Source organism: Rattus norvegicus, chromosome 6, assembly GCF_036323735.1.
Source record: "Rattus norvegicus strain BN/NHsdMcwi chromosome 6, GRCr8, whole genome shotgun sequence".
Lineage (NCBI taxonomy): Eukaryota > Metazoa > Chordata > Mammalia > Rodentia > Muridae > Rattus > Rattus norvegicus.
In genome coordinates, this window is record NC_086024.1 from 15,461,173 (window position 1) to 15,605,351 (window position 144,179).

At 45.4% G+C, this 144,179-nt stretch overlaps 1 protein-coding gene and 2 long non-coding RNA genes across 6 annotated transcripts; 2 read left to right on the forward strand and 1 right to left on the reverse strand.

Moving 5' to 3' along the window:
• Positions 1-16,426: 16,426 nt before the first annotated feature.
• Positions 16,427-55,714, forward strand: LOC134479312 (cilia- and flagella-associated protein 251-like). Of its 2 annotated transcripts, XM_063262735.1 has the most exons (4): positions 16,427-16,753; positions 42,265-42,402; positions 44,103-44,224; positions 49,732-55,714. In XM_063262735.1, the coding sequence occupies exon 4, from the start codon at positions 51,561-51,563 to the stop codon at positions 52,452-52,454; it is 894 nt and encodes a 297-aa protein (XP_063118805.1). In that variant the 5' UTR covers positions 16,427-16,753; positions 42,265-42,402; positions 44,103-44,224; positions 49,732-51,560; the 3' UTR covers positions 52,455-55,714. The 2 variants fall into 2 exon arrangements, with proteins under 2 accessions (XP_063118805.1, XP_063118804.1); XM_063262734.1 differs by lacking the exon at positions 42,265-42,402 and having other exon boundaries at positions 16,467-16,753.
• Positions 55,715-60,216: 4,502 nt separating this feature from the next.
• On the reverse strand, positions 60,217-64,418 carry LOC100910809 (uncharacterized). The gene is made up of 4 exons (XR_005505668.2): positions 64,283-64,418; positions 63,373-63,539; positions 62,036-62,310; positions 60,217-60,349 (listed from the first exon to the last, which is right to left on the reverse strand). It is a non-coding gene; the product is annotated as an uncharacterized LOC100910809 (long non-coding RNA).
• A 1,096-nt stretch (positions 64,419-65,514) lies between these two features.
• On the forward strand, positions 65,515-83,666 carry LOC134479313 (uncharacterized). 3 transcript variants are annotated; one of them, XR_010052469.1, is made up of 6 exons: positions 70,126-70,665; positions 74,004-74,043; positions 74,429-74,499; positions 77,141-77,186; positions 77,809-77,858; positions 82,246-83,663. It is a non-coding gene; the product is annotated as an uncharacterized LOC134479313 (long non-coding RNA). The 3 variants fall into 3 exon arrangements; XR_010052470.1 differs by adding an exon at positions 65,515-66,969 and having other exon boundaries at positions 67,770-74,499; positions 82,246-83,652; XR_010052468.1 differs by having other exon boundaries at positions 74,004-74,499; positions 82,246-83,666.
• The last annotated feature ends 60,513 nt before the right edge of the window (positions 83,667-144,179 follow it).

Genomic DNA, 144,179 nt, shown 5'->3' on the forward strand with positions numbered 1-144,179 from the left:
CGGATTTTTCTGGAACTTCAAGTTTAAAAACACTATCTTAAGGTTTCTGTTGAAACACCATGGCAACCAAAAACCAAAAAGCAAGTTGAGTAGAAAAGGGTTTATTGGACATACACATTTATGTTGTAATCCATCCCTGAAGGAAGCCAGAACAGGAACGCAGACAGCAGAAACCTGCAGCCAAGAGCTGCTGATAGAGAGGTATTGCTCACTTGGCCTTCTCAGCCCACTTACTGAATCTAGGACCACCAGCATAGCATCACGCACAACGGGCCGGGCACTCCCCCATCAATCACTAATTAAGAAAATGTTCTACAGGGTGACCCATAGCCAGATCTTAGGGAAGTATTTCCTCAATGAAAGTTTCCTCCCCTCAGATGTCTTTAGCCTGTGTCAAGTTGACGTTAAAATCTAGCCAGCACAGATGGTGTTTTCATGGGATAATGGGCAAACAGGTAGCTAAAATCAGAATCACCTGAGGTCCCAAGCCACATTCATACCTACAAAATCCAGAACTCTGGGGATAAAGCTCAGAACAGCAAAATTTTATTTTATTTACTGTGATTCTGGAGATTGACCTTTAAAGGTAATTTTTAAAAGTAATTCTTTGGATACTGGATTTTGGTTTTGCTTTGTTTTTTGTTTTGTGGGGGCTGGTTGTTATTATCATCATCATTATCATTTATTATTATTATTACTATTTTTGAGGGTTTTTTTGGTTTTAGTCTGGCACACCAATTCTTAGACCCCCATGGCAATGAGAATTGGAGACAGCCATAAAAATTTTTTCCTCTGATTTTGTATGCCATAGGTGAGCTTCAAAAAAAAAAGTAAGCCCAATTTAGTTCTGACTATTCCTTCAAGGATCTTCATTATGGGATCAAAAAGGTTTTAATTACATTTCCTGTTTGTTCCTGTGTGTGTGCGTGTTTGGAGTGGAGGTTGAGGACAATGAGTTCTTGCCATCACGTAGGCCCCAGAGTAGAACCAAGGCTATTAGGCTATTAGCCATCTTTGCCAGCTTGGACTTATTTAATTGATAATATATTTTCTTAAATTACACCTTTGCTTGGGACACCTTATATAAGAAGATTAAAATATGGGTCCTTGCCTTCCAAAATAGGGAACATGCTAAAGATTAACAATAAGGACCCTTGGGTACCCTTGCCTAGAGAACCCATGCAACCACAGACAGGCATCAGAGCACTTTCTTGCCCTGCTTGATTTCCTCTTGATTTCCTCTAGCAGACACTAAAAAGCGGTATGAGATGAGATCACAGACAAAAACTATTAGGTTAACTTTCTGAGTTACTAAAGCTTAACGCCAAATCCTTAAAGAAGACCCCAAAAGGTTTCTAAGTTTAAACAGTCGTGTGTATCTGTCTCACACAATCAGTACTGTCATGGCTCTGCAACAACTTAATATTGTGGGAACTACACTCTGAACCTTGGCTTGTCCAGTGATAATACCTTTCTTTAGAACCATATGAAGAGGCTGGGGATTTAGCTCAGTGGTAGAGCGCTTACCTAGGAAGCGCAAGGCCCTGGGTTCGGTCCCCAGCTCCAAAAAAAAAAAAAAAAAAAAAAACATATGAAGAGCAGTAGACACTCCTAATAAAAGACAATACTCTCCAATATGTTACTTAGAACTGAAATAATGCTAACTGTAAGATAGAAAATCATTCTGAGTTAGAGGTTTGTTTTGTTTTGTTTTGTTTTTATGTTGAGTGGGGGTCACTTTTGTTTGTTTTGAGGCAGGGTCTTTTTATGTAGCCCTGGCTGTCCTGGAACTTGCTATGTATACCATGCTGACCTCAAATTCACCAAGATCCCTGTTGAGTTCTAAACCCTGAAACAAACAGCTGAGGTACCTATTCGACATATCAAAACTGACCTGACCTCAGGTTCTCCCAGCATCCCTCAGTCCCTACCTGTTACAGGTATGACTGGTGTACCTGAGTGCATGGGCTTCCCTTCCCTCGGAACCTCTTCCCTGTGTGATCCTGACATTTGGTTACCTGCTCCCTTTTGTATCTTTGGCCCCTTTGGTCTCCTGGCTGCTGTCCTTGGTTCCTTTCTCTCCCTCCATCTCTCCCTCAAGGATCAGGGGCATGACCTCTCTCCAGACATGTCTGCTGGCTATGGTCTCCCACACATCTGTAATAAACTTTCTCCTCCACCTACCTGGGAGCAGTCATGTCCTCTCCTTTTATTTTTCTCTCTTCCCTTATTTCCCCATTCAATCCGCCTCCCAGGTGCTGTCATTAAAAGCATGTACCTCTGTTCCAGCTCTGGGGTTCTGTTCCAGCTTTGGGGTTCTTTTCACAGTAAGACATCGGGGCTGGGAAGACAGCTTCAGTCATAAAGAGCCTGCCTCGCAAGCACTACAGTCTGGTTTCCATTCCCAGCACTTACATAATAAAAAGCTCAGCTTGGTAGCATAGGACTGTATCCAAGCACTGGGAAGGGTGGGGGTGACCCAACCAGCCTAGCCTAGAGGAGGTGCTTCGGACCAGTGAAAGACCCAATTATTAACAATACCGTGATCCCCCACCTCATAAACCCATGCTTCTGCACACGCATGCAAAAAAAAAATCAGATAATCACATTTCCAACAGACCTGGATGGTCCGTAAGTCCACCCGGGACACGGTGCTTCCAATACCACCCTTAAATGGGGCATCATGCACAGCATCTAATACCTAATAGCAATGGGCATCTTCATACGTTTCACATTAAGAACCTCTTATCTATTTGCTACGTCCATTTGTGTCCCTGCTCCACAATAATTACCAAGCTTCCTTGATTACTTTAGTGTCAGACTTCCAGTACCGTGATTGGAGTTACACTGAGATATCGTGTTAAACTTAAATCCTCACAGATGATAGGTCAGCACTTTATCACAGGGACTGGATATATTCCTCTACTGTCTGTTTTCTTCCCTGCATACACACACACATGTAGATGGCTGTCTCTAAGCAGGTGAGGGCCGGTGAAAGACAAAGCTAGAGCCTGTGATTGGACAGTAGAAAAGGAGGGCAGACTCGGAGTTTTTGAGAGGTGGGAGAAATAGAGAGAAGGAAGGAAGACGGAAGAAGAGAAGGACGACCCAGATCTGTGTGGTTTTGAATAGCCATAGGTAGCTATGAATATTATATAAGGGATGGATTATTTCAGGATAATTTGTCTAAGTGAGCATTTTATATCAATGTCCATTGACTCTGAGTTTATTGTGTGCATGTTTTGTGGGGTGAGAATTTACTGATATAAATCTGACTGATAAACTACAAGCCTCTAGAGTTTGGAGTTTGCCAGGTTACAGGGATTGGTGACAGCTAACCACAAGATGGGTGGTTGCTGCATGGGGATGGTGTGGCAGTGATCCACCACGGGAACTTATCGAGTCTGGTGGAGAGCTTTCAAAAAGCAAAGAATCAGAGAGTCTGCAGAGATGAGAACACCCCACTGGTGCCATGTGGCCCACTGTGGGGGATGGTGTCCTTTTTTTATTTAACTCAACACACACACACACACACACACACACACACACACACACAACTTGGTAGAATCTTTGCTTATTTATGCACAAAGGGATTGAGTTCAACAACACATAAGCCACGCAGTGGTACACATCTAACTTCTCAGCACCTGGGAATTAGTAGCAAGAGGATTAGTAGTTGAAGGCTAGCCTTGGCTTCACAGCAAGAATCCACTGAAGCCAGGCAGTAGTGATGCACACCTTTAATCGTAGCACCTGGGAGGAAAAGACAGGTAGGTCTCTATTCGTTCAAGGCCAGCCTGGTCTACAGGGTAAGTTCCAAGACGGCCAGAGCTACACAGAGCCGCAGAGAAACCTGTCACAAAAAAAAAAAAAAAAAAAAAAAAAAATCACTGAGATGGGTACTCTGACAGGCACTTCTTGCCTTCAGTCAGGGTATTTTTGTATAGCTCAGGTTGGAACTTGTTACATAGCCAAGGCTGGCCTCAAACTCATAGCAAACCCACTGCTTTGTCCCCCCAAGTGGTGGCTTCCGTGCATGACCCATGAGCCACCATGAGCAGAGGCTATTCTATTTTCTTAGCAATGTTCAACCCTCACTTTCCTAAAATGACTTTATTTTCCTTAAAAATAAAGCATTTCCAGGGAAACCACTTACGATGGAGGGATGTATGTCTAGGCCCACAGACATTCAGCAAGAGGCGAACTATACTGTCAAAACATTACCTTAAAATCACACGAGAGGAGGCTGGAGACAAGGCTCTTCCAATGAACCACGTTGGATTCCCAGCACCCACAAGGCAGCTTACATCTCCAGTTCCCAGGAATGCAACACCCTCTTCCTAGCCTCAGGGCAGAGCAGCAGGCAGGCAAAACACCCATACGCGTAAAATAAAATTTTTTTTTCAAACCATAAGAAGCTGGTTCTCTACCCCCACATACGTGTTTATTATATTATTAAAATCACATTTAAATTCTTGCCATCATGAAGAGAAATGTCCTTTTAAACTTTTAACCACACTATATTGGAAGTGTTTTAAATATTGGTGGAAATATCCACTGTATTTGATTATGAGTAACAGAAAACCTACACAGTGACAGTTTTAAAAAAAAACAAAATAAACCAAACAAACCCTCAAGAGCAGTGGTCCTCAGCCAGTGAGCTGCAACCCCTTTGGAGTATGGTGTCATATATCCTGCATGGTTACATTACAATTCATAACAGGAGCAAAATTACAGTTACGAAGTAGCAGCAAAATAATTGTATGACTGGGGGAATGCGTCACCATAACACGAGGAACTAAATTAAAGGGTCTCAGTGTTAGGAAGGTTGAGAAATGCTGCTGTACAAAAGAAATTGATCCAGGTCACCAGTGATGCCCCAAGCAGTAAAGACCCTGTAGGACGCACACTGAAGACGCAGGTAAGGCGCTCAGATTCAGAACATTGGGGTGAGAAACACATGACCATCTCTAACTCTCTAACTGCACGGTAGCTGAGGACATCTGGGACATGTTGGCTCGTACTCCTTACAGCAGAGTCTCTCAGGGATTTCAAAGTTTCAGTCACCTGGACGAGGCCCTGACTCCTACACTGCTCAAGCTTCACCTCTGGAGTTTCTAATTTTATAGCTCCAAGTTGGGAATCTAAGGATTTGTGTCTCCCAAGTGATCCCTTCGTTCACTGGCATGAGAACCTCCTCCTTCTGTATTCCAGCATATCACTGAAGACCATCTAGCCTCGTGGACTGAAAAGCTCATTTTAGGCACTTCTGGATTGAGCAGAGGATATAGTTCAACCTCAGAGAGTTTGTCTAGCACGCACTATCCCGTGGGTTTCATCTCCAGCATGGCACTGGCTTGGGCTACTCAGGATCCACGGCCTGCTACTGCTATGTCGGTACCAGGAAGCTGGCCCTACTGGCATCTATAAACACTTTTACAACTGTGCTTCTCTTCTGTACATTTATGCATAGATGAAAATAAGCCCAAACACAGGCAAGAATCAAGATGCCTGACCATACATACAGACATCAGTAGGTCATTGCTGCACCCAGCCCTCTCCATCCAGGGCTACTCAGAACCTCAGGCTAAGGCTCCATGCTGTCTAGCTTGCGTTAAAACTGAGTGGACCCAATGCAGCAGATTATGCTTTCAATAAATTGTATATAATTCATTCTCTCACCAAATGTATTAGATCCCAGCAGGAAATGAATGCTACAGTCAGGTTTGGAAGGTTGAGCAGGTTTTAATGAAGAACTATCTCTGAGCAAGGCAGAAGAGGTCAATCCTAAAGTCTAGTGTTAGTTCCCAAGCTACATGTTAGTGTTCATTCATGTGTCCAAAGGAAAGAGAGAGGAAGAGACTGCAGAAACACACGGACAGAAGGGACTTCGGTTGCCAAGAGGAGTGGCTCAGATCTCTGGGGGTTTGTTTGGGAGGCCAAAGTAGAAGGATTCGCCATGAGTTCAAGAAGTAAAAAAAGGGCAAGAGAAAGAGAGGAGGTGTGAGTACAGATGTTCTCCTCGCAGGAACTCCAATTTGTAGATGAGAGACAAAGGAACACTCTTCAACTATAAAGTAGGTTTCTCAGTCTCACCTCTTCCTTCCCTATCATCTTGGGCTAGACTTACCCACTGGCCCCAACTATCATGAGATCTTGGAGCATGTCTGTGACAGACTATCTCGATTAGGTCAAGTGAGGTGTGAAAACCCATTGTACTGCCTGGTTTTGTGTGTCAACTTACACAAGCGGAGTTATCACAGAGAAAGGAGCCTCCATGAGATCTAGCTGTAAGGCATTTTCTCAATAAGTAATCAAGGGGGAGGGCCCAGCCCATTGTTGGGTGGTGCCATCCCTGGGCTGGTAGTCCTAGGTTCTATAAGAGAGCAAGCTGAGCAAGCCAGGGCAAGCAAGTCAGTAAGCAGCACCCTCCATGGCCTCTGCATCAGCTCCTGGTTCCTGCCCTGCTTGAGTTTCTGTCCTGACTTCCTTTGGTGATGAACAGCAATGTGGAAGTGTAAGCTGAGTAACTGTTTCCACCTTGTCTTACCTACTCTCACTCCCCCATGCCTCCCCACCGCTCAGAGCTATATTCTCTGTAAGAGAAAAGAAACTGAGGAAAGAGACATTTACATTTTGCACATTTCTCTGACAGCTGGCTTAATAAAAAAAAATACTCAGGTATGTTTCTGCATTCACTTTGTTACAATAACCATGTTAGGAAGACCTAGGGTCCTAGACTTTCGTAGAGTCAGGACTGGAACTCACACAGAGTAGGAAGCAGGAGCTGATGCAGAGGCCATGGAGGGATGTTACTTACTGGCTTGCTTCCCCAGCTTGCTCGGCTTGCTTTCTTATAGAACCCAAGACTATCAGCTCGGGGATGGTACCACCCACAAGGGGTCCTCCCTCCCTTGATCACTAACTGAGAAAATGCCTTAGAGCTGGGTCTCATTTAGGTATTTCCTCAAGAGAAGCTCCTTTCTCTGTGATAACTCCAGCTTGTGTCAAGTTGATACACAAAACCAGACAGTACAGTCAGGGTTTGTATTCCTGCACAAAACATCAATACCAAGAAGCAAGTTGAGGAATGTACTGGCTAGTTTTGTGTGTCAACTTGACAAAAGCCGGAGTTATCACAGAAAAAGGAGCCTTAGTAGTGGAAATGCCTTCATGAGACCCAGCTGTAAGGCATTTTCTCAATTAGGATCAAGGGGACCCAGCCCCTTGTGGGTGGTGCCATCCCTGGGCTGGTGATCTTGGGTTCTATAAGAAAGCAAGCTGAGCAAGCCAGGGGAAGCAAGCCAGTAAGTTACATCCCTCCATGGCCTCTGCTTCAGCTGAATAAACCCTTTCCTCCCCAACTTTTTCTTGGTCATGATATTTGTGCAGGAATAGAAACCCTGACTAAAACACTGACTAAGATACCCACCCTACTTGTTGGCAATACCATTGCTGGGCTGAGGTCCTCAACTACATAGAAAGGAGAAAGGGGGGTGGTTCCCAGCTGCAGACAGAGTTAGCATCTGGAGGGGACAAGAAATAGCCAGCATAAACTTATTTACATTTTAAAAATATTTACTTCTATCAAATCGGTTCTTTTGTAGAGCCAAAGAATGCAAAAGTTGTAACAGCTACAAGTATTAGCTACAAGTATTAAATTAGAAGTCTCAGAAAATGGTCTAATGGCCTGGGTCACAAGGTTTTCAAATTCCCTGTCTCACAAGTATACTCTACAAAAGTCTAGGACCCTAGGGCTTCCTAACATGGTTATTGTAACAAAGTGAATGCAGAAACATACCTGAGTATTTTTTATTAAGCCAGCTGTCAGAGAAAGGTACAAAATTTAAATGTCTCTTTCCTCAGTTTCTTTTCTCTTACAGAGTATATGGTTCTGAGCGGTGGGGAGGCATGGGGGAGTGAGAGTAGGGGTGGCATGGGACATGAGGGTGTCTAATTCTCCACAGACACCAAGTTTTAATCAGTTAATCAACCTTCTCAGACTCGTTAACAAAGGTGTCATCCCCCCTCTCCCGAAACTTCAGTTCCAACGGATTTGAAATTGGAGGATTTGTTAGACTCACTGCTCGTTTTACTTACTGTGTTAATAGAGCTTAAGGCGGGGCTGTGCCTCACCATAGACCATTTACCTAGCTTGTGCAAGGTCATGGGTCTCAGTCACAGCCCTGGTAAGGCCATTACCACCAATAAAGGCTCAAGCATATACATTGTTATATCATAAATGTGTTCGTTTAATGCAGCCATTGGTTCCCTTGGTAATCTTACGACTTGGTGACTTGGTGTCGTAAAATACAACAGTTCTGAGAAGGAACCCAGTGAGGCTCAGGAGCAAAACAAAAGCGAAAAGCCTGGTTGAAGTAATGCCCCTGCCGCGCCCAGTCAGGCCTGGTAACCAGTTTCTTTTGTTTGCAAGACACTCGATAGGTGCACAGCAACTGTTGGCTGACTGAACTGCATCTGGAGGATTTCAAGAGTTTGCTTGGATGCTTTCCTTTTCCTCACAGCCACCATCCAAGTCTGGGTGCAACTCCCCCTACACCTTCCCACTTCCTCCTAAGACAGGAAATTGATCAAGCTATCTCCATCCTGCATGCAATCCACATAGCCTGAGAGGCCAGAACTGGTTGCCCCAGAGCCAGCCCCTCCTTGTGTTTCAGAGTTCATGTCGTGCACATGAGTTGATTGAGATTATGATCATAGCACTGTGGGTGGTATCAGAAAGACAGTCCTCACGGCACCCAACCGGACATGTTTCGAACTACAAAATGTTTAAATGTGCTTGGCAGTGGACGCTAATAACCCCAAATGTAAACAGCTGAACATTTATGCCCAAGAACATTTTCGTTATTCATTCCCTTTGATATATGTTGCTTTCCTTTACAGTAAATGCTTTCTCTCTGCCAACTCTCCACCCTTCCTATCTCAGTTCCCACACCAAACAGAGACCCTGAACCTACTTTCCCCTTGTTTTCCTCCTTTGTCTGCAATCTCTCTTTCCCCGTTTACTTGTCTTTCTCTCCCATCGAGACTGGACTTGAGTCCTAATTTTGAGAATCTAAGCAGACTGAGGGCACACAGACACAAAGGAGACAAACACAGACATCAGGTCCCAGGTAGACTCTTCTTGGACAAGCAAAGGGAAGGTTGTAGGAATAAAAAATTCATGGCAAGAGAGAAATGTGGGACTTGAATGCTATTGGTTGAAGAGGTTTCTTTACAAGGGCCACATCTCTGCTCCTTTCTATAACAGCCTAGTGTTTCTGGCAAATAGTAGAATCCCAGAAGTTAGGTAAATGGGTCACAATGGGGTCCCAGTGGGACCTAGCCACGGGATGGCTGGACATCACAGGTGATGAATTCAGGCTCTGGGGTGAAGTACATCTCCTGGAAGAGTCCCAGATAAACAGGCAGGGAAGATGGGTGGTAGGTACAGCTGGAAGATGAGTCTGTGACAGTAAGAATTCTCTGTCCCTTCCTGCCACAGACTAATTCATGGACATATCGGGGGTGGGGGCTGGGTCCATGTGGTATTAAAGAGTTAAGTTAGTGACTGTGCTGGTGTTTTAATTGTCAACCTGACCTAATCTAGAATCACCTGGGAAAGAAGTCTCAATGGGGGATAGTCTACGTTAGGTGGCCAGTGGGCAAGTCTGGGGTGGGATGTGGCTTGAGGACTTTAGTCAAGGTGGAAAGACATGGCCTATGGACAACACCACACTTTAAATTTGGATCTTGAACTATATAAAAAGGGGAAAGTGGGCTGAGAAAACGCAGGCTCTCTCTCTGCTCCTGTCTGGGGATATGACATGCCTAGCCACTTCAGCTCCTGTTGCCTTGGGTTGGTTCCTCACAATGGTTACTTGACAGCGTGAGCTTTAATTAACCCCTTTGCCCCTGAGTTTCTACGTCAAGGTATTTTATCACAGTAATAGAAACAAGGAAGAACGGAATGAAAGACTTTTCTTAGTGAGATTTTCTGAAGGCTTTTGTGAGGTTGGCTTGTTTGTCTGAAACTCCTTTTTGTTTTTGAAGTGAACAATTACTATGTTGCCCAATAAGTCTTAAACTCCTGCAGGCTATCATCTGTTGCTGTAAAATTAAATAAATAATGCTGTCTTTTACCCCCGTACCGCAGTGCCCCATGATATCTGGTAGATATCTTCATCTCGGTCAGCAAAGCCTCTCACCTGCTCTGCTCCATCCCGTATCACACTGCAGAAGGCTCTCTCTGAGCCTGGCAACAATCTCTCTACCCATCCAGTTCCCAAGGCAGGTTGCCACCATGCCAGACATACACATCCCAATTCCGTGGCAGCCCAGTGTCTCCAGCTGCCACATTCTCTCTTGAACTTAAATCACCACATGAAAGAACACACAACACGATAACCTCTGACCCAATTGATAAGATATAATCGCCCACCTAGACACACAAAGCCCTGTACACATCCATCCCTTAAGAATATTTACAACAACCTGTAAGTGTGCAGAGAGGAATCTTAACATCCGCCTCCATGTTTTCTCGGCTATCTCTCCCTCTTCCTGTTCCAGTCTCCTCCTCTTCCCCAAAACTATTCTCTACCCTTCCTTCTCGTCCAATGACAGGCCTCGTTCTATCTTGTACCTGCCTTCACCTGTGTAATGACATCAGCCTAGAGTCATCCTGCCTCAGTCTTTAAGTAAGTAGACATGGTAAGTTCACACCAGTTATGCCTGCCTCAAACATCTTTATTAGGAAAAGTTTAAATACACAAAAATAGAGTCACTAATATTATATAACGGGCCCTAGGCTTCTGTCACACGGATTATACAATCCATACATGACTGCTATGTTGCGCCAGTTCTCTCTCCTAGCCAGGATTGTCAAGGTTCCACTTCTAGCTCTACGGTCTTTACCAGAAATATTATTATTAGCCTGGTTAGCCTGGGCTACATAATGAGTTTCAGGCCTGCCTGGGCTACAGAATGAAACCTTATCTCAAATAAATAAATAAATAAATAAATAAATAAATAAATAAATAAATAAGAAAGAAAGAAAGAAAGAATATGTACTTTGAACAAACTTTATATCTGGTACTTCCGTTGCCTGATAAGTAAGTCCTCAGTATATTTTAATTCTAACTAGAAATTGAAGACATGCATAATATGTAACACTCTAATTTCTGAAAAAGTAATTAAAAGCTAATTGATTATCTTTGAAGTGAAAAGATCAAAGACACTAAAGATTAAAAGGAAATTATCCTCTTTCCAAGCACCATTTTAAAAGGCATGGAAAATTGCGAGGCTGTGTGTGAAAATCCTCCAGTCAGGCTTCTTTACTCTCCTCAGCACTTTAAGCCTGAATTTGGCACAGGAAACAGCTGACCTGGGGGAAGGGACCAGCCACCCTTTAAAGCACCGTTTACATTGTATTTTTCTGAACATAGTTGATAGCCAAACTCTGTTACAGTCACTGTGAATCCACAAACAACAACCACTTTGTGGCTTCTAATAAAAGTCTGTAGGGTCCATGGGAAACCAACACCAAATAAAGGTCCTTGCTCATAATTATATTGGTCAATTCTACATTTGCATGATAATTACAGAAACAAGCCGCAAGACAACACATATTGGGGCTGGGGATTTAGCTCAGTGGTAGAGCGCTTGCCTAGCAAGCGCAAGGCCCTGGATTCCGTCCTCAGCTCCGAAAAAAAAAAAAAAAAAGACAACACATATTTTTTTTATTTCATTCTTCCGGCTGTATTATGTGTGTTTTAGGAGGTTATATGAAACTACTATGATTTTTCTTCTACTGTAACCTTGAAAGATTACTTCTATTTGCTAAATAGAAGGTGACTAGGTTATAAAGTCAGTACACTGTTGTCCAGATTTCCACATGTGTTCATGTCTAGGTGATTTTTTTTCCTGTCAGGACACTATGCAGGATAGCACAGAAGAGTCAACAGTAGTTTCAAAGTACTCCGTGACTAGGACAAAGCGCTGATTGGACCCAGAACAACATAATCTCCCAACATCAAGCTACTATGAAAAAAGACTCTGTTGAAAATCTCTAAAGTTACAGAGAACACTTTCAGTCAAAGCATCTCTTGTTTTTCACCATTACAATAGGACCCAACACCAACTGGACTAGTAATCAGAGCCAAAGAACTAGTTTTAAGGCAATTCCTACCAACTGGCAACTGAACTTACTTGGTCTGTATTGATCGTCCTCACTCTGTCCATTCCTCTGTGTGTGTTTATGTGCATATATGTGTGTGTGTGTGTGCATGTGTGTATGTGTATGTATATGTGTCTATGTGTCTGTGTGTGTGTGTGTGTGTGTGTGTGTGTGTGTGTGTGTGTGTGTGTGTGTTTCAAGACAGAGTTTCTCTATGTAGCTTTGGCTGTCCTGGAACTTGCTCTGTAGGCCAGGCTGGCTTTGAACTCATAGAAATCCTCCTGCCTCTACCTCCCAAGTCTTTCTGTTCCATCCATTCTCAAGGATCTAATGTTCTTTCCGGAAACATGGTTGTAATGATTATGTGCTGTGCAATGATAAAGTTTGGTTTGTGGTAATTGTGTGGATGTATTCACATGTGTATGCATGTGTGTGTGTAGAGCCCCTCCCGAGAGGCTGGCATCAGGTATCTTCCTCCACAGTTCTCCATCCTATTGGTTGAGGCAAGAGCACACCCTGACCCCGGAGCTTGCTGTTACAGATAGTCCGTCAAGCCAGTTTGTTTCAGGGACTCCTTGGTTCTGCCCTCCTTGAGCTGCGATTACAGCCAGGGTCACCTGGCTCTTATGTGGTTCTGAGGATTCGAACTCCAGTGCAGCAAGTGCTTTACCCATCGAGCCATCACTCCAGCCCCTTGTTGTGTGCAGTTTAATACATTATTATAAATTGTTTTATACTGGTCTTTAAATTATTAGGAATGTTACATTTTTTTCTTTTCAACAGGACCATAGTCACAGACACTAAACCCATGTATAATATATCTGGTGTTATTTTTATGTTAAACATGACGGCACTGTCACGTCTTCTTGATTATTTATAGGAAAATCCAAATGAACAACTGTGTGTTTGTACAACTGTGGCCAGAAGTCAAGGTCAATGGCTTCGTGTATCGGGAGGAGAGTGAGAGGGACTCTCACCATGTTTTTAAATTCGCTCTGATCCTCTGACTACAGTGAATGCAAATCCAGTTAAATCAGTTTAGCTAGATGGCCATCCTTAGTTAACAGACAAGAGGCTTTTGTGGCTCCCAATCGCAGTCTTGCAACTCAAGCCACATGAGACTAAAGCTAGGGGCTGGAAAGTTAGAGATCGGCCGGTGTCTCTTTAGAAGGTGGCATAGTCTCTTTACCTCTGTTCGGCTGCTGTTTTCGTTATGGTAATGGGGCTGAGTTTAGTTCACCAGTCCTCATGCTTACCCTAGAAGAATGAACCTTCATGGCCTAGGATACACCCTCATGGGAAACTGATCCAGCCTTCGCCTCCCACTTTCAAATACCTAGGAGAAATATGTTGATTTATAATGGGTTTGTAATAGCAATACCTGGCCCGGGTGACTGTCACATGGATAGTCGAACAATGTGCCGTGGCACCATTCTGTGTAAGGCTGTAAACACAGAAGGCAAGCAATCAGATTGGTGCAGTTCCTAGCCCTGGGGAAGCAGAAACAGTAGACTCTCTATAAGTCCAAGAACATCTTGGTCTACCTGATGAGATCTGGGCCAGCCAGCGCTGTATAGTAAGACTCTAGCTCATCATTATTTCTTAGCTCCCACCTCCCATTCCCACAACAGCTATAATCATAGAATACTTGAATCCATGCATGCAGTACCAGCTACATGGGAAGCTGGGACAGAAATATCACCTGAGCTCAAGAGTTATGGGCTAGCCTGGGCTACATGGAGAACCTCTCAAAAGGAAGAGAAAAGGGTGTGAGGATGTAGCTCCATTGAGCACCTTATAAACTTGGCGCAATGGTGCGTGTGTATAATTCCAACACGTAGGAAGCAAAGACAGGAGGACTGGGAACCTGAGATCATCCTAGACTACACATTAAAGACAAGCCTGGGATGCATAGGCCTCATCTTTAAAAAATGAACAAAGAGGAAGAGGATAAAAGAAAAAATTAGGTTAAAATATATGTGCAAAATTGAATAATAGCTTTTTCGTGTGTCTTTCTAACTCATAGCCCATTTATTTACTTTATGTCTTATACCAGAGATTGAACCCATAATAAAATGCACTTTCTCTTTCTGCCCCTTTGATCCAGCCAGGGTGGCAGTCTTCCCAAGACAGGAATATTTGATTCCAGGCTGAGAAAATGCCCATCAGATTGGACTAGACTTTTAAGAGGAGAGGCTACAAGTTGGCTCTGTCTCAGAGCCACCAGACCCTGTAGTGTGCCCAGGGAAAGGGGGAGAGCCAGCCCATGGAGAGAAGGAAGCAGCAGAACCCTGGGAAGAACAGAAGGAGAGGAGGAAGCATGTCCTGGATTCTCCAAGGCTGAGATGTCTCTGATTCCTAGAGCCCTGCAACATGACTGCCTTGAATCCTGTAAGCCATCTCCACATTCTTTTTTGGCTTAAATTAGTTTGTGTTGGTTTCTATTTGCAACGAAAATAGTTGTAACTGAGACATTCAGATTAAAAGTAGGGGAAGAGCTTTCCTATAATTGTCCATTGAGACACAGAGGTTGTACTTAGATGCCAATATTGCATTGCCATGAAAGGCTTCTAAATTTATCTTGTAGACTCACATATCTGTGTGGCTATAGAGTACATCTGTTGGTGACTCATGAGGATTAAATAGTATGAGAGGCCTCTATTTCCTGACTAACACTTGGGAGTTCTCTCTCTCTCTCTCTCTCTCTCTCTCTCTCTCTCTCTCTCTCTCTCCCCCTCTCTCCCTCCCTCCCTCCCTCCCTCCCTCCCTCCCTCCCTCTCTCCTTCCTCCCTTCCCCACCACCTCTCTCTCTCTCTTACTAGGGAATGAAGCCAGGGCCTCATGAATGCTAGGCAAGCATTCTACCACTGTCCTCTTCTAAGTAATTTCCTGGAAAAAAAAAATCCAACAATTTCTACAATAACATTGTCCTTGACCTTTTTCCCCCAAATAGTATTTTTGTTATTATAACTTATATTTTCAAAACATTTATACATATTCTCCCACTTAACATTGCTAGGCAGTAGTCCAGCATGCTTGTTTATCAACCTAAACGCCCACCACACTGAAATAGAAGAGTCTGGCTTCTTCGTAATCTTATCAGTTTTCGCCACTCTGCGGTGTGTGCAGTGTCCGCTCACAGCGGACTTGCATACTTTCTCCTGATGACTAATGAGCCTGAACACATTTTCATTTTCATTGATTATTTGAACATCTCCTTTTATGAGGGGCCTGTCTAAGACTCCACCTCATTCCTCATTATTCTGATTTTTATTAATTCTTATAGATTCTGAATATAAGCCCTCGGGGTTGGGGATTTAGCTCAGTGGTAGAGCGCTTGCCTAGCAAGAGCAAGACCCTGGGTTCGGTCCCCAGCTCCGAAAAAAAGAAAAAAGAAAAAAAAAATAAGCCCTCGATACCATCCATTTAGAGTTTCCTGTCTCCCTATGTAAATGTTTAGATTTTCATCTTCGAGTTTTTAACAGAGAAGAAATTGTATTGTATCATTTCCCCACCCCTGTGCTTCTCTTAAGTTATCTGCTATAACATCAACAAAATAAGACACCCTAAATGGCACTACTGTGTCTGTCTTAGAAGGGGTCCCAAGGTGAAACACACACAGTGCGTGATCCAGATCTACTGTAAACACTGGCAAATATGAACCCCAGACTGACTTCAGAATATGGGGATCCTGTGGGAGAGAAGTGTGGGAGAGAAGACTGGGATTCTCTCTCTCTCTCTCTCTCTCTCTCTCTCTCTCTCTCTCTCTCTCTCTCTCTCCTTCCCTTTTCCATAGTACAGGGAGGGCACCCTTCAAAGGAAGTGAAAGGATCTTGAGGTGTGGTTCAGGTCACTAAACTGCTTGTCTACCATGCACAGGATGCTGGGTTGGATGCCCACCAGTTGGGGGGAGAGATTCTAGAAAATGCCTCTGGAGTTTGCACAATGACTCTGAGCCTGAAGTGTAGGCATGTGGCTAAATGCCTACATGCTAAATGCTAAATGCTAACTCCTGAATGTAGGGAGTGTTAGGTGTGAACAGGACTCTCATGACAATAGGTCAAGGTGATTATAGCTCAAGGAATGATGTAGAAGCCATGTGAAATGGTGCCCTGGGGTCACCTGGAAAGGAATCATGGGTAAAAGAACCTCAAAAGGCAGATAGCCAGTAAAGTGTTGTCTGCATGACATCTACTGAGAGCAGGTGAATGAGAAAGGCAGCCTGTGAGAGAACATCTTAGAGAAAGGCCTTCATACCCAGAACATACTCATGCCAGATGAGCCAGAAGCAGGCACACAAGCCTGTGTCCCTTTCTCTCTGGCCCTTTTTGACTAAAGTACTTCATGAAGCAGTCAGGATCAGAGGTCGGGGGAACAGAGAGGAGAGGAGGAGCCAACGAGATAACACCTCCAATCCCGTGGCTCCTAGACCAAAGCTGGCCTGAACTGGAGCTCTGACCAAGTTTGGAATTTAGAAACTGCCTGAACAAAACCACAGCTCTAGGATTGGAAGGGACCAGACTCTTCCTCAGCTGTATCTATTCTCACGTGTGATCCATCTCTTAGTCGTCAAGTATGGTGAGTATGGTGTTTCATGTTTTTATCTCTAAAATCTGTTTGATTTTTCATATCTTGGGGTGTGTGTGTGTGTGTGTGTGTGTGTGTGTGTGTGTGTGTGTACGTACATGTGTGTGTGTGTGTGTGTAGATGTGTATGAACAGGTAAACATACAGGCATATGAAGGTCCGAGGTCAACCTCAGGTACTTCTCTTTCTACTTTATTTTTTTTTGGAAACAGGGTCTCCCACTGATCCTGGAACTCAGCCTATTTGGCTAGACTGATTGGCCAGCAAGCCCCTCCAGATCCCCCTACCTCTACCCCCCAAAGCACTTCCCCACCACAACTGGCTTTTTACATGGGTGCTAGGAGTCCAAACTCAAGACTCCATGCTTGTAGAACAGGCAGTATCCAGTGAGCTGCCTCCCAAGTCCTCTTCATCCCGTTAGGATGCAGCTTTACAGCCTTTTGGGGTTTTGCTCATATTTTAAAGCATTTATTTATTATTTATTTATTTATTTATTTATTTATTTATTTATTTCAGTATGTTAAACACAGCAAGTTTTTTCTTTCTCCTTCCTCCCATCCCTCATAGTGGTGGGTTTAGAAAAGTAGATTTCAACACAGGACAGGCAAGCTTTCCGCCACTGAGCTACTGCAGGGGCCCTAAACTCAGATGACTCTAACTGCAACGTCTGTGATCTTCGTGGATCTGATCGCACTGTTTTAATTTTGCTGGACTTTGCCCTGGGTGCTTCATTTCTTTGTGTTGTTAGGTTTTTTGTTTACTCTCTGTCTGACAGACAGACAGATGACAGACAAATGGAGACAGAGCTGAATGGCTAACCTTGGTATTTGATCCATGTCATTTCCCTGAGGTCCAGGCTGAAGCTGTGGTCACCTTGCCTATTGCCTAAGGCAGTTACTAATCTGGGAGGAGGACTTCAAGTTCTCTGATCAGCTGAGGTTCAGACCTACAGGAAGCATGCTTTTCAGCTGAATGTGAGTCAAGAGACACCACTTGTGTAACAAACCTTCCAAGAGGTTTTCTTTTTGTCTGTTGGTTTGTTTGCTTGTTTGTTTGTTTGTTTGAGTTTTATTCTCCTTCTGGGTCAAGCTCAAGACAGGCAAGTTTTCGTTGCTGTTGTTTTGTTTGTTTTTCCACCGATTTCTGGGTGATGAGTTTATTTCCCTGTGGGGACTTCAGCAATCTCACTTCTGTGGGAGCCTCTGGTGGTTTGTATGTGTGTGGGCTGGCCCTGGGCATTATTTCACCTCCCTTACCTTCTGCCCTGAGGTTTTGACCATCCTCAGCCCCAGGCTGCCCCTATGACCCTTTCTCCCTTATGATTCTCTTTCTCTTCAGTTGAGCTCTTGTTGGTCTCTATGACACTTGCCAATCAACATGACAGTCAGAGATGTTTTTGCCATGACTCCCCAGTAGAAGTTTGCCAATGCTCCTACAGCCCTTTGGCTGCTCCTCAGAATTGTGTCCCTTTTCTTCCAGGCACATATGCCTCAGAACTCTGGACTCCTTCAGAGTAATGGAACTCAGTGAATTTTTGGTCATCTCAAAGGACCTGAATAGAATGTCTTTTTTTTTTTTTTTCCAGACAGGGTTTAACCACAGGACTCTAGCTGGCCTTGAACTCGACCTGTAGACCATGCTTAGATTAAAGATACCACCACATCCTGCACTGTTGTAAGACCCCATAGTGGCCTTACCTCAGGAGCGCAACCCACAGAGCACAGATTGACAAAGTGACCACTGCAATAGCATGAGGGTATAAGGTTTTTAATCCACATATGTGGGGTTGCTCATCCACACAGGGAGAGGCAACCCCGAACCCAAAAAGCACACAACTTTTATTCATTACGGAGGGCAGACTTCAGCAACAGGGTTAGCTGGCCTGTTCTCATTGGTGGTACACAGGACAAAGGATCTGGTCAGGTATTGGCTGGCCTGCTCAAGGGGCTGTTCTTGGCTCAGTTGATCCAGCCCTATGCCTGGCCTTGGAGAATCACTGGGAAAGGGCTAAGTTGGCACGTCTCTTAGAGTGGTGGTGGTGGGGGGGGTGTGAACTGGGTGGTTGGGCAGGGTCAGGATGACATCTTGCAGTTGTTCTCAGAATTTACCACAGGGAGGGGTAGGGGGTCTTTCTGAGAACAGTTGTTTTTGTTTTGTCTTAATCAGCTTAGTCAGAATTGCCTCAATATCTTGATCACCAAAACTTTATCATCTCACTGGGCATCCTGGTATCAGATGTATCTCTCAGAAAGGTCACAAGTTTGTCATAAGCATCCTGACCACCAGATGTGTTTTCAAAACCTTGTTTTTATAACTTTGCTTCTCACACCTATGAAACTTTATTTCTTCAGCAACACACACAAACACACACACACACACACACACACACACTTTTATGTGTGCATGCCTGAGTGATTATGTGAATGCCACATGCATGCAAGAAGAGAACCTTGGTGGTCAGAAAAAGGCGTTGGATCCTTTGGTACTGGTGGTACAGGCAGTCTGTGCAGCCATATGGGTGCTGGGAACCAAATTTATGTCCTTTTCAGGCTCGAGCAGTAAGTGCTCTTAACCACTGAGGTCACTTTCCAGCATCCATAATGTTTGATTTTTTACGTGAGCAGGGTCATTTAATCAAATCCAGTAAGGACGAATTCAGTTACCTTTGTCCTTGCCTGGCCCTAAGCTCACAGTCATCAAAAGACTGATCTCAGTACTCTCTGTCAGTGCTAAAGACAGAGCCCAAGGTCTCACTCACTCTAGACAAGGCTCTACCCCAAGGTCTCACTCACTCTAGACAAGGCTCTACCACTTAGCTGTCTCCGAGACCCAAGACGACATCTGAACGAAGTGATCCAGCAGAACGGATTGTGGGGCCACAGTAAGGTGACACACCCGTCAACATACAATCAAAAATCAGTGCAAGTTTGCAGCAGAGAAGCCTGAGACGACGTCTCAGTGGAGCGGAGGCAGGAGCTGTGAAAGACTGGAAACTCACAGCACATTCCTCCGGCCCTCCCCGTGGAGTGGGGGGAGGCTTTCTCAACCTTCGCCCAACTCTGAGAGAGTCATGAGAGTCACAGGCTGTTCCCAGGGACTACTGCACTTTGTGAGTCCGTGTATCCTAGACCGTTTTACAGCTCTATAGGTGTGATTTTTAGGAAACGGAATATGAGCTGAGCTGATAGCACTTTCAGTCCGGATCGGAAGAACCTCCTGCAGGACTTGCAGTGTCTGCCCAGGGCGTTCACAAAGTCGTTTGTTTAGGGCACGGCATCAGGTGACCCTGGCAGGCCCCTAACTCCTCATCCTCTTACCTTTGACTCTGGGGTGCTGGGGTTCCAGGCTGTGACCCCTGCTGTGACCAGGCTTATGGGTTTGTTTCTTTGTTTTGATGGGAAAGGTTGTTCTTGACTTGCATTTTGACTGGAATCAAACATATGTCCTCTGAAAGAGGATTTGGGGCTCTTACCCCTGGACCAGCTTCTAGTGCTCTGCTTTGGTTTTGGAGCTGGAGGTCTCATTGCATAGCCCTGGGTGGCCGTGAGCTTGTCAAGACCTGTTGCTGCTTACTGAGTACTAGGGAACACAGACATGCCTACCCCACAATGCTTTCTCGTAACCTTAAACTAACCAGAGAGAAACAAACTGATTTGAGATTGTGGGTCATTCTACAACAATTCTGCTTATAATATTAATTATATTATATATAATAAAACATTAATTATATTTTATAATATATTAATTAGAAATATGTGTGCATATGAAAATACGAGGCCATTATGTTGTGTACAGTAGCCATATTTCAGTCTTTTTAGAGCCCAAGGTCTTGCTCACACTAAACAAGGCCATAGCATAAAAAACATAGCCAAGCAGTAGTGGCACACACCTTTAATCCCAGCGTTCAGGAGGCAGAGGCAGGCAGATCTCTAAATCCAAGGCAAGCCTGGTCTACAGAGAGAGTTCCAGGACAGCTAGGGCTATACAGAGGAATGTGTCTCAGGCTAAACAAAAAACAGGGAAAAAAATTAGTGTGACAAAAAAGCAGAAAGCGGGGTTTGGGGATTTAGCTCAGTGGTAGAGCGCTTGCCTAGCAAGCGCAAGGCCCTGGGTTCGGTCCCCAGCTCTGAAAAAAAAAAAAGAAAAAAAAAGCAGAAAGGGTAAAACAAATGACATTTATAAATTAAGTAAGTCTAGATAGACATGAATGTCAATTACATTCTAAGTTAGAGGGGAAAAATAGTTTCAAAGGTCATCCAAGGAACAACTTTTGGTTGTGAGCCTAGCCTTTAACGGCTGAGCCACCTCTCCAGCCCTGCGAGGAACAACTTTTAAAGTTCGAATATGTATTAGAGAATTCTAACAGTCATTCTAATCTTAAGTTTCCTGTGGGGAGTCCATTCTGAAGTTTAATAATACAAAATGTCCTTGGTCTTAGGAGATGCCTATTAATGTTGAAGGATAAAGTTTCCTGATGCACAGAACTTGATATTTCAGTGCCTTAGTTAATCAGATAGAAGCAGAAAGAAAGGGAAAACACACTTACAGAAGTGAGGACAGGAAACTGGGTAAAAGGTGCACCTTAATGTTTTAATTTTCCAGGTTTTTTACATTTGATTCCCACCCACAAACCCCACTTTAAGGTTTCATGTAGCCCAGGCTGGCCCCAGAACTTATTATATAAGCAAGGATGCCCTTGATCTCCTACCTCTGCCTCCCAAGAACAGGAACTATAGACGTGCCACACTGTGCCCACTTAAGTTGGGTAATTTTCAAAGTAAACATATTAGAAGTTGGGATAGGAGAGCTCAGTGGTAGAGCTCTTACTAGGCACGAGAAGGTCCTGAGTTCAACTATATATATATATATATATATATATATATATATATATATATATAATCTCCTCAGAAAACCTTTTTAAATCTGTAATAGTTCTGAAGTGTGCCTAGGAACTCAGATCAAGTGTAGAGGCAATGAATTGCGTCTTCAGAGATGACTCAGGATTCCGAGCACGTGTTGCCCTTGAGATTGGAGTTCAGTTCCCAGTACTGCTATGGTAGCTCCAGTTCCAGGGCATCTGACACCTTCTGCTGGCCTCCCTGGGCACCGGCACACGCATGGTACACATATGCAGATACGGTCAAAATACCTATACTTAAAAAAAAGAAATAAAAAAAAATAAAAAATCATACTGCAGTAGGTGTATTAAATGTTTTTGTTAGGATCTCTGGCAAAATTCAGGTAGTTTTTCCGTAGCTGTTGTATAATTATTCTAGGGGAGTATTTTTACCCTTGAGCTCACCCCAAGCCTAAACTAAAAAATAAACAAATAAAAATGTATTTTAATGGGAGAAGGTCTCACGGCTCCTAGCTAGTGCTGAAACAAGGATGCAAACTCCCAGGCTCACGGGTGCGCGCACCCCTTTCTTCTGCTGAGAGAAAAACAGCCGCAGGCTCGCTGTGCTCTGGAATCCAATAACCTGCTTCCTGATTTCACAGAGGCCGACCTTGGCAATAATTTCTAAATAATTCCAAGGTGCTGGAGGTTGTCTGGGGAAGAAAGGAAGAGAATGTTCCAGAAATGCTGTTATCTGGAGTCAAGTCTGAGAATGTGTTTGGGACTTACAGGATTTAAGGATTTGATGAGGCAGAGATTTACCAACGAAAACAAAAGTCTCTTTGCAAAGGAGCTATTGAGAGTTTGAGCAGTTAGGAGAGATTTGAGTGCTCTAGTTAATAGGACGGAGCTGGGGGAGGAGGAATTGATGTCTAAAATGTGACAATACTCTGAAAAAAAAAATTGTACGATTTTACCAAAGTCACTCACTGTCTTACAGAAGCAGGCCTTCAACTCCTCTCTCAGCCTCTGAATATTTTCACAGCCCTCACCTGCTCTGCCTCTTCAGCAGCCTCATGCCTGCCCCTGTCCTCAGCCATTCGCTCTCTTCCCCCTCTCCCTTCCCCCTTCCTCCCCCTCCCCTGTACTCTCCCCTCTCTCCCTTCTGCAGTCCCTGCAAGCATATTTTATTTTTTACATGTAATTTTTTTTTTTTTTTTTTTTTTTTTTTTTGGAGCTGAGGACCGAACCCAGGGCCTTGCGTTTGCTAGGCAAGCGCTCTACCACTGAGCTAAATCCCCAACCCCTTGGCTTTGCTTAAGCGCTCTACCACTGAGCTAAATCCCCAACCCCTTGGCTTTGCTTTTTTTTTTTCTTTTCGGTTCTTTTTTTTGGAGCTGGGGACCGAACCCAGGGCCTTGCGCTTCCTAGGCAAGCGCTCTACCACTGAGCTAAATCCCCAACCTCCTTTTTTTTTTTTTTTAAAGATTTATTCATTTATTATATATAAGTACACTGTAACTGTCTTCAGACACCAGAAGACGGCATCGGATCTCTTTACAGATGGTTGCAAGCCACCATGTGGTTGCTGGGAATTGACCTCAGGACCTTTGGAAGAGTAGTCAGTGCTCTTAACCGCTGAGCCATCTCTCCAGCCTACATGTAATTTTTTTCAGTGCAGAATCTTGTAGCCCAGAAACTCACAATCTTTCCCTCTTACACTCTTGAGTGCTCACATTTAGAACCGAAAACACAATGCACCCACGCACGCACCCACGCACGCACCCACGCACGCACCCACGCACGCACCCACGCACGCACCCACGCACGCACCCACGCACGCACCCACGCACGCACCCACGCACGCACCCACGCACGCACACCGAAATGGGTTCATTTTTTCTTACTTCTGGAGCGGTATAAGGTATCCGGTTCACACCTCAGAATCAGAAGGACATCACCACGCCCTCTGACTTCTCTGTTCCTCATCCTGAGGCCTCGGAATGGCTCCATTTTAAGCCACGTGCTCCCCTGCCTATGTGGTTCCTTTCTCACGTGTTCTACTTCCCAGTGCTGCTTTGCCTCCTCCTGCTCTGCTCCAGTTCTCGAACCCTGGCTGCTCGCTCAGGCTACACTGACGTTTCAAATGGGATAATTCTTTGTGACAGGGACTGTCTTGTACATTGTATATTTTCCTAGGGTCTTTGTCCTCTACCCATTATTTAATTGTAGGCTAATCTTTTTATCTTTTTTTTTCTCTTGTGGCTAAATACCATAGAGAAGGAATGGAAGGGAGGGAGGGTTTATTTACTATCCTCAGACTTTAAGAGATGACATTTCTCTATGATGGAGAAAGCATAGAGTTCTGCCTGATGTTCGGAGTATATGTCTGAAATACATCGGGTTTGGGCAGGCCAGGAATCGGAGTGACTGGAGCTAGAAGCAGGGTTAGGTGAATCTCCTCAGGGCCCACCCTCTAGTGACCCACTTCTTCAGGCTAGTCCCTGCACCTCAGAGCAGCAACACCAAGTGGGGACTGGGTGTTCAAAGGCAGGAGCCCGTGGACCACAGTGATAACCAAACCACAGCAGGTGCTCTCAGTGTCAAAGGCAGGGTGTCCAGAAGTTACCAATTGTTACCAGAGGGTAAATGTATCCACGCTGGAGAGCTTCTGGTGGTTCCTCCACCCTGGCTGTTCACTCTCTTCAGTACTAGAGAACCCAAGCATGCCACGGAAGTGTAGAATTGAACCACTACCAGCCCCTCAGTTTTTTGATTAGAAAGAGTTTTCATATACACCATGGCTCAATGCTCCAAGAAGGTCAGAATCATCATAAACACAAGCCCACTACAGAACCTCTCTCCAGAAAACGGTGAAGAAAATGATTCAGTCAGCTCACCAAGTATGCTTGCTCCTCCCGGGGGAAACCAAGCTAAAGAGACTGTTGCCACTGACACTGACTAGGCCAGCCAGGTCTACATAGAGAAACCCTGTCTCAAAAAAACCCCAATGAGATTGTTGGGGAACTAGAATGAAGAAACACAGATGTCTAATAAACCACTGTGCTGGACCCACCTACAGTATTCCCTGTGTGGGGGCCTCTTTTGTCTTCCCGGGTTCTCCCAGCCCCACATGCCCTTTTCCACTGTATGTGACTCCTTTCCAGTCCTTAAGCTTGCCAGGGTCACTCTCAGGTGTCCTGCTTGCCCTCTCCTCAGCCTACAAACCTCTCAAATGAGGTTTGTTTCCTTGTTTTCTCATCATCAAACACCACTTTTTCATCAAAGCCTTCCCCAACAACCCTACTAAAATAGCACCTCCCTGCAGCTCTGTTCCTCCCTCTACTGACTGAGTTTTTTCATTACTGTGTTATCCTCTTCTGCCCTGCATGAGAGTGTAATCTCTCTCAGGCTCTCATCTGTGTTAGTCAGTATGGCCCCATTAGCACAGCATCTACAAGAAGCTTCCTGGTGCTCTGGGTCACAGCTAAGATGGCTTGCTCATGGGACCATCAGCTTTCTGGTCCCAGGTTCCCAAGTTATCAACGAGGTTGTTTGGCTCTGGAGTTGGAAGCTTGGAAATAGGCTCTTAACTTCCCAGCTTCATCTCTGAGTTTATTTCCAACAGATATCTGTTAAATCAGTAAGTAAATGGCTTTTTTGGAGCCCTTTAGACTTCTCTTAGCTTCATTCCATCGTAGTATTCTTTGATAGTTAAGATTTATATTTGCCTTGAGGCTGAAAGTGTAGCTCAGTAGTTGAGCTCTTACCTAGCATGCACAGGGCCCTGGATTGGGTCCCCAGCTAAAACTCAGAGGGGCAGAAATGCAGAGAGTTATAAGGAGTATATCAGATAGGCTAAGAGATGAAGCTGAGGAGGCCAGAGCCAGGTTGTACAGTCACGGAGAGAGCAGCTCCAACACTGCAGTAACTATGGTATAAATGATATCATTTATGGTATAAATGACTGGGAGTGGATAGAGAAGCCAGCTACATTGGCACAAACACTTACTGCTAGAATTCTGGAAGCAGAAGTATCATGAGCTAAAGGCCAGCCTCGGCTACAAAGAGAGTCCTAAGGAGGCTTTGGAGACTTTAGTGTCTCCAAAAAGAAAAAAAAAAAGGAGGAAGAAAAGGAAGAGAGACAGAAAAAGTGGGTGGGGGAGGAGGAAGAAGAGCAGGAGGGTCAATGAAAGGGTGTGAACAGACGACTAGCACAATAAATACGAATGCTCACAGAACACGTGAAAGGATTCTGAGTCATGGGGAGAGATAAATGCAGATTTAAAAACAGCACCCCGTTGGCAGTGATTACAATGAGAGATACTGAGTATTGGTGACGTTATACGGAAGCTGGCGTCTGTCAGCAGCTGTGGGTGTGTGAATTAGGCAGCCATTCTCAAGTGCTCCGTAGACACTAGGACAGGAGGATGATCCTCCAAGCTCAAGCGGGAATTCATTTCTAGATACTAAATAAGCATAAAAAGTGAGAAGTCATATTGTCTGACATGATGTGTCTTCTTAGCTCTGATGAGGCAAATGGATAAGCATATATAGAATGTGGACCTGACGAGAGAAAACCTAAGTTTATCTGTTCAGAAGGATATAGATTAAAGTTAACCTCTAGTGCTGGGTTAACAATAAGATCCCTCTAACTACTTTAGTAACAGGGTAGAAAGGAAGAAAAGCAAAAATAATAATGTCTATGTTGGTTTGAATAAGAATGGCCTCATAGGCTCATATATATTGAATGCCTTGTCATCAGGGAGTGGCACCATTTGAGAAGGATTAGGAGGCGTGGCCTTATTAGAGTGGGAGTGGCCTTGTTGGAGGAAGTGTGTCATTGAGGGTGGGCTTTGAAGTTTCAAAAGCCTAAGCCAGGTCCAGAGTCTCTCTCTTCCTGCTGCTATAGATCCAGATCTCAGCTGCTATTGATCTCAGCTCCTTCTCCAGCACCATGTCTGCCTGTATGCCACCATGCTTCCTGCCATGATGATAATGGTCTAAACCTCTGAAACTGTAAGCTAGCCCCAATTAAATGTTTTTCTTTGTAAGAGTTGCTGGTAGCCATGGTGTCTCTTCACAGTGATAGAACACTGACTGACGAAGACACCACCACACACATTCTCTGTTATTACTGGAACTGGAGAGGATAAATGGTTTTGTTGAAAAGTGCTTAGCATCACTGTGCCACCTTTGGAAAAGGATAGCCTACAGTAGTATTGGGAAAACACAATGAAAAACAAAATCTTCCAACCCAGGAAAATATTTCTCTGAAGAAGAGAAAGAAAATTGTTCTACCACTGACTAAGCATTAAATCAGAATGGGAGACAAACTGACAGCTCGCTTGAAAAGCTTGTAAAGACAGAAAGAAATCCAATGCTTTTTATGGCTAAGCAGATACAACCCAAGACCAACGTTGTAGGTTCCACGGTTCAGAGTCAGATGGCAAAGCAGGCAGGCCCAAGCGTCCCTCAGGAGCTGGTGGGTGGGACAGAGAGTCAGCATCCATGGTGATTACGTTTTAGAGAGACCTCTGGGTCCTCGGAAATCATTCCTGAGTGTGGGCACTGGTCAGAGGTTTGGTTAGCCATTAAGAAGATTCATGGCCTTCTGAAAAGCCCAGAGAAATAAATCACGCAGGAAGAGAGAAAAGTGAGTCTTTCTCCTTCTTTTCAATAGCTGGACCATTTGTTTACACTGGATCTAGTCTTACAGTCACTCAGCAGCCTCAAACTTATGTCATCCATTTACAATTTCATGTATTTGTTTTAATATCCTGGGTGTAGCTCTCTGATAGAATGCTTTTAAGGATGTGCGCACAGCTCTGGGTTTTATTATCTCTCCATGTGCTTATGGTTATGTAGTGCACAGATAGACTTAACTATATGGGTTTTCCCTGACTGTGGTGTTGCCCACAATTAGTTTCAGCACTCAGGAAGCAGAAGCAGGTAGACCTCAGTGAGTTCTAAACCAGCCATGTCTACCTAGAGTTCCAGACTAGTCAGGACTACATAGCAAAACTACATGTTTCATAAAATGAAGCAAATAACCCCCCCAAACCCAAGATATATTATTTTTATGTTTAACGTTGCAGCTATGGGATTTGTTATGTGGTCACATACCTGTGCATGGGCGTATGTATGTCCATACGCGCGTGTGTGCGTGCGTGCATGCGTGCGTGCATGCGTGCGTGCGTGCGTGCGTGCGTGCGTGTGTGTGTGTGTGTGTGTGTGTGTGTGTGTGTGTGCAACTTTCAGGAGTCAGTGTTTCACTTCCACTGTGTGGATCCCAGCTGGAACCAAACACAAGCTTGACAGCAAGAGCCTTAGCGCACTGAGTCATCTTGCCAGCCCTGATCCTATGGTTTTAAATCCTATCCCAAGGATTTGTGTCAGATGCTTATTCTTAGCACAGTAATGTCGAGTGGAGGAACCTTTATTTTGTTTATTGGTTGATTTCCTGGTTTTATTCTGAGACAGGGTCTCACTAAGTAGCCCTGGCTGACTTTGGACTCCCTGTCTTCCTCCCTTTGTCCTCTTGAATGCTGTGTGACGGGTGTGGTCTGGTCTAGAGGTAGATGGATCCTTTAAGAGATTATTAGGTGAGGGTCAAAGCAGAATTCCAATATTGCCCAGCCCACTGCCTCTGTGCAATGTGCTCTTTAAGCTTTTCTTCCTAAAACAGTAAAGAAATTACTAGGTCACAGAAGCACTGTACTAGGTCCTCTTAAAAGCAACACCATGTCCCAGTATTGTTGCCCCGAGCACCAGGCTCTCAACACACAAACCCTGGAAAGACAAATTGAAACCATTCCCAAAAGACTGCGGAGGCCCAGGGCAGAGGCCTGGGGCAGAGCCTTAATGTAGGATAATTTACAGGGTAATTATTGAGGTTGTGATGTGCACTTGTGCACAACCTTCTGAGTTTTTGGGACTCCTGTGTTAACGCAGATCTGAGACAGTGAGGTGGGCTAAGAGACTAGTAGAAACACAAACTCAGTTCATAGAGGCTCGTGCAACAGCAAAACTGTATGCAGGATGTCCTGTGACCATTCTAGGCCTCTCGAAACTGCTCTCTACGTATTCCTTTGCATCATTAAAAACACATCTCCCATCAACGCCTTGCGAAGCTGTGTGCTGCAATCATGCATATGATACCTGGGAAAACCTATATTAAAATAGAAAAGAGGCGCCAACTCCATTCAAGGAAAATCCCGACCCAGTCCCGGAACTTCCCGCTTTCTACCCCACCCCCAGTCCATCACCCACCCTGTACTCATGAATAATTCTCCCCTTATTTTTGCCTGTTCAATGGACTATCCTAAATCTCAGCCAGAAACCACTCTCTTGAGAAGCCCACACCCACCCTAGAATACCCAGTAATAAACCTTCCTCCACATTTCTTACTTTGCCTTTGTCTCATCCCTAAATTATTTCTCCATAGTGACAAGAATTTAGAAGCACAGGTAGCTAGGTCAACCTGGTCTATACGTGAGATTTTCCCAAGAGACACCACTGGCAACACTGGGAACTCATTGTAAGATTATTTTTGTTTTTGTTTTTGTTTTGTTTGTTTGGTTGGTTGGATGGATGGATGGATGGATGGATGGATGGATGGATTGATTGATTGATTGATTGATTGATTGTGACAGGGTCTCTCTATGCCCCCCTGGCTGGCTTGGAACTCATTGTATAGACAGGTTGGCCTGAAACGAACAGCGATATGACTATCCCTGCTGCTAGAGTCTAGGATTAAGGCCTGTGCTGCCAGGCCTAGCTATAAGCCTGGAGTAATTAGAGCTTTCTGACTCTTCGCTGTGACTAATGACTCTTCCCACATGATAGGAAACAGAGAGAAGTTGTGGTAAAACCCTCAATTCTGGAGGAAAAGGAACCAACAGAAACGAAAATTGGTCAGGACCATATCTCACTTGTCCTTAGCTCTTCAGCACTTAACATCCGGAGGCTGCCGGGGTAGTTTTAGACGGGTGCTGGTGTTGTAGAAACAATGTGGCTTCCCAGTGAGAAACCACTGCACACTTTGGGAAGAAAAACAAGCACTTTATTAGAGAGCACCTGGCACACTGTGGCTAACACCCACATAGAGTCAGCCCCTGATGCAAGCCGTTCCTTACACATTCCTTACACGTGCACATCTTAGACTTCTACAGCCACAAACACGGCCCTCCCTAACCCACTTCCAGTTTCCAACCCCAGGTTACAATCTAAGGAGACCGCAAGCAAGCCTGGCCTCTTAGGCAGACAGGAAAGTTATCCAGCAAAGGTACTGGACTTTGCCAGGATGATACTATGAACACTACTGACCCCAACCTCCTAATAGTCATTATCTAGGGCTTCTCGCCTATCTGGTAAAATTATGTTTTTCCTGATAAGCACAGGAGACCTAATGGCAGAGCAGAACTTGAAATTGGTTGTGATTCTAAACCACTGCCCTTGAGCTGCTGTTGTATCAGGGAACCGGCCCTACTGACTGGTTATAAGTCAGTGCTGTCTCTCCTTGTGTGAGCAGAGGCTCATGCCTGGTCCATCCTGGAGAGTAGATATTTACATCCTCATGTCCTACATTTTGCTCACCTCTAACAGGCTTGGCTAGCACATGACTTATCTTTGAGGTATTTTGGAGGCAGTGCTCCCTTAGCTAAATTCCACTTGTGTGGCTTGAGAGCTCCTAAACAAATATATTAACAAGTCCTTTGCAGCATCACCTGCATGCATTGTGCTGAGTTTCTTTTACCTCCGTTGCAGCTTTAACCAGCCTACCAAGAGTCAGGGATTTCTAGAGGTGTTCTGGAGGGGAAATGGGCCTTCCGTGTTAGCCCTTTTTATGTTATGCCATAGTATATCAAATTTATAAAGAAAAGAAATATATTTCACCGAAAGTCCAAGAGCACCTTGCTGATGCCTGGTAAGGGCTCTCGTGATTCGTGTCTCTTCAGTGGAATTCGAAAGAGCAAGAGACAGCAAGACAGTGACCAAGAGAGGACAAAGCCTACTATCACAAGGATAGAAAGGAGTCTCAGGATAGCATTAATCCAGCCTTGAGGGCAGAGACTTTGTTTGTGGTCTCCTCCTCTTTCCTTAACCTTGCTTCTCGACTGCTGCATGGAGTATCGGGTTTCCAACAGAAGGCCTGTGGGGGACACATCTAAACCACAGTGCCTTCTACTCCTCATGAGGGCTTCCAGGAGACTCTATTTAGGTGTGAGACCCTCCCTGGTTGTCCTGGAGCTTGGGGTGACTTTTCTTGGTCATGCCCGAATGTGGATATAGGGGAGAAAAAAACAACCTTTTCTGCATCATTAGGTTCTTTTCTTGTGACATGCAAATTAAAACGATAAAGGACAGATTGTTGGGAGAAAGGGGGCTTCACAGAAAGAAAGGGTCAAAGAAAGAAAGCCACATATGGTAAAACATTTTGGCCCAAAGCAACTCGGGTAGGAAAGGGTTTATTATGTCAGCTTATAATTCTCAGATCATCCTCCATCACTGAGGGAACCCTGGGCAAGAACTCAAGGCAGGAACCTGGAGGCAGGAACTGAGGCAGAGGCCATGGAGGAAGCCTGTTTACTGGCTTGCTCCTCATGACTTGATCAGCCTGCTTTCTTATAGAACCCAGGACCACCTGCCCAATGTTCTACCCACAGTGAGCTGGACCATCCTACATTGATTATTCTTTTTTTTCTTTTTTCTTTTTTTTCGGAGCTGGGGACCGAACCCAGGGCCTTTCGCTTGCTAGGCAAGCGCTCTACCACTGAGCTAAATCCCCAACCCCCTACATTGATTATTAATCAAGAAAATGCCTCACAAGTGTACCCACGGACCAGTCCGAGATGATTTTGCAATTGAGATGCCTTTTTCCCAAGTGACTATGATTTATGTTAAGTTGACCAAAACAAACAAACAAACTAGGAGAGGAAGTAAACCTCCAAAGGACTGATAAAATGGGTGGATTAATATTAATATACCATCTAAAGATGATGTGGTCTGAAAGGTATGTAGGCAAATGGACTGGAGGTAAACTTAGAGGGTGGCTGTGAACCGTGTGGCAGGAGACTCAGGCTGTCACAGTCACTCTCCTCTCCTTGGTGTGAGAGAGGAACGCTTGCTTTTGCAAGTGGAAAGTCACATCCCCGGTCCTTGCTCTAGAAACCAGAGCTCAGTTCTCTCTGTAACCTGATTCCTCTGTTCGCGTCCAATTTAAGCTGACGCCATTGCCCATTTATTAAAAGAAGCAAATCGTTATTTTGAATATGGGCTTAATTATACTTCTTCCAGAATGTGACACGGAATATTCTCAGAGAAAGGAGCTCATATAGGTAGGTCTGAATGCACGTCTATGTATTCTTAGCTAGAGTCTGACCCATAATGGTCTCACCTCTTAGACCATCCTAGATATACTGTGATCTTATTTCTAGTAGCCAAACGAGCTAATCCCGACAAAGCCGCTGGAACGGCCTCTGACGCAGCAGAGGAAGAATTAGGATGTTCTCAGTGGGTGATAACAGCAGGCTACCTGCTGAGTCACTGAGACAATCTATTTTTAATCTGGTGAGCTAACTTCTATTTAGTGTGACCTTATCTGAATGATGTCTCCTGGGAGCTTCTAAAGACCATGCCACTCCCAAAAGTGGGAAAACCACTCGTTTTTTTATTACTCTGACAAAAATAATTATGCCGCTGATTCAGTTAGACACGAAACTTTTATTTTACCAGAGATAAAATAAATATGACCTTACCAAAAGCACACAGGTAACTAAATTGTAATTAATTAATTACTATTAATACTCTGAGTAAAACTAAGTTTTTATTCTTATTTGTATATATTTCTATATAGTAATGACACTAGAGATATTTATGATAAAGTCACATTCTTATTTTACATTCTTTGCCAGTATAGAAAAAAAATTGAATCACCCAAAGGTTATCACATGACCCTACCTCTGATGGTGCTCTGTTCAATGAAGGGAGCTGGGGATGGCTCCGTTGGTAAAGTGCTGGCTTTGCAAATGTGAGAGCCTGAGTTCAGTTCTCAGAACTCACATCAGTAAACAGAAACAAAGCCCAGGGTAGAGGCCCAGGCTCCAATCCCATGCTGGGGAGGTGAGGACAGGTGGAAGCTTCCCTGAGCAGCTCCCCATTTAACTGAGCATCCTGTATTTTCTCTCATTCGGCTGCAACTCTGTCCAGCAAAAACCTACTCAGAAGCAAAGCATGCAGGTTCATATCTATCATCTCAGTACTCAGAGGTTGAGGCAGGAGGATTGTGAGTTTAAGGCCACCCCGGGCTACATAGCAAGTATTTGACTCAAACAAAACAAAACAATTCCTTTTGGTTAAACTACTAGTGTAGACAAGTTTCAATTACATGTAACTGCTGCGAACCTTTGACAAACTTTAAAAAAAATTGTTTGTTTTAAATTAGGATAGATATCCCTTCGAGTCCTGATAGTTACATAAACTATCTGTTTATTTAAGCTACACGATACTGTCTCTTTTAAGAAATGTAACTCAACCACAGCCTGGAATGACCACTCTTGAATTTGTTCTGGAGACAATAACACAAACAGATTTCAAATTTGTGAGTTACCAAACAAAGGAACACACGTTTAAAACAATAACCCTGCCATCAGAAAACTACACACACAACGGGGTTTAGGGTGTAGTTCGGCTGGTAGAGAGCTTGCTTAGCATACCTGCGGCCCTGGGTGTGGTCCCTAACTCTTCGTAAACCCTGAATGGTGGTGCACATCTGTAATCCCAGCACTGGAGACACAGAGGCAAGAACATCAGAATTCAAGTTACCCTCAGCTACATCATGCTTCGGGCCAGCCTGGAAAACAGAAGATCCCGTTCAGGGGAAAGAAAGAAGGGAAGGGGGCTGGAGAGCTGGCTCAGCGGTTAAGAGCACTGACTGCTCTTCCAGAGGTCCTGAGTTCAAATCCCAGCAACCACATGGTGGCTCACAACCATCTGGAATGGGATCCGATGCCCTCTTCTGCTGTGTCTGAAGACAGTGACAGTGTGCTCGTCATATATAAAATAAATCTTTAAAAAAAATTAAAAAAAAAAGAAGGGAAGGGCAGAGGGGGGAAAAGAGGGAGAGAGAAGAAATATAAGCAAATTAGTAAAATTAAGAGGAAATATTTTTCATGGAATAGTTAATGTATTCCTAGAATTATTTGGGATCTTTAACTATACTTATAACAAATGACGCCAGTTTTGTTTTGTTTTTTGAGACTGGGTCTCTCTGTGTAGCCCTGGTTGTCCTGGGACTTGCAATGTAGACCAGGTTGGCCTCGGATTTATGAAGATCCACCTGATCTGCCCCCTGAGTGCTGGGATTAGAGACCTGTGCCACCACGCCCGGCTACATGACTTTAACTTTTGAACACGAACTGAAACTGTACTTTTAAACTATTTTGCTTATCATTAAGCACAGGAAAACTTGAAGCACAAAGGTGTGGAAACAGTTTCTGTTCCCAAGTTAGAGCCTTTTGTAAGGATAGAAAACTCCTAAGAGTCAGATTTCAAAGGTGAAACATAGAAGGTAATACAGAAAGATTAATTATGAGCCCAGGCACAGCACTTACAATGCTGTGGCACGAGGGTCACCGGGGGTTCGAGACCAGCAAGACCCTATCTTAAAAAAGAAGGACACTATTAAAATAGACATAAACAAAATATACGATTGACAGGAGGGACGATCAGGACAGAAGTTACTGGAGGAGACAGCAGATGACGACAGCAGATGACGAGGCTGAGGGAGAACTGAAGACAAAGCCTGAGATTTATGTCTGTAGTATCTACGTAGTGGCCCTGATTTAGGGTCAGTACTCTGTCAAGTCTAAGGGACACCTGCCACTCCTGACCCATGCTGCAGGGTTGCATCATATCCACGTGAGTGCTGTTGCATGGAGCCCTGTACGGGACGGTCCTGTCAATCACGCCCTTACGTACCAAGGCTTGGAAGGCTAGTGTCGTGTTAGCGTCAAAACAGTTTATGAATGTGTGGTGAGTCTGAAGCAGCGGTGAATCAGCAGCCTCCACGAGTATCTCTCTCAGCGTGTTCCCTTTGCTTTCTGGTTTTAAACGGTTTTTGAATTTCCGTGTATTTTTTCTACGGGTCTACATTCCTTCCATAGCTATTTATAGCACTCGGCTTGTATAAAACGAGTCTCCTCATTCATAAAACGAGGATGGCAATGATACCTTGTCCCACTTACCTAAAAATAGTTTCTTATCTGCAGAATGGGGCTAATAATACCAGCCCTATTGATTTCACAGGGCTGTTTTGAGAACCCGACATGACACTATGTCGGATCAGGCTGACACGGAGACTATGACGCAAATCGGAGCCCTTACCAGAGTTCTGTCCAGCCAGCACACCACCACTACTATATCATCAGCCATGAGTGGATGTGATGCTGACTAGCCGTCTAAAGCCATTAGATGCTTGTGTCCTTTGTGCTTGCTATGACTATGGACGGCTATCTTAAAAGGAGTTGGGGACAACCGATGTGGTTTAGTCACAGCGCTGCGATGGGGAAGGCGAGAAGGTGGCTTCAGTTTCTCTTCTTTTCTATTCCGTTCTGCTTTTCGACTTTCCTTTCCCCAAAGGGTCGAACTGCTCTGAGCAGAAGAGGGAGGGAATACTTCTCTTGGGGGAACTTTCTCCTTTAGGCTTCTGCAGCTTGACTATACTCCACATTGGTGTTTCCCGCAGACGTGACAGGGACATTCGTCTTTCCATGCGTATGGGCATGGCACAAAAAGCAAACTTCTGCAGGACACAAGGGGTTGAGTGGTTGTCCCAGCTCAAGTTCTTTTACACAGAACTCTGGGACTTTAGTCTTCCCCTAAATGTCTAGCTTTCTTCTCCTTGAAATTGGCAAAAGCCACCCTCTCCCCCCAACAAAAAAAAAAAAAAAAAGGCTGACTTCAGGCTGCCCGGGTACCCAGCACACACCACCATTGTAGTGTTAGGAGAGTCCTAACTTCCTGCACTCCACTCTCCTCATCTGGGAAGTGGATATTGTTGTCATTAATTAACTAATATGTTAATATTTGAGGATACAATGATTCAAAACATATAACTCACTCAGTGTTTTATGCATGATATCTGTATAATAGTTATTATTTATTTATTTATTTATTTATTTATTTAGATTGCTTGTTTTGAGAGAGTCTTTCTATATAACCCAGGCTGGTCTCAAATTTAGAATCCTTCTGCCTCAGCCTCCCAAATTTTGGGATTACGCATGTGTGATCATTTGTATATGCTTGGCCCAGGGAGTGGCACTGTTAGAGGCGTTGCCGTGGTCATGGTGTCTGCTCATAGCAGTGAAACTAAGACACCCATGTATGTCTCCATGCTCGGCCCTCAGGGTAGCGTTCATAGCACGCATAACATTTAGGTTCTCAACCAGTTTTTCCTGTTTTGTTTTTTTTTTTTTTTTTTTGAGCTGAGGACCGAACCCAGGGTCCTGTATTTCTTAAAATGATGTATTATACATGGATATGCAATGCAATATATATGTATATATATGTAATATATGTATATATATTATTTGTATATATATAATACATTATGATTAAAGTATTCATGGTTCCAACATGCTGACAAAAGGGAAGCACATCAGTAGACACTCTCACTTTTTATCCCAAAACTAAATAACTGTTGTATCTAACTACAATAGTGGTTAGTAATTATCCATAATCATCCAGATCATCTCCTAATGAAGATAATACTAGATATATTTATTCCTTTGTGGACATTGGGACTTTATTAAAAACAAAAAAAAAAAGGGTTGGGGATTTAGCTCAGTGGTAGAGCGCTTGCCTAGCAAGTGCAAGGCCCTGGGTTCGGTCCCCAGCTCCGAAAAAAAAGAAAAAAAAAAAAAGTTCTTGCTCTTAAAAAAACAAAAACAAAAACCACATGCTTTTAACTTTCTTGAGATTTCTTTGTGGGTTTTATTTTACACTATAGGCGTGTATAATTTTGTAGTCTGTTAAAGTTTCATTTACTTTACACTTTAGAAATGTACTGCTATTGTGGTTGTGTGCACACCAGAGCGTGCTTGCGGAGGTCAGAGGACGACGTTGTGGAGTTGGTTCTCTCCTTCCGTTTTTACATGAGTTCCAGGAATCAGACTCAGGTCTTCAGGCTTGTGAGGTACCTGACCTGCCGAACCATCTTGCCACTCCTAAATTAGAATTTTCAATGGAAATAAACTCTTGACCATCCTGAGGGAAAAACATTAGGGAAAAAAACCTGAAGAATGTTTTGCATCCCCCCCCCCAACACACACACGCCCTTGTAGCTAATTCCAATTATTAAGGTTATTGCTCAAGACCTTCCCTCAGTAATCTCCCCACCCCTCCCAGCATCCACACAGCAAAGCTACTGTGAAAAACTGGAAACCCAAATATATTTCCAGTAGCAAACAGCAAAGCTACAAAATACTCCTTAAAGGAAAAGGGATGGGAGAAAGGTATGATTTCCTCCCACTGGTGTAATGGAAAGAAATAAAGAAACATGAAGTATTAAAAAAAATCAAATTAAATCAAACAACAAAAACTATCTAAGGCCAGGTGGGCAGTGGTAACACACGCCTTTAATCCCAGCACCAAGGAGGGAGAGGCAAGAGAATCTCTGTGAGTTTGAAGCCAGCCTGGTCTACAGATTGAGTTCCAAGACAGCCAGGGCTATACAGAGAAACCCTGTCTTGAAACAAAACAGAACAAAATCCCTATGTATAAATCCATCATCCTAAGCCAATAAGCTAAGACTTGGGTATATTCCCTTCCGATATGTCTTCTGTGCAGCTTTGCGTGTAAAATCATCTCCAGTGGTTTCGCTATTTTTTTTTTTTTTTTGGAAGTTCAGGTGCACTGGGTTTTCTCTGCGTGTGTGTCTGTGTGAGAGTGTCCGATCCCCTATAACTGGAGTTACAGGCAGTTGTGAGCTGCTCTGTGGGCACTGGGAATTGAACCCGGGTCCTCTGGCAGAGTATCCAGTGCTGTCAACTGCAGAGACATTTTTCCAGCCCTCATTTTCACTTCTTATAAACTCTACACGAAAAGCTCAAAGAGAGCTGGCGGGTTTTGTGTGCCGTTTTTAGTTTGTATTAGTTAGGATTAACTTCATCTGTGGGTATTAACAACCCCCACCCCAGCAACAGCAGATTGAAGTTTATTTGTCTGCCAAATAAACGTAGGCAATGAGGGTGTCTGGGATCGCCAGGGATCAACGTCCTTAGGTTTCCGCTGCTTCAGCGTCTCCGGGGCTGTGAACCCAAAAGATTTCTCTAGCTGCAGCTGTTGAAACCACAGCCAACCAGCCAGACGGAAAAGACAAGCGACTAGCATCCTCTCGTTCTGGATGGAATTTCCTCCCGTTGTCTTCCTCTCTCAATAGTCGGTGCTAAGGGGTACGGTCACATGGGACTGTGAAAGAGGCTAGACTTGTAAAGGCAATGGCATGCCGCCATGTGCTTGGTTAAAAGGTAGGAATTCTACGGGTAGAGAGATGGCTAAGCCACGAGGAACTGATTCAGGTCCCCGCACCAGTATAATAAGCTAGGTACTGCGTGTGTGCCTACAAAGCCCAGCTCTCAAGTGGGCGCAGGCAGGAGGATCACCGGGACCTAGTAGCCAAAAGAAGTTGCCAACTCCAGGTTCAGGGAGAGACCCTGAGGAAGTCACAGTCACACAGACGTGCACACATGCTTATCCATGTACTCACATACGAAGAAATCAGCAGTGTTTGGAAAATTAAGGGTCTTACTTCTGCGGAACACAGGGAGACTAGATTTTGGAAGACAAGTAGCAGACTTGTAGCTGACGTCCTGTCGATGCTTTGAGACCATATCTCGCTCCGTTGCCCAGGCTGGTCTCCAACTCCTGGGCTAGAGTCACCCCCTTTCCTCAGCGTCTCACTCTGGGATTCTCATAATCCCCGGCTGGCCTTAAATTTGCTATGCAGATGAGGATGACTCTGCATTTCTGATCCTCCTGCCTCCACCTCCCACGCTATGTACCACCACCACACCAGAGTCAGTGGGGTTTTAGGGATCAAACCTGGGGCTTGTGTTAGCCATGCAAGCATTCTACTAACTGAATGAAAGCAGCAGTCAAGCAAATATCTTAAAAGGTATTTCTAACCTCCCGCCCTGATGTGTGTGTGTGTGTGTGTGTGTGTGTGTGTGTGTGTGTGTGTGTGTCTCTGTGTGTGTGTCTGTGTGTGTGTGTGTGTCTGTGTGTGTGTCTATGTGTGTGTGTCTGTGTGTCTGTGTGTGTGTGTGTGTGTCTGTGTACATATGCCATGTTTTTACCTGCCGTGGCATTCATGTGGAGATTGGAAGGCAACTGGTGAAAGGCAATTCTCTGCTTTTACTTTGTAGGCTCTGGGGCTCAAACTCGGGTCTTCAGCTTGGTGGCAAGCACCTTTAGTAGCTTAGCCATCTTGCTGGCCCCTCTATGAGCATTTTTTAATAAAATTAAACAACAAAACTGGCTTATTTAGTTGTTTTGTAATATTCGGTATCTTATTCTCTCTCTCTCTCTCTCTCTCTCTCTCCCTCCCTCTCTCTCTCTCTCTCTCTCTCTCTCTCTCTCTCTCTCTCTCTCTCCCTCTCTCTCTCTCTCTCTCTCTCTCTCTCTCATTTCCACTCCTCCATTCTCAATATCACTTGGTATCTGACAGAGACCAAACAGGACTCAGACACAGGACATCTGCATTTTGCATACCATTTCCCCTCTGTGATTCTGTCTTACTTTTCCATCTTCCATACGTAGGAAGTTTTTCTGACCTACATAATGTGGAAGAAGACTCATATCTAGAAATAAAAAAAAAATTAAAAAAAAAAAAACTTGTTCAATATAATGTAGCTAGAGGTTGGCAGAGGTGAGAGTTGAACCCAGGACTGTATCATTCCATTCCCACCTGTCTTTCCCCTGGCACAGTCCATGAGGGGTCAGGACAGCCTTGGTAAGAACTGAGAAGGCCGAGAAGTTAGAATTTTCATCTATAGAAGTAGACGCTCCACAGTAGCTATCGGATTCTTTGATGCGTGTTGACCACCATCTGATCTATCAAATTTCCCAAGTTTACAACGTCTTTAAATCTGTTTCAACTTATACCCAAGGGTGATGACACACACCTTTAATCCCACCACCCACCCAGATCTCTGTGAGTTCGAAGCCAGCCTGCTCTACGTAGTGAGTTCCATAGCAGCCAGGGCTATGCAGAGAAACCCTGTCTCAAAAAACAATTTGTTCCCACTTGTATGGAGTTACATTTTTTTTTTTTTTTTGTTCTTTTTTTCGGAGCTGGGGACCGAACCCAGGGCCTTGCGCTTCCTAGGTAAGCGCTCTACCACTGAGCCAAATCCCCAACCCCGGAGTTACATTTTCTTACTCCTTTTTTTTTTTTTTTGGAGCTGGGGACCGAACCCAGGGCCTTGCGCTTGCTGGGCAACCGCTCTGCCACTGAGCTAAATCCCCAACCCCGAGTTACATTTTCTTACTAAAAATCTAAAAATTGTAAATTTTTATTTCCTCACATATTCACAAACGCTTGCTGGGAATATTGTTTCTAGACTGGGTCAGACTTTGGGAGCAGAGATAAACAAGCCAGCACTTGTACCCAGTTCACCAAGTCTATCTCCTTGAGAAACAGATAAACAGCTAATGTAACAATGTAACAGTATCACCACGCAGCCAGGACAGTGTAATAGTTTCTTCTCAGCCCACCCAGGGGAGTCAGGAGACACCTGCCTGCCTCAAGCCACTCTGAAGTGGTATTTGCACTATTCTAGAAGCAGCAAGGCCAAGAAAGGTTTGTGTGGAGGACACGTGGAACACAGGAGGTTGTTTCTTAGGATTCTTGGTGTCTTCGTCATCTGGAAGATAAAATGCTTTTATCCTCTGGAAACAGGGCAAGAACACCCTGGAATGAAACCTCACAGCCTGTTTTCAGGGGAGCTCAGCTAGGTCTAGTGGCCTGCATCAGGAGTGGACCCAGGACCTGGTGGTCACTGGGCACGCACTCTATCACTGTCAACAGCCACAGCCCCTGGTTCTGGTTGCTACCTGCTGCTTCTGCTGTTTCCACAAATGGTGAGGTAACCAATAGTTGGAGTGTCATTTACTAGCTACCGTTGTGGGCACAAGGAAATGTAGAGCACTGAGGTAGCTTGGAACGGCTCTCCACAGTGACTAAATTATGGAAGAACATCACTCATCATCACAGCTCTGGCTCCAGTTCCCACCTTTTTTTTTTTTTTTGGTTCTTTTTTTCGGAGCTGGGGACCGAACCCAGGGCCTTGCGCTTCCTAGGTAAGCGCTCTACCACTGAGCTAAATCCCCAGCCCCTCCAGTCCCCACCTTTACCAAACCATCTGTGTTGTTGGAGAATCACCCCAAATGTGTTAGCGATGCACATTTTCAACTCATGTCTCTATGGTTCTGATCCCACAGCCTTTAGACTGTGCCCAAGAACCTATAATCTTAATAAGTGGTTATTCTTTTCGGCATGGTCCAGGCACTGTGCTTTGAAAAACATTGAAGAGGGTGGGGGAAGGGACAGAGTCAGTAAAATGCTTGTTGTGCAAGTTTGAGCCCCAAGACGCCCCACCCCAAATAGCCAGCATGGAGCATGGTGGCACACATGTTATCCAGGCACTGGAGGAGGCAGAAGTAGAGAAGTAGGCCTCTGGGGTAAGATCTCTCTCTCTCTCTCTCTCTCTCTCTCTCTCTCTCCCTCCCTCCCTCCCTCTCTAGCTCCCTCCCTCCTTCCCTCCTTCTCTCTCTCTCTCTCTCTCTCTCTCTCTCTCTCTCTCTCTCTGTATACAAACAAAAATAATAAGTTGGAAGTGTAGTTTGTTCAATGGTACAACACCTATTATGTACATGTCCCTAGGTTTGATCTCCAGAATGGAAGGATGAGAGGGAGGAAATTCCACGTGGAGGCTAAAAAAGAAACCCTGAGTTTCCAGTCCCTGCTACAGTCACAGCAGCAAACAGGGCTGGGGAGAAATTATGGTTATACTTGAACTAAGAATAAAACAGAGCCATAACTGCGAGGGTCTCAATTATGTCCTCAGGGTTCAGGCCAGTCATTCCGGTTTGTGTGCAGCCTGGCACTCAAGTATCTTTAACTTGAATCTCAGCAGCTGAATGTTAGTCCAAGTTGTTTTTAGTTGTCAAGGGGAGAGAGACATTTGCTTGTCCTCAAGGGCATTGCCTCTGTCAGGTTTCGTTTATGTCTGCTGATGGATCTGGGTTGCACATGTCTGCACCCATGCTCTCAAACTCTTGGAAGCAGACACAGTTAAAGTTTGGTCAACCAAGCGCAAACCATCCTGGGGCTGGAGAGATGACTCAGTGGTTAAAGGCACTGACGACTCCTCCAGAGGATCTGGGTTCAAATCCCAGCACCCACGAGGCAGCTTAAAATAGTCTGTAACTCCAAGATTTACGCTCTCACATAAATATACATGCAAGCAAAATACCTATGCACATAAAATGAAAGTAAATACATAGAAAATGTGAGCAGACCATCTTGAGGGATGAGACAAGCTATGTGCACAGAGAACCATACAGTATGTGACAAGTGACTTTAGTTTTATGTGTTTTTGCAGTGCTGGTTGAAGAATTGGGGCTTCTCACCTGCTAAGCAGTCTCTTTACCTTTGTTTCCCTGACTCCAGAATTTGTAAAATGTTTGGAGCTGGGGAGATGGCTCATCAAGTAAGAATACTTGTTCCTGCAGAGGCCCAGGTGTGATTCCCTGAAACCACATAGTAGCTTACAACCACCTTGTGATCGTTTGCATGTTCTTAGCCCAGGGAGTGACACTGTTTGGAGGTGTGACCTTGTTAGAGTAGGTGTGTCACTGTGGGCATGAACTTTAAGACCCTCAACCTAGCTTCCTAAAAGTCAGTCTTCAGATCAGATGAAGATGTAGAACTCTCAGCTCTTTCAGCCCCATGCCTGCCTGGACTCTGCCATGTTCCTGCCTTGATGATAATGGACTAGACCTCTGAACCTGTAAGCCAGCCCCAGTGAACTGTTGTCCCTTATAAGAGTTGCCTTGGTCATGGTGTCTCTTCACAGCAGTAAACCCTAACACACATCTGTACTTCCAATTCCAGGGGATCCAATGCTCTCTTCTGACCCCTTTAGGCACCAGGTGGTACACATACATTCATGCAGGCAAACCATCATACCCATAAGATAAAATCAATATATACAATGTAAGAGCTATTATCGTTGAAGGAGGGGGATTGTCACTGTGGGAGGGGAATGTGCAGGCCATAACCCCCGTGTGGAGGTCAGAGGACAACTCTGTTCTTTATTTCCACCCTACATGGTCTGTGAAGGTTGAGTTCAGGCTGCCAGGTTTGTGCAACGAGTGCTTTAATGCTTGAGTTGTCTTCTTGACCCCTGACTCCAGAATCCCTTTTAAGATTTATTTATTTTTGCTGGGTGTGGTAGCACTTGCCTTCAATTCCAGCACTCTGGGAGGCAGAGGCAGGAGGATCTCTGTGAGTTCCACAGTAGCCAGGGCTATGTAGAGAGACACTGTCCCAAAGAAATGAAAAAGAAAAATAATATTTGTTTTTAATCATGAGTGTTTGTGCATCATTGTTTGTGCATCATGTGAGTGGAGGTGCCCTTTGAGACCAGAGGCATTGGGCCCTCCAGCTAGAGTGATATGTTTGAATTTCCTGGTGTCATGGTGGGTAAGAAGAGCCCAGGTATCTCTCCAGCCCCTAACTCCAGGATAACAAACAAAACTATATCCTTTAGAAGTCAGGCTGTGGGGCTGGAAGATGGCTCAACAGTTAAGAGCACTGACTGATCTTCCAGAGGTCCCGAGTTCAATTCCCAGCAACCACATGGTGGCTCACAACCATCTGTAATGGCATCTGATGCCCTCTTCTGGTATGTCTGAAGACAGTTGTAGTGTATTCCTACATAAAATAAATAATTCTTTCTAAGTGAAAAGAAAAAGTCAGGCTGAAAATGTAGCTCAGTGGTCTGTCTAACTCAGTGTAGTGAGCCTGAGTCCCTGAAATCTATCCTCAGCACTGGGAGTGAGGGATGGGTAAAACACTAGAAATAAGGAGAAATGTTTATGGAGGATCCAGAATTGTACATCTGTGTTACAGTTGGATATGATGTGTCTCCCCAAACACTTGGTCTCCCTGAGTAATGCTCAAAGGTAGGCTTAGGGGAAGTGACTGGATCATGAGGGCTGTGCATTATCAATGAAATAATCCAAATTCATAGTTTGATGGCACTATAATGGAAATGAGGCCAGGGGCCTTATGGAGAAAGTAGGCCATGGAGTGTTTTGAAGGATATACACATACATCATATACGCATAAACATAGACATACAAATAATATACATATATGCATACACACACATACGTGTATGTATACATGATCTGTGGTATTCTCTTCCCCACCCAGCTCTATGCTTCCTGCTTCCATGGTGTGAATAGCTTGACTTCACCATTGCCACAATGTGCTGCCTCGCCCCAAGCCCATAGCAACCTGGAGCCAGCCAACCATGGACTGAAGCCTTTGAAACCGTGAGCCAAAATAAATTTTCCTCCTTTTAAATTGTTTGTGTTGGATAATTTGTCATAGTAACAGAAAATTGACTGTGCTTGGGTACATGTACACATGCACATAAAAATATACACCATATACACATACATATACATAGACAGGTCACAGATCACCACAAACTTAATGTCTCCAAGTGACCTTTCCTTCTTAGACCGTATTTCTGTGGCTTGGGGCCTGAGCTCATCTTGGGCTCTCCACAGAGAGTCTTGCAAGGCTAAAAGCAAGGTAGAGACCAGACTGAGTTCTTATTAGGAAGCACTCAGGGATCTGTCTCCCCGAGGCTGATGTTCTAATTCCCATTAGTTGCTTGCATTTCTCTGCTCTTCAGGCCACCTATATCAAGTGCTCTCCTGCACCCCCAAAGTTAGCAGGAACCCACTGAGACTTCACCTTCATAGATGCATCTTCTTTTGCTATCAGGACAGAAAACTACTTTTAAAGGGCCTTCCACATCTTAAGGTTACCTAATGTGAGATTATATGCAAAATTGTATTGTAGCGCTGTCGAAATTCATGTCTGATTGTCTAACCAGGGGATGGAAACCACACTGATTTTAGATTCTGCCACTGTATAGTCAGTCTGTGAGCCTATCTTATGACATTTGTCAATCAGGTCACTAGTTAAATAAAAATTTCCCATCGGTCCTTTACTGAATATGTCGTACCATTCACAGCTGAGTTACAAGGAATCTTTCTAGTCTGAAAGATATTTGAGGTGACCAAAGATGTGCAGTCTACTCCAGACTAAAACCAAATAGGCAGCAAGTATTTTCAATAAATGATTAATATACCATTGAGTTAGTGTTTAAGCTGTTTTGCGTTTTTATTATATTTATGTATTTATTGTCTGCGTGAGTATACTTGTGTGCCAGAGTGTGGATGTAAGTGTCAGACAACAACTTCTGGGAGTCACTTTTTTCCTTCCATCCTGTGGGTCCCAAGAATCAAACGCAGGTTCGATTGCTTCAAAGCAAGCCCCCTTACCTTAATATACAAATAATATTTGTATATTTGCTTTAATGGAGTGCTTTAATGAAGATTCACAACACATTACTTCAGGCCCTTTGAAGCCCGATATGTTACCTTTTGCCTCATTTCCCACCCAGAGAACAGAAATGTAACTGCCACTTCCCTTCCAGGAAGCCTCCCTCTGTGCTGGAATGAGACTCTGACACACATCTTTCTGCCCGTGAAGCTCTTCCCTTTGTCCTAGTCTGCTTGCTCTCTTCTGTTTCTAGAACTTTTATAAATGCCATGCTTCCCCATCCATAGTGTCTGGCAACACTTTACTTCTAGTTCAGGATCTTGCTCAAACCCTTCTTTTCCCCATGCATTTGGACCAGCCTGGCCTTGAACTCAAGAGATCTGTTTGCTTCTGCCTCCTGAGTGCTGGAAATAAAGATGCACACCACCACCATTCAGCCAAAATTCTTAATGAATAAATAAATAAAACTAGCTAGGCATGGCGGCACAAACCTATAATCCTTGCACTCAGGAGGCTGCGGCAGGAGGATAACAGAGTTTGAGGCTAACCTGAGCTGCACAGTGAAACTCTGGCTCATGTGGAAAAACAAAAGTAGGCTTTCCTAATGAGTGTGCTCCTGGTTGGGCCACTTATAGCCAGGCTTCGGTCCTAAGTGTTTAAGAAGTTCTGTCCGCTCAGGTATTTTTAAAGTGAGTTTGGGTGGTTTTCTTTATCTTTGTTTATTCGTTGTATGTGTGGGTACAGGTAAAGCATAGCTTCTGTGTGGAGGGCAGAGAACATTTAGGAATCAGCATAGAACTCCTTTATCTTCTGACTCTACCTGCCAACTCCTAGGGTGTCGGTAATATGGCAGTACTCCTAGACAGACATTATTGCAATTACCATTCTAAGTTAAAATTTATTTGGCTATTCATCCTACCTTCTTTCTCTCTGTTTCTGTGACGAAAGTGCTTAATGACGTAGTAATTTATTCCCTGTCCACAGCAATACAGACGACCAGCAGCCATTACCCAGCATGCAACGCTGTTCTTAGCAGCCCTTGCAGCCGTAGGGCATCATACGAGGGGAAATGCTGTCAGCTAGTCCTAAGTAGAGTCCTTTAGGAAAATGTCTATATTGCCATGAGTTTCTGCTGTACTGAAGACCAAGAGAAATATATGCCTAAGACACAGAGCCTCACGTTGCCCATGGGTCTCCTTGAGGGAAAGAATGGAGGCTGATGGGATATTGAAACATTTCAAAGTGGCAAACAGTTGGGCTTAAGCCACGGCTTTACAGAGTCCATTTGTTTCAGCCGTTTAGTGTCCATAATAAGAAGAGCTCATTTACATATCCTCATTTGCATATCCTCATTTGCATATCCTCATTTACATATCCTCGTTTACATATCCTCTCAAACATCCAGCACATGGGTGGTGTGGTTCCCACAGAAAAAGTTTATTCAACAATTATCCGAAGGAGGCGCATCATCAGCGACCTAAAAGCCTCCATGCTCTGATCCTGAGGGACAGCCGGCTTCATCTCTGTGGGAAGAAATAACCTTAAGACATTATGTCCAGTCACTGAACACAGACCTCCAGCCGGCACTAACTCTGAGGCAATAGGGTGTGGGTTCTAATCAGCTCATGGCTTATGGTCAGGAGCCTTGCTGAATTTTACCCATCTATGGCTCCTCACAAGAAAAGGGAGAAAGAAGTTGAACAGGGCTATCCTCCTCTGCCAGTCTCCTGTGTCTAGAATTCCTTCAGGCGTTAGCAGCCTCCATGGAGGGTTTTCTGACCTCCCTGCCTCCCTCACCTCACACAGAAAAGGGTGCATGGGATGGCCCCTCCCTAAGTACCCAGGAGTCTAAGTCTTCCATACAGCTGTCACTGTCTCAAGCTTCTGTCTCTCGGTTTCTTCCATGACAGTTCATGAACCCCTCTAGAGCACCTTGTGGACCCTCTGCCTAATATAACACTGGGAAAATAATAGCTATTTCATAAATTATCAAGGAGTGGGCTTCATAGAGTAGCACACTCTATTTATTACTGTTAGGACCTAGGTAAAATGTTAAGGTCTAAGTAACAGTTACCTGGCTAGCCTATGATTATAAGGAAACTTTCTCTTATGTTTCTGCTGTTACTAGGAAAGTTTCTAATGCCAAGATTGATTACACATTCTCTTGTGTTCTGTGTCCTTGGAAAGCAATCACAATAGAAGTGAGTAGAACTGTTTTGTATAGTTACCCACAAATAAGCTTGAACTGGAACCAACCACCCAACAGCACTTCCTGCACCTATGTATAAGGTTTTATGGGTTTTGCCTTTATAAGCTGCCCCTGGGATGGGTCCCAAGATAAGAGAGACACCTGCACCAATATAAGAAACTATTTGAAGTAAGTCTTCCACTTTGAGTAGGGGTCTAATGAGGTTTTAATTCCTAAGACCTCCCTGGGTACTGACATCCTACTTGATAGAAAAAAGACATGTACATGGGTAACTGACATCCTGGTAGACAAGTTAAGACATGAATGTTAGACAAGGCAAGTCCCCTCCCACAGCTGAATACCCCAACCACTGGAAGCAGGTTAAATGTACCACAAAGACATGTTCCCAAGGAAACCCCTATCCCTAAATCCTGATTGGTGAAATGACTTAGCACAGATGCTTGTGGATTGGAGGCTTAAAAACCCTGTAGACTCTTAATGAGTCATAGTTCAGTTCCCAAATCTGGATGATGGCCCTAGTGGACCAGTCTTGGGGTGTATGCTCAATAAACTACCGTGTCTGACTGAGATCAGTGTTCATGTGGTTTGTGAGGGGATTCCTGGATCCAACGATGACCATAAGAGACAACTTTCTAATAGTCATTTTGCTATTGTTTCCAGACCCTGTCAAAATCTGTAAACTCAGCATTTAGAAGACAGAAGTAGGAGGATCCTGACTGAGTTCAAGACTCACCTGAGCTATACACCGAGGGCTTTCCTCAAGGGGGAAAAATAAGTGAAAACAAAAACAAAACAAAACACCCTTCTTTCTTCTATTTTTGTCCCATCCTCATTTTCTATGTTGTGACACTTAACACTGCCTTTGTGTGTGAGGCAGGGCCCGTTGGCCTTCCTAAGATATTTCATTGCAGAGGTCCTCCTTGATTATTAACATCTGATGTTTGTCCTTTATTACACTGGAGACACTGAGCCAAGACATAGGACTAAGTGAGAGTCGAGTCAGGAGCCTCGAGTCTCTTGATCCTGGGATCAACTGTGAAATGTCGCAAGAGCAAGCCAAACATCCGTGAGTGTGCACATCACAGAAGGGCTCACTTCCCGGGTGGTCTGCATGGTGCTATCCGGAAAGCAAAATAAAATGTAAGACAGATAGAAGCAGAACTTGGGGCAGGGCCTTTGAGAATCGAAATTTGAAAACCTAAGTCATATCAGAGTTCCCTTTCACCTAGAATAGATTGCAGTTCTGTGCACATTAATTTCCCTGAGGGTTTTAATCTGTAAATTAGGATCCTTGCTACATTCAAATCTGCCTGGAAAGGAGGGTACTGTGCTTTAGAAAGAGTCTGGTATAGCTCTGTTCTGGTGACACACATTTTCAGAGAGGCGGCGTGCCACTAGTGTGAACATAGTCCCTGCCAAGTGAGGGAGAACCAAATTCACATATGTTCACACCCATGGACTGTCTGTGCGCCTCCAGAAAGTTACTCATGCTCCCAGTCTGTTTCCTCACTTCCCCAGAGGTACAGCGAGTGTCTGTCTGCCTTATTAGCTAGGGGTACGGAGAGTGTCTGCCTTACTAACTTTCGGGAGAGTGAATTATGCACCGTCTGTACAGCACTCCGCAGAACACCTGCATGCGCTGTGCTCCGGGTAAAAGGAGCCCCAGGGTGTTCACATTTGCTGTTTCAAGTCCTTCTCGGTAGCATCATAGCTGTGAATTACAGGGGAAAACTGAGACTCGAGAAATGAACTCAGTTGGGTGGAGCTGTGCCTGCCTGTAATTCTAGCTCTTAGGAGGAGGGATCAAGTTCAAGGCTAACCTCAGCTACAAAGTTTGAGACCAGCCTGGGCTACCTGAGACATCATCTCAAACCCTACCCACCTACCCCTCAAAAAAGTTAAAGAAAGACGTGACTCCTCAAAATTAGGCCACAAGAGCAAAATAATGACTTTTCTACCATCCATCCATGTAGAGTTTAAATAAAGAAAAGGAATCGAAAATATAGCAAGACCCATGTGGGGAGTGAGCGGGACCAGTCCTGCTGACCGCACAGAGACACCTTCCAGATGGTACAGGAGAGGCAGGGAGGATCCCAGAGGCAGATTAGCTGCCTATGCTATGGGATGACAGATGACACTGAAGCATTGTCTCGGTGAGGAAGGTGTCAGGGGCCTCTGTTCCCTCAGCACCCACACAACCGCCTCTCACCCTCTGCTTTGCCAGTTCCAGGCCTCCGCAGGCTCAGTGAACATTTTCTTTTCTTTTCTTCACAGTTTGGAAGACTTCTCTTTGTCCTTAAGATGTCAGAGGATAAAGGACATGGCCTCATCCTCCCTTGCGCTGAGAGGAAGAATTCTCGGACAGAAAACTGATCGATCCCCCCAACTCCGCTACTGTACTTGAAACAGCTGCTCCGGCCTCCCTTCCTCTCTCCCTCCTCCTTGTCCCAACGCTGAAGTCATGGTGCCTAATTTAGGCCACTGTCATAGTTTCTACCCGCAGCAAGATGATCTCTCCACAAGCGAGTACATCTCTAGCCTGTTCTTAAGGCAAAGTCAAGGGCTCCAGAAAGAAAACCAGGGCCAGACATGTTCTTTCTTGTTCCCTGTCTTGGCTCTTGCTTACTGTTCTAACACATCCGGCTTTGTTTTGTTTTGTTCAGAATAGTTGAAGTTTCAGAAGCACAACAACAACACAGGTTAAAATCCCCTACTCGTAGGAGTTTCTAAGGATAGTCACTGTTGATTTTGTGGTGTCCAGGACTGAACGTAGGGCCTGACACAAGCTACTGCTCTACCAGTGAACCCCTTCCCTCCAGTGTTTAAAATAACTGGCAGAGGTATAGGTGTTGGTCTCTCTCCGACTGAGTGTCCTTGCAATGGGGCTATTTTTGTTTAGAGAAAGCTACTCAAAGAGAAGAACAGCAGGGTTAAACAATCATGGGACAGCCTGTCCTCATTACTGGTGTGAAAATGCCACCGAATCACAGGGACAGAGGGTTAAATCAGTAGAGACGTGAACTGTTAATTTCCAAGGAAGAGATGATTGAATTAAAATAGTTGTCACTTCTTTCTCCAGAGGGACTGGAAGTCCCTTTAGTCTTTAGTCTTTTTTTTTTTTTTTTTTTTTTTTTCGGAGCTGGGGACCGAACCCAGGGCCTTATGCTTGCTAGGCTAGCGCTCTACCACTGAGCTAAATCCCCAACCCCTAGTCTTTTTACAATTAGGTAATTCCATGATCCAGGAAGACCATGAATCACTTTATAGATTTCCCCAGTTTGAGGGAAGGAAAATATTCTATTGACACAAAAATTTCTTTTCTTTTTCAGTTTTATTTTTTATGTGGATGGGTGTTTTGTCTGTAAGTATGTCTGTGCACCACAAGAATGTGTAATGCTCAGAGGCCCAGTTACAGACAGTTGTCAGTCATCCTGTGGGAGCTGGGAATTGAACCCAGGACCTCTTGAAAAGCACTCAGTGCTCTTAACTGCTGAGCCATCTCTTTAGCGCTGAAGTTTTCATTTTAGCAAGAACTTCTTTTTGGTGGAAAGTGGCAGGAGGGCATGTGTATAGGGATGCACAATGGTCATGAACTTAGGTTTCTTTAAAAAAAAAGATTTATTTATTGTATGTAAGTACACTATAGCTATCTTGAGACATAGCAGAAGAGGGCACCAGATTTCACTACAGATGGTTGTGAGCCACTGAGATTTGAACTCAGGACCTCTGGAAGATCAGTCAGTGCTCTTAACCACTGAGCCATCTCTTCAGCCTGAACTTGTAGATTTCTGTCTTGCATTTTGATGGTTTCTACACTGATGGCATTAAGCACATATTTTAAAAAATCCCTTTCTAGGCTAAAGCAGAGAAAGTCACTACTTGCAATGTATAGACTCACTGTCAGTAACTCCTGCTGTTGTTGTTGTAGTTCTGTTCTTAGAAGTAGGATCTCTCGGGGTTGGGGATTTAGCTCAGTGGTAGAGCGCTTGCCTAGGAAGCGCAAGGCCCTGGGTTCGGTCCCCAGCTCCGAAAAAAAAGAACCAAAAAAAAAAAAAAAAAAAAAAAAGAAGTAGGATCTCTCGTTCAACTTGTGCCCTGCCAGAATGACTCCTACAAAGAAAGGTGGCAAGAAAGAGGAGGAGGAGAAGGAGAAGGAGGAGGAGGAGGAGGAAAAGGAGGAGGAGGGAAAGGAGGAGGAGGAGGAAAAGGAGGAGGAGGAGGAAAAGGAGGAGGAGGAAAAGGAGGAGGAGGAGGAGGAGGAAAAGGAGGAGGAGGAGGAGGAAAAGGAGGAGGAGGGAAAGGAGGAGGAGGAGGGAAAGGAGGAGGAGGAGGAAAAGGAGGAGGAAGAGGAGGAGGAAAAGGAGGAGGAGGAGGAAAAGGAGGAGGAGGAGGAGGAAAAGGAGGAGGAAGAGGAAAAGGAGGAGGAAGAGGAGGAGGAAAAGGAGGAGGAGGAGGAAAAGGAGGAGGAGGAGGAGGAAAAGGAGGAGGAAGAGGAAAAGGAAGAGGAAGAGGAGGAGGAAAAGGAGGAGGAGGAAAAGGAGGAGGAGGAGGAGGAAAAGGAGGAGGAGGAGGAGGAAAAGGAGGAGGAGGAGGAGGAAAAGGAGGAGGAGGGAAAGGAGGAGGAGGAGGAAAAGGAGGAGGAGGAGGAAAAGGAGGAGGAGGAGGAGGAAGAGGAGGAGGAAGAGGAGGAGGAAAAGGAGGAGGAGGAGGAAAAGGAGGAGGAGGAAAAGGAGGAGGAGGAAAAGGAGGAGGAGGAGGAGGAAAAGGAGGAGGAAGAGGAAAAGGAGGAGGAAGAGGAGGAGGAAAAGGAGGAGGAGGAGGAGGAAAAGGAGGAGGAGGAGGAGGAAAAGGAGGAGGAAGAGGAAAAGGAGGAGGAAGAGGAGGAGGAAAAGGAGGAGGAGGAGGAGGAAAAGGAGGAGGAGGAGGAGGAGGAGGAGGAGGAGGAGGAGGAGGAGGAAGAGAAGGGCCATTCTCTCATCATTGAGGTGGTGACCTGAGTATAGACCACCAACATCCACAGCACATCCACAGTGTGAACATCAAGAAACATGCCCCTCGGGCACTCAAAAAAATACAGAAACTCATCATGAAGGAGATGGGAACTCCAGATCTGTGAATTGATGCCAGGGTCAATAAAGATGTCCGGGCCAAAGCAATAAGAAAGGTTCCATATCAAATCCGAGTACGTTTGTCCAGAAAGCATAAACAGTATGAAGATTCACCAAACAAGCTCTCCACATTGGTAACTTAAGTGCCTCTGTTATCACACTCAGGGATCTACAGACAGTCACTGTGGATGAGAAGAACTAAACCGCTGGATGTCAAATAAAGTTTCAGAACTGCCTCAGGCAATAGAGAAAGAAACAAAGAAAGAAACAAAGAAACTAAAAAACAAAGAAACAAAGAAAATGAAACCTGATCTCTTGTAGCTCAGGATGGCCCACAACTCACTATGTAGCCAAGGATGTCCTTTAACTTTATCCCTCCCACTTCCACCTCCCCAGTAATGAGATTACAGGCATGTACGACCATGTAGTTTTATGTGGCATTGAGGACTGAACCCTGGGCTTCCTGCAGGCTAGGCGATTGCTCTACCGACTGAGCCACATCCCCAGTCCCTCACGAGCAATAACTTTTGATCTTGTTTGCACAATCAGACATTTCAGGGCCAAGTTGAACAAGATTTCAGAGAAGCAAGGGCCTATAAAAACGCCAGCTTTCCCTGAAAGCCACGTCGTAAACTCACTTCTTAGAAGCCCGTTCTTTGTGAAATGAACTTTTTGAAGAGTGAATAAGAAATTGTAGAAATCCACAGAGTATTTGGTAAAACAAAGAGTAAGGGTGGTGGTGAATGTGGTCAGAGAATGTTTACAGGCATGCGTGGAAGGCTCACCATGATGTCCCGTTTTTGGTTAATATACGCTTGTAGACTTTTATTTTATTATTATTATTTTTTTTGGTTCTTTTTTTCGGAGCTGGGGACCGAACCCAGGGCCTTGCGCTTCCTAGGTAAGCGCTCTACCACTGAGCTAAATCCCCAGCCCCTGTAGACTTTTTAAAATAGGAAATCCACCAGGTAGAGGACCAAAGTTCTCAAATAAATGTTAGCTGATTCGTTGCTGCTACTTCTCTAGTGATGGAATCCAGACTTTCACACATGCCAGGCAGGTGCTTTACCACTGAGCTGTACGCCCGGATCTTCTCTTTCTGTGTACTGTTATTACTAGACACTTTTAATCTAATCTTTGTCTTTGGGATTTTATTATTGTCATAAAACACCATGACTAAAAGTAACTTGGGGAGGAAAGGGCTTATTTTACTTTCTATGTCCCAATCACAGTGCATCTTGGAGGGACGTTAGGGCAGGAACCAGGAGAAGCCAAGCCCATGGAGAGACACTACTTGCTGGCTTACCCTTCATAGCCTGTTCAGTCTGCTTTCTTATAGCACGGCCAGCCTAGGGGTGGCCCTGCCTACAGTGAACTGGGCCCTCCCCACACCAAGCATCATCAAAGCTCCAGAGTAAGGGTGAAAATGCCCGTCTTAATGCCTAGCTTAGGACACTTGGCAAGTCTTCCCTCTGTCAAGGCACTAGACATCAGGAAAGGCCTGACACAGCCAAGACTTGACATCACTGTGCATGGTCTCACTGAGACCACCTAGCTCTGTCCTCTCTCTGCCAAAGACATGGCTGACCACAAACCCATAAGCCAATTGACGCCTTTCTTCCTGTTCTTTCTTTATCTGACATTTTCTGCATCAAAAAGTGTTAGGTGCAGCTGCTGGTTTGTTACTCACAATCCTTAGGAGGATGTGTGAACTGTTTAATATCTGATGAGGCGGAGACCTTGAGATGAGGACCTTGACACATGTAGCACCCCAGGTTTGGTGATTTGAAAGCCCATGGTCTCCCCATTGCAGCGCTGCTCCTTAGCAAAAAGGAGTTGTTTTCTACCTTAAGGTACTGACAGACTAATTAGAAAGACAGACTCAGGAGGCAAATGTGAGGTCTGAGGAAGTCCTGGGGGCTTAGAATGAACTAAAAAGGATACCTACGAAGGAAGGGTTCCTGGGGAAGGCAGCTGAGGTACTTTGAATGAGAATGCTACAGCCTCCAACTCCAACTCATATATGAATGCTGAGTCATCAGATAGTGGGACTGTTTGGGAAGGATTAGGAGGTGTGGCCTTATTGGAGGAGGTGTGTCACTGGGAGTAGGCTGTAAGATTTTAAACACCCACTCCAGCACACACACACACACACGCACACACACACACACGCACACACGCACACACACACACACACACACACACACACACACACACACCACCCGCAGAGCAGGATATAAAGCTCTCATCTACTGCTCTAGCAACACGCATGCCACCATGTTCCCCACCATAATGATAATGAACTAAAACTCTGAAACTGTAAGCAAGCCCCCTTGTTGCTTAAATTTCTAATGGTTCATGAATGCTTTAATCTCCCTTTAGCCCTCCATCCACCAGAGGTAGTAGAAAAGAAAGGTTGTTAGGATATGGGGGAAGTGGACCTGTTTAGAAATTGTTCTTTGGAGCAAATTCAATCTGCATTGTGAGGAAATCAGCACTTCAGTTCACAGCAGCAGCAACAGCTTACTAGACTTGCAAACATTTCACTAACACGCCAGCAACCCTGTTCAGTGGTGTCAGGATAGCAAACACGAATCAGCAGCAGTGATGCGACCTAGCAGAGACATCCAGGCTGAATCAGCATGAGTCAGCAGGAGCCATTAGGACCAACAGGGACACCAGGAGGAGCTCTCTGCTGTGCTGCTCTCAGTAAAGTGAAGATCAGCAAAACAAGACTGGACACCAACAAACCTTGCAAAGCTCCCCATGCAAGTCTGCACCACTGTCCATTGAGTTCTATTTATATCCATTCCAGACATCACGTGTCCTCCCACAGGTCTTGCCTCACCACGTGAGTCTGTCTTAGCAAAACTCCACATGAGTCTGTATCAGCTGACCTTATTCTGCCAGTTGACCTGAGTCCACAGAAGCAGCAGGAAGCTGCCAGAGCGCCACAGGTTTTTGGTGTGTTTCTCTCTATGGAATTATGACTAATGGAGCTCCACACTGCAGTGTAAGGCAAACCAATATATGTGTGTCATCCTTTTCATCTGCGTCTGCTTCAGCAAAATGTTCTTGGTCATAACTGACTTTCCAAAGAAACCAAAAGTTTCCCCTTCAGCCCACAATTAAACATTTTCTCTTTATAAGATTTGCCTGGGTCGTGGTGTCTCTTCACAGTAATAGAACAGCAACTAGGACACTTACTCTTGCCATTTTTTTTCCCTGAGTAAATAAATTGAAATTCTCTGTGCCCTCATTTACTGGCAGATGTATTCCTTGGATTTTCTGGTCTTCCTGAACTACAGCTCTGCTACTTCTGCTACATGCATCATTGCTGCTGCTTGGGACCTCCCCTGCTAAGTAGCACTACCCACACAGTAGGCCTAGTGTCAATGCTGCATGGACTCTCCCCTTGCTAAATAACACTGCCCACACTGTAGGTGTAGTGTTACTGCTTGTCCCAGGTTTCTTTCCCCTGAGTGCTGGGTTTTTGTTTTTTTGTTTTTTTAATAACCTGAGCACTCCTGTAGGATTGCGTTAGTTCCTTCTGGCCTGGAATCCTACTCCTAATGTGGGCACCCTGCACCCCAACCCCCGTGTCTCCTGACACCATCTAGCATGCCTGACTGCATAGGACAGGATGGCAGTCTCATGCAGATGCCAAGGCCTGATGCTGTTGGGGCTGTGTGGGTGGGAGAGAGGAGGCTTCTCTGTCTGTCCAGCTCCACAGAGCACAGAGGACAGAGAGGAACGAGAGCAGAGAGGAGCTGAATGGAACAGGGAGAAGCAGAATTCACTCCCAAGAAAGACGATGATAGAAAACCTTAAATTAGAAGCTTTTGAAAATGTGTGTCAGGGATCCCTACCACTTTGGTTGGCTTTGGGCGTGGTTCTTTGCAGCTGTGGATGACTGGTGGAGTTTTCCTAGCCGTATGATTCCACTTGCCATGAGTTAGAGTTAAAGCTGAAATGTGAGGTAATCAATTGCCCAATTGGTAGATACTGGAGTTTAAATCTCCTCAAATATTTAAATATGCAATCGCATTAAAATTCATAGCCATCTGCCTACAATGATCTAATTTGAAAACAGCACAATTAATTTTTAATCCGAAGTTAGCTTTCCCAATGCCACCTGCCCCTCTTCCCCAACCTGCAGCAGACAGTCTGTGTGCTCAGAGAACTGGGGACCTAGTTAAGTATTAACATGAGACATGTATCCCTGGGACGATGGATGGTCCTGCACACCTCCTACTCCAACTTACCTCAGTGATTCGTACGTTTCTAACTATAAACTAAATTCTGTGAATTTGGAATGTGGGGTGTATCTATCTCACAAACCCACATGTTCTGCGTTGAGAAGTGAGCAGAATTGCCCAGAAAGCCAAGGATGAAATCTTGAAAATAGTACCCAGAGAATTTCAGTACCTGTGCCTACCTCTGGTTCTCTGAAATAGGAGTCCTTAGGTTTGGAGAAGGATCTGGGTGACTCGTGATCTTACAAAGTAGACTGTTTCACTTCTATTCCTAGTGCCTCAGTGTTGGGTGAGAAGAAATCCTACCTTCCTGTGCTCCAAAGGGATAGACAGACAGACACAGGCCTAACAGGCTAACACCAGTTTCCACCCGGAAGTGCCTGTGATTAAACATCCCCTCCACCCCAAAGCACAGAGCTTAAGTGAGCTCTGCCTGGTGCTTCAGTCAGCACCTCAGGAGCCCGCATGCCTGAGAGAGCAGCCCTTCTGTGGAGACTCTCTGCTGGCTGTGCATATGTTTTGACTCATAAGTTTGATTTATTTTTGTCTTGTGTTGCCCAGTCTAGCCCTGACCTCCCAGGGTCAAGCAATCCTCCTGCCTCAACCTCATAAGTAGCTGAGACTATAGGTGGACATCAACATACCTGGCTACAGTTCAGTGTTCAGGTTAAATGAAGCCTCAGGCTGAAAAATGACCCGTTGGGGGAAGTAGAGTTAATCCTGGGAAATGGACTATGCCTCTAGGTACAGCATTTTCAATGAGTCAAAAGGTAGATGGCATCCAGGGGCTGAAATCCCTGAATGTCAGCTAAATTTGGTCTTTGCAAAGAGAAATTAGGTCATAAGTACAGTGGTTTTTTTGGCCAAAGCTGACAGCAAAGGAAGAAATCTGAAGTAGTCACTAATGAAAGCATGATAATTATTAACTTCAGGATACACAAAGCGATAACACATCTAATCACAGTGCCCTACAAATGCTCCGTGCAGTTTACGTGTGTAAATACTAGGTGCTGATTTAGCAAAAACTATGAATTTTATTAAAAGAGTTATGGAGAAAACTGAGAGAACTGAAGAGCCCTGAATTCCCCTTCACTGTTATGGAAAAGTAAGGCATCTATCTTTATTTATTTGTTTATTTACTTGTTTATTTATTTGTGTGTGTGCATCCTGTGGGGGACAGGGAGCGGAGAGTGGATGTGCCAACTGCCCAAGTGTAGAGGGCAGAAGGCAACTGTGTGGAGCTGGCTTCCTTCTTACAGATGCTGGTGGTGTAGGAAGTAGTTTGTACCTATATATTGTTTAAATTATGACAACATGTGAAGACGAGAGACTGTTGAATTTCCTCTCTCTCTGTCTCTCTCTGTGTCTCTCTCTGTCTCTGTCTCTCTCTGTCTCTGTCTCTGTGTGTGTGTGTGTGTGTGTGTGTGTGTGTGTGTGTGTGTGTGTGTGTATTTCTCTCTTTCCCTCTCTCCTAAAGACAAGGTATGTGACCCAGGCTGACTTCAGACTCCTTTCTCTGGCCTCGGGGAACTCCAGTTTGGGTTCCCACTGTCTGAGTATGCATATATTCATTTTAAAAACGCAAAAAAGTGACCTTTCTTCTAAAGGCCAAAATGAAACAGAAGGTCTCTACAATCACAAGAGCATGTAGTCCTAGACGCTGGCAGAGGCAGAGTGGTCAGTTCAAGGGCAGCTTCAGCTGTAAGAGCTTTTATCTCAAAAACAAAAAGGAAACATAAAAGTTAGCCAAAACTTTTTCAATAAACAGGGAACAAAACATGGCTAGTTAAGCTTGTCGTGCAAATCTTGGCATGTGTGTTTGCCTGTGCATGAGTGTGTGTGTGTGTATGTGTTTGCCTGTGCATGAGTGTGTGTGTGTGTTTGCCTGTGCATGTGTGTTTACCTCTGTGTGTGTGTGTATGCATGAGTGTGTGTGTGTGTGTGTTTGCCTGTGCATGTGTGTGTGTGTGTTTGCCTGTGCATGAGTGATGAGTGTATGTGTGTATGTGTGTGTGTTTGCCTGTGCATGTGTATGTGTTTGCCTGTGCCTGTGCATGTGTGTTTACCTGTGTGTGTATGTGTGTGTGTGCATGAGTGTGTGTGTGCATGAGTGTGTGTGTGTTTGCCTGTGCATGAGTGTGTGTGTGTTTGCCTGTGCATGTGTGTGTGTGTGTGTGTGTGTGTGTGTGTGTGTGTGTACGGGTATATGTTGGTTTGTTTTCTATTGCTGCGATAAATACTATAATCCAAAGCAAAGGGTTTATTTAACTTACAAATCTCAAGTCACAGTCCATCATTGAGGGAAGCCAAAGCAGAGACTCAAATAGGGCAGGAACACAGAGGCAGGAACTGAAGCAGAGAGCATGGAGGAATGTTGCTTCCTGCCTTGCTTTCCAAGAGTGGCTAAGCCTGCTTTTTAACACCCAGGACCATGTGCCCAGAGGTGACACCATCCACAGTGGTCCAATTCGGGGTCTCTGCCTCAGCAACTACTGTGCCAGCGGGATGACAGACTGTGAAAGGCAAGAAGGCAGTTCAGTTCAACACTACTAAGTAGCTGGTGTGGGCTCAGGCTTCAGGAGTCTGAGGCAGTTTACCACTTTTATGCCTAAGCAGTCTATGCTGGGCATATTCAAGCACACACAGTTCAGTGAAAACTCTCCTGGTGATAATGAAGTCAATCGGTGTACACAATAAAGATTACTTAAATCTCCAGGAGGAACAAAGTGAACTACGTAAAGGTCAGACATGACTCTATCGAAACTCTTTGTAAAGACGTGTGACACCTTCTAAAAAAGATGCATTCTGTAGATTGACTGAGAAAAACAAGCACAAGTTGGGGGTGGGGGTAGTCTCAGCCACACAGATCAAAGGTCACCAGGCTGTTAACCACGTCTGCTCTGGGTCTTCTGGGCAGATAACAGGTTCTGCATCCCTCCCTTTGAAGGAACAGTCCTGTGTATTTAACATTAGAGGTTAACATTAGAGGTCCTGTGAGCACAAGGACCTCTTTGCCTCCTCCAGTTAAACCCTCCCATGTCAATCATTGACGAAGGAAAAAAATCCCCCACAGACTTGCCTACAAACTTGTGTCATGGACAAAAATTAATTATTATGAGGTGTGTAAATGTTCATGTAGGTGTGAGCATGTGTGTGTGTTTGGGTGTGCATGTCTAGGACCAAAATAATAAGCAATCAGAGAAGAATAATTAATAATCTCCATAAGACAAGACTATTATTATTATCAATCTATTATTTATTTATTTATTTATTTATTTATTTATTTATTTATTTATTTATTCGAGACAGGGTTTTCCTGTGTGTAGCTCTGACTGTTCTGGAACTCACTCTGTAGCCCAGGCTGGCCTCAAACTCAGAGACCAGCCTGCCTCTGCCTCCCAGGCGCTGGGATCAAAGGCGTGTGCCACCGCTGTCCGTCTTCAATCCACTTATTGTTAGCGTTCTTTCAAAACTGCCAAGTGTAAAGCGGTCTGCACAAATATGGGTCTCGGTGGCAGGCAACACCTCCTAAGTAGAGATAGCGTCACTTTGAATACATGGGACCCTGAATGGGAATGTGAATGATTACACACATTAAGATAAATGAAAACCCATCTCCCTTACGTAAGTGTGGTGATTTGATCGAGACGTCCCTTCATATTCTCAGGCCCTTGAATTATTAGTCTGGAGTTGAGGACACTGGGGCGGGAAGATATAGAGGAAGTGTTTCACTGGGGGTCAGCTTTGAGGCTTCAAATCCCGGACAACGGTCTCTCCCGCTTGTGGTTTGAGAGGTGAGCTCTCAAGTCACCATGCCTGCATGCTGCCATGCTTCCCCTTGTGAGGGGGATGGGCCCCAGATAAACCCTTCACGCTGCCGGCTGCCTTGGTCAGACTGTTCTATAACACTAGGAAAGTGATTAATATAACAAGGATTCTCAGCCCCGACACTGGCAACACTTCGGTCAGATAATTCTCTGTTGTGGGATTTTGCTGTTGTTGATTGTTTTTGTTTTATGAGACAGAGTTGTCCTGTGTAGCTCAGGCTAGCCTTGATCTTAAAGCAATCCTCCTGCCTCAGTCTCCTGAGAGTGGATGTGCCAGGTGTGCGCCACCCTTCCACCACCACCCCCCAGCTTAACCTTGGGAAGGTGGATTGTGTGTGGCCGGATCATCAGCAAAGCACGTCAGGTGCCAGGGTTGCTTGTCTCCCTGAACCCCCAGCTACTGTCCTCAGACATGACAAATGTCCCTGGACGGCCAGGGGAGAGGGTGTGCCTCAACGTGTCATTTTTCTTGGTGTCCAACTGGTATTCAGAATAAACAAATTCTCTCTTGAAAAGACTGTTTTAGGGGGCTGGAGAGATGGCTCAGTGGTTAAGAGCACTGACTGCTCTTCCAGAAGTCCTGAGTTCAAATCCCAGCAACCACATGGTGGCTCACAACTCTCTGTAGTGAGATCTGATGCCCTCTTCTGGTGTGTCTGAGGACAGTGACAGTGTACTCACATACATAAAATAAATAAATCTTTAAAAAAAAAAGAAAGAAACAAAGAAACAAAGGAAAAAAGAAAAGGCTGTTTTATACCCAGAGTTCACGGCACCGGCTCATCAAAGGCTAAGGGCTGGTCTACATTACTAACTCTTCAGCAAAGAACATCTAAATGGTGGTTACAACGTATCATACTAGCCTGACAGCTAATACACACTAAGGGAGAAGGAGCTCCCTGAAGTATAATCAGGCTATGTAAATTCCCTGATTTTGGAAATCTGGAATAAAACTGAGATTGAGAATGACGTTCTGACATGCTGCTTAGATATTTCCCCAAGGAAGGGCGTCTTCCTCCCAAGCTCTGCCTCCATGGAACCTGCCTCAGCTTTCAAGAAAATGGGACTGAATCCATGCAAGGTTAGAGTCGGCAAAAGGCACGCAGTGGCAAAAGGCACGCAGCGAGGAGGCCCTGGCCAGAGTGAGGAGGATTGGTTCTAGGGCCATAAATAGCTATGGCATCATCAAAGCTTAAGAAAGGGCTTTCATGAGAACTCAGTTCATTGTGTGAAAATTCAGATGACTGAACTATAATTAGCTCGATTAGTCAACGTTTTAATTCATAGGATTCTGGCTTTGATGTGCTCCTTTCTCACAGAATCAAAGCTAATGATTCTGGAATCGCAATTGGAAGCCGAGTGCCAGCGAACGTGGGGAGTTCCTCACCTCTCTGCCAAGTCCAGCTTCTGCGACTGTTGCTCCCCGATCCTTCATGCTCATGAACCGGCCCAGGCACCTCAGTCATGCCCTCTGTCCCTAGCGTCAAAGGACATTTCCTCCGTGCTTTCTCTGAGTCAAGATGCCCAGTATTTACGTCCTCTAAACATAGAATTTGACAGGAAGCTTCATGGGCTGAGCACAGAAGAGGGACTGAATGTGAGTTTTTTAGATGTTGTTAGCGAGCAGAGCCACAGACATGCTCCCTGCTACAGGAATCACACCTAAGTGAAACAACAAATTTAAGTGAGTATGTTTCCCCTTCTCAAACACAATCACAGGAGGTAATTCTGGTTAACGAGGTAAGAAGGAGTCTGCTGGGAGATTCTCAGAAGTATCCCTTGCTTAAAAAGGCAAACAAGCCAGCTGGAGAGATGGCTCAGTGGTTAAGAGCCCTGGCTGCTCTTGCAGTGTCTGCATGGCCGACCACAACCATTTGTAACTCCAGGGGATCTGACACCACCCTCTCCTGACTCTCACAGGCACCAGACACATGTGGTACACATACATGCATGCAAACAAAACACTTATAAACGTGGAACAGAAGAAATAATCTAAAGGGGGAAGAAAGCAAACATGGAGTCAGCCTTCTGCAGTTGGATGTTGTTGTGTTTCCACACAACATTAGAGCTGTGCCAAGCATGAAATCAGGAGTTGTCTGGGGGTCAAATACACAGACTGGAGATAGAGAACCGGGAGGAGAAAGGCAGGTAGTGCCTGTGAGTGACATTGGCAGCCATGCATCAGCCAGCCCTGTAGCTGAGGAACCTCCAGCTTTCTCCAGATTTCTTACAACGCAGAAACAGCCATATGCCAGCAGAGAGCTTAGACGCTCTCTAACGGCGAAGGCCATCTTAGTGCGATTCCTTTCTCTTTTTGCCAGTTTATTGTTCACTTATTTTTGCTGTTGATGCTTTTATTTTATTTCTTATTGCATCTGAGAGACCGGATCTCATTATATAGCCCAGATTGGCCTTGAGTGGATGACCCTCCAGCCTCGGACGCCCAAATGCTGAAACTGGAGGTTTGAGCGACCCCCGCCCACTGGATCCTGTTTCTCACAGCTGATAGCATTCTGATGGGCAGAAGGGATAAACAGGATCTTTTTGTATAGGTTTGTGTGGAAGCGCTCCCCAGTGGGAACGCCAGTGTCACACTGCTTACTAAGCTCCCATCCTGTGTATCAGGATCCTAGAACCACTGACTTTAAAACATTTGATAAAATGCTTTTGCAGACAGCTTGAATTTCACAGATGGGGAAACTCAGGCTCTGAGCAACTACTAACCTAGTTACGTAGCACAGCACAGATCAAACTTGGTTTTCTTCTTTCTGTAGGCTAATGATATGCAGCGTGGTCCTCTCTCTCTTGGTGCTGGGCAGCAGTAGTGAGCTCCTGTACACCGACCTGATTGCGAGAGGCAGCATTTGCTTATTCTGCAGGGCCCTGTGTTGCTGAAGAAGGTTTGATAAATTTAGTGCATTTTAACCTCCAGTGATCTTTTCAGGCAGGACCGAGCCCCATCATAACTTAAGCTGCATCTGTAGTTGGCTGATGGCATAGGAAGGGAGGAATGAAGGGACAGAATTCTCACTTTCTGAAACTGCCTGGATGGGTAGTAATGTCACTGTCCCTCTCCAAAGCAGACGTCCACAGGGGTCCTGGGCACTGCTTCAGAGAGCAGTGAAAGGAGATGGGAAACGCCTTCAGATATTTCTGCCCGGATCTCCTAAGAAATGGTGCCATGGCGTGTAGACTTCGTTAAGCCCAGAGACTAACAGGGGGTGCCCTCACACAAGCTTCATGGTGGAAAAGCCTGAGTTTCACCTGCATAGCAAAGCAAGAACAAATGCAGCTTCACTTCCTGTGTTGGCCTGGCTCTTCTCTCTGGCTCTGCCTCTGACATTTTTCTGCAAATGACAACCAGGAAGGACAGTGGTGATGACCCCTTGGACTAAGCTCTGGTCCCATTCTGATCTCCAGCTGTTCTAGAGAGCACTGGTCTGGTGAAGGCAGTGGAAGGTGTTGGGGACTGGGTTTTCTTAGCCAGAGGCCCTTCAGTACACTGTGGGGAAGATGTTCTTCAGGATACTGCCACACCGTTCCCAATACTATTCTTCCCTTGTAAAATGTTAGGCGTTGTTGACCAGAAAAGCCTGGAGGTGAGTGTTAGCACCTGCTCATTGTGAGATCTTACAGTTGTTGCTGTAGAAGACTGGAGACCCCTGAGGACCAGCTTCAGTGTTCCTGCTCACATATGCCCGTCTTTTCTCCACTTCCACCGTCCTCATTCAATGACTTGTCACCCGACGGCTGGTGTCTTTGCATTTCTGAGGCACTGTGAAGAATGGAGAAGTGAGGTGTCTTCCCTAATCAGGAAAGCCCGAAATAGTGAGAGAAGGCCCAAGAATGGGGATTCATGACAGCCCACGAGATTCTTGGTGCGGGAGATCTGCAGAAGCCAAAGAAGGAAGATGCGTCACTGTGGAGAGTGCCCTACTTTGCCAAGGGTTGCTGAGAAGCCAGCACAGATAGGGTGGAGACCATGACAGAGATGGTGAGCCCAGACTGGGGGAGCGGCCAGGACTGAAACGATAATGAGTCATGTTGAGGTGACTACAGAAGGAAACATCTACTGGTGGTTCTGAAAAGAACGTTAGCTAAGAACAGGACAAGAGGAGTGGAAGAGGGTTGGACAATGAAAGAAGAATTTGAAACACTTGAGCATCTTTGATCCTAATGAGACCATTTCCATGGAGATGTAGGGAAGCAACACATGAGGCAGACATGATGGGTGCAGGGGGAGTCTTTGGGAGGGATTAGGAGAACATTACCATTGCCTTTCATTTGTTTCATGTGTGCTTACTTACTTGCTTGCTTACTGATTTGGTGCTGGGGATTATGAATAAGGCCCCTACAAGCGAGGAGGTGTTTGACCATGGAGTTACAGCCCAGTCTTTACTGTGAGCGCCAACACAGCAGTATTTGTTCTATTCCTCTGACAGACGTCATTCCACGTGTGGTGGTTTGAATAGGTTGGGCCCTGATAGACTCATGTGTTTGAATGCTTGGCCATAGGGACTGGCACTGTTAGGAGGGATGGTCTTATTGGAGGAGGTGTGGCCTTGATAGAGGAAATCTGTCACTGTAGGGGCAGACTTTGAGGCCTACTATGCTCAAGCCATGCCCAGTGTGGCACACGGTTCCTCCTTGCCTCCTTTGGATCAAAGATGTAGAATCCTTGGGTCCTCCAGTGCCATGTCTGCCTGGACACCGCCATGCTTGCCACCATGATGATAATGGACTGAACCTCTGAAACTGTAAGCCAGCCCCAATTAAATGTCCTGTACAAGAGTTGCCTTGGTCATGGTGTCTCTTCACAGCAGTGGAAACCTAACTAAAACATATATTCCCTCAGGTAGCTGTCTAGTTCAAGATGATGGCAACAGGTCTCAGAAGGACCCCCCCGCCCCCGCCCCGTGCCTTTAGCCTTCCTCTCCTGGACCAGCAAGCTGTGGTAATCTGCTCCAGCACACACTATCTGGTTTTCCAAAGTTCCCTGGCTATGAGTGATTCATCTACCTCTTCATCTTCAATGGTTAAAATGTTTATGTCAGATCTTCCTTAACAATAGAGCCCTTAATACAGGCTGGAAACTGCATTCTCCCTCCTTAGGAGCGAGAACACACAAACAAGAAAATGTTAGCCAGAGACTAAGCAACTGTCCAGCTTCATACAGCACATGTAATTAGTCCTTCTGCATGCTGGGAAGTGGAAGGAAGGATTGGGACTTGGATGCAGGGAACATAACTGTCGAGCCCACCTCTTTAATCTCTGTACATTCTGCTCCCTTCATATAAACCTGCTTGGAGGAGGTAAGGATCTGTTAACTGGGAGACTCACTAGTGTAGCGGTTCTCAACCTTCCTAAGGTTGTGACCCTTTGACACAGTTCCTCGTGCTGTGATGACCCCCCCACCCCCACAACCCCAACCATAACATTATTATTTTGGGGGGGGGTCTTTTTTTCAGAGCTGGGGACCGAACCCAGGGCCTTGCGCTTGCTAGGCAAGCGCTCTACCACTGAGCTAAATCCCCAACCCTGCTACTTCATAACCTTAATTTCGCTACTGTTATGAATCGTAATGTAGATATGTTTGTTTTCTGATGGTTTTAGGGGACCCCTGTGAAAGGGGCAATTATCCCCCACAAAGGGTTCGAGACTCACGGGTTGAGGACTGTTGCACTAGTGGCTTGTCTTGGTCCAGGACACTCCAAGTCGAAGGGATAACCTCATTCTGCAGTGACTCACACGCAGCAACTGTCCCGAAGTCCTCGAAATGAGAGGTCACCTTGATCCACCTGTGACTAGCCCTGTACCCACAAGGAATGCCTTTAAACTCCTGCTTTCCTATTTATACCAAGCCAGAGCTGGGCAGGAAACAGATGGGACACTCAAATTGGGTAATTTGAAGAGAGTTGAATAAAGAGGCCATTTGCAAAGGTGTGGGCAGGATGTGGGGAAACCACAGCTACTTGACCACCCCTAGGCCTGCAGGAGGAAGGGGAGGTGCGGTCATCACAACCTACAGAGTGTGTCCTGCATGTCTAGGGCCACCTCACAGCAGCTTTGACCACAAGCCACAGAGGCAGCCTTAGGCTGTGACACCTTAGTTCTGCTTGTGACCTTTTGTCTTTACCCAGGATTCCCCTCTGAGCACATTTGTTTGCAACTAGAGTCTCCTGTAGCTGTCGCCATAGTCACAGTACAGCTGAAGATAATCTTGAACTCCTGGTCCCCCGTCTCCATGGAGCAAGTGCTGGGATTCCAGTTGTCATGTGTCAGCCATTCCTGACTACCTGGGCTCAAGTGCCTGTCTCTTAGGTACTATGCTACTCTGGGAAAAATAATTAACCTCTCCATGAATTTATTTCCTTGTGTGTAAAGAGGAAATAACTGATCCTGTGCCCCAGTTGTAGAGAGCTTGCCCGGCATGCACAGGGCTCTGGGTACAGCTCTGAAAGCTCTGTAAGAACAAATAAAAATAAATTAAAGGGCAAATAAATAAAAGCGGGGCAGTGACAACAGCCTGAGAGTGACAGTGATGTTTTACTTAGGATTATTTTGAACGAGTGATTGCCTGTGTGCACGCCTGGTGCCCCTGGAGGGAGGAAGAGGGCATTGGATCCCCGGGAGCTGGAGTTAGAGATGGCTGTGAGCCCTCCATGTGGGTGCTGGGAACTGAACCTGGATCTCTTGCACCAGCAGCTAGTGCTCTTAACTGCTGAGCCACCTCTCCAGCCTGCTGGATTTTCATCAGTAAAAACACAGAGCGTAAGGTACTGAATAAATGCTATACCTTTCTTTCCTTCCTTCTCTATCTCTTTCAGGTAAATGTTTGGGGCTAGGGCCCTACACTTTACCTCACAGTCTGCCCTTCTGTTGTGCTGGATCTCTCAAGCCCTTGTTCATTCTATGCATGGAAAATAAAAAAAAATAAATAAATAAAATAAAAAAAAATAAACCTCCAGGTCTATAAATCCCTGGAGGCTCAAAGTTCCACGGTGGCAGGAACCGGGTCTCTCCTGATTTTACAAGCTGTACTGTTGGTTTGTAAGGAGTTGAGTCAGATTCGGAGCCCAATAAGTGAGTGTTGCGACTAACCCTTGTCTTCCTGCCTGCAGGAGAGCCATCCATCCCCTTCGGGTTGGTGTGATTACTCCAGCGGACTGCGTACTGCCTCAGGGAGGGACTTTGGACTCTCTGGGAGGTGGTTTTGTGTGGCCATAGCAGCAGCTCGTCAAACAGAGAGGAGTGGACACTTTCTAAAAACCTGAAGGGTCGTTTATTTTGAACACCACGGAGTTTTCTCTTTTCAAATTTAGCTGCTTCTGCCCTCCTGCAACAGCTGAGGAATTCTTATTTACTTTTTTTTTTTTTTTCTTTTTTTCGGAGCTGGGGACCGAACCCAGGGCCTTGTGCTTGCTAAGCAAACGCTCTACCACTGAGCTCCTACTTTTAAAATACTAATAACTATTATCATCTGGAGACAGGACCTCATCTAGCCCCAGCCGATCTGTATGTAGTTCACGCTGTAACAGAGATTGACCCTGACTTCTGACCCTTCCGCTTTCTGACACCGCTGGAACTCCAGGTGTGCACTGTCATGATTGACTATTGTTCTGTTTCCACACAGAGGACTGAACCTAGGACCCCAAGCTTAGAACTACATCCCATTTCTACCTTTTGGAGACAAGATTTCTCCGAGTAGCCAGCCCCGACTGTCCTGGAACTCACTCTGTAGCCTCAAGTGCACAGAGCTCTGCCTGCCTCTGCAGGGATTAAAGGCGTGCCCAACGCCTCCAGTCTCCTCGTTTTGTTTTGTTTTTTTTTTTTTTTTTTTTTTTTTTGGTTGGTTTGTTTGGTTTGTTTTGTTTTTGTTTTTGTTTTTAACTAGTCGTTTTGAAACTGTCTTGCGAAGTTGAGCTGCCCAGTTTTGAGCCCTTTGTTGCCCATATAGACTTTAATTTTCCCACCTGACTTTAGCCTCCAGCATAGCTGAGATCACAGGCCTGTCCACAATGCCCAGCATCTGAGGAATTTTGTTTATTTTGCTTCTTTAACAGTCACAGAGAAACTCTCAGCCACATTGTTGGAAACGGACAGTCTGAGGCTCCTGGGTGCGGCCTGCAGGGACCTCCTGACACCTAAACTCCAGGGTGGCATCAGGAGAATCAGGAATCAGGAGACAGCTAGACTAAATTAGCTCTTACTCCTTTCCCTCCAAACTTCAAAACCTAAATGCTTTCTTGCTGAATCCTATATAAATAAAGGGGAAGACTGAAGCAGAAAGACGCCTGCGTCTCTGAGAAGGCACGCTATTGTAATATGTAGTTTTCTGCCTCTCTTCAGTTAAGGCCACTCACATTCCAGCTCCAAAATGAAAGTGACCCCAAATGGCCACAGTACAGATCCATGCACAATTTTCCCATCTCCTAAAGATGAAATTACAAATGTTTTCAAATAAGTACTTCCCGCAGCAAAAATGTCTTTATCTAAAAGGACATCATACTTGTCCCAATGCCCATGACAAGGGCCTTTGGCCAAACGAATGGGAAATCATTGGCCTGATTAACATCCTGTGATCTTAGATCTAAAAATGACCCGAAACCGGGTAAACAAGGTGACGTCAGTGTGCTGGGCAGGCAGCGGTTCTCTACTGCCACCTGGAGGGCAGTGTGGACAATGTCGCATGAATTGTTTGCTAGTTTAAAAAAAAACGTTTGAGCTCAATTGTGTGGGAACAGGGTCTTCACTGAGGGGCAATCTTGATTAAAAAAAAAATCTTTAAAATTCTCAGATTCTACATGGAGCTAGTGGTCTGGCTTGGCTCGTGACAAAGGCCACCCAATTTTCTGTGCAGCCTCAGGGCTTCCCTGGGACTTTGGCAGGGGAGGGAGTATCGTGGTTCTAATTTATTTTCCTGTCAGGCAGATGTGAGAAAGAGGCTGCCCAGCTTTTTGCATTACGCAACTGGCATGCTGGGAGATGCCCCAGAAACGTGCTGAGGATGGGAAAAGGTCAGAGACACATTACTATTTCCCTCAAGAAGACCATCCACAAAACGAAGATGAAGAGTGAATGTTAACTTAATAAAAACAAAAACAAGACGGGCCTTACTTTCGGATTAGTCTGTTTGCTTGGAGTGTTACCAACCACCTCAAAGTCTCAGTGGCTGACGACAAGAAGCATCTATGCTTTCCCTGCCGGTGAGCATGAAGGTCTGCGGTGACCTGACACGGGCAGGACTCCAAGCTCACGGTCATACGCAGGCCGATTCCAAGGGGTTCCATTCTTGCAAAGGAACCAGAAAGAAAGTTTGTCCCATCTCTGAGGGTTTGGTGCTCAAGGCCCAGGTCAGCCCAGGCTAAAACAGAAGACACTCCTAGCCTCAGATCATCCAGTGTGTGTGTGGGCAAGCGAAATACACAATCTTCTACTGAGGAGGCCCTTCGAAAGCCGGTCAAGTGTGGCCATGCATAATTCTGCGAGGAGAGAGGAATAACATAGTAAATGTAACAGAATGAAAGGCTTTATCCTTGCCTCTCTCCCTTCTTTCCTGCCTTCCTTTGGTTTTGAGACAGTTTTACTCTGTTGGACCGGGCTAAGCTGGAACTCATTATGTAGCCCAGGTTGGCCTTGAACACCTATCTCAGTCTCCTCTCCTGAGGACTGGGATTGCAGGCTCCAGTGACCACACTCAGCTCTTTTACTTTCATTTTTTTTCAAATAAGAACTTTAAGGCAGGCATGATAGTATGTCTGGCCACTTAGGCTAGCCTGAGCAACTTGGTGAGCTCCTCTTTCAGAGTGAAACTCATAGGGCTGTGACGTCAGTTGGTGACAGACTGTGTGTGTGACATGCTCTTGTCCCCAAGTTCCTTCCCTGGCACCCCAAGGAAGCAACTTTAATCCCCACGGTATAAAATGTTTTCCCTCCAGGCTCAAATGGTTCATTTGATTATGTACTTGCCTCGCTGTTTTCATGGGATCTCCAGATACGGGTTTGTCGGCCTCTAAGGTAAGCCTCTAATCTCAAGTCCCATGTAGGACCACCATGGAGTATGATGGCCAGAGTTAACAGAGGAGCCACCATGTGTGACAGCTCCATCTGGATCTCATAGATAGCATGAGAGTGAAGGGCTTAGTGAATGGAAGAGCTCAGAAGGGACCAGTGTCCCGTTTCCCACAGCCCTGCCTTCAGAGGTGGAGATGACTCAGGAACTTCGAGGAAGCCAGAAGGAAGCAGTAGGGGATTGTGGCTGCTTGTGCCAACTTCATGTTAATAGGAAGGCAGGGACAGTTGGCAGCACATCAGACCGGGTACGGTGGGGCACACCTGTGCGCCCAGAATTCAGGAGGCTGAGCAGGAGGATTGCGAGGTGGAGGCTTGCCTGGACCAATAGAAAGTCTCTATGTCAAACAAGTAAAAGAAGATAATTGGCAATATTTTAAATGTTGTTTGCCAGTTTTTATATTTGATTGTTTCTGTTTTATCTCATTTTTTGGAGACTGGGTTTGTTTGCCAGGGTTTTTTTGTTCTGTTTTGTTTTGTTTTGTTTTTGAGACAGGGTTTCTCTGTGTAGCCTTAGCTGTCCTAGAATTATCTCTTTAAAGGATCGGGTTGGCCTTGAACTCACTGAGATCAGCCTGCCTCTGCCTCCCAGCGCTGGGATTAAGGCGTGTGCCACCACCTCCGGCATTGTTTGACAGTTGTTTGTTTGTTTGGGAGGGTTTGTTTGTTTGTTTTCATTTCCTCCTCCTTCCTCACTAGAGGTCTGAAGGTCAGGCAAGGAGACTGGAGGATCTGAGGGTTAAACACAGGTCATGGGAGATTCAACTTGCAAAGCACAAGGACTCTAACATGAGGCAGTTTCTTATTTCAAGATATACCTTCCCTCTTTGGAACTCTTCAGTGACTTTTCATGGTCCTCAAAACAGTTATCTTCTCCAAGAGACCTCTTGAGTCCCTTCCTCAAAGCTCACTCCTTTTCCTCAGATAAATCCAGAATAAATTTAGAGCCCTTTGTTCACCCATTTGGCGACTGAACAGATATTCCCCATGCCAAGCCCTTGCCAAGCCTTTGCCAAGCCCGAGGAGGAACACATACCTCCTGAAGCAGTGTCTGATGGAGAATTCAGGCAGGAGGAGAGATACCAATTAAAAACTCCAAACAGGGGCTGGAGAGGTGGCCTAGAAGTGAAGTGTGTCTAATTGCTCTCCCAGAGGACCAGGGTTCAATTTTAAGCACCCGTATCAGGTAAATCAAAGAACTCATTGTAATTCCAGTTTCTGCAAGAACAAGTTACACACAAACAAATGCAAAATATAGATATGCACACATACGGAAATAAATCTAAAGCAACCTCCAAGCAGGGCTCTGGGTTTGCTGTGTAAATTGGGTGTGGTGATGTCACCTATAATTCCAGCCATTGAAATAAGGAGACTAAAGGGTCAGAAATCTGATCAGTCATCCTCAGCTAACCGTGAGAGTGAGGACAGCCTGTCTGAGCCACACGAGGCCATGTTCATATTTAAAAGCACAGGAACCCTGTCTTGCTCACTGGTATATCTCTGTATGTCTGTAATCATCTGGAGCCTGGCATACAAGATTAAATGGCTGCGAAGAGTGGTGGTGGGCATTTAAATCTCAACAGACTTCCGATACTCACCAAGGCCAAAATCTCAGGATTCATTCTGTGTCCCTGGCAAGGGGGCGTGTCACTCCTTACGGAAGGTTAAACTGGAGGTCACAGCTCAGCTACTGCTGATCCAGGCTGAACTCATGAGTCACCAGCTCCTCCCGGAAGTCACCTGCTTCCTCCAAGAGAATAGAAAGGAGGATGAGATAGACCATGGCTGTGTGGTATGGGTGCCCAGTAAACACCGCCATTCTTTTCTGAAGTCACGGTTACTGGCTTGAGCTATGACCCCTTGCACCATGTGCTCAATGACATAAGACCCTGACCTATGTCTGGTGTAACGGCTGCATTCTTAGGGTCACAGCCTGTGTCCCAACAAGCCAACTTCAGATACCCATCCTCCACAAACTAATTTAAACAGCCAAATTAATAGTTTTAAAAAAAAAAACAGGAAAGAAATCTATTCTAGGTGGCCACATTAGGAAAGAAAACAAACAGATCCAGTGACCTTCCTCGAGTCTATCTTTGGAGTCCTGAAGTGAGGTTGAAGTTCAAGTAGACAGTCAATGTTATACACACCTAACTAGTCCTGGTTAAGGTTTGGTCCTGCCCACCACTGACCCATCATCTCTAAGTTGTAAATCCCTTTGTGTCCTCTCTAACTCGTCCAAGCTTTGGGTATTTTCTTTCCCCATCGTGGGACTCTTGAGGAATTACAGTTTCTTGGGGTTCACTGCTTTAACTATCTGATAGACAAACGGAAGGAAGGAAGGACACACGTATCTCTTTAAAATGCCTTCTTCTCCGAGGGTCAGTTACATCCTGAGGTGGTTCATTCAAAATGCCTGCTGTAGAGGTGGGAATCAGTTCTGTGGGGGCCATGTGTGGGCCTGAAACATTTTTGTGCAAAGGAAGAAGACATTAGGCATGGCGGGGAGGGGGGGGGACAGGGGGACACTCTCGTCCTGACTGCCAGTGAATGGGTTTGGAACCATTAGCATAGACCCACTGCCAAATGCTGTTAGAGTCTCGTTGAGTGACTTGGACTTTAGCCTGTGTGCTGGGGCACGGTGGGGTCAGACTGGAGGTTTTGGCAGTAGTGTGAGGGCGGATTGAAGGAGAAGCCTCGGATTGGAAGTTAGAAGATGTGTTAGGATTCAGTCCAGGTAGGGTTGCCCTGGAGATGGGGTGGGGGGTAGGGTGGGGGATGGGGGTGGGGGTGGGGGAATTGAGGAGCTTTAGAAGCATAGCTACCAGAAGGGTTCAGATGTCACTACATAGGGGAAGGGGAGGCAGGCAGGTGAGTGGGGGCCCAGAGTCCTCAGCGGTGCTTTGTAACTCTGTCAGAGGCACTTAAATGACCATGCGTGCAGAAGGCGGGCATCCTAAACCCTCGCCTGCCAGGCCTGCGGAGGAAACACAAAATGGACTCCAGCGGTATTTCACAAATCGCTTTAAGTCATTTTTATAGTGGAAAAAATCCATTCATCCTTTTTTTATCAGTTAATTCAGTTACTACTTACACCATTCACTATTTAATATGACTGTTGGTTCATTTTCAGACAGGGTTCAAACTCAATATATAGCTGAGGTTAACCTTGAACTCCTGATCCTCCTGCCTCCACATCCTAAGTACTGGGGTTTCAGGCATGCCCTGCAGTGTGCTGTTGGCCTTAGTATTGCTTTGTTCTGTGTTTTTACATTTTTATTTGTTAGTTCACAGATGGCAGGCACACCCCGCGGCATGTATGTGGAGGTCAGTGGACAACTTACTGGAGTTTGCTCTCTCCCACCTTGTGGATACCAGTGCTCAGATTCAGGCCATCGGACTTGGGGCAAGCACCTTACCTGCTGAGCCATCTCACTGGCCCCTTAATACTGCCCTTAAATGAGGTCACTTTTCAAAATCTAAATACTTACCGTGGGCTCATCCTCAGAACAAGCACCCCTGTGCCAGTACTGCTGATAAATACTGAAACAGACGCAAAGATGAGCATGGTTGGCTGCTCCTGTGGCGAGGATGCCCACGATGGCTGCTCCTGGGTCTTTGGGTGTGTGTAGGGAATGGTTTGGAAAGCCCTTGACCTGAGTGACCACTAAGGCCATTAAAATTCATGGATTTCCTCTTGGTTTCTATTCAGATCGTGTCAGTATCCAGACCCGATGGCAAGCCTTCTCTTTGTATCTGTTAGAAACGAATTTTGCCGTGCAGGTAAGGACTTCAGCAGAACTGGCCTGGGGTTGTTTTCCAATCACAGATGCTGAGGGCTCTGAGCAGACAGACCTGGTCTCCTCTGTTTCCCTCCCCAGCCATCCAAAGGCTGACTTTGCTACAAAGAGGGAGAGCTGCACCCTTCTCTTCCCTGTTCATATCTGACGTGTGTGGGTGACGTGAGGCCCATCACCTAGCACCTCTGTGCCTCTCTCCTCCTGTGCATAATTGGGGATCGGGCTGGTGATCTATCTCATAGTGTATCCATAGCGCTTGATACATACACATATATACATATACATACACACACACACACACACACACACACACACACATACATATATATATACATATATATATATATATATATATATATATATATATATATATATGGAGATAGGCAGAGATCCACATTGTATGCTTTTGTCAAATGGGCATACCATTTAATGAGTAGTCTATCGTTTCCATACAGATGATTATGGAAGCATATCATCTTTGTGAAAAAAACATTTAAATTATTGTTTTGAACATACTGTATGCAAGGGGGCACAGTAAAGAAACTCCCAGTGTGATGATTCCATTATTAAGGGGAAGGTTTTTATTGTGATATGAGAGAGAGAGAGAGAGAGAGAGAGAGAATCTAGAAGCATCTGGAAGAGTTGAGAGCGGAGGTAAGAGAGAGCAAACTGGACATGGCCAGGGCTAGCTCCAAGAAAAGGAAGAGTAGCAGGGGTGAATGGAGGCGGGGCGGGGGATACAACACGGGGCGTGGGGGGGTGAATGGGGGCGGGGCCCAGGGGGGATTTGACCGGGATGAATGGGGGTGGGGCAGGGGCCTACAGCACAAGGGGCGTCGGGAGTGGGTGAATGGGGGCGGGGGGATACGATCCATGAGAGGATGGACAGTTTACCCTTAGAAAGAGAACAAATAGGTATCAGGGAGGAGAGAAGCCTGCGCGTGAGAAGGATGGGGGCTGTGACGTGTACACGAAGTACTGGCCAGCGGGGACAGAGGGAGCCTGGAAGCCCATGTGGACTCTGATATGCAACCATAGGTAGCCCTGTGTTCCTTCTGCCAGAGGTAAAGAAAATGTCTTCTTTTGGCAGATGGGAACCAGTTTCACAAATTTCTGAGGAATGACGGCTTTTATCTAGACTCCAGAAATCCTCCCATATTTCAGAATTTATTACTAGACTTCTTGTGAGACCTAACATAGAGTAGTAGAAACTATTGACAAATATATATATATATATGTGTGTGTGTGTGTGTGTGTGTGTGTATATATATATATATATATATATATATATATATATATATATAATTTTCTGAGACTGGGTTTCTCTGTGTATCCTTGGCTGTCCTAGAACTTGTTCTGTAGACCTAGCAGGGTGGCCTTGAACTCACAGAGATCCACTTGCCTCTGCCTCCCAAGTGCTGGGATTAAAAGTGCGTGCCACCACTACCCAGCTTCATATGGTATATCTTGACTGGTATAGAATAGCAATTCTATATAGAATATATTCGTTTTTTAAGGGTCAAGCTCCCAATCTCACTCTAATTTTAATGGTGACTGCACAGACTACCATGTACGAGTTTGGAAAGAACCAACTTCCCTTTACTGTCATGATAATTAGCACTGGGAATCCTAGTGTCGGGTTAAAGTAAAATCTGGACCACACTTTTAAAGAACTTGGCTTCTGTGGTTTTCAAAGCAGTGGGACTGGGATTCATAGGATCTCTGCCTGTCCTTCTGAGAGTTGTCCTTGTGCAGAATTGCACCTTTAGAGCCGTCGTCTCCCCAGGAGACCCATCCCCTGTTCCAAATGCCCACTGTTCTGGCCTCTCCCCACCGCCTTCATCTCTGAGAATCTTCTCTTAGCTCTTCCTTCACACTGAGGTGTTGATGACTGGTAAGCAGCCAGCACAGCTGTTCTCATTAGTGTGCGGGTGTGTGGAAATTGACTTGTTACTAATGATAAGTGCCGGAGTTTGAAATAATTTAATCGACCTGAGCTAACTCAGTGCTTCCCTTGAAATTAGCTCGGCCGACTTCTCTTTTCAAAATTCTTTTTATTTAAAACATGCATTTTAGCTGGGCTGTTATTCCAGGACAGATGGTCAGGGCTACACAGAAAAACAGATAAAGAGAGACAGTCTGTCTGTCTGTCTGTCTGTCTTGTGTATATGTACTAGGTTGGGGATAGGGTATGCATACACATGTGGAGGTCAGAGGACAACATTCAGGAATTGGTCCTCTCTTCATACCATGTGGGGCCCAGGGATGGAATTTAGCCATCAGGCTGGGGAGCCAGCCCCTTTACCTTCTGAGCCATCTCAAGAGCCTATATGTTTCTTTCATGAGAAGAATCAAATGTGTGGTGGTAATTGGCCAAAGGTCATAGGTCATAGGTTATGGGTCATATCATTCTACTTGTCAGCCTACAGGAATGTAATGAGGAGCCATTAAAGCCAAGTCCATCCTGGATTGCCTTGGGAGTTTACCTCATCTGACTGCTTTGTTTCCTCTTTCCTTCCTCCTCTTTTCCTTCATCTCCTGTCTCACCCACTTGCCCTTCTCCTTCCAGTCAGGACCTCACTATATAGCCCTGACCTGCCTAAACACCTTGCTATTTATATTAGGTTGGCCACCAATTCAGAGATCTGCCTGCTCTGCCTCCCGAGTACTGTGAGTCTTATGTTCAGGGTAATAATCCCCCTCTCCCTCCCCCTCCCCCTCCCCTCTCCCTCTCCCTCCCCCTCTCCATCCCCTCCCCCCCATCTTCATTTTATGTGCGTTGGTGTTTTGCGTGCATGTATGTCTGTGTAAGGGAGTCGGATCTTGGAATTATAGACTATGTCAGTGGTCTTAACTGCTGAGTCATCTCCCTAGTCTGGAATCATGTTCTTTTTAATGTTGCCTAAAGAAAAAAAAAAAATCTTAGTGAAAATCTAAACCACAACTAAAGTCATGCTGAAAACATAATTTGATGAAATTACAAAAACTGTGATTAGCACATAATTTTCTAGAGAATATTCAAATGTTCTCAGCATAAAAATATTTGACGTGATGAATATGTTAACTAGTTTGCTTAATTATTCCACACTGCATTTTTAAATTCAAATTCACCTTGTACCTTGTAAATATACAGAATGAGAACTGGGAAAATTAAGGTAAAATGTGAGCACATAATAACAATTTAATGAGAGAGTGATGACAAATGGAATGTATACCAGTATCATTACACTGTCCTCTGCTGTAAAACAGCAGTTTTAAAAATATTGTTTTTCTTTTTTCTTTCTGGTGTCAGTGGGAGTTGGTGGAAAGCGGCTCTGTCTGTAGAGAAGGGCTGACTGATGCGTAAGTAGCACTGTTCCCAGCATTCATTGTTGTCTCCGAGATTTACTGCCTTCTCTGCTAACCTAGGCCTAGTCCTGGAAGCTTCTAGCCTCCGTACGATCTTATCTGGGCCTAGATGCTTCCAGCCTCTGAGACTTCCTGCTGAATAAGCTCACCCTTTCCAGTTCTTTCTGAACTCTGGCTGGGTCAACTCAGCCGTTCTGACTCAAACTCCTTTCCAGGCTGACTGATTCAATCCTCTCTCTCTCTCTCTCTCTCTCTCCCCTCTCTGTCTCTGTCTCTTTCTCTCTCTGTCTCCTCTGTCTCTGTCTCTCTGTCTCTGTCTGTCTCTGCCTCTGTCTCTGTCTCTTTCTCTCTCTGTCTCCTCTGTCTCTGTCTCTGTCTCTTTCTCTCTCTGTCTCTCTCTCTCTGTCTCTCTCTCCTCTCTGTCTCTGTTTGTCTCTGTCTCTGCCTCTGTCTCTGTCTCTGTCTCTTTCTCTCTCTGTCTCCTCTGTCTCTGTCTCTCTCTCTCCCCTCTCTGTCTCTGTCTCTTTCTCTCTCTGTCTCCTCTGTCTCTGTCTCTCTGTCTCTCTGTCTCTGTCTCTCCCCTCTCTGTCTCTGTCTCTGTCTGTCTCTGTCTCTGTTTCTCTCTCTCTCCTCTCTGTCTCTGTTTGTCTCTGTCTCTGCCTCTGTCTCTGTCTCTGTCTCTTTCTCTCTCTGTCTCCTCTGTCTCTCTCTCTCCCCTCTCTGTCTCTGTCTCTTTCTCTCTCTGTCTCCTCTGTCTCTGTCTCTCCCCTCTCTGTCTCTGTCTCTCTCTCTGTCTCTCCCCTCTCTGTCTCTGTCTGTCTCTGTCTCTGTCTCTGTCTCTGTCTCTCTCTCTCTCTCTCCTCTCTCTGCCTCTCCTGAATTGCTCTGCTTGACCTCAAATTAATTCAAGCAATCTGTTCTAATCTTCCAGCTCCTCATTCTCTGGCTTTGTCTCTTTATCTTGTCTTTATAAACCTGCCTCCTCCCTCTCTCTCTCTCTCCACTGCTCTTCTAAGTATCTTCCCTTCCCTCTGTCTTCTCATGAGAGCTGGACATATTCTATTCTGTCAAATCTTTTTCTGATTCGTCACTCTGTCTGCCACTCAATTAGACATCAAATACGGATGCTTCCTTCTGCAAACTGACTTTACCTTCATCATTTGGGATTAAAGGTTTGTACTAAGGGCTGAGCCACACCACAGCTAGAAACAGGTTTTCTTTTTTCAGTAAATAACACAACCTGGGGGGTCATGGTGTGATCAAATATCCTGTAACACACTGGTAGAAGGACAGTGATGGGGGAGGTTGGACTGTTGCAGGTCCAGAACCTAATTACCTATCTCAGGCTAGCTTTAGCCTGATGACTAGCCATTGCTTATCCTGTATGTTCAACTAGCATTCTGTGAGTAGTACATTAAAAACCTTTGGAATCTTTTACCTTAGCAGACTCAGTGACTTCCACCAAGCTAAGACTGTCACCGGTGTCACCGGATAGCATCTTAGTCCTGTAGAAAAGCTTCCTCATCTTTCTGTAACCACCTCTCTGATGTACTCATCGATGTATTTTATTTATGATTTATAACTTTCTTTGTTCTATAAAACTATGAAACTTCATGATTTCACTTCTGAGTTGTAACATGGAATTCGGGGTAAATTCTAAATCTGTGTTCCTCAGCCATGCACGCACTCAGCTACGGCTTCTTTTAAGATAAGAGCTGTGCTTTTACCACACGGGTCTCAAGTTGACCGTGTGGCTGAGCATGAGCTGGAACTTCTGGCCATCCTACCTCTTCCTCCCAAGTACTGAGATCAAGCATTCACAACCGGCCAGTTTTATACAGTGTAAGAGACTGAACCCAGGGTTCTATGCATGCCAGGAAACACTTTACTAATTGAGCTATGTCTCACATGTCTAATTTCCCCCTAAGTAATATTCAATGTCCTTTAAAATTATCTCTGTCATAAACTATTGTTAAGAGCAGAAGAAAATTTTTGAGTGACGGAGCGGGGTGTCGTAGCGCTCTGGTAGGACAAACGGAGATGTCAGCTGGCCCCGCCAAATGTTGCACGGTATTGAAGGCTTCCAAAATTTGTCAGGTTAATTGTCTTTAATATCCCTGCCTTCTTCTGCTGACCCCACCCGTGAAGAAGCAAAACAAAACGGGATCCTCTGGTGGGAGCCAATCCTTCCTGCAATCCAAAGCGAGAAACAAGAAGTTGGGAATTGATAATGTGGATTGCAGCTGGGCGTGTATGGGACACACCTTCAGTCCCAGTGCTTTGGAGGCAGAGGCTAGTGGATATCTGTGACTGAGAGGCAGCCTGGTCTACATATGGAATTCTGGACCAGGGATACAAAACACTGTCTCAAACACCAAATTTAAAAAAAAAAAAAAAACAAAAGACTTTAATTTTTATTGTCAATACCTAGACACACACAAACACACACACACACACACACACACACACACACACACACACACACACACACACAAGCATACACACTCTGAGCTAAATGAAGTTGACTCCAAGCCTCGATCAACAGACAACTGCTGAACTTCTGAAGCCGTGCCCCTTGTCCAGTTGGATGGTCTGCCTGACTGGCGGCACTGTGTTTCTGGGTGGATCTGTCACTGCAGGTTGCTGGAAGAGCAGAGCTGAGAGCAGAGTTGGAAACCACAGACACCATGCTCTTCCAGGCTGCATGGACAATATAGGCGGTGCCTCCTTCCCCAGCCTGCCCACTCTAGGAATCTCCCCTTTCACCAAGAAGAGAATAAACAAGGTCTCCCTGGTTGTCAGGAGATGTCAAAGATTCACTTTAGGGTTCTCTCAGGGACTCGGGATTTAGGGTTTCAACTGTTACTCACCAAGCACAGCTTTCCTAGCGAGATTTTCAGCCCCTTTCAATCCGTGTAAGGACATAGGTCACGTACAAAGTCAGGGCATCAGTCACGTGAGCTGCGAAACAAAGCAGAGATTGCACGGGGCAGGCGTCGGGCTGCAATGACTTCATGTTGGCTAAATATAGGGAACACTTGGTGTGCTGTCCGTGCCAGGGAGAACCATGATGCAATGTTGCCCTCCTGTTCATGGCGGGGGAAGGACCAAGGGCAGACATCGAGAATCAGATTACTTAACAAATGGTCGCTTGGAATGGCCCCCAAGTCCAGTCCTAACTAAAATGTGTGAGCATGGAATGACTGATACTCACAATGTCTGAATATTAAAATATTAATATGTAAACATATTAATATAAATGCAGTGTAGATGTTTATATGAATGTGCATATTAATGTAATAGAACACAGTTGGAACTACCCCTCACAGAGGATTATGCCTCTCCCAGAAAAAAAATAAAAAGCCTATTACCAGGGGTTGGATGACACCCCTGAGTTATTAGTCAAAGTTATCTTGAAGACACAGATCCCCAAAGAAGATACTGTCAGGTCTCAAATCCAGAACAAACTGTTAACTGAGGTACCCATTAACAGCAAAGCAGACACTGACACCAGGCTCTCCCAGCATCCCTCAGTCCCTACCTGTTACAGAGTACAGTTGTCACACTCTGGGCCCTACCCTAAAATTCTCCAGCCCAAGGCCTGGGCTCCCCTCCCCTGGCTCCTCTGTCCCCTGTATAATCCAGCCATTTTGGTTACCTGTTCCTTTTGGTCTACCCTTTGTTCTCTTGACCAATCTCTTGGCCCAGGCCGCCGCTCTTGGTCAGCGGCTCCTCTCTTGCTCTCCCTCCCCCTGTCTCCCCACAAGGCCCAGCTCAGTGTAGATAAAACCACTCTGGCCTCTCCCAGATGCCTCTGCCTCTCTCTATGCTCTCCCTTTTATCCACAATGAGCGTTCTTCCCCACCGCACCTTGGGAGAGCCATGTTCTTCCTTTTATTTCTTTTTTCACTCAGACAGGTTGCTGTCCTTGGCTCTTGGCTATCCATCAGAGTTTTAGGGTAAGACCTAAAACCAGCTTAAGATGAAAACACCACACACATTTGTCACAGGACACAGAGTAATGGAGTTGGTATTAACTGAGGGGCTTCCTCATTGGTAGTAGCTTTCATAGTATTGGATGGTACTATGTAGGGATAGGAGACAGGGGACCTCATCAACAGTCTTATCTAGCTGTAAGCCCAAGATACTGCCCGTGGCTTTGTAATGGCACAGGTATTATAGGGGCAGAAGGTTCTGACAGTTTTCTGATTGGATTTAAGGTCCACTCCCCACGAGGAAACACATTTGTGGTGCTGTAAGTCTGGGCAAAGATCCATGATTGGGAAGTTCCCAGGCCCCAGAGGTGAACCTATTACTGTTATTTTAAACGGATGTGTTATCCACCTGACCAGTAAATGTATTGCTCTCTATCTATCTACAGTTTAGAGCGACTCTCAAACCTCGTCCGAGTAGTTCCTAATGTACAAACTGATCCAAGGGCCCAGAAGAGTGTCAGTGGGATGCTCAGCCCTAAACGGGCCATTGAGGCATCATCACTCCCATCCCAGCCTCACGGACCACGGCAGAAGGGTTGTGGAGTGACTGTAACAGCCAGAAGCTGGGCAGGGTCTGTGCAAAGCAGCATCTTCTGGACATGATGGGACTGTCGGTACTCACACCCGCAAGACCTGTGCACGCTCAAACCAGTTAACCATCTAAGCTGAAGGGAAGGAATTCGTGAGCTCCACCCCTAACTGAGGAGCTACGAATAGCCGATGGCTTCTTTAAGGGTGTGGCTCCTGGTAGGTCAATTTTGCTCCAACGGATGGCCGAGAGTACGCGGGAAGCATACTTTGGTCTAGATGCATTCCTTAAAGAGGACAGGAAGTTGAGGGGCAGGGAGGTGGGTGTGAATCTCGGAGGAGATTAGAGTGGTAGGCCAAATATAATCCAAATATATCGTACAAAATTCTCAAAAACTAATTTGAAAAAATTAAACACACACACACCAGCGATTAGGTGTCACAAAGCAAGTGGTCTATGTGTGTTGTTAGATCCAATGGGACAGGGCAGAGCAAATGTTACATGTAGCCTTTAAAAACAACAGTTCTGTGCTCCTGAGATTAGCTAAAAATAGAATCTTTTTATATTGTAATTAAATAGCTCCTCCAACTTACTCTTTAATCTTCCCTGAATAAGACTTCACGGTCGTCTTAGAAAATTCACAGGACGGAAATGGCCGCTACATCAGACCCACTGTGCAATGTAGGATGCTCTGGCTGACCCCCTGCATCCACTTCACACGAATGCTCTGAGCAGTGGAGCTGTGGTCAGGGCCTATGTGTGGCAAAGTCTTCCAACCACTTCCACCCAGAACAGTGTGCTCAGCTGGGGCACCAACCCTAAAAACTGATTCAGACCAGATCATCATGCTGGGAGCAGAAGAACTCTGGGAGCTATGGTCTGCATGTGTGTGTGTGTGTGTGTGTGTGTGTGTGTGTGTGTGTGTGTGTTTTGTCTATATGTGTGTGTATAATATCTATATGTGTGTGATGTGTGTCTATATATATAGCATGTGTATAGGATACGTTCGAGGGGCTGGAGAGGTGGCTCAGTGGTTAAGAGCACTGACTGCTCTTCCAGAGGTCCTGAGTTCAAATCCCAGCAACCACATGGTGGCTCACAACTCTCTGTAGTGAGATCTGATGCCCTCTTCTGGTGTGTCTGAAGACAGCTACAGTGTACTTATATATAATAAATAAATCTTTTTTTTTTTTTTTTGGTTCTTTTTTTTCGGAGCTGGGGACCGAACCCTGGGCCTTGCGCTTCCTAGGTAAGCGCTCTACCACTGAGCCAAATCCCCAGCCCCTAAATAAATCTTTTTTAAAAAGGGGGGGGGGGTGGGGATTTAGCTCAGTGGTAGAGCGCTTGCCTAGGAAGTGCAAGGCCCTGGGTTCGGTCCCCAGCTCCGAAAAAAAGAACCAAAAAAAAAAAAAAAAAAGGATACGTTTGTGTGTATGTGTGTGTGTGTGTGTGTGTGTGTGTGTGTGTGTGTGTGTGTGGTATGTGTCTATATGTGTGTGGTATGTCTATATATATGTGTGTAGTATGTCTATATGTATGCGGTATGTGTCTATATGTGTGTGGTGTGTGTCTGTATATATAATGTGTGTATAGGATACATTTGTGTGTGTGTATGTGGTATGTGTCTATTTGTGTGTGGTGTGTCTGTATGTGTGGTATGTATGTGAATGTGTGTGGTATGTGTATCTATCTATATAATGTGGGTGTGTGTTTATGACTATTTGTGTGTGGTGTGTCTGTATGTGGTGTGTGCGTCTGTATATATAACCTGTGTGTAGGGTGTGTGTGTGTGTTGTGTGAGTGCTAAAGAGTGCATGGAGGTCACCACAGCCTCGGGTGTTAGTCTTCACCTTCTGTCTTGCCCGAGGCAGGGTCTGTCTCTCTTGTTTGCTTCTATGCTACAGTTCCAGGCTGGCTGGCCTCTAAGCTTCTGGTCAGTTCTCCGTCTCCACCCCTGTCTCACCACAGGAGCGATGGGGTAGGCACAGATCACCTATCCTGGCTGTCTCACCACAGGAGCGATGGGGTAGGCACAGATCACCTATCCTGGCTGTCTCACCACAGGAACGATGGGGTAGGCACAGATCACCTATCCTGGCCTTTTTAAAAGGAGGATTCTGGAGCTTGAGCTCAGGCTGTCAAGGGGGTTGACGAGTGTTCTTACCTGCAGAGCCATTCTGCTGGCCTCTAATGAGCTATTTCACACCCTTCTCAACTCTAAAAATCCCATTGTGTGCTGCAGCTCCATCAGTGTAGTGCTAGCCACTCAAGCCTGAGGACCTGAATTAACGCCCACTACCAATGTAAAAGGCTGGGGTGGCAGGCTAGAGAGATGGCTCAGCTTTTTTTTTTTTTTTTTTTTTTTTAATTTTATTTTTTTAAAAGATTTTATTTATTTACTTTATGTATATAAGTACACTGTAGCTGTCTTCAGACACACCAGAAGAGGGCATCAGATCTCATTACAGATGGTTGTGAGCCACCATGTGGTTGCTGGGATTTGAACTCAGGACCTCTGGAAGAGCAGTCAGTGCTCTTAACCACTGAGCCATCTCTCCAGCCCTGGCTCAGCTTTTGTTAGGAACACCGGCTGCTCTTCCCCAGGACCCAGGTTCAATTCTCAGCATACCCATGGCAGCTTACAACTGCCTGTAACTCCAGTTCCAGGGGATCTGACACCCTCACACAGACACACACACAGGCAAAACATCAGTGCACACGTGCCAGTGGAGTCTGTATGACATGAAGCTCTGGTGTTTCGTTTCTATCCAGAACAGAGGCATGTGCCTGGAATGGCTTGGCCTCCTGGAGGTCCCTGGCCGTCTCCCTACAAATAGATGATGACTAGGGTCTATGCTTGCGGTGGAGGTGCCTTCTGTGTTCTAGCCTTGGTGATCTTAGCAACTTTAAGCCTGTCAGCAATATCTGATTTTAAGAGTATAGCAGTGTGATGGGCTGGAGAGGTGGCTCAGTGGTTAAGAGAACTGACTGCTCTTCCAGAGGTCCCAAGTTCAGTTCCCAGCAACCACATGGTGGCTCACAACCATCTGTAATGAGATCTGATGCCCTCTTCTGGTGCGTCTGAAGACAGCTACGGTGTACTCGGTGTACTCGTATAAATAAAAATAAGTAAATCTTTAAAAAAAAAAAAAAAAGTTGGAGATTTAGCTCAGGGGTAGAGCGCTTGCCTAGAAAGTGCAAGGCCCTGGGTTCGGTCCTCGGCTACGGGGAAAAAAAAAAGATATATTTTTAAAAAAGAGTATAGCAGTGTGGGAAGATGATCATGGACCTTTAGATGTCTCAGGAACTGAAAGTTCAGAGACGGAAACGTCTCACACCATCATGATCCTGATAACTCAACGGCTGCGATGAACTCAACTGCTGCACCCATTAGCTCCCAGCAAATAGGAGAGAAATTAATTGCAGTTACTAAGAACATGACTGTTCCAGAAAAGCCTTTCCCCCCTTCTGGATAAGTTTTGTTTAGCATGATTTAAAACAGTAATGATTCTTTTAGAAAGATCATAGACAAGTTCCAACAAGTTGAACAAACTTATCAAGAGTTAACTATGGTTACAAAAGTTTCCTTACTAATCTGAGGGGCCATAAATATAGAGTTTAAACTTTATTATGACAAAGATAAATGATGAATACATACCTGGTGCCCACAAATCTGGCAGTATAACTGCAGTTTTCTAAACTATTGTTTGAGGCTGAAAATTGTTTCCTAGACTGTACGTTCTGCTTTCCTCCTTGCAAGGGACATTTGGTGGGGTGATGAATAAGAGCTGGATGACTGCCAATTATGATGTACCTGTTCTAACTGCTTAAATCTATGCCAAGAAGTAAAGCTTTTTGCAGCAGCACACACCTCGAGTTGGTGTCTGTCTGTCATGCTGAATCCATTCTCTACCTGAAATCCAAGCCTTGGTCCCTCTGCTGACACTCCCCTGGGTGGTCTGTGGCACACATGAAATAAATATGAACAAATAAATAATGAATGAATGAATGAATGAATGAATGAATGCTGGGTGACAAACACTTGTAATCTCAAAACTGGGGAAGAGGAGGCAGGATGCCTGGAGCTCCCTCGTCAGCCAGTCTAGTCTGACTTGTGAGGCTCAGTTTTTGGTCTCATGAGACCCCCTAACTAAGAAAGAAAAGGACTCCACGGAAATCTGTATCTTCTTTAAGTAAAGTGTGTTATTAGAAGAATAAGGCAGTGCTAGCTTTTATTACTTGTTTTGTTTGTTTGAAAAGAGGTCTTGAGACCGGCTGAAGTTGGCCTTGAACTCACTACATAGCTCAGGCTCGTAGACCTCGACTCGTCCTCTAAAGCACCTATCCATGTGACTGGTTTTGACTTTACAAGTGGATAAACTCCTGTACCGTCAGAGGCAGACTCAGCAAAATAACCGAGCCCAATACTGGTTTTAGAAAATAAGAGGGGTTGGAGATTTAGCTCAGTGGTAGAGCGCTTGCCTAGCAAGCGCAAGGCCCTGGGTTCGGTCCCCAGCTCCAAAAAATAGAAAAGTAAAAAAAAAAAAAAAAAAAAGAAAGAAAGAAAAGAAAATAAGAAAGTTCTGAGACTGTGGCCTGAGATCCTTTGTCTTGAAATTACATGGGGACCACTGTGACATCTGCCACACTTGGATCTCCTTCTCTGAGCTCCGTTCTGCATGGGGCGTCCTTCTCTGCACCCACATGTAAGAAAAAGGGCACTCATCTCTCGAGGCTCCTCCGTTTCTCTATGGCCAGGGTAGAAGTGACAATTTAAACTTCCTAATTAAAGGTAATTAGGTCCCATCTGGCTTTGAAAAATTGGCAGAGCAAAGGGAGTGGTAGGTTGCTAACCCAGATTCACTTGAGAAATTTGTCTTCAAGTGCAAATTTTTCAGTCTTCCAAAAACACTCGCTGGCAGATCTGTCCTTTCTTTCTAGAGAGAGTTGGCCTCCCAGATTTTGTCCCTAAAGGGAAGTTGGATTTGGCAAAGGTAGGTCAGAGCCTTAGGGCATGCAGAAGCGGGGATCCCTGCTGTTCACCCCGTCTTCCGACTGAGAGGTTTCCTCCTGATCATCTGGAGATGCTGTTCCCTGTCTCCCTCACCTCTGCTGCTGCCCATACCACAACAATATATGTTCCCTGGGTTGGGGTCAGTTGCAGCCCATTCCCCTAGAAGCGCGTCACCTCCTTGACGGTATCAGTTTGCACTGGCTCTGCAGACCTTCTGAGGTCAGGTTGCAAGTCCCAACTGATTTCCAGCTTGCACTCCGACGTGTGATCCTGTGTTTCTTCCCTGGTGGCTCTCGGAAACACTGCAGAACACTGTTCAGATTGCCCGGGAATGCTGGGTGTCCATAGCTCATGGCTTAGCTTGTGTTAGGTTTAGCCATTGGTCAAAGGGAGTGACTCGATCTGAAATTGTGGGGGTGTATCTAATGAGCAGTCTACAGAGGGGTTCAAGGATCCAATGGAACTCGAAAAAAATTGTAATAGTGCTACAATTCAGCCTTTCCATTCCAACTCCTGCCTCCATCTTTCTTGAAAGATGGTGTTGATTTCAGTCCCACCCTACCCCAACCCCCAAAAACCAGGATAGCTTCTGGAGTCTTCCGTGCTATAGGGAAGCTGGTGAGGCTTAGAAGGGTTGATCCATCATGGGTCCTAAGACAGGCTCTTTCGTTGCTGGCAATTGTAGACCAGGCTAGAGTGGTTGCGGTTCCAGGGATCTGCCTGTCTCTGCCACCAGCCCCGGGATTACAGATACACATGATTGCACCCGACTTTTATGCGGGTGCTGAGGACCCAAACTTAAGCCCTCACGCTTGAACAGAAGGCACTTTACCTACTGAGCCATTCCAGCACCCCACCTCCACCTCCCACCACCCCCACCCCCACCGCGCTGCTGCACATGCTCGGTGGCGTCTATCTCCTCCCAACACTCAGGCTATTCTGCGTCCCTCTCAGCACAGGCATTATCTCTGTTCACTCTTTTTGGTGGGGACTCCTTCTATAGCTGAAGGCAACTGTCATCAAAGCCAGCCTGTCCCTGGGGTGTTAGTGAGTGAATGGCTGTCTCCTGGAAGTCTCCAACTCCTGTCCTGCGTGTCTCAAGGCTGGGGCTGGGCAAACTAGTTTCTTCAGCAGACTTCCTGTTAGACTTTGCAGTGGGGAGCATGAGGGGGAGAGTGGGGGGGGGGCGGAGGGGAGGGCTGCAAGGGTGGAGGAAGAAAACAGTACTTCCGTTTTGTTTGTTATCCTATGAGGAGCTGTCTGTCCCCTTCTGAGCCTTCTCAGTGAGGGCTCAGCCTCTCTGTCCGCTTGTCACCTTCAGCTCTCTGGCCCCAACCTCCCTGTACTGTTCAGGGCTCAGTGTTCAGTGCTCACAGAGCTGCCCCAGCCCTAAGCAGCCTCCCCACAGCTCTGCGGGAAGTGTGGGTGTGGGTGTGGGCTTCAGAGAGCCTCAAGTTCAGGAGCAAGAGTGTGTTTCTTTGTTGCTGTAGCTGGAAGGGACACAGTTGCCACCTATAATTATTAGCTGGGTTACTTTAGTGTCCCCTCTGTCCTCTGGAGCCCTGGAACAGTTCCTCATGTGAGTTCCATTCACAGAAGGATGTGGGGTGGTATCTGTACCCTACACAACTGGACAAAGAACGGCTTTTCTCTGGGTTTTTATGTTTAAGATTTATTTATTATATGTAAGTACACTGCAGCTGTCTTCAGACGCACCAGAAGAGGGCATCGGATCTCATTATAGATGGTTGTGAGCCACCATGTGGTTGCTGGGATTTGAACTCAGGACCTCTGGAAGAGCAGCCAGTGCTCTTAACCACTGAGCCATCTCTCCAGCCCTTCTCTGGGTTTTTATGAGGCACTCATAATTACTTATAAAATTTCTATTTTATTTTATTTGAAGTTTTGAAATAGAACCTGTCCCTCTCTCCAGGCTGTCGTCCTTCTTGGCTTCAGCCCCTGGAGCTAGGATTACAAATGTATACACTGAAGCGCAAGACCCTGGGTTCGGTCCCCAGCTCCAAAAAAAAGAAAAGAAAAAAAAACAAAACAAAACAAATGTATACACTGTGTCTGGCTGTGGAACTGGTACATCTTTCCTAGTATCTTTAGACTGTTGCTGACCAATATGGAGTCACAGGGGACTCTCTCTCTCTCTCTCTCTCTCTCTCTCTCACACACACACACACACACACACACACACACACACACACACACACACACAGGAGAGAGAGAGAGAGAGAGAGAGAGAGAGAGAGAGAGAGAGAGAGAGTGAGTAATGCTCAAGATACTGGCTATCACATAAACTGGAACAATGCTTCTTGAGATACAGAAATCAAGGTCAGTTGGTCCCACCAGCTTAGGGATGGGATAGGTTAGGAAGGGATCCGGACATTGTTTACTGACTGAGACTCTTGCAGTGTCACCCACTATCTGTTGTGAACACCCACCTGCCCCTTAAGCTACCCTGCAAGTCTGAACAGACAGACAGCACTCTATTTAATCAGTCTGTCTCCATTACCCACCCAGGAACCACTCAACCTCTAGAAGAAGGCAAGGGAAAAAGCCATTTCACTCCCTTGCTCTCTGGGTTTCCTAGGACAGTGGTTCTCAACCTTCATAATGCTGTGATCATTTAATATACTTCCTCATGCTGTGATGACCCCCAGCCATAAACTATTTTCATTGTTACTTCATTACTGTAATTTTACTACTGTTATGAGTTGTAATGTAGATATCTGATATGCAGGATATCGGATGTTAATTAATCATACAACCTTCAAAGGGGGGTCGAGATCCATAGGTTGAGAACCACTGCTCTAAAGGCAATTATTTTAACTGTGGCTTCTGAGCCCAAATACCCCTCCCCCATCTAAAGCAAGTATACTCAGACTCAAGTTGTTGTGTGCTAAGAACTGCAGTTATAGTTTAATATAGAAAATTAATAGATTTTACTTCTATTTTTTCTTTTATTTAAATTTCAAAGAAAACAGACTTAATATTGTCCTCCCATCATTCTTCAGCATATAAATATTAGTCTATCTTTGCATTGCAATGTGTTAGAATGTCGGGTGTTTGTTTTTTGTTTGGACAGGATCCTGTTACGTCGCTCTGGCTGTCCTAGAACTCACTAGATAGGTGAGACTGGTCTCGAACTCACAGAGATGCACCTGCCTACATCCCTAGTACTGGGATTGCAGGCGTGTGCCACCATGTCCAGCAGGATGTCTGATTTTAAGAATTATTGTAAGGGGATGGAAAGAAGGTTCAGCAATTGAGAACACTTGTTTCTGCAGGGGCCTGGGCTCAGTTCCCAGCACCTACATGGTGGCTCACAGCATCTCTAGCTCAAATTCCAGGGGATCCCTCTTTTGAACTTCCTGGGCATCAGGCACAGAGATGGAATCATGTAGTCATGTAGGCAACACAGTCACACACATAAAAATAAGTCTAAATATTATGCATAAAAATTAATTAAATACAAATGACTATGAGTCATTGATTGAGTTTCATAAGAAGCCACTCCATGAATTTTGGCTTAGGATTAGCACACAATTTCCAATGGCCTTAAATGCACTTCTGCTATTTGGTATTACATATTTATTCAACGTTGCATGCTCAGTACTCACAGTTGTAAATCCAAATATCAACTAACTCTGAAGAGTGTTGCGATACTCCAAGTCCCGCAGTATCAAATATTCAGCCAAGATTTTTTTCAGCCAAGATTTGTGTAAACATACACACACACACACACACACACACACACACACACACACTCATCTCATAACGCAACTTGCCTTTGTCTTTAATAAATGGCAAAACTACATGAATAGCCAAGAATTCTTTTAAAATAAATCCCTTCGTGAATTGTTGTCGGGAGTGTCCCATACATATTCCCATTTTATATACTCACATAGCTGAGATCACAAAAATGATTTGTAGGCACAAAGGGGCCGTGAGTGGGAAACCCAAGCTTGAGAAGTCTGACTTGGAAGGAACAGAGCCAAATGTATGTGTCGCTCTAAGAAGGCCTTGCTATGTCAGCTTACACAATCAACAGTTGAAGAGTCTCACACGGTTGTGCTGGGCTGCCAGAGAAACCAGCAGCTTTTGGAAGTGGTTATTCCAAGAGAATGGAAACTTTAGAGCCAGAGGGACCCATGATGCAGACCAGGACCAAGGCTGGATGGAGTTGCTGGCAGGAGTTCAAGACTAAAGCTGAAGTCAAATGACCACCAGGGGCCATCTGTTCAGGAGAAGATCGTCACACACGGAAGGACTTCTTCTCTTTCTGACCTTTATCCCACCCGCCTATCAGATGGTACCACTCACATTTAGGATGTACCGCCCCCTATTTGCTTACCCACATTCATTCCCACCAACACTGGCGCAAATAAGTCAGATGTGTGCTTGACCAATCAAGTTGGTAACCAAGATCTCCCAACTCACCCGTTTCTACCGGTTTGGTGAGGCTCCCCACTACTTGGGAGCAGTCTCCATATTTTCTTAGCCCTTTTTCTCTGTATGAGAACAGAGGTGGTGCAGTGAAGACCTGTGGATAACTCAACTGAAAAGTTCACTCTAGAATTTGCCACTGAGCCTGCTGACACCCACCCACACCCCTCTAGAGGAGATGGTCTCTCTTTATTAACACTTCTCCCCCTTTTTTCCATGATGGGACCTTGCTTTGTCCATTCTATTGGCAGCAGATCAGAGAGGCAGTGGGTGCTGGCTCTGAACTTCTTTTTTTCGGAGCTGGGGACCGAACCCAGGGCCTTGCGCTTGCTAGGCAAGCACTCTACCACTGAGCTAAATCCCCAACCCGGCTCTGAACTTCTTAATATTCACCAAGGTCTCTCTTCCTGTTGCTCCATGCTCAGTTCTCTGTAAAAAACAAAACAAAAAAAACCCAACTATCACGTCCTAAATGTTGCATGTGTCTACCTTCCCCCAGAAGAGTGTGAAAACTGGATAAGACACCAGCCCATTAGAAGGTACTCAATAATTTAAGCAAAAGGCAAACAAATGTAAACAAATATGTTAATGAGGCTTTTCTCAGGTAAGAGGTGGAAGCTGATAGCTGGAGAAATACCAGGAGCCAGAGTAAGTAGGGTAGCCTGGGGAGCAGTGCAGAGCCAGGAGAAAGCCAAGCAGAGTCTGAGCCCTGGTGGCCCTATTTTCCGTTTCCTGAATGAAAGCCCCTCTCTAACTTACAGCCAGATCTGACGCAACTCCCCCTAAGCAACAGAGCATGTTTCTGCTTTCAATTTTTCTGTTATAATCTTTGCCCCAGGAATCAACACAAAATTCAAGCTAAGCCTACACATCAAGGAACCTGCTTTCTGATGAGAAACACCAGTCAATGCTTGTGCACTTTGATCCACAATCAAACTTTCCACTAGAGAACAATATTGATTTCTCATCTCCTCCGGGTCAAGATGCCTGTATGAATCTGGATGAGACTTCTTTCCCCGGTTCTTTTATGAGACTCCGCCCACGTGTGTCCATGCACGTGTGTTCTCCTGTCCACCCCTCCCCACCTGGTTCACTACCGCCATCTCCTCTGTGCCTCTGAGACACACAAGGTGGCACCACTTGACAACCTGGGGGCTGTGTCTTACTGAGATGTCTACATTCAGAAATAAACACATAAACAAACACATTGCCTGTTTCACCCTTAATGATTGCGTGCATACCTCAAATAGCTTCCTGATTATATACAAAATCCTTTATGTGTTCAACTAAAAGACAGACTCCCTACCCACTCTCCCTGCCAGTGTTAAGCCTTATTCAAAAAATATCAGAACTGGGGACCAGGAATAATGGAACAAATCCTCCAGGCACAGGAATACAACCGTCTCTACAGTATGACTCTCCATCACCCTCAGGCCCCTTCCTGCTTCCCTGGTGCCTTTGGTAACACTGTAGCCCTTAAGAGGAGGTGTCTGCCTTGTTCTTTCCCAGTGTTCTTTGGTGACACTGTAGCCTTAAGAGGAGGTGTCTGCCCTGTTCTTTCCCAGTGTTCTTTAGGAACATTGTAACCTTTAAGAGAGGGTGTCTGCCCTGTTCTTTCTCTGCTCTCACCTTGCCAGTCTTTGACCATTTCATGTGTCCTCACTTGTCTGTCCAACCCTGAACCCTTCAAACTTCCTCCCAGAAACCTCCTGGACTCACTGCATCCTGGCTTTGCTCCCTTTGCCAGGCCTTCTACATAGTTTCTTCCCATCCCTCACTGTAGCTCCTAATGTATTTTGTGGTCTGTTTGCTGCATTCTTTGGTTGATTGGGAGCACTGGTTCCATGGTGGATTCTTTTCTTTTTCTTCTTTCTTTTCTTTTTCAAGACAGGGTTTCTCTGTGCAACCCTGGCTGTTCTGAATTCACTATGTAGACCAGGCTGGCCTCAAACTCACAGAGATCTGCTTGCCTCTACCTCTTGTGTGCTGAAATTAAAGGCAGCACCCCACTTTCTTTTTCTTTTCTTTCTGTCTTTCTTTCTTTTCCTTTTATTTTTTTTTCCGAGTTAGGTCTTTATATAGCCCTTGCTGTACTGCAAGTCACTCTGTAGACCAGGCTGGCCTAGAATCCATAGAGGTCCACCTGTATTTTTTCCTTATATAGATGTAGAATTTGTGTGTGGTATTCATGCATGCCCGAGGGGAAGGCACAGGTGATCAGGTCACAGCCATAAATGTGCATAGACTTGAATCTAACACTGGGTGTTCTCCTTGGTGGCTATCCACTTGCTAAGGCAGGCTCTCTGTCTGTACCTGGAGCTCACCAATGTCACCTAGTCTAACTCTCCAGCTTGTCCTAGGAGCCCCTGTCTCTGCCTACTTAGTGCTGGGCTTATAGGCATCTCAGTCAGGGGATCCAAACGCCAGTCCTGACCATTCGGTGACCTTAACTCACTTTTACTGTTGCATCCCAGTCTCAGGTAGCAAGCAGCACACGGAGCTACTCAACAAATGTAAATGGATCCGTAAATAGGGCCCAGGCAGCCAGAGAGCTCTGGTGCCAACCATCTCCTTATGTGTATGCTGGCACAGCCTGCAGTCAGACTGCACACACTGTTCCAGGTTGCACATTTGAATGAGGCTTCTGGAAACTCTAGCTTCTGGGTAGCAGTATGGGCCATGCAAGATCCTGTCAGCTGTGCAGCCTTTCAGGACCTCAGTGATTCTCTGTGTAGCCCTGGTTTTCCTGGAACTTGCTTTGTAGACTAGTCTGGCCTCAAACTCAGATCTGCTCGCCTCTACTGTCCTAGTACCCCTAGTATCCCATTCTCAACATGGGATTCCCTCCCCACTAATGGAAATCTCAGCTTCTCTAAGACATTCTGAAACTATTGAGATTCCTTTGTTTAAAAAACGTTTTCACCTCCCAACCCACCCCCAAGCTGGGGAGTGAACCCAAGAACCTCACACATACTAGGAAACTCTGTCAACATAGGATGCAGCTCACTGTTCCCCCCCTCCCCAACAAAGGAAAGTAAGACAATCCACAGAAGCAGTGGAGGGCTACCTCAAGCAGAAAGGTACTTGGCTTATATGCACGAGAACCTGAGTTTGGGTCCCCAGAACCCATGTAAAGAGCTGGCCATGCCTGTAAGCCCAGCAGGGGTGAGGGGGCAAGCTGAGGCAGGTGCAGGTTCCTTGTTGACTCACTTGACAACATTTCAGGACAGTAAGAGATCCTGTCTGGAACAAAAGGTGGAAGGTACCTTCACAATGACAGCTACAGTTGTCCTCTGCCTCCCATACCGTGTGTGCACATGTACCCACACACCAATGCAGTCATAGACATATGTACATGCATGCGTATGTTCACACAATCCTGCAAATACAACAACAACAAACAAAAGCTTTAAAAAAGCTTCTGAAAAAATAAGTATTAGTCAAATACCAGGGCTGAAGAGATGGCTCAGTGGTCAAGAGTATTTGTTTCTTGCTCTCGCCTAGACCTTAGTTTGATTCCTGGCACCCACACAGCACCCCCCACTGTTTGTCAACACCAGTTCCAGGGGATCTGATGCCCTCCTCTGACCTCCATGGGCTCCTGCATGCAGGTGGTGCACATACATGTGCTCACACACATAAATGGTAGTTTTTAATGTTTACTAAGGGGCCTGGGAGATGCCTCAGCAGTTAAGAGCACCAGCTACTCTTCCAGAGGACCTGGGCCCGATTCCTAGCACCCACGTGGAGTCTCACAGTCATCAGTAACTCTAGTGAACTCCCTCTTCTGGTTTCTTCAGGCATCAGGCACAAACATGGTATGTTGTCATGCACACAGACGCATACACATAAAGAATAAAATTAAAAAATATTAGTTAAATAAATTATAATGTGCCCATCCAATGGGATATTTTGTATTCATATAAAGTGACATAAAAAGATATCTGAGATTAATAAGTTTAAAAAGTAGCGAACAAAAGCTTTCTGACTCTTTCTGGACGTTCAAGTTGTCGAAGTGAGGATGTGGTGGATCCTCTGGAGCGAAATTCCGGATTTCCCTGGGTCTTCTGGTAGGAGCTGGGATCATCTGTGCTGACAACACAGGAGCCAAAAATGTGTATATCATCTCTGTGAAGGGAGTCAAGGGACGGCTGAACAGACTTCCTGCTGCGGGTGTGGGCGACATGGTGATGGCCACAGTTAAGAAAGGCAAGTCAAGGGGTTGGGGATTTAGCTCAGTGGTAGAGCGCTTGCCTAACAAGTGCAAGGCCCTGGGTTCGGTCCCCAGCTCCGAAAAAAAGAAAAAGAGGAAAAAAAAAAGAAAGAAAGAAAGGCAAATCAGAACTAAGGAAAAAGGTACATCCAGCAGTGGTCATTCAACAATGAAAGTCAGATTGAAGAAAAGATGGGGTGCTTCTTTATTTTGAAGATAACGCAGGGATCATAGTAAACAATGAAAGGTTCTGCTATCACAGGTCCAGTTGCAAAGGTGTGTGCAGACTTGTGGCCCAGGATTGCATCCAATTCGGGAAGCATTGCCTGATTCTCCAGTGTGTTTGTGAAATATATTCATTAAAAAGTCTTCGCTCTGAAAAAAAAAAAGTAGCGAAAGCTGGTTTATAGACACATATGTAGGTGTGGACATCCAGAAACAAATGTGGGAAGTTAGCAAGAGATGCGCCCAGCATTGGCTGCTTCTAGGTTGTATCCTCTCGGATAATTTCATTTTCTCTTTCAATTTGCATACAATGAACAATCAAGGTGCAATCATGAAAGGTTTGTCTGAACAAGACCTTTGGATGATTTGAAAAGCAAATAGCCAGACGACCCTGAGGTTTCTTCCTGCCCTCCCTGCTTTGTGAACCATCTGAGAAGCCCAAGGGTGATCTACAGTGGGTGTGGGGACTGTGCCAGGTCACAGGTGGCTGATCGGAAGCTGGAGTGACAAGAAGCTGCCACTTGCAGCGAGTACTACCATTTGGAACCGTACTTGGACAACAAACTTAACAAACTTAATGCTGACATTGGGGATTTCCTCTATCCTCCTCCAGCATCTACAATCAGAGCTGTTCAACAGAGAGATCACCACTGTCTTCAGATGAGATGACCCAGTCACTTGTGGCTTGGATTTGAATGCACCCCACCCCCAAACTAATGTGCTATAGGCTTAATCGCTGATACAGCAGTGTCCAGAAGCCTAGGGAAGTAACCTCGTAAGAGATTGATCCCTAAGAGATTGATCCCTCTGCTGATTCATGGTTTAATTGGGCTAGGGGAGGGATGTTACAATTCAAGACAGCTTCCTGTCTTTCAAGAAGTGAGCAGCTTTAGTCCATCCCTCTCATGATATTTTGCCTCACCATAGGTCCCAAATAATGGACTCCTAACTAAAACCTTTGATGTTGTGAGACTACATAAATCTTTCCTCTTCTAAACTGATTTTTCCCAGGTATTCTGTCAGAGAAAAGGAACATAAGTAATGTAGACAAGTCACTTTGTTACCACACACACACTTTCTCCCTTGGATTTCTACCTAATCAGGAGTGAGTGTGTTCTAGAAGCATAGCTGCCTCCTTCTCTCTAGCCAATCAGGAGTGAGTGTGACCTAGAAGCATAGCTGCCCTTCTCTCTAGCCAATCAGGAGTGAGTGTGTTCTAGAAGCATAGCTGCCCCCTTCTCTCTAGCCAATCAGGAGTGAGTGTGTTCTAGAAGCATAGCTGCCTCCTTCTCTCTAGCCAATCAGGAGTGAGTGTGGGCTGGAAGATGGTCACTGTAGTTACTCTCTGTTATTTCATTGTCTACATTTGCCTCTTGCCCAAGAGTCCTGCTTACTCACTGTAATGATTGTAAATTATTACTCACTGTGTAAATAATTTGTATTCAAAGGCTCAGGAAGGTGCTAGAAAGGTGGATCTGTTAAGAGCACTTGCTCCTCTTCCAGAGGACTAAAGTTCAGTTCCCAGAAGGAGAGTCAGGCAGCTAACAGCCTGTAACTACAGCTTCATGGGTTCCAACACCTTCTGCTGGCCTCAAGAGAGCATGCGCATGCATGTGCACACACGAACACACACACATACACACACACACACACACACACACACACAGAGAAACAGACACACACACACACAAACACACACACACACAGAGAAGAGAGAGAAACAGACACACACACAAACACACAGAGAGAGAGAGAGAGAGAGAGAGAGAGAGAGAGAACAGAACAAAAACAGCTGGGCAGGGTGGCACATGACTTTAATACAGCACTTGGGAAGTAAAGGCAGGAGGCTCTCTGAGTTCAAGGTCAGCCTGGTCTTCATAGCAAATTCCAACCCAGCCAAATCTACATAGTGAGACTCTGTCTCAAATAAACAAAAGCAAAAAACGAAATCAAATTAAAATTAAAGCTTAAAAAAGTTTATTTTATTTATTTATTTATTTATTTATTTATTTATTTATTTTTGGAATAAAACAGCCCCACCTTCTCCCAGTTTCCCCGGCACCCCCCTTGCAGCATCCACTGCCCCCCATTGTTCCTGCGCATTCTTCGATCGCTGGGGTCTTCCTACTACACTTAGGACTGGAGTTTGGGAGGAGGAGTGGTGACTGAATAAGGCTGTCTGTCCTGGAAAATTCAGAATTTCAGACTGTGTAGCAAGATCAGGGGCCGAGCCGAGCAGCTCCCTTGAAAAAGACAGGAGGGTTCTTTTCCACACACCATTTCGGCACACCCATGCATATGTACTAGAAATGGCTCACACTCAGCCGTATGTGCATGCACACGTGTTGCATAGATACACCCCTTGGATACCTGGGGACGTCTAAGTCTAAGAAATTAATGCACATAGATGACTCACAGGTCGTCTTGGACCTGTTGTTAACATGCAGACATACACAGACATTCACACCTGTCATGCCTTGATACTTCCACACATAAATCCACGCCCCGCACCCCACACCCCACACCCCGCACCCCCAGACAGCTGACAGGTCCTCTGTCCCTAGCAGAGACTAAGCAGCCCACCCGATGCCACCCAGATGGCTTTGTTCTTTAGGAAGTTTCTGTAGAGTTCCTGCGCCTTTCACAATGAGTTCATCCTCTTCTGCTTCCTGCTTCCCAGCCAGCTTTCTCCTGTGTCCCCCAGAGCCCCATTCTTTCAACCATAGCTGTGCCCGCCCAAGGGGAACATTAATCACCATGACAGGAGCTGTTTCCACCTGTTTACGTCCCGGCTCGCCTCCTCCTAATGCCATTTCAGACTCTGCGAAGCAGCGGTGGAGGCCTGCTGTGCGGGCCTTGTGAGAGAGGAAAAGGAATGAAGGGGAAGACAGTTGGGGTGTGAAAAGGACCAGACGCTAAGTGACTCCCAATTCCAACAGCCACACACAAGATGCACATAATTGCTTTTAGCACAGTGGGATGGATAGAGATACAAAAGGTCAAATCAGGGATTTGTCCCATAATATCTTTGCTAAGCAGCGGCGTCAGGCGTTGGAAAAGCATATTCATGAACTGAGCTGCCAGAGTGTGGGGCAGGCTTTTCAGAGGCGGCTGTGTGTTCCCTCTTTGAGGTGTGCCTGCCGTGGTGATTGGGTTCACGTGGAGCAAGTGACTTCTCAATGCTCAACAAAGCTCTGCCTGTGAATTGGACTAAATAGACTACTTGGCAGGCAGCTGAGATAACTATGCTAAGTGAATTGCAGCCTTACTCCCACACCCTGGACGGCCAAGCTTCCTGAAAGACGCCGGATAAAGGCCAAAGACCTGAGCGTGCCGTGCAAAAGCCTCTGCCGTCTGACTCTCATCTATCTTCCCAAATGGCCTCTACTGTGAAGATCCCCTCCCCACCTCCAGGAGATCCAAACTACCATGAGACTTCCTGTCTTGGAGACCGATGGCATTTCCCGTGACTCAATGCTACCTTTTGCCCATCAGATCGGTACTGGCAGGTTCTATGTGTCAACTTGACACAAGCTAAAGCCATCAGGGAGAAAGGAGCTTTGGTTAAGGAGATGGCCTCCAGAGATCCAGCTGCAAGGCATTTTCTTAACTGGCGACCAATGGGGGAGAGAACCCAGGCCACTGTGGATGGCGCCATCCCTGGGCTAGTGGTCCTGGGTTCTAGGAGAAAGCAAACTGAGCAAGCTATAAGCCCTGCTCCTCCATGGCCTCTGCATCAGCTCCTGCCTCCAGGTTCCTGCTCTGACTTCCTTTGGTGATGAACAGCAATGCAGAAGTTTAAGCTGGTTTTGTTTTTGTTGTTCGTTCATTCGTTTGTTTGGTCATGGAGTTTTGTCCCAACAATAGAAACCCTAAGACAAAAATCCTACCTGATATCCAAGGCAACTCCAGTCTGGATTCCACCGGTTCTTTCCTTGTTCTCTCCTGCTACTGCACCTGGAGTGAAACATGTCCTTCTTGGGAGTAGCCCACAGGTCTGTCGAGACTGGCCATTTCCTGACACTGTGGATCAGAGTAGCTTACAGCATGAGTGACTTGACCAAGTTTTATGGAAATGACTATGACTCATATCTCACCGGTGACTCTCCCGTCCTGAGGAAGATGCACGGCAAGGGGAAGAAACATCAAGGAGACTACCAGAAATGGATGGGAGAGCAGGCTCAGAGCCTATCTGACACCAGAACAACTACACTTCAAGGAAGTGGGTTTCTCTGCCCTTCCCCTGAAGATACAAGGATCTCACCTCTCCCCAGGTCCCAGGCCTCCTTTACCTTGGTAAGATGTCAGCACACCATGTGGGAGGCCTTCTGTGATGCCAAAGTCGGACCTTTTTCCTGAGTCTGTGGACCTGCTCCTGGTATGAAGCCACCCATGGGAGACCACATGCCAATGATGCCAAACCTACAATGAGGAGCTCTCCGTTGCATCCCACTAATAGTGCCAGTCAGCTAAGCAGAGAGGAGAGGTCTCTATCACATTTTATGTTGTTGGGTCTTGTTCACCAGTGGAACATGGGGTTGTGACTGTTTTCTTACAGGGTAACTAGGAAGATTTTTCTCCCCTTGTCTATCCATGAAAAAAAATTTGGAGTGGTGAAATGATAAAAAAAAAACCAAATAGGTTTTTGTGTTGTTGTTGGTTTTGGGAGGGTGTATAAAATGTGGAAAATAAAGCACCATCTCTTGTCGTTAATTGTTTTTTAAAATCAGGATCCCTAATTTGAATCCTTTGACATGACTCAAGCTAAGACCTGTACACTTTACCCAGCGTGTTGCAAGTAGCCTTCAAGGTGGGGAACTGAGACAGAAGCAGAAGGTGGTTTGGGGCTGTTATATCCACACAGGGGAAGATTTGGAATATCTCAGCCAGGGTGATGTCCATGGATGCTGAGTAAAGATTTGGTTCTTACACTAGATAATAGTATTTCCTGTTGTAGTTGTTGTGGGGGTAGAATATGTGCTGTGGTGCGTGTGTGGAAGTCAGAGGGCAACTTCGTGGACTTGGTTCTTTCCTTCCACCGGTGTGAGTTCTGGGATGAAATTCTGGTCACCAGACTTGTACTACACGGATGCTTATCTGCATCCTTTCGTCCCTGATACTCGATGTTGAAAGTAGAGTTGAAAGGATTTGATCAAGAATTGACTGTAGGGGCTGGAGAGACAGGGTGGTAATTATGAACACTGGTGTTACTGTAGATGACCCAGGTTTGTAACCCAACACCTACACCAGCTCACAGCTGCCTGTTCTGCCAGTTCCAGGGGATACAGCGCCCTCTTCTGGCTTCCACAGGTACTGCATGCACATGGTGCACATAGAGACAAGCAGGGGCACACATACAGACATAAATAATAATGATGATAATGATAGTCTATTAAAAGAATCTATTGTTGAGTTTGAGGCCAGCCTGGTCTACAGAGTGAGTTCCAGAAGAGCCAAGGCTATACAGAGAAACCCTGTCTTGAGAAACAAAAACAACAACAAATAAATAAATTAGCAAACAAAAAATGACAAAGACTTTTGGCCTGAGCATTGACTTGTATGCAGACAATCCAAATGTGCATCATAGATATTGGGAGAGTATTAATGTACTTGTCAGGTGTCTAAAGAGACCATGCAGACAGACAAAGAACAGAGCACAAGAGTCTGGAATAAGTGACCAGCATTGTGGAGGAGAGGAGGCTGAGGAGGAGCGACCCACTGTCAGGTCAATGCAATGGATTCATCTCAGACTGTGAGAACCAAGCACCCCAACCTGGCACCACAGTGTGGACCTATGACCTCAGTCCTGGAGAGGTAGAGAGGGCATCTCAAAACAAAATAGCCGTTAAAAGCCCCTCAGTGTGTCCTTCGGAAGCCATTCCAGTTCACACTTTGCCTTCTGCTGCTTCACAAAAATCATGAGTCCCTGGTTGCTATGAGTCTTCCTCACAGTTGTGAGGGTCTGTGGTATCTCTACCCTTCCCAACCCCCAGTGGGGTTTAATCACCCTCACGAATCTCATTAGACTAACATGAGGCCGACAGCTTAAAAGGTGGGATGCAAGCACGCTATAGTTCCCATCTGCGTGTTACGCTGGTTAAGTCGTCTCTGAATAGTGTAAAATAGAATAAAATGCTATAGAATCAACAAGCAAGTGTGAGAATTGGCAAGCTGGGTGATTGCCCTGAAAACCTGTCGAGAACCATCGGGCCAAGGGGTGGAGCGTTCCTTTTTCATCAGCTGGACTGTTGGGAGTCAGGGCTGTCTCACTCTGGTGTGGTGAGAAACCCACTGGCCCCTCTCAGGGTCCCTACCTTCCTGTTGAGCTGCTGGTTAGAGTTGCACAGGTTGAAAATGACGCCTCTGGAAGTCATGCAATATATACCTAACTAAATTACAGACAGCAGCCGCGCTCCAGAGACTGTAACGCATGTGAGTAAAGAGAACGTCTCTAGGCTAATATTTAGTGTTTTTTCATCATCTGTGGCTTTTTACAGTTGGCGCTGACTCCTTCCTCTCTCTTTATCCCACTGAAAATGGCTGAGATCACAAAGCATGCCAGCGCCAGCACCGCTATGGTGTTCAGCCAGGGTGCTTCTCAGGGGTACAGTGTTTGCCTAGCCTGCATGAGGCCCTATATTTAATCCCCAGCCCCACACACGCATCATGTATCCTGTTCAAAAATATCTCACGCGTGATAGCTACTGCCTTGTCTGAAACTCAGAAGCAAAGAGGAAACCACACTGCAGCTATGCGCCTTCCTCCGATGTGCCCTGCAGAAGGTCCCCACATCCGGCACAAGAGGCGTCGGAACTGCGTATACCTAGAGTACCCACATCCTGCACACGGACCGCTGAGGCTGAACCACCAGCTCACTGCTTAAGCAGCTGCCTAGCGCATGTGCACTCAAGGGCCCCTGTTCTCAGCCCCCATCTCGCTCTCCGCCTGCCCTCCACACAGAGCACGGCCTCACCATGGCCAGTTCTCAGTCCTTGAGGCTCCTCCAAGGGAAACTTTCATAGGATTTCCTCTTGCGACTCACATCTTACCTGTTTTCCTCTCCTTTTTTACTTATAACAGGAAAGTGATTCCTTCTTTTGACCAGCATCTAACATGGTTTTAGTCCTTGATTCTTCCTGATGGTCAATTCACGTGACCTACGGTACCGTCTCATCAAGCTTCGTCCATCAGTGCTCACCGTCAGTCTTCTAAAGTATTTTCTTTACATGCACAACATCCTTGGTTTCTTCTCTGTGCTCTCATGACCAGGGTTCTAGACTCCTTTCCACCAGTCAGCTGTCCATCTTCTGCTTGATTGATGTCTGCTGTAAAACCCAAGTTCTGATTTGACCATACATCCATGTATAATTTCTCCTTCCATGCATATACATATTTAGAATTTCATTTGGCATAGTTACAGGGATGGTAAGGTGCCCCAAAGACTGGATTTGAGTTACTGCAGTATAGGACTTGTTTTTATTTATTTTGGGGATGTATTGGGGGGAGGGCTTGGGTTTTTTTTTAAGATTTATTTATTTTTGTTTCATGTGTATGGGTGTTTTGTCTGCATGTATGTCTGCGTGCCACAGGTATGCAGTGCCCACGGAGGTCTGGAGGTCAGAAGAGGGGGTTGGGTCTTCTGGAAGTGGAGTTACAGATTGTTCTTAGCAGCTGTGTGGATGCTGGGAACCGAATCCAGGTCCTCTAAAAAGCAGCAAGTACTCTTAATTGCCGAGCCATCTCTTCAACTCCTTTCTTCTTTACTTCTTTCCTTTTCCTTTTTTTTTTTTTCTTTTGACAGGGTCTTGCTCTGGAGCCCTAATTGATCTGGGATTTGCTATGCAAACCTACTAGATTGGTGTTGAAGCTTGCTGTAATCCTCCTGCCTCCATCTTCGCTATGCTGGGATTACAGGTTAGCATCACCATGACTGGCTGGGAAGTTTTTGTTTTGAGATGTGGTCTTAGGCGTCCCAGGGTGGATTTGAACTCAGTACACAGACGAGGATGACTTTGACTTGGTCCTCCTGAGTCCTGGAGAGGGCCATGACACTAGCTTTCAGCAGTGCTGAGGAACAAACTCAGAGCTTCGTGCCTGCTAGGTAAGTACTTCATCATCTGAACTGTATCCCCAACTCTGGGAAGTGTTTCAAACTGACCTTCATGGCTTTGCTATATTTAACAAGGCCTACGAGAAAATGTGATCTGATCTTCATAAATTTGCAGTATATGATTCCCCCATTTGGCTCTCAACAGCCTCATCAGGAAAGTGCAAGCATGACCGTGATGCTCTCCGAGCTGTTCGTGGTTTGTTCTTCTTTCCAAGGGGACGGGTATTACCCAATACTATGGGCAACCTCCTGGCTCCATGATCCTTACATATGGGTTCGGTGGCACCAGGCTAGGACTTCCTCCACCTGTGACAGGTGTGGAACTGGGTGAGACAGTCAGGTCAGGTTTTGGGGTGGGAAGAAAGGAGAATCGTCTGAGTTCTGACTATGAGATATGAGTGGTGGGACTCTTCATAGTTCTCTCATCTGAGGAAGCTAACTTAGAAACTAGGGACAGCAGAAAAAGTCAGACAAAAGAATTCTAAATCATATTGTCTTTCCCTTAGTTCTATTTTGAGTATTTGTGCCAAGATGGGAGACATTCTTTATGGACCTCTTCTTCTTGTGCTCCTGTTGGAGAGAATCTCTTCTTCCTATTGGCATTTAAGGGAAGTGAGAGAGTTCTCTGGTAGTGTGAGGAACAGGAGGACCAAGGTGTACCATGGAAATGTCCTATCCCTCACATCCTGGAGGGCCGAGTCTCTTTCAGATTCCTCTGCTCACCATGGTCCCTCTGCCTGCACTGTAATCTAGAAAGTCCACTGTTGGCTTAGACTTTTCAAAGCCTACTTTAATAAGGGTTCTTAAACCTCTCTTCAAGCTCACCACCCACCGAAGGTAGTGGAAAAGAAAGGTTACTAGGAAATGGGGGTTGTGGACCTGTTTAGAAACAGTTCTTTGGGGCCATTCAGCAAACCAGTTCATGGGGCAATCACTACTCACGAATCAGCAATGGGAGTTTGATGGATCCAGAAGAAATTCTGAGGCTCCGCAGATCAGCCTGAGTCAGCTGAAGCACTGAAGAGCTGTTGGAATATCATGAGAAGTTCTTTGGTGAGTCACTTTGTAGACAAAGTCAAGACAACGAGATCAGCAACATGACATCAGGCCGTCAAGGCCTGAGCCCCATCAGCGAAGACTTGGAAGGCGGAGCAAAGCAAACCAATGCCAGAGCCTCCCCCCACTGTCTGTGGGGGCCGTGTGTATATTCTTTCTAAACACCACACGTCCTCTCACCTGTGTCTGCTTCAGCAAAACATCCTTTCGCCTGTCTGCCCCATCAAAACATCATATAACATAACCCTGTTTCCAAAGAAACCAGGAATCTGCACTTCAGTCCACCTTAGGGAGAACACATTACTTTCAGTCTGCTTTTAAAAGGTCATAACCGTCAGCTAGAGATGCCGCACACAGGGAACCTTAAACAATGGTCTGCCTCAGGTCTGGAGCCTGGAAGTAGGCTTGGTTTCTTCTGGGTCTATTTCCCCGTTTGATGGTTATTCTTGACTGTCAACTTGACTGGATCTGGAATCATCTAAAAGATACACCTCCTCCAGGCAGGCCTAGGAGCTGTTTTCAGGGAAAACTAAATGATGTGGTCATGGTAAGACCCAGCCCTAGTGGGTGCAGTGCCTTTTGGAGAACACCAGATAGTAGGGATCTGAGGGAAAGACCGTGTTGTTTGCTGGTCTGTCTTTGTGGCTTGCTAGTAGGTGTCTCTCATTTCTGTTCCTATAGTCTTCTGCCATCACAACCCCGCTTCTTCAGCTGTGCGTGTGTGTGTGCGTGTGTGTGTGTGCATGTGTGTGTGTGTGCGCGTGCACAGGTGTGCATGTGTGTGTGTGTGTGTGTGTGTGTGTGTGTGTGTGTGTGTGTGTTCGTGTGTGTAGACCTAAGGTTCCTCTCTAATCTCTACCTTACATATCGAGGTAGGGTCTGTTGCTCCTCCCACAGTTGATTGTTTAGTCTAATCTGATTGGCCAGCTTGTTGGGGTTTGGCACTGAGGACGAGGGACTCCCTGTCTCTGTGTCTTATGCTGGGATTATGGTGGGCTGTCATTCCCTGTGGATTTGACATGGGTTTGGGGGATCTAGTCCTCACACTTTCACAGAAACTGCTTTACCCCCCCTGAGCCATCTCCCCAGCCCTTGGTGTCAGAAATCTCCTTGTGTAAGCAGATGGATTGGACCACCCTTATGGTTTCTTCCACTAAAGGCTCTATCTTCAAACACAGTCTCATTCCAAGAACATCTGAACCTCAGGTTTCCGAGGATGAACTTTAAGAGCAGCAGTCCACTGTTGGCTTACACAGAAATCAGAGTAGGAGTCATGTCTGTCTGCAGTGTGTGTTCATCCAGCCTGGGGTCGTGAACTCCCACGCTGAGATCCTGACCTGTAATAGCACGTAGAGGTGCAGGAAACGGGTGAAGATGTAAACAGACGTCCCACAACATATAACCAGACTAATATAACGAACACTAAAACAAGTAGCTTTGTAACTTCGAAGTCTCTGCATCCACTCCATTACTTCCTCCTTTAGCAAACGTTCACTGAACCCTCACTGGACATCAGCACTGAGAATGCTGAAGAGACCAACTAATGAAGAGCTTTTTCCCTGGGGAAAACTAAACTGAGTATCTACGTCTGGGAGATCGGTAGGAGACGGAAGCGGCAGGCTTGAATGTTCACAGGGTCTCACACTTCTGTTGCAGGTCAGCACCAGTGACACCCAGCCACCCGACCCCTGGGACAGGATCCTCCATCGATTTGTTTCATGTCTGTATAAAGTGTAAACTCCCTAAGCTCAGGGAGATCTTTAAAGATCTTGCAACTTGAGCTGTGGGTGTTTCAAGGGCAGATGGGAAGAGGGCGTAGCTGGCAAGCCAATGGTTGGTCACCTTATCCAGATGCCAGAAGATCTGGGCTGCTATGCGCCCAAATCCTGATCCTACAGTGGCTATAAAGGACAGGCAAAAGTTACCAAACCAGACACACACACACACACACACACACACACACACACACACACACACACACACACACACACAGACAGACTGGTCACAGGGGGTTGGGGGTGAGAGCCAGGTGTAGCTTCCACCTTTGGGAATCTGTTCCGACTTGGGTAATACTGACTCTGAGACACACAGCCTGCCCAGGACTTCCAGCTGGAAAGTCAAGGACTCTCATCTAGAAGGCAAGGCTGCCATCTAGTGTTCAAATCTTGCCCACACAGGTGCTAGCAAGCTGTCATGGCGAGGGGCCACTCCCCGACTTCTGGATGGGCTTGTTTCTAAGAAAAGGAGAAAGGTCATTCTAGACGGAATGGTTATTGATGGAGATACAAAGAAAGTAAATCAATAAACATCCACAGATTCTCCCAAAGACTTCTAACAATTTGAGGGCAGATGATTACTTTGAGAGAAATAAACAATTCAGGAACACCCCCCACCAACACACACACACACACACACACACACACACGCATGCATACACACTTGTGTGTGTTCTAGCCTGTGTCACAGCTATCCAAATTGATGTTCTTTTATTTTTAATAACGGATTCCCATGGAATCCGATTGAAGCACATTTTAACACAGACTTAAAACCCTTCTTCCCCTTGGCAACAAGCATTTCTAAGACCGTCCCCGTGCATCCCTGCCTTTTATGACAAAGAGTGGTTTGTTTGATTAGCCAGTCAGTTTTCCGCACAGCTCGGTATCCTCCCCATGGTGGCCTTCAGAACCAAGTGGGTGCTGGCTACTGGGTCTCCTGTGAAGCTAACTGCAGAGTGGGGAAGGGGCACCTGTCCCTGCTAGTCTACAAAGAACACATGAAGGAGGGAAGCAAGCCAAGGCTTATCCCAGGGCAACATCTGTGTGCAGCTAGCATGAGAACACACAGGAGACAGACAAGACAAAGGGGCCAGAGAAGCAGAAATCTAGTCTTTTGAGCAAGCCTATATATGGCCTCTGCGGAGCCTCAGGCCAAGGCAGCCTTGAAGGTGGGAGTGGTAGGAACAAAGAGAGGCCCACCCAAAACTGGAGCTCTGACCTCAGTTCCTGGGCTTCTTTTTCCTAGAGTCAAAAGCATGTTGTTTGCTTAGCGTTACACAATGCCTTCATCTCTATCTGAGTGTGTAACTTTGACTTGAGCTCCAGGAGATCAAATGTCCTTTCTAGTTTCCTTGGGCACCAGCACATATATGTTACATTAAATGCACACACACTCACATATCTGCATACATATACGTTTTTAAAATTTTCTTTAAAAATACTCTGCAATTTCCAAAACAGACCCAGAGGTTTCTATATGAGAGACACTGAAAAACCTGCTTCTTGGTAGTTCTAGGGACTGTACACTAATTAAGCAAAATGACTAATTAAGCACTGACCATGATATACATGCAAAGACATGTATAATTACATATATAGTACTGTAGGGCTCGACTTGAGTCTTAACTACTGGGAGACCCCCCCCCCCAAGTGATACATGAGCACGGAGTTCGATGCAAACATAAGAGGTTTATTTTTCCGGTGCATTGGGGTCGACTCTCAGCCTCTCATGGTGAGTGACTAGAAGGCAACCCCAAATGGCTATAACAAGCCGTTTTTATACTTTTGAGGCGTACAGGTTACATCAGCAAGGTTACAGTTTAAACTTATTGGCTAAGCATATTGACCTTTGAGTCTATTGGCTAGCAAGCATATGACATGCATTCAAACTCTGTCTGGGACCAGAGGGTCAGGCGACTATCAGTCCAGTACATTATGCAGTTTTTCAAGAATGTTCCTGCTCCTCCCAAGAACTGTGGGTGGAGAATGGAATTTGGCCTAGCGTTGACCAGAGGTGGAAAGCTTGCTTGGCCTAGTCTTGACCTGAAGCTGTAGGTATAAGGCTGACGAAAGCCCCCAGGGTCCTTCAGTACATACAACAGAACTGAGGAACAGATAGCCTATGTGTTTGTAGACCTGTAGAGGTACATAGATAATCACACATGTAGACCTGTGGAGGTACATAGATAATCACACATGTAGGGTCTGGAGGTACATTCATGAAGGCCTGGGTTCAGTCTGCAGTGCTGCATAAACCAGGCATGCCTATTGTCTTAGTCAGGGTTTCTATTCCTGCACAAACATCAAGACCAAGAAGCAAATTGGGGAGGAAAGGGTTTATTCAGCTTACACTGCCACGTTGCTGTTCATCACTCAAGGACGTCAGGACTGGAACTCCAGCAGGTCAGGAAGCAGGAGCTGATGCAGAGGCCATGGAGGGATGTTACTTACTGGCTTGCTTCCCCTGGCTTGCTCAGCTTGCTTTCTTACAGAAGCCAGAACTACCAACCCAGGGATGGTACCACCCACAATGGACTGGGTCCTCCACCCTGTAGTTGAGAAAATGGCTTACAGCTGGATTTCATAGAGGCATTTCCTCAAAGGAGGCTCCTTTCTTTGTGATAACTCCAGCTTGTGTCAAGTTGATACACAAAACCAGCCAGTACAATTGATCCCTTGTCAACTTGACACACAAACACATCGCTATTAAGCCTCAACACTTACTTTCTTATTTATCTCCAAGATCTAAATAACTTTAAGAGTCCCATGGTCTTTACAAATTCTTCGTACTTTTTTTTAAACATTTATTTATTTATTATGTACACATCATACAGCTTTCTGCCTGCATGTATGCAACTACAGGCCAGAAGAGGGCACCAGGCCTAATTATAGGTGGTTGTGAGCCACCGTGTGGTTGCTGGGAATTGAACTCAGGACCTCTGGAAGAGCAGCCAGTGCTCTTAACCTCTGAGCCATCTCTCCAGCCCCGTCTTTACAAATTCTTACAAAATAAAATTTCAATCCCTTTAAAATATCCGATCTCTTTTAAGATGCAAAGTCTTTTTAAAATTCAGTCTCTTAATTGTGGGCTCCACTAAAATACTTTCTTCCTTCAAGAGGGAAAAATATCAGGGCACAGTCACAATCAAAAGTGAAATCAAACTCTAATCGTCCAATGTCTAGGATCCACTCGTGACCTTCTGGGCTCCTCCAAGGGCTTGGGTCACTTCTCCAGCTCTGCCCTTTGTAGCACACACATTGTCTTCTAGGCTTCAGATGCCTGTTCTCCACTGCTGCTGCTGCTCTTGGTGATCATCTCATGGGACTGGCATCTCCAATACACTGGGGTCTTTGCATCAACTAGGCTTCACCAGTAGCCTCTCACAGGTTCTGTTCATGGTGCCAAGCCTCAAATCCTTCACCTGACCCCTTCAGTCCTGGGCCATCAATTGCAAGGCTGAACCTTCACCAATGGCCTTCCATGGCCTCCCACAGTGCCAAGCCTCAGCTGCTCTCCATGACACCCTCATGCCTTCAAAACCAGACCACCTGGGTGACTCTCACACACTACCAAGTCCAGCCACAGAACTAGGTACAACCTTGGCATTTCTGGAACACAACTCTCAAAAAAATACTTCCCAGAAGATTTCACATCAATGAAGCTGGTCTCTTCTTGATCACTGATAATTTCTTAGCTCGAGTTGACTAGCATCAATTGTCCCAGTAACTCAAAGTTTGCTTTAGTAGTTCTGGTATCTTGTTTTGTTTTTTTTTTGTTTGTTTGTTTTTTTGTTTTTTTTTTGTTTTTTTTTTTTTGGTTCCTTTTTTCGGAGCTGGGGATCGAACCCAGGGCCTTGCGCTTCCTAGGCAAGCGCTCTACCACTGAGCTAAATCCCCAACCCCCCTGGTATCTTGTTAATCACAGCTGATTCTTCAGCCCCAGCTAACCAAAACCACAGAATCTTCACAACCAAAACAACATGGCCCTGATAAGAGTCTTTAATCTTCTCTCTGAAATTTCACAAGCCAGGCCTCCATCTTCTGCACTGTTCTCAACATTATCTTCCAAGCTCCTACAGAACATCCCACAGAGCTCTTAACACCCAATGGCTCTTCTAGGTCAAAGTTCCAAAGTCCTTCCACAGTCTTCCCAAAACATGGTCAGGTTGTCACAGGAATACCCCACTAGGCTGGTACCAATTTATCTTAGTCGGGGGTCTCTATTTCTGCACAAACATCATGACCAAGAAAAAGTTAGGGAGGAAAGGGTTTATTCAGCTTACACTTAAACTTTGCTGTTCATCACCAAAGGAAGTCAGGACTGGAACTCAAGCAGGAGCTGATGCAGAGGCCATGGAGGGATGTTACTTACTGTCTTGCTTCCCCAGCTTGCTCAGCTTGTTCTCTTATAGAACCCAAGACCACCAGCCCAGGGATGGCACCACCCACAAGAGGCCCTACCCCCTTGATCACTAACTGAGAAAGTGCCTTAGAGCTGGGTCTCATGGAGGCATTTCCTCAAGGGAGGCTCCTTTCTCTGTGATAACTCCAGCTTGTGTCAAGTTGACACATAAAACCAGCCAGTACAGTCGGGGTTTCTATTCCTGCACAGAACATCATGACCGAGAAGCAAGTTTGGGAGGAAAGGGTTTATTCAGCTTGCACTTTGTGATGATTTGCATATGCTTGGCCCAGGGAGTGGTACTATTAGAAGAGGTGGCCTTGTTGGAGGAAGTGTGTCACTGTTGGGGTGGGCTTGGATACTCTCCTCCTAGCTGCCTGAGGATGCTTAGTCTGTTCCTGACTTCCTTCAGGTGAAGATGTAGAACTCAGCTCCTCCTGCACCATGCCTGTCTGGATGCTGCCATGTTCCTGCCTTGATGATAATGGACTGAACCTCTGAACCTGTAAGCCAGCCCCAATTAAATGTTGTCCTTTATCAAACTTATATTGGTCATGGTGTCTGTTTACAGCAATAAGACCCTATGACACACTTCCACATCACTGTTCATCACCAAAGGAAGTCAGGACAGGAACTCACACAGGGCAGGAACTTGGAGGCAGGAGCTGATGCAGAGGCCATGGAGGGGTGCTGCTTACTGGCTTGCCTTGGTTTGCTCAGCTTGTTTTCTTATAGAACCCAGGACTACCAGCCCAGGGATGGCACCACCCATAATGGGCTGGGCCCTCCCACCCTTGAACACCAATTAACAAAATGCCTTACAGTTTGTGCAAGGCTTACTTTATACACATGTGAATATATATATATATATATATATATATATATATATGTGTGTGTATATATGTATATATGTATATATACCATGTACACACACACACACACACACACACACACACACACACCCTCATGTAGCCAGGCTGGCTTCCAATGCTCTATGTAGTGAGGAGGAGTTCAAACTTTTGACCTTGCTGCCTCCACTATGATGAGTTTATAGGTGTACCGGCTGGTTTTGTGTGTCAACTTGACACAAACTGGAGTTATCACAGAAAAAGGAGCCTCAGTTGAGAAAATGTCTCCATGAAACTCAGCTGTAAGGCGTTTTTCTCCACTAGTGATCAAGTGGGGAGGACCCAGCCCATTGTGAGTGGTTCCGTCCCTGGACTGGTGGTCTTGGGTCTAATGTAGTCCAGGTTGGCCTTTAACTTCCTAGGCATTGAGGATGACCTTGAACATCAGATCCCTCTGCTGCTTCCCATGCTGGAATTATCAGCATGTGCCAGCATACACAGTTTATGGGGAGCTGGGGATCATACACAGGGCTTCTTCACGCTAGATAAGCACTCTACTAACCTAGTGAGTCTTGCCCCAAACCCGGGCAAGTCTTTCTAAAAGGCAAATCTGACCACACCCTTCCCCTGCCCAAAACACTCCCCTTGCTCCTCACAGCTTTCCAAAGAGGCATTACACTTAAAAAATTATTATTTTTTGAGAGTTTAAACACTAGACATTTTAGTTGCTAATGTCCTCTTATCATTTAGCATTCCCCTATCCTCCCTTCCTCCCTACCTTAGTCCTTTTCCATTCCACTTCCTCCCCGTCTCTAGCCCCAGGCTCTAAGGCCTATTCACCCCCCATTCCAACTTTGGATAGCACTTCTCCTCTGGAGTATGCATTTTCCCACTATCCCCATGCCTGGCTTCCCTTGCTCCTTTGCCTGTCAAATCCCACTCATTCTGAAAAAGCCTGCTTGCACCAATTTCCTCCATAAGTCTTTTCACGCAATAAGTCTTTCTAACTTATTTTAAGGCGACTTGACAAGTTATTGTCAGCCGGAGTGTCTCCCCAATTGTGCTTCAAGTTGCTTCAGGCAAGGACTATCTTACCTTAGTATATTCAACAATGGATAGGACAGTCCACACAGTAAGCAGTATTATGGGACAGAGGGTGGTTCTTCTCCTGCTCTGGTCTGATCTAGCCCATTAAGGCATTCCCAACTGTCTAGTTGAGACCTGTTTCTTCATCAGAAACTCATCACTGTTTTGGGATGCAGACCGTTTCCTTCTGCTTGCCACATCATAAGCCTCCATGGAGTTCTGACCCTTGATTTCAGGGCTGCTCTGCCTGCCCCGCAGGATGCAGTGCTGAAATGAAGAAATGACGCCTTACTGATGGAGGCCCAGCCAGCTCCCCCAGCCCCAGGCTGAGCTTTAGACTGATTCCAGACGACACGGGGCAGCTGTTGGAAGAGGTCTTCCCATCCTGCCCACCTCCATGATTTGCCCCTAGCCTGTCTCAGTCTCTCTCTCTCTCTCTCTCTCTCTCTCTCTCTCTCTCTCTCTCTCTCTCTCTTTCTGGTCTCAGCAATATTTAAGCAGGAGCAGCCCGCCATGCCTTACTTGAGCTGTGATCTAACACCAGCTGGCAGGTGGGGTTCGGGGTGTCTCTGGGGCCGTGGCCTGTTTAGTGGATTTCCCACTCTAAACTCAATTACAGGAGTCTTTCACGCTCCAGAGGCAACTCCAGGCCCCTGTTGATAAAAACTCTTGTGAGTAAATAAGTCATATGGTGATAGGAGTTGCCATTTAATATTCATTGAAGTACATGTGTTTGGAAATTGGAAGCACAGTTTAATCCATTTTCATATTTATATCAACATGCAGCTTTTAAAAGAACCTCCTCTTTTCTCCGACAATCATGCCAATTTCTTGTTTGCACAGATAAAGTTCTAAGGAACACATTTTACCTTTAAAAATTAGAAAGTTCTGAAGTTCTGGCATTAGACTCCCCAACCCTTGACTCATTCATGCAAAAACTAATTCATATATAATATATGAATTAATATATATGAGTTTTACACACACACATAAACAGGCAATCAAAGCCATCATTTTTTTTTTCAGCTAAACATCGGGGATTAACTGAGCACTGTGCAATGGGAACTTTTAAAGAGGCATGGGGACCTCAGGCCCTAACCTTACAAGGCGTAGGCAAACATAGCCGTGCAGAAACATTCCTTTGTGAATAAAGATCACTTAAAAATGAACAAGAGCTCGTGCTTCCCTGAGAAAGTTCCAGAGCTCTTCAGTAAGCATGGAAAAAGGCGAGAAGCCTGGGGTGAAAGGGTTAACAGAGTGCTGAAATGGGGAACGGGTCTGCTGTCTCTCCCCAGACTGTCCGTCTGTTTTTTTCTCTCCTAAATGTAGATGAATGTTAAAGTATGGCACTGTGGTTGAAGGCATCTCTTTTAATAATGCAATGCAGGGCTTCCTGAGGGGACAGCAGTTGATTTGGAAACCGAATATGGTGCACTCTAAATTCTGATCCCCGGGGAAGTCTGACTAACGGATAAGTGCCATGAGCTAGCATGGGGACTCATTCTGTCAAATCAACTTGCCGGAAAGGCCCCATGCGGAACCTTCTCCAGTCTCTGGGAGCTAATGTGAGCAGACATTTGTGACATTAGACATAGCAGCAGGCCTGGCATGAAGGAAAAGTTCGCTGTCCGCCAACAAGGTAGCCTTTAGATGACAAGGATCAAGAAACCAGTGCAAATTTGTTAATGTAACAACTTGGAAAAGTATGCTTTTAAAAAAAAAATAGTGCCACTCTGTAGGGAGAGAGGATCAAAGAAAAGCAGTGGCTGCCGGTCTCTGAAAGCTTTCGTGGGTTCGTACAGATTGCAGGCCCTGGTTTTTTCTCTTCTGGTCCCTTTTCTAGACTGCAGCATCTCTGGTTAAATGAGAAAATATTTATATAATAAATAATCTTTCACCTGTTGGTCGTCCTTCCTCTCTCCCTCCTTTCCTCTCTCCCTCCCTCCCTCCCTCCCCTTTTCCCTTCTTCCTTTCCCAAGAGCCAGCCACCTGTGTGGGTGACTGCAGAAACCACAGGAAGGTAATGGACCCCTTAGAGCAGGAACTCGTCCCTGATGTGGATGCTGGGAACTGAATTCCGGTCTTTTGGAAGAGCAGTATGAACTCTGAACCATCTCTCCAACCTGGGTCTGATTCTTTCTGAGTAAAAATTCTTAATTGTCTGATTCTGGTCCATGTGGCTAAGAGGAAAAGCATGATTATCTCTCAAGGAAAGGGACGACAAGAGAATATGACGTCGTGTCTGTTTCTGTTGCTATAATAGCATGCCTGAGACCGGGTAATATCACAAGTAAAGGCGTATTTGAACTCAGTACTCAGAGAGTTTAGGACGTGCAAGGAAGGGCACTAGAGTCTTCTCAGCTCTTGGTGAGGGCCTCAAGCCACTGCAGCTTGTGGTAGGAAGCTAAAGAGAAAGTGGGGGGACTGAGTCGCCACTGTAGATAACCCATCTCCATTAAAAAGCATCCATTCACGTGAGGGCTCCACTCCTTTCAAGCTCCACTGAAGAATCAAGGGTCCAACAAAGAAATTTCGGAAGCGCACACAGACTGAAACCACAGTATTCTGTGATATGAAATATAAGTAGATGTCTATAACTGGAAAACGAAAGTACCCAAGGATTAAATTGCCACATTTTGAGATCAGATAAACAGATCTGATTGTCTTGATTGTTTGGGATGTGTCTGGTTATTTCCCCTTAGTTGGGGCAATATAACAAAAGGGCAATTAGGTCTGGCATATCTGTCCCAGGTTTAACTTAGGGGAAAAACAGCATATCATCATAATCTAGCTCTTCCACGGAAGATGAGCAAATCCAGGCTCTGGGGAGGCAGCCTCCGTTCAGGTCCAAGCGCTACCATTTAAAACAGTGATCTGTGAAAAGTATCTACCTCAAGAGAGTATTCTGAAAACACCTGCCTCATACGGTTATTGGAACTTGAGTAAGTCCATGCGAAGTTCTGAGACTTCATACGGGATGGCCTAAGCACCAAACGAATTTGGCTGTGGTAGGCATTTAATGAGTCTTAATAGCTTCTTAATGATCACAGCTATAAAGAAATTTCTGTGGTCAAAATTAAGTTGAGGAATTGAGGTTTATAACAGCAATTTGCTGCTACCGTGGGTTTTTTTTTTTTTCCCTGAGCCTTCTCTACGCAAATGTGTATGGTGAACACCTGAGGAGGTTTCCTTAAGATCTGACCATTGAGAACATTTTTTTATTGTCAGAGATCATACCATGTGCAGAGACCTGAGAGTGCCCAACCTCCAGCTCTGAAGGCAAGGAAACTTTGAGCTGCATGCCTGAGCCATGGCTATTATAATTGCCACTGCTGAACATACAGAGCTCATGGGTCTCACTAAAAACTCGAGTTTTCTTTCACTTTATTATTAATTTTATGTTTTTCTGTATAACCCTGTAACCTAGAACTCCCTGCCTAGACCAGGATGACCTCGAACTTAGAGCAACTCTCCTGCCTCTCCTCCTGGGTCCTGGGATTGCAGGTCTTCCTGTGTTACCATCCCTGGCAACCGTCCTTTTTCTAAGACAGCATTTTGTCAGACTACCATACAGTTAAAACACAGATTCTGGACTCAGGCACACCTGGGTTTGCGTTTGTTAAAACAAATCACCTGGTGTCTGTTGGATTCTCTGTTTTCAGCTATAAAGGGGGCAATAGGGACTATGTAGTCATTAACCTCTGAGGTTTGTCCTGCAAATTAAATATGCTTAGCTTAAAGTTGGCATCACTGTCAACAAATAATGAAGTTGCTACTATGTTTCCAACTCTCCACATCTCCATGTTCCCTACCAGTCTTAGAGTTATAAAGAAGATTCCAGTGCTGAGGTGCATACATCTCTCTGGCTTGTCTGTTTTTTAGACAAGGCTCCCTATGTTGCCCAGGTTAACCTGAAATTATGATCCTCCTGACTCTGCCTCCCAAATTCTGGGATTACAGGTGAAGGAGCCCATTCCTAGTTCCATATGCCTGCCTTGGGCATATGTGTTTATGTGCACATGCCGGTATAAATGTGTGCAAGGCTCATGTGTAGATCAGCAGATAATTTCGCCTAGTTCTATTTAGGCATCTCTTGCCTCTTATTTGAGACATGGTTTCTCATTGGCCTAAACTCTCACCTCTTTTTTGAGACATGGTTTCTCATTGGCCTGAAACTTCATGTAGGAAAGGCTACCAGTCCCACCAGCTTGCAGGCATCTGCCTGTCTCCACCTCCCACCTCACCTTTGCTGGAATTACCTGTGCACTGTACCACGCCCAGCCTTTCATGTGGGTTCTGTGGCTCCAAACTCCAAAGTCCTGATAGATAACAGGACAAGTGCTTTATTGAGCCATTTCCTAGCCCTGATTTACTGTTTTTTTTTTTTTTTGCAAGCATGCAGGCATGTATGTGTGTGGTGTGTAAGCATGTGTGCATGGATATCTGCATGTGTATAAGCACAACGGTGTGAGTGCATGTACATACTGAGGCCACAGGTTGGCATCAGGTATCTCCCTCCGTAGCTTTACCACTTTGCTGACCAAGTCAGAGTCTCTCACCGAACCTGGAGCTTGCCAATTAGGTAGCTGTGGTGGGTATCCCTGGTTGTCAACTTGACTTCATCTAGAGTTAACCAAAAAGCAAGCAGCTGGGAACACCTGTGAGGGATCTTTTCCTAATTAAATTATTCAGGTGCGTGCCTTAATCCTAGCACCCAAGAGGCATCAGAGACAGGAGGATCTCAGTGAGTTTGAGGCCAGCTTGGTCTACAGAGCTAGTTCCAGGACAGCCAGGGATATACAGAGAAACTGTCTTGAACAACAACAAAAAAGAAAGAGAGAGAGAGAGAGAGAGAGAGAGAGAGAGAGAGAGGGAGGGAGGGAGGGAGGGAGGGAGGGAGGGAGAGAGAAGAGAAGAGAAGAGAAGAGAAGAGAAGAGAAGAGAAGAGAAGAGAATTAACTTCAAATGGGAAGACCTACTTTTAATCCAGCTTTTTTGAGGTTGGGGGACCCACCTTTAATCTGGGCCACACCTACTGCTGGCAGCCTATACACAAAGGACATAGAAGAAGGAAGCTCGCTCCCCTTTCCTTCTCGCTTTCACTGGCAAGTCCAGTTTTTCACTGTCATTAGAGTCCACTTCTTTGGGATTTTGGTGTGTACTGAAGAGCAGTTGAGACATCCAGCCCCGTGGATTGAATGACTACCAAACTCTCGGAGGCTGCATTGGTAGACAGCCATTGTTGGACTAGCAGAACCACAGACTCCATCTTTTACAAACATCAGATCCAGCTCCTTGGAAGACCAGTGTCTCTCCAGAAATCCTCTATCCCTTCAGTGCCAACCTGGAGCTGATGAGGTATCGAGCTCTGTAGGCTGGGCAGCTACGAGCTTCTTGGCATCTTTAGTGTTCAGACGAGCATTGTTTGACTACCCAGCTCCATATGGTGGAGCAACCATTGTGTTTTTGGATGTGGCAATGAGCTAGCTTGGTTGCTTGCCTTGGGAACACCCTGTCTCCATCGCTTTAGGGCTGAAGGTAGACTGGTTGTTGGCCCAGTTTGTGGGTGGGTGCTGGAGATCTGAACTCTGGTCCTCACATTTATGCGGCAAGGGCTTTATTCTCTGAGCTGCCTTTCCAGGCAATGGGTTTCTTAAATGTGAAGGTCTATGGTTTCATGGAAAGTGAATCAGTACTTAGTGTAGACCACACTGTCTTTACGATCAGTGGCTTAAGTCCTGACTCTGAGTTGGGTCTTTCTCAGATGGGGAAATATGGCTCAGAGTGGGGAAATGTTACTAATTTATCCCAATATCTCTTAGCTACTTAATATAAAGCCAAGAATCAACTCAATGTCTGCCTCCAAAATTTTAGAGCCACTGTGACTTCAAAATAATATTAAACCACATTTTAAATGGAAATTAATAATAGCCTGTATCACTTGTTTCTGGTCCAGTTTCTACAAACATCTTTAGCTTGCACAGTTAAGGATTAATGAATGGAGATATGGTATTATGCAGAGAATTGGATAGATAATGCAAGGCCCGGGCTCCTAATTGGATGGTTATTTATGGACACTGATTAATAGATTGACTGTCTGTGCGATCTATGTGCATCCGCTGTGGCTATTACTGTCACTGGCGGATACGTGAGGACACAGATGGGAGACCATCCAGTCACCTGGACTAAATTGATCCTGCCATCTTGATCTTCCTGGATGGAAAATTGACCGCCCAGCAAGCAGCTCCATGGACTGAGGCAGAGCAAGTTCTGTCAGGGAGAGAAAAATCCATATTAATGATACACTATAAAACACTTTTTGTTAGGTACATATATTCCTTTCCCTTCGTTTCCCAAGAATAGCTCAGCTGTCAAAGCATTTTCAAGATTTCCATGGATTCGGCAAATACTGTGCGATCGAATTATTGCCCTGAGAGAAGCTACAATTAAAACATATTAATCACTGTAACAAAAGATCCTTATTGAGGCTGACAAAGGTGGTGAAATCTGATGAATAATTAGTCTGGTTAATCTTTTTAAAGTGAATTAAACTGCTAACAAGTTAAATCACTGTGATTTTTCAAAATAAGCCTCTAGGGTGAGCAGAGACTGGGGATATTATCCTCATTCTACAATGATGTTTTCTTACTTCTTCATGGTGAACTGGAGGGCCTGTGGTTGGAACAGTGGGATTCTGAGAGCCGGCTTGGGGAATGTGGCTGGCCAAGGGGCAAGGGCAAGTTTTATCCTTTTTTCCACAATAACTTCCCAATATGTCTGAGAAACTCATACAGAGTCTAGAAGAGGAATTATGGATGACCTTTATATCTGTCCCAAAACTAATGTGGTACCGTCTTACCAGCCCTTATTAATAACTCCCAACAGATCCTTCCTGGGATTCTGTTGCCTTTCCCAATCAACTACCAGCCTGAGTCAATCATGAGTTCATTTCTCTCCTTTGTACCCGTCCCTCCAGTCATGTGGTTTACTTTTCCAGACTATATCGTCCTTCCTTTTGCATGTCAGCTCCTATGAGGGAATCTTCTACTGTTTCAGTAAAATGAGAGGCATAAATGGATTGACCACAAAAGTGGATTGGAGGGGCTGGGGGTTTAGCTCAGTGGTAGAGCGCTTACCTAGGAAGCGCAAGGCCCTGGGTTCGGTCCCCAGCTCCGAAAAAAAAAGAACCAAAAAAAAAAAAAAAAAAGTGGATTGGAAGAAACCACTGTCATTTAGCTAAGGGTTTTGTTTTTGTTTTTGTTTTTTAAGACTTATTTCATTTTACTTTACATGCATAGAGTACAGGTGCCAGTGGAGGCCAAAGGAGGAAGCTCTGCAACTGTGTGACAAGCAGCTGTGAGCTGCCCGATGTGGATGTTGGGAGCTGACCTGAATCCTGGTTATCCGCAAGAGCAGTTTGTGCTCTTAACCACTTCATCTGGACCTCCACAACTTTTGGGAGCTATAATGGATATTGTGTTGGATTGTCTAGATCCCCCCCTTAGTAATGAAGAGTGTATTCGACAGCTGCTGGAGATAGCTAGCTGTTACTCACTAGTAGGATTGCCCTGAATGAAGAAGACTCTCCCCACTAAGATCACATATCCTTTGGGAGCAGTAGACTGACGGGGGAGCATTAAGGCTGACTCAATTTGGAGCAACTTTGTTGGGACAATTCTGTAGAATCACTCTGGTGTCAGACCTGAATTCCTTCTCCCTGCCACAGGGTGTGATCATGAGTACAATGCCTGGAGACCCACTGACTGCTGTACTTAAGCTTTGAACCTACTTCTGGGGTTCTGATAGAACCCCAATCTGTGACAGGAGAGGTGTCATTTCTGAAGAAGTCTCTGGTGACTAGGGAGTCCCATAGCAGCAGGTGGGAAAAGATTTTCATCTCAGCTGCCTCTCAGCCCTCCACTGCTCTAATGGCAAGTGTGTTCCCGATTGCAGGGGCCATGGGAGACAATACAATCATTTTGCAGTTTTTTTTTTTTTTTTTTAAAGACTGGGTCTTACTTCAGAGCCTTGTCTGTCCTGGAAATCTCTCTGTAGACCAGGCTGGTCTCAAACTCACAGAGATCTGCCTGCCTCTGCTTCCCGAGTGCTGGGATCAAAGGTGTGTGCCGCCACACCCAGACATAGACAGTCACTTAAGAGTGGGGACGAATTTATATGGAAGTGGCATATTAGTTTGCAGTGACACTGTGCCTTGGATAACAGAGGTTAACACCACTCCACCTCCCACGTTCCTTTATGATCATCTTTTTTAGCTGACAGCTTACTAACCACTAAATATGTTTACCTAAAACTCCTATGTTGAACCCTAGAATCTTTATGATGAAATTAGGAGGTAGGGCTGAGAGAAACAATTAGTTTGAAGAAAAGCCATAAGAAGAGGCTTGTGCTCATATGGGAAAAACTAACATATTGGAAGGAGGTAGAGTTTGGGCTGAGGCAGAAGAACGGATGAACTAAATCATGTTTGTCATGAAATGTTCAAGCAGAAATATCTACCAGGGCAGCCCAGATCTTAGAATGGATCTTTCAATCAGAGAAACATTAATTGATTAAACAGCAATGGTTTTGCCCTTACCGTTTTGTAAATCACTCATCATCCTACAGAGTGAATAAAAACAAAATTCCTAATTCCATTGACAGACAAGCAAATGTTACACCAAGACAGTGCTTAAAAAAAAAAAATACTACAGAGAGGACAGAGAGGCTTAGGGAGAGACAGAGTCAATACCTAAGTTTAGGGTGAGTTCCATGGCTGCAGGAGGACAAACTCAGGCTCACAGGCCCCTGCTGCAATATCAGGAGGGTCTAGCCTTTAGAAACATGATCTGCTCTGTCTATACTCCAGGGAGAGCTCTTCTTGCAGATCATGACAATTATGCAGAATCTCTCAGCCCCTGGGGAAGTCTTAGGCGTCACCCTTCACTGTGTGCATTTTGGGATTCTTGTTCATAGGGAGGTTCAGGAGACACTGGCCCTTCCCTTTGCCCTCAGTAGAAGAGGTGATTCGTTGGGAGCTTCATGGTGCTGAGGTGGGAATGCCAGTCCTCTGAAAGAACGGGAAGTGCTCTTAACTGCTGAACCACCTCTCCAGCCCCTCAACCTTGATTTAACGACTTTATATTTGCATGGTCATTGCTTCCTAAGGAAAAAAGACTTTCGAAAGTGAAATTAAATAAAATCCACTTTTATCTGCTATGAGTAAAGGTGGATCTGGAAACCCAGCTATCCTGATTGTTGGGAGGAAGTGTGCAAAGATAGCTGTCCAGTTTATTACAGTATGCAGGAACAAGCGTCTCAACAGTGGTTGTGGTGTCACTGGGAAATTCAGCAACAGGTGCAGGAGACATCTTTTTAATCCTTTTAAAGGTACATTATGGGGGCTGGTGAGATGGCTTAGTGGGTAAAGGCCCTTCGCCCCAAGCCTGACAACCTGAATTTGATTCTATGTGGCTGTCCTCTAACCTCCACATGTGTATCATGGATGTGAACACCCTCTCTACATACACAAGTAAATGACATGTGGGCCCAGGGCCATGCACATGCTAAGCACATGCTCCGCCATGGAGCTCTACTCCAAACTCCTATTTATTTAGATTTTTATGAGCATTATTATTTATAATGCTAAGTGTGATAAAGCCACTCTGCATTTTTCTGGTTATCACCTTTTCATTTCATCTTGCGAGTGTTCCTTAGTGATTTCACTAAAGAAAGAAGGGCTGTGTTTAAAAGCCTCTGCTCTGGGCTATGCACGTTCTCAGCACACCACAGGCATGCTCTCAGCCTCAGGGACTCTCGCTGCTGGGTTATTCTTTCCCATTTCCTCCTCATCCTCAGATCTTAGCTCACAACAAATTTCCTCGGGGAAATCACCTTTAACCCTCTCTTGGTCCGAACCCTCATTGTGGTTCTCTTTGAATAACACTTCTTTTTCCTACTGTCGGTGAGGGCCTGTGTCTAGCTTGCTTGTTCAATAAGCATTTGCTGAGCCCATGGAATATCAAATCCTTTCCCTTGGTACCTAAGGAATAAGTAATCGATGGAAGCGACGCCAATAGTCTTTGGATAGAATTTCCAAGCAGGAAATTTCTCAATAGAATAGAAATTTTTGGTATTCCAAAGGTTAAAAAAAAAACCCCAGAGGAAAGAAAATAAAATATTTGCTCTTAACAAGGAAAACAGCCTTCGGTTCTGAGGACTCGTGACTTGTCACGGTCAGCAGGTAACAAGATGGGCATCCCTCCTGGGAGACGCTCAGGGATCTTTTTTTTTTTTTTTTCTGAAGAAGATTCAAACACAGCCACCATGCCCAGTACCCAGGAGGGTTCACAGAAGTACCACAGCCCAGACCATCAGAGTCACTCTTGGAATATGACGTGACACTATGTCCTAGGAGTGTCCGGCACTGGCTGGGGTGACTTCCCCAGCAGAGTAACGCAGCCTTCCACACTCGGAATCACTGCACTGATTAAAATGTATGTACCGAGGCAGACAAAGATTCCCTCCATTGTAGCAGGACTGAGAACTTGCATGTCAAGCTGAAGCCTGATACAAATTAAACAAACGAGAAACAAACCCTTCCGGAGGGAGCTTATAATGGAAACACTGACGGGATATAATTAGGATCCCGATTTTGATCACTACCTTCTATTGAAGACACCTCCGGTATACAGTAGTTATGTAAAATACCTGTACACTGTTGTCAAGTGGCACTTTAGACAGCCATCAGGGCAAAGTTAATGTTTAAGAGCCTCAAAACCCATAGTGATGATTAAATGGAGAGTCGGCAGAGCGTTCTCTCTGCTACAAAGGAATCCACAATGGAGGAGAGAGGAGGGTTGCCAGCGGCCACCTGCTCCAGTGCTGTTTCTCCTTTACTTCTAGAAGCCCTCAGCCTTCGAGGCCGGTGTGCAAGGTCTCACTGATGAGCCAGTGATCAGATAGAGACAGATATCTGGGAGTTTTCCTTACAAAGAACACAAGTGACAGCACTTCTCTGGAGGGGTTAGCAATCTAGTGCAGACAAGACAACCTGAGTTCAAAGCAAGGCTATGCAGGGGAGGTACCATAAAGTCTCTTCTTCCATTGGTGAATTAGGAAAAGCCCGAGAAACAAAGGCCTTAAGAGATGGTGAGGTCGTCAGGAAGAAACAAATGTGTGGAGGGTTTAAAGCTGGCTAAGCAGAGAGCCATGGAAAACAAGCATGAGAGCCCCTGAAGTCTGAGCTGGACACACCACTGTATGAAGAAAGGAGGACTCTTGGTGGGCAAGAAGCCTGCTGAGAGGATGGAGAGGGGATGTCTAAAGATGCCTCCCTGAGACAAAGAAAACCCCAAAGCCTGCCTAAGCACTGAGAGTTCAATCAGAAACGGGTCCTCCGAGAGCTGTGTTAATGCCCCCAGTGACTCCCCATAACACACGACCACCGAGAGCTGTGTTAATGTCCCCAGTGACTCCCCATAACACACGACCACCACTTTCTAGGAGATGTGCTACCAACTTAAATGCATTTACAGGCTTCAATGTGTTCTTTCCTTTAATCCCCTCTGCAAATAGTCCACCCTGTCTCCAGCCCTGGGATGTTACTTAGGCTGAAATCGAAGTTGAGACTTATATTCTATTTTGTTTAAAAAATGTTATAACAGGGTCTAGAGAGATATCTTAGTGGTTAAGAGCACTGACTGCTCTTCCAGAGGACCCAGGTTCAATACCCAGCACCCATAGAGTGGCTGACACTAGTCTGTAACTCCAGTTCCAGGGTATCTGACATCATCTTCTGGCCTCCTTCCTCAGGAGCCATGTGGTACACAGATGCAGGCCAGACACACATACACATAACATATAATAAATCTTTTTAGAAGTTATAATATTGATATATTGATGCCTCTCTCTCTCTTTGTGTGTGTTTGTGTGTGTGTGTGTGTGTGTGTGTGTGTGTGTGTTACAGCAGGCATGTGGAAGTCAGAGGACAACTTAGTGGGAGTTGTTTCTCTCCTTCCACCACACAGGTTCCGGGACTGAACTCAGTTTGCCAGGCTTGACAGCAGGCACGTTTACTTGCTGAACCATCTCACCAGCCCTACACTCAGCCTTTAAAAGAAGTTTACAGAGAAGAAATGAGAAGTAAACAGACCAAAACAAGATCAGCTAAACTTCACTCTTAGGATTAGGCAACCAAACCTCTTCAGGACTTTTTGATCCTTAATATATCTTTGACCTCAGCAAGAAGCAAGCTTTGAGTTTCCAATCAGTGGGAACTAGCTGGTCTTAAGATGTCCAACATCATGGTAATCTTGACTCCATGTCTCGGTACCTTCTCTGGGAAGGCTGAGTTCAGTAGGGTGCACTTTAAAACCTTCACATCTTCCTCTCAGCATTCTCAATTTCTGTAAGCAGAGTTAGTATGAGTTTTCTGGAAGCTTTGAGTTGTGTGTGTGTGCATGTGAACACTAAGGGGATAGGGGATAGACTCTCTCTCCCCCACTGGGAATCTAATTGAGAAGAGCCTAATAGAGAGAAGGGTCTTTAAAATTCTCTGAAGCACTCCACTGGGCTGGCTTGGTCAGTTGCTGGCTTGCAGGAGGCGCTGTCCGTGGTGCTGAAACAGTGCTGCTTGACAGACTCGGTTGTTTATTTTTTTTTAACTCTGGGACCATGATGATCAGCCCAGCTGCCAAAGTCAAACATATCCCATTTTTTCTCAAGACTAACTTATTACTTTTATCTCAGGGCAGAAAAAACTTGTGATTTCTGTATTGCATACAGAGAAGATTCATAAACACTAAAAAACAGAATTTTCCCCTGGAAAGACACTGTGTAATCCACTACGCCCAGTTTGGGATGCTACCACAAAATGCTAGAGACTATAGGTATCTTATGAATAACAGAATGTTGTTTTCCCTTTCTTCCCTTCCCTTCTCCTTCTCATTCTACTTTCTTTTGGTATAGAGCATACTTAAGTACCTCAGGATGGCTTCGAACTCACAACCCTCCTATCTTATTCTTCAGTCAGGATTTTAAAATGTGCCATGGCTGGGTGGTAGGAACTCAGGCCTTTAATACCAGCCTGCACTCAGGAAAGGCAGGAGGATCTCCGTGAGTTTGAAGTCAGCCTGGCCTAAAAGTAAATTCCAGGACAGCCAAGGCAACATAGAAAAACCTTGTCTCGGGGCTGGAGAGATGGCTCAGTGGTTAAGAGCACTGACTGCTCTTCCAGAGGTCCTGAGTTCAATTCCCAGCAACCACATGGTGGCTCACAACCATCTGTAATGAGATCTGATGCCCTCTTCTGGTATATCTGAAGGCAGAGACAGTGTACTTGCATACATTAAATAAATAAATAAATAAAATATTAAAAAAGAAAAACCCTGTCTCAAAAAAACAAAACAGAACAAAAAACCCAAAAAACCAAAAATATGTCATTATGCCTTGTGAAAAGAATTCCTCTCACAGATCTACAGGCCGGAAGCCTGAGATTGGGAAGACAGGCAAGCCAAGGTCCAGTGAAGCTCATCACCTGGGTTAAAGACTACACTGTCTTCTTACACCATTCTCGTGTGGTACAGAAGAGGCAAGCTGCAATCCGGCCCCTTCTTTTAAGGACCCCACCTCACTTGCATGGTCTCCTCTTCCCTCACGGTCCTACCTCAGATATTACTGCAATGAGAACAGACTTTAGCATGCTCCCCAGCTGAGGAGTAACAGTGCACAGAGCCACAGCCCTGGCCACTGGCAAATGACACATGGGTGAGGAAATGTGACTGCTGCACAATCTGCACCCCTAGCCCTTTAAAATTCAACATGCAGTGTGAGGAAATTTCCACTGCTCCACAGCGTGCTGAATGCTGACACATTTTCCATGACATTCTTTATTTCCTATTATCAGAAAGGGCAGGATTTCTTCTGAAAAAGAAGAAAAAGAAGAAACAGACTATCGGTTTTAAGTGTTATTTTTGTTCTTGAAAGGGCTTCTCATAGTCTTTCAAAGAGAGCTTTTTTTCCTCCAGAGATTTATTTTGATAGAATTAGCTGAGCCTTGTCAGGGAGAACAAAATTTTTGTGAGCTTCCCATACCAGTAAAATGCCAAATTATATGCTGTAAGTTTCTTGTTTTATTATATCCGGGTCCAGTCAAAGAGAAAAAAAGATTTTGAATCCAGAACTATTAGCATTTGGAGACAAAAGAGAGACTTCACCACAGCCGTTTGCCAGGGGCTGGTTTTCCCAAACCTGCAGGCTCTGTCACTCAGGTGATTCGATGCTGGTAACCTCCTCGCTGCTCTTTAGACCAGAAAGTTTCACACAGGATAAAGTTCCTCAACAATCCTTGGACAACTGCCCAGTACTCCCCCACCCTATAAAAAGATAAAACTTCCCAGGAAAATCATTACATTTAGAAGAGATTACATTGTCTAGCCCTGCCTGGTGACACATGCCTTTAAATCCAGCAATTGGGAGGAAGAGGCAGGTGGAGCTCCATGAGTTTTAGGCCAATTTGATGTTTTGCTTTTGCATAGTGAGTTTTGGGCAACCAGGACCCCCATAGAGTAAGACTTTGTTTCAAAAGAATGAAAAAATAAAATAATAAAGATAAACTAAACAAAGGAGGTGATCCGACGTGAAGAAAGGAACTCAGATTTAAAGCCATAAACGTTCTGGCAGTGCCACTCCCTAGTTAGGCTACTCTGAATAGAATACCTAAGCCTCCCTGGACCCGCATGGAGGCTGTGACTCTTTAGATTAAAGCTTAACTATGTTGGAGCTGGGAGACATCTCAGTGCAATGCCTGCTGTACAAGCATGAGGTCCCGAGTTCAGATCCCAGCACCCATGTAAAAAGCCAGGTAGATACGCTTGTAATCTCAGAGCTGAGGGTTCCTAGGGCTCGCTGGCCAGCCAGTCCAAGGAGTAAACTTCAAGTTCAGCAAGAGACCCTGTCTCAGGAAAGAAAGTAGAGACGAACTGAGAAAAACACAAGACCCTAACCTCTGGATATATGTGCAGGAACACACGCACACACGTGTGTACATGCACACAGACTATCTACGTTAGGGGTCTAACTAGTCACTGGCTCACACAGAGCAGCTCAATATAAATGGCATGAAGTTATGATTAATGACAAATGGCAATCTGCCATCTGAAAGGTCAACCTGAGAGACAAGTTGCTGGGATGGAGACAGGGCAGGGACCAGCCATGCTATGTCCCACACAGTCATGGAGTGCTGGTTCTCTGTAGCCTCATTGATTAACCGTGAATGCTTGGTCAACAGGAAGTGGCGCTATTTGGAAGGATTAGTAGGTGTGACCTTTGAGGTGGGCGTGGCCTTGTTACTGAGGCGTGGGCTTTGAGATTTCAGAAACCCATGCCAGACCTGGTGGCTCACTCTTCTGCTGCCTGTGGATCTGGGTACAGAACTTTCAGCTCCTTCTCCAGTACCACGTCTGCTTTCAATTCGCCATGCTTCCCACCATGACGATAATGGACTAAACTCTGAACCTGTAACCCAGCCCCAGTCAAATGCTTTCCTTTATAAGAGCTGTCATGGTCATGGTGCCTTTTCACAGCAATAGGACATAAACTAAGACATGTGGTGACCAAGGATTTTTCTTTTTTTTTAAGTGTGGTGGCAAAGCTACAACACACTTTGACCAGCAGGAAATGTTAATCAGGTTTATATTTTTAAAGTATTAATTAGAAACTGAATATGGTGGCAATATACTTACAATCCTAACACTTGGAAAGCAGTAGGAGGTTCAAGAGTTCAAGATCATCCTCAGCTACAAAGCAAGTTCAAAACCAGTTTGGCTCCATGACAACTTGTTTCAGTGCTACCCCCACCCCCACCCACCCATTCCCAAGAGGGAAATAAAATAGGACTTTGGCTGCTGTGGGTGTCAAACAGACTCCAGTTGAGCAACCATGAGCTTTCTACTTGCCCAGGCAAGAGCGGGCAGGAGAGCGGAAGGGATGACACAGGGGTAAGATACAATATGTCCTCATGGTGGAGTTGACAGGGTGGTGTTTTGGATACACTTCCTGTTGGAGAAAGGAGGACACTAGGTAACTTTTAGGCTTAACTGGGACAGTGAATGAGCCAGGAAAGAGACCATCCAGGCAGGGACTGGAGGTTGGACCTCAAGGGAGAAGTGAGGTAGGCATCCTCACTGTCGCCCCATAAAGTCACAGGAGTGTGGGAGATGAGCACGTGTAGAAAAAAAAAATCCCGCAATGTTCAGAGGTTGGAAAAACAGGAGATCCTATGAAATACACCCAGAAAGGGTACTCATGGGTTTGGCTACATGAAGTCTAACTGGTAAGCAGAATGGTGGGAAGGTGGGAACAAACACCTGATTATAATAGCTTGCTCTCAAGCATTTCATTGTAAACCTGGCTGGGGAGTTTACCGGAAGGAGCCGCAGAACCTTCCCTGATTTTATTTCTCAGATAGAAGGTATATAACAATGCATGCTGACAGGGCTCTTTCAGCAGGGAGGGGCAAACTAGCATACAGTGGGAAGAAGGGGGAGATTCAGTGGGCAAGAGGAGGAGGTGGGATCTGATATAAATGCAAGGGTCAGCCTCGAACACAAGGCTCGCGAGAGGAAGGAAGGGTGAGTGCAGATGCGAGGGAGTAGAATCACCAACTTGTGTATCTCCGGTGTTACTGCAGCCTGCCGGGCACTGAGGAGAAGGATATACTGTGAGCGTAGGGTTTCACAGCGTGGTATAGGGGAGCTGGGCTGTTTTCATTCTGATATTGTTCCCACTGACTCTTCCTGTTGCCCCTCTGGTCTTGCTAACCAGGATCCAGCGGGGACATCGCATGCTAATGAGGCAATCCTTGGTCCGTTCTCAGGCATTTGCTTATGAATAGTCAATCTGGCACCTTACCAGCACCCAAGAGCTTTGGGTTTTCTGACAATTAAATAAAAGGCCTAGGCTTTTAACAATCACCCACCAGCTCTACTGTTCAGCTTGGCTTCGTGTCACGTTAACAAATGGGAAGGGTGGGGACGCTGAGAAAGAAGGAATGAAAAGACACGCCCTCCCTCCCATGGCGCCAAACTATACCCCAGACAGCAAGACTCGTGAGCTCAGCTTCCAGGAAAAAGGACGAGGGTAAGATGTCATGACAAGTCCCACATCGAATCCAGTGTGTGTGTGTGTGTGTGTGTGTGTGTGTGTGTGTGTGTGTGTGTGTGTGTGTGTGTGCGCGCGCGCGCGCGCGCACGCGCGCATGGACGCTACGATGCACATGCCCCGGCCAGATCAAGTCTCTCACTACCCCAGAACTTGCAAAGGAGCCTAAGTTGGTGGCCAGCAAACCCGGGAATCTATCTATTGTCTTTACCTCCCCCGGGCCAGGATCACGTGCGCACTGCAGCTCCCGACTTTTTTCCTTCACACCTGGCTTTTGAAATGTGGGCTCTGGGGATCAACACTTGCCCGCCCTTCACTGACTAAGGCGTCTGTCTCCACAGCCCTCTACCGCCCACTTCTTATTGTTATTGTTATCATTTTTGGTAGAGTTGGAATTGAACCCAGAGCTTTGTACCCGTCAAGCAGCCTCCCCTGAATTGCCGGCCTTCTCACACTCACGTCAAGAGTTCCCAGGACCACCCTGGTCCCCTCACAATCATCCACTCAACTATGACTTGTTTGCTTTCTGTCAACCTCATAGCTCTTTCTTTTAGTATGTATTTTCCTTTAATATGGTCACTGTCAGTTGAAGTCCCTCAGACTATGTTATAAAAGCCTTAAATTTAGAATCGGAGTCTTGTCTAGTGATTTTTTTTTTTTAAGCAATAACAGTTTGTCTTAGTTCAGATGTGAACATACCAAACAAAAGCCTCACTCCAAATGAAGCTTTGGGGCTTTGGCTGACTTTGAGAGACGAGAGAGGAAGAAGACGGGTCAGTAATCAGTTTTTGTGACATCCTGCCGGCACCTCGGAGCTTCACAGATTCGCAGGGGACATCGGAGGCACTGAGATGTCAGAGATTGTTATGGCAGAAGCAACTGGAAAATGTCCTGAGCCTGAAACACGGACAGATTAGCATCACTGGGGCGGGCAGTAATGACTAGTACTTAAAAAGTCCAGAGGCGGGGCTGGGGATTTAGCTCAGTGGTAGAGCGCTTGCCTAGGAAGCACAAGGCCCTGGGTTCGGTCCCCAGCTCTGAAAAAAAAAAAAAAAAAAAAAAAAAAAAAAAAAAAAAAGTCCAGAGGCTCACTCTGCCAGTTACGACAAGAAAAAAACACATTTCCAGTCTCCTAAGACCTCAGGTACTTCCTGGTTCTGAGGGCAAGCACCACACTGTGGACTTTGCTGCGAGGTTGGGCAGTCCCCTTGTGCTGAGAGGGGAGTCTTTGCCAGATCTGCTCTGGGCAGCATAGCCAGGGAGGCTGAACCCAACAGTCATGGGACACCTCCTGGGGGTTAAGTTAGTAATGACTCACTATATAATCCAGTGCAATCAAGCCTTCAGAGTCTCTGGGTACCAGGCTTACTTCAGTGGTGCCAGGTAAAGGACTCTTTTTCTCTGAATGCTCAGAGGCTCGACAAATGAGTTTTGAAACACATTTCATGATTTACCTTTGGAGGATAATTAGAATGTCATTTCCATCAGGGGCTCTGGGATAAGCGATTTTGTCCTGGCATGTTGATTTCTAGGAAACAAGAGCTTTGGCAAAAGGAAAAAAAAAATCTCTGAAGGTCTGCTGCTGTCCTCTGGGAGGGTCTGCAATGCAGTCAGAGACAGCCCCTCTTCCACATTGGGAGTCCCACCTGAAGACCAGACTGCACAACCTTTAACATATGTGCAAAGGGCCTAGGTCTGTCCCATGCTGTCCCAGCCCAAGGGAACATCAACAGAGACCCTGGAGAGGGGAGTGGGATGGATGGGACTAGAGGCTCGAGAAATAGAGACAAGACAGTGTTCTGATCAAGTCGTTTAATCAAGCAAAAAGCACTTGCTTATAAGCAGAAAAATCACACAACACAAATTGGTAGTCAGAGTGGCAATAAACATATGTTACATCAGAAACCAATGGCATAAGTTTTGATTTCCCAAAAACTTCTTACCTACAATAAGTTTCAATTTCCTGAAGTTTCTAACTAACAATAGAGTGAAACTCATTCTCGTGCAGAAGCAAGCTGCCAGGAAGTCTCCAGTATTCTTGGCTGGTGGTAACCCCCACGTATGTTACCTGGAAACAAGGGCCCATGAAGTGGAAAACACCTAGCTCGGGCAAAGAAAGGCATAAGCAGGCCGGGTGGCCCCGGACACCATTCATACCCTCTGGTTGGCAGTTCAGTCTCTGTGGGCTCCTATTGGCTCAAGTTAGTTGATTCTGTAGGTTTTCTTGAGGTGTCCTTGACCTCTCTAGCTTCTTCAATTCTTCCTCTCCCTTTTGCACAGCATTCCCCAAGCTCCATTTAATGTTTGACTGTGGGTCTGTGCATCGGTGTCCATCAGTTGCTGGGTGAAATCTCTCTGATTGACAATCATGCTAGGCTCCTGTCTGCTATCATCAATAGTGATGGGTGGGCTCCCTTTCATGGCATGGGTCTCAAGCTGCGTCAGCCTTTGGTTCACCTATCCTGCAAATTCTGCTCTGTTTCTGCCCCCTGCTCAGCCTGTAGACAGGACAAATAGTGAGTCTAAGGTTTTATGACTGGGTTGGTGTACCAATCCCTCCATTAGAAGTCTTGCCTGGTTACAGGAGCTGGCTGGTTCAGGCTCTACATCCTCCATTGCTAGGAGACTCAGTTAGGGTCACCCTCATAGATTCCTGAGGGTTTCAGATGCCCCCCCAATCCAGTTGTCTCTCCCAGTACTCTTTCCCTCCTCTCTCTCCCACCTCATCACTCATGCCCCCAATCCCACCCCTCCCCCACCCTGTGCCCTCCCTCCATCCAGCTGTCTAATCTATCTAATGTCTAATCTGTTTTCTTTTCTCAGTGAGACTTACACATCCCCATCTTGGACCCTCCTTGTTACTTAGCTTGTTACTTAGGGTCTGTGGTTTGTAGCTTGGTCATCCTGTATTTTGTGACCAATGGTGAGCACATGCCATGTGTATGTTTCTGGGGCTGGATTACCTCACTCAGGATGACCTTTTCTAGTTCCATCCAGTTGTTGGCAAATTTCATAATGCCATCGCTTTGACTGGCTGGGTAGGATTCTATTGTATAAATGTGCATTTTCTTTATCAATTCTTTGGTTGAGTGACATCTAGCTTGTCCAGTTCCTGGCTATTACTAATAAAGCTGCTGTGAACATAGTGGAGCAAGTGACCTTGTGGGACCGTGGAGCATCCTTTGGTTACATGCCCAGAGAAGTATAGCTGGGTCTTGAGGTAGAACTCTTCCCAATTTTCTGAGAAACCACCGAATTGATTTCCAGAGTGGTTGTATAAGTTTGTGCTCCCACCAACAATGGAGCAGTGCTCCCTTCGCTCCACATCTTTGCCAGCATGTGCTGTCACTTGAATTTTTGGTCTTAGTCATTTTGACTGGCGTAAGATGGGTGTTGATTGTTTCTTTAAGTTCTTCTCGACCATTACACAGTTGTCTGTTGGAGATTCTCTGTTTAAATCCATACCCCATTTTTAAATTGTGTTACATGCTTTGTTGATGTCTAGTTTCTTGAGTTCTTTATATAGTTTGGATGCCAGCCCTCTGTGAGATGTGGAGTTGGTAAAAATCTTTTCACGTTCTATAGGCTACCATTTGGTCCTATTGACGGTGTCCTTTGCTTTACAGAAGCTTTCCAGTTTTATGAGATGCCACACACCTATATTCACTTGATTTTTGATGAAGAACCCAGAACTATGCAATAGAAAAAAAAGCAAGCATCTTCAACAGATGGTGCTGGTCTAAATGGATGCCTGCATGTAGAAGAATGCACACAGATCCTTATCTATCACCCTGTGCAAAACTCAAGTCCAAATGGATCAAAGACTTTGACATAAAAGTGGATACACTAAAACTTGTAGAAGAGAAAGTGGGGAATTGCCCTGAGTGCATTGGCACAGGAGACAACTTTCTGAACAGAACACCAAAAACACAGGCTCTAAGATCAATACTTAATAAATGGAACCTCTGCTTCCATTTGTTTCAAACTGGGTTTAATAACAGGATCTACTTCATAACATTTTTGTTTTTCCTTTGTAAAATTGATGACATATTTGGGTTGGGGATTTGGCTCAGTGGCAGAGCACTTGCCTAGGAAGCACAAGGCCCTGGGTTCGGTCCCCAGCTTCGAAAAAAAGAACCAAAAAAAAATTGATGACATATTTATCTTATGCAGTACAACATAGAACATGAAGACACAAACTCTCTCACAGTCCTGATCAGTATCCTTATTTCCTTTGAAAACATGACAAATCGCTTAGCTATTTAAACACACACACACACACACACACACACACACACACACACACACACACACACACAAGAATCCAACAGTTAAAACTAAATAATAGTTTTTTTCTCCCCTCTTTGGTAGTCATCAGCCTCTGCTGATGGGAAATGAAATGCAAACCCTTCAATGAGATTCCTTTACAAGGGAGACTGATTTTTCTTCCAAGTATCAAGATTAACTTTGAATGGCACAGAGCCTGCTTACCTATCAGCCAGCACCCAAGCTCTCAAACGGAGGAAAGTGAGAACACTGTGGAAGTGACATCCTTTCTGTAGAATTTAGCTCCTAATTGATATGAGCAAGGTCCAAGGCACTAGCAAGGCAGCAACATCCTCTGAGGCCGTTTCTGGGGTGCTTCTACTGCTTCTGCGAGGACTGCTCTCCACTGACCATGCTCACCCGGGTCCTTTGGACTCTTAGCAGCTCCATGGCAGACTGGCTATAAACTGCAGAGAATTTTGGCTGACCTCGAGGATAACAAACCATCTGAAAACATGTTCTCGGGGTATGGAGGTCACTGCTGTAGGTTGTGCTATATACCGGCTCCTGTGGGAGATCCTTCCTCTGTAGCAAGAGAGTACTGCACCTTGTGATGTCACTCCGAATCCCTCTTTTATCCTGTGAGACCCCACATGTGTAACGACTTGTCCTAGCTAACTAGGTTTCCATTGCTGTGAAGAGACACCATGACCAAGGCAACTCTTATAAAAGACAACATTGGATTGGATTATAAGTCTTGAGCTTCAGTCCACTTGGAAGCATGGCAGTGCCCAGGCAGGCCTGACACAGGAGGAACTGAGAGTTCTATAACTTGTTCTGAAAGCAAACAGAAGACTGGCATCCTTAGGCAACTAGGAGGAGGAGGAGGAGGAGGAAGAGGAGGAGGAGGAGGAGGAAGAGGAGGAGGAAGAGGAGGAAGAGGAAGAGGAGGAGGGGGAGGAGGAAGAGGAGGAGGAAGAGGAGGAAGAAGAGGGGGAGGAGGAAGAGGAGGAGGAAGAGGAGGGGGAGGAGGAAGAGGAGGAAGAAGAGGGGGAGGAGGAAGAGGAGGAAGAAGAGGGGGAGGAGGGGGGGAAGAGAGAAGGAGGAGGAGGAAGAGGAGGAAGAGGAGGGGGAGGAGGAGGAGGAGGAAGAGGAGGAAGGGGGAGGAAGAAGAGGAAAAGGAGGAGGAGGGGGGAGGAGGAGGGGGAGGAGAAGGAGGAGGGTCTCTTCTGTAATGGGTGAAGCCTGAGCATAGGAGAACTTAAAGCCCACCCCACAGTGACACACCTCCTCCAGCAAGGCCATACCTCCTAACAGTACCACTCCCTGTGGGCTAAGTGTATTCATAACCACCACACCATCGAACCAGCATTTTTCATAGTTTGGCCAAAATATTCTAGAAACTCTCCATCTGGTCCAATCAATACATTGTTATGGAATAATCCTCATCTTCCTTAAAGAGTCAGGCCTGTGATAGACCCTATGTGCTCTGGCCACTCTACCAGTCTCTTTTATGCCAGTCGATCCAAACAATAACATGACCACAGCTGACACCCACCAAGCTGACCTGAGGGCCACGCTCCCTGGGTATTACCATACAAGGCCTGGGCCCAGCACCTCAGACACTGCCGCAGGTTGCATGGGCATCCCATCCCACTGAGTGTGATTTAGTTAGGAAAACTAAATAATGTATGTAAGGTACTCAGCAAAGATCCAGTTTATTGTGTAACATTCATTCCTGGGGAATTTATCTAAAGTATACGTCACAGGAGCTGCAGAAGTTGAAGACAGTCCGCTAAAGCATGTGGCTCTGTCTGGGGAGACAGTAGTACTGTGGAACACAGAAGCTTATGGGACATTTTGTCTTTGAAAGTCTGGTATCTAAGTCACTTAGTTGGCAGGTTTGTTACTTTGCCTACACTGCATCTTAACTTTTAATGTGGAATATTTTTTGAACTATTAGTTTCAACTTAATTATTTGGTGTGTGTGCACACATGTTTGTATGGGTGCATGAGTGTGCAAGTGTAGGTGTGTGTGTGTGTGCATGTGAAGATCAGAGGACAACTAAGTGGAGTTGGCTCTCTCTTTCTACCTTTACGTGGCCTGTGGGATTTGGGGATGGATCTCACATCATCGGGTTTCATGATAAGTGCTTTTCTGAGCTGAGCCATCTCCTCAGCCCACAGCATATCAGTTAAAAACCATAACGAAGTTCTAACCAACAAAATGAGTTTACAATAACAAGAGAGTGCAGATTAACTCACGTAACAATGCTGAATGAATTCTCATACTCGTGCTTAGAAGCAAGATGTTAAAGGAATGGATTTAAAGGAGAGCACGATAGCTCTGGCCTAAACTCCTCATGCCAGACCTTTCCCTGCTAGGAACTGCAAAACAATCTCTTAAAGAAATCTACGAGAACCTGCCACTGGGATGGTATCCCAGCCCCTTCTCTCCGTGGCTCTGACTGAGGCTATGCCCTTGTTCTCTTAGTACAGCAGGTTTCGGAGGGGACTCGAGCAGGAGCCAGGAGGGTCATCAGCAGCAATCACTGTTTGCATCTTCGTGCCTTGGGACTTGAAGAGTAGACATCGTTCCTTCCCCCTAGGTGCAGATAGAAACGTCAGATGGATTATTCTGTTTGGCTTGGTTTAGGTTCCTGAAACAGTGCCTCTAGCCAAAAGGGTAGGATTCACACAGACTAGGCCCGTATCACAGACTGATCTCCGTGACGCCGGAAATAAGACGTATGTCTAAACCAGCGTGGTGGCGCATGCAGTTCATCCCAGTGCCTCGGAGGTGGAGACCGGCAGATCTCTGAGTCTGGGACCAGTCTGGTCTACAAAGCAAATTCCAAGGCTACACAGAGAAACCCTCTCTCAAAAGAAAGGAGAGGAGGTGTCTATCTACAAGCTGGGGAGAGATGGTTCACTCAGGTAAAGTGCTTGTTTTGAAAGTATGAGGCCCAACGCCCACGTAAAAAGCTGATCGGAGGGCTGGAGAGATGGCTCAGTGGTTAAGAGCACTGACTGTTCTTCCAGAGGTCCTGAGTTCAATTCCCAGCAACCACATGGTGGCTCACACCCATCTGTAATGGGATCTGATGCCCTCTTCTGGTGTATCTGAAGACAGCTACAGTGTACTTATATATAATAAATGAATAAATCTTAAAAAAAAAAAAAAAGCTGATTGGAGCTGCACACATCTGTAATCCAGTGTTGAAGAGGCAGAGACAGGCAGGTCTGGGGCCTCGTTGCTGGTCAGCATAGCAGAACCAGTGAGCTTTAACTTTAGTGACAGAGAGACCCTGTCTCAAAGAAAACAGTGAGGAGAACACTCATTGTCAACCTCTAGCATGCATCGGACATGTGTGTACAGGTGGACACACGCCGATACATTCACCGCACGTATACAGTGTGTCTGCATGGAAATCATTGTTCAACATCAATTAAAAAAGACTAACCCAGTCCTTTGACTTCCAATATGCAACGATAACTCCCTATCTTTCCTCCATAATTAATTCCAAAAGTGTTTTTTAACACAATTCAACTGAATCACATACAATTAGAAAAATACCACTTACCCTCCAGCGAGTGGGAGACAACCTAAAGATAGAAACACCACTTTTACATCCTACTGTGTTCTCTAATTACAGGTGGTTTGCATTCTTCCCATTCAAGACTGGATGAGACTCATCAGGACCTAATAGCCTACGTCTAAATTATAGATTGTTCCTACTAAACATGCTTAAGGCATAGAAGTGGAAAGAAAATCAAATAATCACAATTTAAATCACATTTAAGAATGGCAAAGGTGGAAAATAACCAACAGTATGGTCCTGAGGGCTTCCTGTTGGGCAGGAATTATAGAGTCCTTTCCAAGTCACCTAGGAGTCTCTCTGTCTCTGTCTCTCTGTGTGTCTCTGACTCTTTCTGTGTGTCTCTGTCTCTCTGTCTCTCTCCTTTTAGTTTTTTGAGACAGGGTTTCACTGAGTAGCTCTGGCTGTTCCGGAACTCACTTGGTAGTTCAGATTGTCCTCGAACTCGGAAAGATCCGTCTGTTTCTGCTTCCTGAATGCTGGGATCAAAGGTGTGTGCTACACTGCCCAGCAGGAGTCACTATCTTGATCTGCAATCTGGCTATAATGGTTTTACGTGATGAAATGATTTCCTTAAACTACTAGAGGAAGATTCTTAGTCATGTCTTCAGAGAGCTCAAGGCTTGCTAGCTTTGTAGAATCTCAAGACTGTGTCTACAAGGGTCAGAACTTCTCTGGCTGCAAAGTTCTCACTTTTCCCTTCAGACTCCAGTCAACTGGGTTAACAGGAGATGGTAACCAACGTCAAGACCTTGTCAAGCTACATTCTCTGAATTAGTCTGGAGACACTCCCTCGATAGACCTATGAGTAGAGGTTGTTATTTACCACACAGAATCCCCCTTGAGGCCTGAGGTCCTCATTTCTATAGCAGCTGAGAGTGCCGGAAGCTGGTGAATCTTAGCTGACATTATTAACTGGGAACCAACTGACTTAAGTCTCACCTGACCCATGGCCGTACTTTGTCGCTGAGGACAACCGCTCAGTGAGGGGATATAATGACCCAGGTGGCTTAGCTGAGGGCAGTTTGGAGAGGGTTTCTCACATCTGAAGCTCTTCCGACTTCGAGACCTCAGTAATAAATCAATTTTCATTTGACTGCTTTTTCCCTCTGCCCAGTCACGATTTGTGACTCCTCAGTGTTCTGAACACACACTGCAACAGCCCTCCAAGCCGAAACCCAGTATCTCTCTGGAAAGACAACCTATGAATTAGTGAGAGAGGGAGGCAGCACGAACCTGTCCCAAGATCTCAGGTTGCATCTTAGAGCATGATGCTTGCCCGAGGGGAGAGTTATCACTTTGATCAGGAAAACAGTACAGAAAAGAAAGGCTTGGGAGACAACCTCTTGAGGCATCTCTCTATTCGTTGATTTCTCTTGAATTCCAGCTGTAAATCTTGTGATTTTAACATCACACAAATTTATACTTAAGGCAGAGGATTCATCTGGGACGCCTCCATGGTCTGAGTTATCAGACCATCACTGATCTGAGATAGACTGGGCAACTGTGTAACCGAGGCATGTTGTGTGAACTTTTCCTGAGGAGACACAAACAAGCACCTATTCACACCAGAGAGGTCACCAACAACAGAGAAAGTGTGAGTCCACCAAAGTGAACTTTGGCAGGCCCATGAGTTTATTAGGATTACTTATAAAGCAGGGGCGTGGTGGGGTTACTATCAGATGACCTCAAACAGTTGTATCCTACAAAAGTCAACTTCCCCATCATTTCACAGGCAGTGTCCCCACCTGCCGTCACCTTCTTGCCTTCCGTATCCTCCAGCATCTCCTGGGACCCTAGGGCCACATGCAATCAGGTCATAATTACACATCGCTGGCAGGGGGCACATAAGAGGGTGGCCAAGATCTCGAGTGAGCATCCAATCACCCTTCCTACGCCTTCTCTGAAGGGATGTCCTCAGGCTCCAGCTCAAGGGCCTCTGGTGAGGAGTCACAGCTGCCCTGTGGTGAAGATGGCAATGGTGATGGAGGGCAGCGATCACACACTGTGAAATGCCACAAAGGTGACATTCTCCTTCTGCTTTCAGATGATAGCAGAGAGAGCACCTTGGTCCTTTCCCCAGATCCCTGCTGGAGACCAAAAAGGAGTAGGAAAGCAAGCGGGAGGGGGCTGAAGATGTAGCCCGGTGGTGGAATGTGTGCTTAGCGGGGAGAAGGCAGTGTGTTGTAAGCATGAGACAAGCTAAATAAGTGACGTGTGTGCATGTGCGTGTGTGTGTGCATGTGCGTGTGTGTGCATGTGTGCGTGTGTGTGCCTGTGCGTGAGTGTGTGCGTGTAAACACATACTTTATATGCTGGCTTTTTTTTAAATTAATCTAAGGAATCCTCTAAGACTCTAGTGTGGGTTAGCACAGTCTAGCAGTCTATCTCACCATATCAAGTCCACCTTAGTCAGAGCTCTTTCAGATGGAAACAGAAAAGTCCCACTCAAATTGAATGGCGGAAACACCAGGAATATATTGCCCCATTTTCCTGGACAGTCCGAGACTGGAATTCAGTTACTACAAGATCTCTATCCAGAGAATAAAAGTAGATCGTTAGAATATCTCTCCCCCCCCAACTGGAATCCCCCTCTTTTCCCTCCCTCTTGATTTCTTCCTGCATCTTCTTATATATTGACCTCGGTATCTACCCTTGAAAATGGATTCTCCTCACATAGTAGACAAGGGACCGTCTGTAGGTAGGTCTTCGGGTACAATGACCTTAAACATTAAAATGCTCTCCCCAGGGACTGTATCTCTATGGTAGAGCCCTTACCTAAAATACCCTCTGTTGTGGCTTAAATAAGAATGGCTCCATAGGTTCATGTGTTTGAGTGCTTGGCCCCTGGTTAGTAGAGCTGTTTGGGAAGGATCAGGAGGTTTGGCCTTGTTGAAGATGGTGTGTCTCTGGGGGTGGAACTTGAGACAAAATCCCATGCCAAACCTACAGTGCTCTCTCTCTCTCTCTCTCTCTCTCTCTCTCTCTCTCTCCTGTCTCCCCTGCTGCTTATGAACCAGGATGTAAAGCCCTTGGAAAGCTCCAATGTTATACCCATCTGCTTCCTACCATAATGACCTTGGACATCTCTAAAGAAATAAGCAAGTCCCCAGTCAAACGCTTTCTTTTCTAACTGTGATCTTGGTCACGGTGCCTCTTCACAGCAACACAGACGTGATGGAAATGCTTTCCTTACTAGCTCCTGCAGAACTTTGACTAGACCAGATTTTATTTATAGATCACTACTTTAACCAAGGCAATAGATGCATTAGTTAGGCCTACATAAGTTTGTATGTCAGGATCTTGACACTTATTGCAATGATAAACAATTTCCTTTCTGTTCATGAGGATTGAACCTAGGCCCTCACGCTGGGCAAGCACACTGGCCTTTCACATATTATTTGCTAAGGCCAAGCAAAATCTTTTGGTCTTTTTTTCTCTTAAACTTACTGAAATTATCAGAAGGAAAATTGCATAAAAATAAAATAATAATAATAATTGTTGTTGGTTGTTTTTTTTTTCTCGAAGACAAGGTTTCTTTGTGTCCTGGAACTCTGTAGACTAGGCTGCCCTTGAACTCACAGAGGTCCGCCTGCCTCTGCTTCCCCAGTGTTGGGGTCAAAGGCATGCGCTGCCACCGCCCAATGGAGAATTACTTTTTTAATTCATAGAATAACAGAAAGTTCACATTACATAGATTCAGAAAATTAAATATGTTGTCTAGCTCATAGAAACAAAAAGTTCAATGAAACAGGAGACTAAGAAACACATCACATTTTAGTAGTTAACAATTTTTCTCAACAGGGACTTCCTAAAGTTGATTTCTAGTATTGTACCACCAGTTCCTGTCTTGGAGGGAGTCAGTTGTGTAGTACACTGATATGCCCATTATGTTTGAGCAACATTCTGTATTGATTTACCCAGACACTATCTGCCCTATGGGAAACACATAGACTTGCCAGCCTTCACACTTGGAGGCACTGGGAAAATATCAGCGTCAACTCCTTGTTGCCAGCATGGCTTATTTTCTTCTAGTAAATGACCCTGCATCTGTCTTCCTGCTTTGTGCACTTATGGAAGAATCTGTTTGACAGAAGGGTGGCTGAAGGCAGCGACTACGACGGCGTGGGCCTCCGCTCTCGAGGAGAATCCTGGGGCTGTATGCAAACAAGGGGCTGAGCAGAATATTTTTTTGAATAATTGAGAATTACATACATGAATAAACTTGGATCTGAAAAATGTTGTCGCAGATGGAAGAAGGCCCTTGACTCATCAGCTAAGTTGCCTGAAGAGAAAACCCAGTCCTGGCTAAACATGAGATCTGCCACTTAAAATATGCTAAGGCTTCTGAGCAAAACAGGCATTTAAATCCAGGCCATCACTTGCATCTGCACTCACACTGTGGACGTGTTTGTGTGAAGACCAGAGGAGACTCCAAAAGGCCAACGTGAAACTATGGGTGATAAGCGTTGTTTTCTGATTCTTTGGGAGTCTTGAAATCTACTATAAGGCAAGAAACAAGTTTAATTGATCAAAGCCAAACAAGATTAATATTTTCTATTTTGCAAATTTCCCTTTAGGGTGTAAAACATCCTCCTCTCAGCTCAGAATCTCTCTCTCTCTCTCTCTCTCTCTCTCTCTCTCTCTCTCTCTCTCTCTCTCTGTGTGTGTGTGTGTGTGTGTGTGTGTGTGTGTGTGTGTGTGTGTGTGTGTGTGTTTCAAGACAGGGTTTCTCTGTGTATCCCTGGCTGTTCTGGAACTTGCTCTGTAAACCAGGCTGGCCTTGAACTCAGAGATCCACCTGCCTCTGCCTCTGAGTGCTGGGATTAATAACATGTGCTGCTCCCTACCAGGCTTACTGATTAAGAAAATGCCTTAAAACTGGGTCTTATGGGGACATTTCCTCAATTGAGGTTCCCTCCTTTCAGATGTCTCTAGCTTATGTTGGGCTGATGTAAAACTAGCTATCACAGTCAGACTGCCTTGAAGGTCTCAAGAATATCTTCTAGTCCGGCATAATAGATCAGCCTTCAATCCCAGCAGTCGGGAAGCATTCAGATCCATGTGAATTAGAGACCAACCTGGTTTACACAAGGAGTTTCAGACCACAGGGCTACACAGTGAGACTTTGTCTCAAATGAAATGTCTTGTTACAAGTAGTTTGTTCACACAAAGATCAATCAGCATTAAAAAAATGAGACATAGTAGGTGAGTCAATATCCAAGGTTATGACATATAACATGAAGTACAAATATTCTTTTTTTTTTTTGGAGCTGGGGACCGAACCCAGGGCCTTGTGCTTGCTAGGCAAGCGCTCTACCACTGAGCTAAATCCCCAACCACAAATATTCTTTAATGATATTTTCTTTCATTCTTTTTTTGTTTTTGAGGAAGGGTCTCATGTAGTGCAGGCTAGCCTTGAATTTGCTATGTGGATGAAGATGCCCTTAAACGTCTTATCCCCTTGTCTTCGACTCTAAATGCTGAGATTATAAATTTACACTACTACACTCAATTCGTGTGGTGCTGGGGCTCAAACCAGGCCTGCCCACACAGTAGGCAAGTTCTCTACCAACTCAGCTGGA

Excerpts from the sequence above, each read along its gene's own strand:
- LOC134479312 (XM_063262735.1), top strand. The coding sequence starts at position 51,561 with ATGACTCCTACAAAGAAAGGTGGCAAGAAAGAGGAGGAGGAGAAGGAG.